The sequence below is a fragment of the Lagopus leucura genome, unplaced genomic scaffold (genome assembly GCF_019238085.1).
Source record: "Lagopus leucura isolate 7727_CA_CO unplaced genomic scaffold, USGS_WTPT01 Super-Scaffold_739, whole genome shotgun sequence".
Classification (NCBI taxonomy): Eukaryota; Metazoa; Chordata; class Aves; order Galliformes; family Phasianidae; genus Lagopus; species Lagopus leucura.
In genome coordinates, this window is record NW_024962255.1 from 11,271,436 (window position 1) to 11,380,205 (window position 108,770).

General features: G+C 44.5%; 3 protein-coding genes across 5 annotated transcripts; 2 read left to right on the forward strand and 1 right to left on the reverse strand.

Annotated features, from left to right (window-relative positions):
* The first annotated feature begins 2,993 nt into the window (after positions 1-2,993).
* Positions 2,994-64,461, forward strand: MCU (mitochondrial calcium uniporter). The gene is made up of 8 exons (XM_042863504.1): positions 2,994-3,017; positions 50,827-50,896; positions 55,513-55,683; positions 56,879-56,983; positions 59,065-59,225; positions 59,679-59,882; positions 61,273-61,389; positions 62,495-64,461. The coding sequence occupies exons 1-8, from the start codon at positions 3,009-3,011 to the stop codon at positions 62,570-62,572; spliced, it is 915 nt and encodes a 304-aa protein (XP_042719438.1). The 5' UTR covers positions 2,994-3,008; the 3' UTR covers positions 62,573-64,461.
* An 83-nt stretch (positions 64,462-64,544) lies between these two features.
* On the forward strand, positions 64,545-94,569 carry OIT3 (oncoprotein induced transcript 3). 2 transcript variants are annotated; one of them, XM_042863503.1, is made up of 10 exons: positions 64,545-64,806; positions 65,326-65,404; positions 74,957-75,331; positions 75,841-75,951; positions 79,411-79,533; positions 82,660-82,782; positions 87,689-87,849; positions 88,368-88,783; positions 92,155-92,254; positions 93,620-94,569. In XM_042863503.1, exons 3-10 carry the CDS (start codon positions 75,088-75,090, stop codon positions 93,797-93,799), a joined length of 1,458 nt encoding a protein of 485 aa, XP_042719437.1. In that variant the 5' UTR covers positions 64,545-64,806; positions 65,326-65,404; positions 74,957-75,087; the 3' UTR covers positions 93,800-94,569. The 2 variants fall into 2 exon arrangements, with proteins under 2 accessions (XP_042719437.1, XP_042719436.1); XM_042863502.1 differs by lacking the exons at positions 64,545-64,806; positions 65,326-65,404 and adding an exon at positions 70,464-71,369.
* Positions 94,570-96,082: 1,513 nt separating this feature from the next.
* PLA2G12B (phospholipase A2 group XIIB) lies at positions 96,083-106,101 on the reverse strand. Of its 2 annotated transcripts, none has more exons than XM_042863378.1 (4): positions 105,765-106,101; positions 101,370-101,446; positions 99,887-100,052; positions 96,083-98,936 (listed from the first exon to the last, which is right to left on the reverse strand). In XM_042863378.1, the coding sequence occupies exons 1-4, from the start codon at positions 106,027-106,029 to the stop codon at positions 98,818-98,820; spliced, it is 627 nt and encodes a 208-aa protein (XP_042719312.1). In that variant the 5' UTR covers positions 106,030-106,101; the 3' UTR covers positions 96,083-98,817. The 2 variants fall into 2 exon arrangements, with proteins under 2 accessions (XP_042719312.1, XP_042719311.1); XM_042863377.1 differs by having other exon boundaries at positions 101,358-101,446.
* Between the last annotated feature and the right edge of the window lie 2,669 nt (positions 106,102-108,770).

Here is a 108,770-nt window from a genome sequence, read left to right on the forward strand (position 1 = left end):
TTAATCTTTCAGTTTTTGTCTTCCAGCATAGAAGTAAAAACCTGAAAGTCTGTAGTAGTAAAGGTTGCCCCAAAGGTGTGAGCTGTTATGTGCTGAAAGTAACTTGAAAAGCTACGCCATGTATTTGGAGGTCCAGAAGATTTTTGACTTGGGGACATCCTGCTGTTTGTTAGCAAGGTTACAGTGTAATGTGGGAGGCTCTAGCCTAGGTCTGTTTGAAAAGTGCCATTACTCTGGTTTTATTTAAGGCTAGCAGTTATTGACAAGTTGCTTCACTGATAGCATAGAATACAATGTGGATTGTTAAGGTGAGTCAGTGAAAGGTATGGAATGGGGTTCTTTGTTCAGTGTCATGCAGTGTTCCAAGACCCATTGAAAACAACAGCCAGATGATTAATACAGGTACTAATTCAACACTCTTATTCATTCACTAGCTGCAGTTTTTAATCCTGTTTCCCTATGAATGTAGCAGTGTGTAGGATTTCCTGGCTGCTAAAAGATGAAGACAGGATGGTGGATGCTTGTGATCTGGGAGCCGGTGAGTGCAGTGGTCAGAGCAGTGCTGGCTAGTGGTCACTGCAGCTTACTGTCATGGCAGAAACCAGCCTGCAGCTGAATGATGGCCTCCATGTAGAAATGACTCGTGTATCTTGAGTGCATGCCTTCCTGTGTGAAGAACCAGCTGGGTATTTTGGTAGGCCCAGTGCAAGCTTTTATTTAAGTTTTTCTCCTTAGTGGTTGTCTTATTTTTGCAGGTATTTAGATGGACTTTGGGGAATTTATAGTATTCTTTCTCTAGGCTGTAATACTGCCTTAGATAGCTGTCAGCATGCAGAAGCTCTTGAGGACTATAGAAACCAACATTTTTTCCAGTGTAAGCAACCAAATGGAGGGGAATTACCAGAGTTCTTGATGAACTCGAAGTGTCTGGGCTGACCAATGTCTCAAGGTGCAGCATGGCACGTCTTGGTAATCACACTGTTGAAATTTCTAATATTTGACCCGATAGATGATTTAAAGCAAATCGACTGTTAGCATTCTTAATGAAAAATAACGGCATGGCAGATGAAACTGGCTTTCCTGGTTTGTGTAACTGCACTTGACTCTTGCTTTCTTTCGTGTGGGTTAGCTTCATGCTATGGGATAAGGCTGTTCTGATAAAATAATGGCATGCTTGTCAATTTGTGTTTTCTCGTTGTTTCCTTCCTTTTCAAATATGCAGTTTACTGAAGGCTGAGCAGGTGGTAATGAGGGAGTTCTTTTGTAGCTGCTTCACTTGTGCTGGAGTCTATAAACAGCAAGAGCGGGAGGGCTGCTGCTAGGGGATGAATTTATGCTCTTGACATCTTGGTATGTATACATGTAACAGCACTGAAGAACCTCTAAGTACTGAAAGTACTGAGATTCAGCATGTCCTGTGTATGTCCTCTAGTATTGCCTTGCAGTAGCCTTTGCTGTTGTGACATCTGTTGCTTTTTGCTAATGGTTAAAGTGACAGCAGGTGAGCTGGTGTTTTGTGAGGAATTGCTGATGGCCTGAAATAGTAAGTTGGGGCTGTATTTGTGTCTCAGTTGTGTATTTTGGATAATGATAGTGTTCTTTCTGTGTTCTGTGCAGCTGAGCACACGTGCAAAATGTTTCCTATGAACCTGCAGCTTTTCTCTCTAACTCAAACTATGGAGATCTTCAACTTGTTCATGTTGAAAATCATTTTACATCCTGTCTATCTCGCCTTTATGGCTTCAGTCTGTTCCTGTTTTAGAGTGCTAGAAATGTTAGTGACTATTTATTTCATGGATGGGTTTCATGCTGTTGACTTGTGTATGGAAGATTTATTTTGTGAACATTATCAAATGCCATAATTAATGACTGATTTAGCTGATATTCTGTAGCAGGCCAAACATCTAAGGCAAATTCTGTTCAGTGAGCTTGTAGCAAATGATTTTTTTGTTGTTGTTGAAAATAAACATACTGCAGGGTATCAGGTCTGTTCTCTACCTTGCTTCTGAGGCAGGTTTTTGTAGTAGATGCAGTTCCTCATTATCATGAGGCTTTATTTTGTTTAACTTCTGCTTTTGTATTTGCAAAGTGCTGCCCTAATGTCTGACCTGTGTTTTGCTGTTAGGACATGCATGATGATTTCCTTCTTAGGCAGACCTCTCAGCACATACAGTAGCACTTGTATTTTAAACGGGTAATGCATGGTGCGTCTTCAAAAGTGTAGTGTGAGCATCTACAGTTTTCCAGTCCCTCGCCAAAATGTTGCAGTGATGGGATGGGGGATGGTGGGAGATGTCTGCTTCTTCATCTGCAATTGTTTTGGCTTAACCCAAATCAAACAGCACCATGCTGAGTTGCATAGACAGTGTGCATTGGGTGTTCTGCTCTCTTCCAGCAATAGCAGTCCTGTCCAAAGCTGAAGTGAAACTCATGACTTTTTTTTTAATTGATAAACGTGGTTCACTTACGGCTTAAGAGGGAAAGTGTTTTAAGAGGAAGCAGATAGGGTGGCTTTGGAATCAGCTCACTGTTTTCTTGAGGATCTCCCAGAGCTTGTTTCCTTCTAGGATAAACTTGTGCAGACCTGCTCTGTGGCTGCACGTGCAAAAGACTGTTTTGATGCTGCTATGAGATATTAATGCTTGCAACCAGCTTGGCATCCATGGTCTGGAAAACAAACTTTAAATACCTCCTGTACTGTTAATTGAGCTAACCTCACTCCATACTTTTATTTCAACACCAAACTCACCATCAGATAAACATATACAGGAAGCTGAGGGTAAACAATCTGTGGGGGGGAGATAATGGTATGCATGTGTTTTTCCAGGCCGTTTCCCCTGGGTGCTTCCCTTTGTGGGCAGAGTGGTAAGTACTGGTGATGTCAATGAAGGCAGGAGATTCCCCTCGGCTGATGTCTCTGGCTTCTGTTGGGCAGCACTAGCAGCCTGTCTGAGCTGCACTGGGGGGTCTCCTGCAGTGTGGAAGAGCACTGGAGGAGCACTTTCTTCATGCCATGGGTAGGAGCTTTGGTAAAATTTTAGTGATACTTGACCACAGTTGGTTTTTCAGTGCTGTTATTCGTTTTTCTCATTTCCTGTATTACAATCTTTGCTAAATTCTACTTGTAGTCTGAGCTTGGTCAGTGCAAAGCTTAGCTTGCCAACTGAAGCATAGGAATTCTGGTGTTGTTCAAACAAGTCTCCTTCACAGATGCAAAGCCAGACAATGTGGGATGTGAAACTGTACGTGAACATGAATTTTGCAGCGTTATTACTTATTTAGGGCTTATCAAAAGTCACAGAATCAGCAGGGGAGTATTGTGGATTGCTCAGATTGCATCAGATTGTGACCAGCTAACCTGATGCTTCAGGATGTGTTACTTGCACGTGTGTTGTCCTTTGTACTGATGAGATCTTTTCTTCAGATCTTTGGTTTGGGGAGTGGTTAGATTTTTTTTCTGTTCTGCTTTCATGGTAGTCTGTGTAAATCAAATGAAGTTACTCAGTATTGATGCTGCTGCCATCAGCTGATGAAAGATTGAGAAAGAAAAATGAGATAACTCCATGCTGTGATGTCTTTCATTTTTTCTGTGTATCAGCTACAGTCTCATTCTCCCTAGCCACAGGAGTTGGATGCAGCAGAGATTTTTGCAGCACCTTGGAAATAGCTTTCCTATTTCAAATACTTGTGTTCTATGGGCTTTCCTTAGATCTTCATGTGGATGAAATGCGAGGTCGCTGTTACCAGCTGGAGAGTGTTTTTCTTCTTTCAAAGTTATGTATTACTGCTGGCATTGCAGGGGTTGTTACTGTGCTGGTGCTGTGGGTAGACTGGATAGAGGGCAAACAGCTGTGCATTGCACTAAAGGGCTGTAGAGGGGACACACCAAGCCATTTTATGCTCTAATAGGAACAGATGGATCCACATTTCTCTTCTGAGTAATGAAGTCATCTAAAAGATTGAAGACAAGTTACACAGACATGGTAATACTTCATAGTACATGAACTGCAGTTACTTACACCCCCTCAGTTTTCTGCTCTGATCCTTGATGGAAATGAACTCCTAACAAATGGTGGCTTTTTGCTATAGAACAGCTGCTATCCAGTTAAATGTTTGGGTTTCTCACAGTATTGCAGCCCGAGCTTCCTGCACCAGCTGTCAATAAGAAGCCTGGCCCACTGGAGAATGCTGCAGGTGCCTTGAAGATCCAGTTGAGTTGAACCTTGTGGATTGAATCTTCTCTCTTCATTGTTAACTGGAGCTGGAACCTTCCCACTCTGCTGTCTCTAAAAGCTCATAGACTGGTGTAGTCTTTAGTTTGGGGAACATGAAGGGGAAATGTTAGTCTTAGATGTATTTTTGAGAGACGCTGTGTCTGCAGGCATTTGTTCCATGGTGGTTTTGTTGGTCTGATTGGCTTGAAGGCTGCCTTTCCTCAGCTCTCCTTCAAACTGAACGGCTAGGAAAGGAACGGATGAGGTGTGTGGATAATCTTTATTCTTAATAGTACCTCCAGGCTGGCATTATAAATCAAGTGGTTTATCCTGGCTCATGTGCACTACTTCGATAAGATTTCACTTTAGTTAAAATCAGATGCTTTGGATGAGTCCTCAGCTATAGCTTCTGGGGTGCTCCTGATTAAATGGGAAATTGTGGAGTGGTCTTCTAATCCAGGGCAAAGACAGAACTGATGCACTGTTGTATTACAGAAGTGATGCACTGACTGTATGAGTAGTTGCTCTAACATATTCCTACCAGCTTGTGTCGAGAGCTTGCCAAGTATGTGTACAGAGATTTTGTTTTCCTCAAAAGGTTCCTTACAGGAGCTCTTGAGTGGATGGCTGGGTCACACTGCCTGTGTGGGAGCTCTGCATGTTTTGAAATGAGGGGAATGCTCTTTTGTTTCCTATTATGAATACTCCTGCATCCCAGTGACTATTGTCCATTGCTCTGCATAGGACATTCTTATTAGTGTCTGTCCACATCTATTCCCCAGCCAGGTTCCTTCTTAGAGGTCTGGGAGGCAGAATAGCCGTGTAATAACCGCAACAAATCTTCACTTTGTTTTCCTCATAAACCTGAAGAGAAATCAGTGCTGTGGCTGTTGCCTAGAGTCTGTTGCTGGAAGCACTGTTTGCCTTAAGGCTGTGTAATGTATGCGTTTGGCTTCTTAGCCAACTCTAGGCACTGGGAATATCAGTCTTGCCCCATCACAGGTGAGAGTTCTGGAGGAAAGGATTAGGTGTGAGGGATTAGGATTTCATGCTGAGTGGCTCTAACAGGAGAAGAGTTCAAGCTGCCTTTCAAATTGCCAAGCAACTGTGTGTGTTTTGCTTTGTGGTAAGTGTTCCTGTTGATGTAGTGCTGTGTTCGCACTGATGTCACTTCATAGAAATGGCACTTTTATCTTGCTCCCATTATAAATACTCAGGAAACGTGTGCTGTAGTCTATATATCTGAAGGTCTGTTTCTTGGCTTGCTTCTGAAAAACAGCTCAGACCCTTCATCTCTGGCGAGTAGCTGCTGCCCTAATCCCTGAGTGCCAAGGAGCAGAGCAGTGCTCTTATGAAAACTGTCTGTCTGAATAAAAGCAAAAACTCTACCAAAGTCCCTGGTATGAAGCTTGGAAGCAAGCTATCCTGGGGATTTCCCAGATCTTTCATTCCTGCCCATTCATTCGGCATGTTCTTAGCAATAGGATAACAGTTACCATTCCCTATGAAGTGCTTTGAATCCATACAAGGTACTTGCTGTCAAAATCAAAGACATCATTAAAGGCCTCCTTCTGAAGGAGAGCTTCTGTAGAAATGTTTTGGAGATTATGCAAGTTACTTGTTCATTTTTGAAACATTGGCATCAGCTGGAGCTACTTGCTCTGTGTTCCTCTTTCCCCTTTGCAGGAAGGCTGTAACTAGCTCTGATTTTTAAAAACAAAACACAAACAACCTCCCCCTCAAGTTACTTATTAGCAACGGCTTGGAAAAACCATTGCATTTCTAAATATACTGGATGGGAAACTTCATTTGAGGAGCCCCCATCTTGAAAAAGATCTATTTTTAGTGTCAGACTTTGCTTGAAATTTGTCCCTGGATAAGCTGTGTTGCCTTGAATAAGAAATGTTACACACAGAGGTATTGTTGGAACAGTTTATATAATTATAGCAGCAACTTTGTGTTCTTTTGACCAGTTATCCATTTTTTCCTTTCACTGGAATTGGCTGTGTCAGCTCTAACAGCTGAGCCAACTGAGCAGTTTGGGTTCTCTTTCTCAAGGAATCTCTTCTGAACTCCTCCCTGTACTTATTCAAACACGTGGAAGTCTTTCCCACTAGAATGCAACAATATTCCTGTAAAAGCAGTTGCGTATCAGTTTGGTTGAGCCTTACGGGTTAAAGACATGGGCGCTGTGTTTCCACTTCTCACTGCTGTTTGAGGAGATAAAGCAAAGTGCAAGATGCCCACAGCTTTTATCTCCTCAGATAAGGACAAACATTCTTCCTTTGTCTGGTAGATGTGTTCTGGGCTGTTGTGCTTAGCGTTAATTCTGGACTAAAGCTCATGTAAGAGAATAACCCCAGGGGTCTCTGAGGTCCCTTCCTACTTGGGCTGCCCTGTAGCTCTTGCCCTGTTTTGTCCTTAGTGGCTTGCCTGCCATGACCATAGCCAGTGCATTGCAAAGTTGTTTGTATGCAAGGGAGTGTCACTTTGGTCGTCGTGGCCCCAAATTGTCCTACAACTCAATTTTTGCTGGCAATTGATAGGATTGGGAAACAAATGGAGTTGAGACAAATAGAAAAATAGATACACCCAACGAAAACAAGCTGTCCAGCTGCTGTTGTAGCTTCTAGGATGTAGCCAGTTGATGCCAAACAATTATATGCTCTCAGCTGGAAAGAGACTGCTTCATTCCCTCTAGCAGGATACAAAATTAATTTCCTGTGATTGTTTGCTCAGCCCTGCTCAAATATCCTGTTTGGGAGTTCTTGATCTGTCAAAAGGGTGAAGTCAAGGCCAGTGATGAGTTTCCCTGCACTGTGCACAATGTGAGTTGAGAATTTTCTATCTCAGTTGCAGTGCAATTCTGGGGCTCACTGGCCCAGCCTTGCCATAAAGGAAATGAGTCGTCTTGTACCCCAAATTACTGCTGTGCATATCCTGTTCCCTGAATTAGACTCCTTTTTGAGGAGTGTGAGAACAGCCTTTTTTCCACTCACGTGACCAATGTGGAACGGCGTCCCACGTGCATCTCTGGAAATGGTGCTGGAGTACGTGTAACAAGGAGCCTTTCCTTCTGGAAGATAACTGGAGGAAGTTATCTACATATATCCATTATTCTCATATCTTCCTGCACTGCCTGACAAGTATTATGTCAAGTTCAAACTTGGAGAAAGAGTTAGCTTTGGCTATAGGATATAAATGTAACTTGTTGCCAACAATATCTTTGCTCCAGTGTGCACTTGACAGCTGTATCTGAAATGGGAATCGCAGCGTTAGTTCATTTAAAGAATGCATTTGTATTCCTGGCAAAGGCAACCATTATTGAAGGGAAGCTTGTGTTGCAGATTACTGATTGCAATGGCCCATCGGTTTTAAATCCATGTAAGCTCTGCCTCCTCTAGTGAAAGGTCTGCACAGCACTGCAGGCTGCAAACCCTCACCTCACCACAACGCAATTAGTCTTAAATCAGGAGTGTGAGGCCATGGTGAAGGTCCCTAGAAATTCCCTGAGTTCAAGAAAACCCCTGCATCCTCGTGTTGTAAATATGAGACGGTTGTGTAAATGGATGAAGCTGCTGAAATAAATAGACTGCAGGAAGAGATCTAGAGAAACGTTGGGCGCTGGTGCTTTGAGCACCTGTAAGCATGCTGCATGGGGTCATTGGGAAGTGAGCTGTGCAGCAGTTTGGCTCTACCAAAGCAGTTTGAAGGCTTATTTGTTGAACAGAAGCCTTTTTTTTCCTCCTGGAAAACCTTGGCCTTTTTCTTTTGGGATTGTATACGTAATTTTCTGTATATTCTTGTTGGCGTTGCTGTGAAAATCTCAATCATGAAACTTGACTCTGTTACCTGGATGAAAACCTTGTGAGATTCAGTTCAGTTCTGCAGCATCCAGCTCCCGCTTGGTATGGCACGGAGTTCTTCGTGTCTTATGGCAACTGGTCATCTAAAAAGCTTGTCTCTAATTAGCTGCTTGGTGAAAAGTAATTTGGAATTAATTTTGAGGGAGGATTAAACTGCATTGTCAGCATGAGCATTTAAGCCTCTGAAATTTCCATTGGTACTAAGCCTCATGTAATTCTTCAGTTAAGATGCTCTACACCAAAACGGCCTTAATTTAGTTTAGCTTTCTAGCTTGTGGCCCCATGTATAAAACCCTTAGTCATTTTATGGCCTGATATCTTAATCTCGCTTGTTTTGGGGTTTAACAGCTGGAGAATACTTTCTGTGGGGTTGTGGAGCTAAATCTTGACTTCCTGCCTTCTTTTTGGAGGTTTTTGCACAGATACTGCATTGTCTACTAGGTGGCTGAGCTCTGAATCAGAAAGACACTGAAATTTAATTTTTCTTTCTGTGGAGAGGCCCTTATCAAGTGTTAGGATTAGCTTGAAATGCTATGCACAGTTTGGGTCATGGTGCAGAATATCTAACAAATGATGGCCGAGCCCTTTGGCTTTTATACCAGTTGCATCTTCCTGTCTTTGAGCTCTTGATCTCTGCATGTTAGAAGAGCACGTGGGGTGCTATTGAGGCCTGTGCTTGAGGAAGTTGAATGCTTATTCTCAGGTGACTTTCAGCACTACCTGTCTCTTCAGTCACTGGAAAAAGTATAATGCCTTCAGCAGAGATTGCTGAAGCTGCTTAGGCTTGTGGCAGAGCAGCCAGCTTGAATCTGTCCCTTTCTAGCTGGGAGAGTTGCTTATGATTGCAGCCATACGGAGCAGCAGAGGCAGCGTGGTGCTGGTGTGGCAATAAACAACTGGCGTGTTGCTGTGATGTAACCCCGCTCTTCTCTCTTCTTGCTTTTCATTTCCCATTTGTTTTGGGTTATTTGTTGACAACTTCTCCTTTCTCTCCCCAAGGAGATTCTTCTGGACTGCTCTTCAAGTCCTTTGGTGTGTTTTGTTCCATATGGATTACTGTAGAAGTTAGAGATGTGTCTGTGCTTAGGTAGGTAGGAGGAGAGGAGTCAAAGTCAGCTACATCTCATAGCAGTGGTTATTTTGGAATTCCTGTAGCACTATTTACATAGGAGTGCTTTGGTAAGTGGAAGCCGTTGATGTTAGTGACTTAATGCAGCAAAAGGTTCAGTCACTGAAAACTGCATACTGAAGATAATGAACTCTCAAGCCTCTTAATCTGCTTACTTCACCACAGCAGCAGAAGCAGAAACTTCTCAGTTGCTTAAATTGTGGTGGGGTGCTCTGATTTTCATAGTAGTCTTTTCTGTAACTGTGCCATGTAGTAACTCATAGCCTTGAAGTCTTGGTCTTTTCAGCCTCAAACACTTGGCGAGGAATGGGCTTGCAGCAGGTGCAGGTATGGGGTGAAGCTGAGGAACTCGCTGGCCGAATGCTGGGATGAGTTGCCATGAGGAACTGTCCTTCCCCAGAGCACTGCATTTCTGGAGAATGGTCACAGAGCTGGGAGGAGGCTGATGTGGTGGACTTGTTCTCTTCTTCCAGTCACTGATGTCTTTGTCCTCAGGGATTTTTTCCACTTGCTTTCCTTGACTTGTGTTCCTATGGCCTCTGCAGCGGACGTGATTTGGCTGATCACAGGGAAATAAGTGTTGTGTCTCCTCCTCCTTTAGATGTTCGCTGCTCCACTGATGGGATGCTGTGTAGCTTTTGTTGGCACTGCGAGCTGGCCTAATATCAATAGAAAAAATGTTAACGTTGCTCTGCTTCTACCCTTTTGAACAGGATGGAAATACCGGTACAGACTGATGACTGCCAGGTCACTTAATAGTCTGTTAAATCAGGTAATAAGCCTTGTGTGTTATAAGTTTGTTTAGGCAAACGGGCTGTCTGTTGGCACACAAGACCAGGAGAAGCTTCTAGTTCCATGCCAGCTTGGGAAATTAAAGACAGGAAGAATTTTCTATAAGGACAGAATAAGATCAGTATTTCCAGTAGAACTCCACAGGAGTGCTCACATAATGGCATCTTAATATCATGTAGCACCTCTCTAATCTGTGAAAAAGGATCATTGAACGTTGCCTGAGGTGAGAGTGGGCAACTTGACCTTGCTCTGGTATCAATATCTCTGACCTTTAGAGGAGGAATGACAAACTGAGTGTTGGAGCTCCCCTGGAATTGCGCGTAGGTTCTCCTCTGGCTGCTTTGTTAGCCTCAGCACAGTGCTCCAAGTCAGAATATTTCTATAAACATGTAGAAAAAGCCAACTACATCTCTTTACTTTCCTGTAACAAACTTGAACTGTTAAAGGCTCGTTAGGGTTGTGTCAGAGGAGTGCCCAGAGCGTGCTCTTGTTGGAAGCACTGCTGCTTGAGCACAGCATCGCAGTGTGGGTACAGGTTTGGTTCATTGCCGCCTGGGCCAGGAGCAGCCAAGCCTACCCCCCTTTCTCTGATACGGGTCTGTGGTCTCTTAAGATTGTTGTGTTGCTGCTTGGCAAGCGCCTTAATCTGGGGATTGTTTCACACCTGTAAGCTTAATCTGTGAATATTAAACCTACTGTGCTAGACTACAAATTCTTACTTGAATGGCAACCGCTGCTTCCATTCTTCTGTTTTCTTGTGTGATTAATTGGCTAGGGAGCAAGAATGTGTTGTTTGGGAAAGCTTTTTCTTGATAAAATATTTTCATCTACCTCTTCTCTATGAAATTGTTATAATCTTTTCCTAAAGATAGCAGCTTTTTCGAGCTGTTTGCTTTTGTTGCTGACTTTGCTCTGCGTGTGATACTACTGGAGTACTATTAGAAAGTACTACTGAAACAGTACTTTGTTATTTAATGCTTTAAAATTATTGGAGTAATGAGTCGGATAGGAATTCCCTTAAAGTGGAGAACACTTGTTTTGTGAAAAGAAGTAAATAACAATATATTCTCTTCTAGAGAGAGAGAGGAATTTTGTGCAACTGATAACACAGCTTTTTCTCAACTGAACTTATATTATCCATATTTACAGTCTTTCTTTGGCAGTTTGGTAATCCGTCAAGATTCTGGAGTCAGTATGGCCTTCTGTGCACAGATAAAAAGGATGGGAAGGGCTTTTTCTGTTTCTTGAGCTCCTAGCCCTGCTGTCTTTTTTGTTCAGATGGTGTAAGAGATGACAGCTGGTTCTTTTGGTTGTAGACTTTGCTTCTGGCTGGCAGAGGGGCACCGCTCTCCTCAGAAGACTTGGCTTCCTGCCGAGGGAAGGGGATGGGAAGCTGTACCAAGGCAGTCCTCTGGGTTATCAGGGGAAAGTCAGGGGTTCTGTGGAGCAGATGCATCAGTTGGTTTCTAGGTGCTTTAAAAATGGCAGTGCAGATGCTTCTAGAATAACAGATCTGTTTCTTTGCCCATGTTTCCCTTGGTGCATATCTAGCAAATGTTTGTTTTGTCATTAAACTGTTCTCTTGATACTGTTGGTTCTGTGAATTCTGTACTTCCTCCTGGCTTTTAAGATTTTCTGCAATAACGCAGTTCTATTCAGAATTATTCTCAGTCAAAATTCACAATTTTGTAAGTCTTGGCTTAAAATAATCTAGCAAAAAAGTCCAGGAGAAAAGAGTTGAGTGTGAGGAATCTCGGTTGTTCAAGGAATGTGACTATAAAAAGATCTGTCTTCTGATGAATAATGCACCATGCTGGCAGCAGTCTCAGAGGCTGATCATAGCTCTGGGTGCAGCTCGGGTGGTGCAAGCCGTGGCAGTGCTGCCTGGGCTGTGCCCTACACCTGCTGCTGCATCAGCAGCCCTGAGCAAAAATGAAGGCATTGTGGCACTGCTGTGCAGTGGCCGATTTTAGTTTGCTTTCTAAAATCAAAGATAGCATGCTGATCCCTGGAAACATGTTCCCAGCTATTGGAGGGTTGAGGGGGGAATCTATCATGAAATGCAGGGAAATACTGTAGGAACAGAAATATTTAGTTTTGGTCAACAGATTATGTGCAGTTGCGCTCCCTGACCACAGAAACAAATGGTGATATTGATTTACAGGGTACCATTGAGGCCTTGATTACAGTGGATAGCTGAAGTAACAAATTGTACCCTGAAAACCTTGAGTTATGATGTAGGTTGCTGGAGAGCAAGTGTTAGTATATTGTGAGTACTATTAAAGGGCTGTTATGACACGTAGCTGTGTAGCAAACAGCCTGTTCTGTATTTGTTAGCTTCCAGGGCTGCACACTCTGAGAAAAATAGGCAGATTGTAGAAATGCCGTCAGTGTATCAGTTTTGTCTCCTGCTTTCAGAATTCGTTGTTAGGAAACTGGTTGTCAAATTGGAGTGAAGAAATTATGAATACATTCCAACTTCAGACGTTGCATCCGAGAGTTCAGATGCAGATTAGCAGCTGTTTGCATTACCCAGCAGTAATCATCAGCCTGCATCTCTGAGGTGTGGCTTTGGTTGCCTTAAGCTGCTGAGCTGTTGTGTGCTGTGTGAGGAGTGCAGCTGAGTCTAACAGTTGGTGCAGTGTGCAGTTGTGACACATCAGCTGTGCAGTAAGTACAGTGAGGCACTGGCACAGGATGCCTGGAGAGGTGGAGAGGTGGAGAGGCTCCATCCCTGCAGACACCCCAGGTCAAGCTGGACAGGGCTCTGAGCTCCTGATGGAGCTGTAGGTGTCCCTGTTCATTGCAGAAGAGTTGGGCCAGATGGGCTTTGATGGTCCTTTCCAACTCCAATGATTCCATGATTCTGGACTATTAAGTTTTTCACTTGAAAATGCAGGTTAGTCAGCTACCGAGAGCATCTGAAAGAGATGTAAAACCACTGAAATCCAAGAGGAATAAGGGACATGTTTTGTTCTGGGTTGTGTGCTATGACTTAGAACAGGTGATGTTATAAAGAAATAGTTTTTAAAGAGTGAGGACTTGAGTTCTACCTTGAGACTGGGAGGAAATAAAACTCAACACTGGCTAAAGTAGCTCAAGTCCTGTAGAAAAAACAAGTATCCCAGTTGTCAACTTAGTGACATCAGATTGCTAACATGTAATGGATGTGCAAAGTCATTTTCTATGTTGCCAGTAACCTGGCAAAAATCTCCCATTCTGTAGTACTCTTATGAAGCTGCTGTGTGCAGAATCATGGGGGGAGTGTTTGGCATGCCATAAGCACTGCTAAGACCACCTTCGTGCATATGTTCTTGGCTGAGGGTGACTTGAGGGCGCCTGGAAAGAGGCTTTTGGTCAGTGAAGTTGCACTGCTGGAAGTGTTCCCAATGTGTTTTGGCTGGTCCTCCTAGGTGGAGGAGTAAGGAAATACTGAGTGCTTAAAATGTAGTTACTACAGGGGAGGATGACAATAAAAAGCAGCGTCTGACTCTTCTGCTCTTGCAGTTGGCTCGTGCTGCCCATCAGTGCCCCAGTGGCAGGAGGCCTTTCTGGCTATTTGATAGAGAGCATCAAGTGCTTGCTGGGGTTTCTACGTGTGCACCTGACGGCATGCAAGGCTAATGCAGCTTTGAACAAAGATGGAGCTATTGATTTTGTATTTGAGAGCTGTTAAATACTCATGCTGACTAATATTTAGCTCATGAAAATATTTTGCAGTAATCTTGCTTCTCTCCCTGAAGCTATGCAGGAGCAAGTATGAAACAGTAGCAGATGTATCTTCATATGTGACGTGCTCTCGGATCCTTCCAAGGCATGCCATTTCCTCTTCCCTGAAAAACATCTTTCACTTTCTTTTCCTACAGCCAAAAAATCTTAATGCTCTGCAGCTTTATTACTGGGTGAAGGTTTTTTCAGCTGCAGGTACATTAAGCTGGGCATAGTAAAAACCAAGATGCAGTCAGTTCTGCTAAGAGTGAGATTGATGTGCCCTTCTTTCTGAAATGTATGCTACCATTTTTTTCTGTAATGACTTTGCACAGTAAGATGTTTTGTAAGTTCTACTTGCATGGCATTAATTGTAAACACAGATAGTAGTGAAAGTGAGGCAAAGTGAAGATTTACTGGGGCTCAGTTCTGTGAAGAAAATTCAGCTGGTGGTTGGCAGAGCAGTTTCTGTGACGTATCTGTAGTAGATGGGGTGCTTGCCTAAGTGACCTGGGCTTGAATCTTCCTTCACTAAGCTGCATAGGCATCTTGCATTATTTATTGAGGAAAGTACGTAATCCAGTCCTGCTTTCTATTTCCATCCTACAGCAACAACAACTTCACAGTGAGAGTAACCTTTCAGAATTCCAAATGCAAAGTGAAATCTTTGTACTGTTTCCAAATGTTTTATTTTAAGTTCTGTTACTTGTAGTCAATTCCTCTAAACCCATGAATTCATCAATCAGATAAGGAAATATGTCTATCTCTTATAATGTGAATTTTCTACTACTTTGGCTGCAGTGAAAATTATTCAAGAGCAACAAAACTCTCCTCCAGCAAAGCCTGGATAAGGGCAGTGCTAATGCTGCTTGTCACCTGATTTGTGCATGTCTTCACTCGTGGGGATAATGAGCAGCTTACCTGGAGTTTTGTCAGGTGTATTTAGAATGGACAAACAGATGCTGTTCACAAAGCTGTACTACAACTGCAGACTCTTTGGGACAGGGCCTTTCATTCTGTGCAGCCCAGAAAGTGATACGTGGTAGATCTGGTAGCTTGTCCCACTTGCTATGGGAGGATACACAAATACTTGCTCCTTTATAAGCTGCTTAGGTCTAAGACTCAGGCTAAGGCTCGTTAACTTCTCTGTGTATTGCCAAATGCTGCTGTTATTTGCTTGGAGTTGTTGTTTTTTGTTTTTGTTTTTTTAAACGAGCAAGAATAAAAGACTTTACCTGGAGAAGTATCTGTGCACAGGAGGAGGTGGCCAGCTGAGATAAATTGCTTTATGAGAATGTTTGCAGAGGGAGAAGGTCATTAGTGAGATATGATCAAGTGTGTTAAAAATCACCACTTTACTGGACAGGCAGCTGCCTAGCATAGAAATTCAGTCTCTATTATCTTCAACCTGATAGGAGTTTGCCCCAGACTGTGGGTAGCTTTTTCATACTAGAGATGGGCTGCAAGTCCTGCGGAGTTCTGGATGAGTCACTGGGACACTGGGATTGCCTGCTGATTGGAAATTTTTTTTAATGGTACTCAGTAGATTTCAGCTTGGCTTCTAACATTCCTAAGAGCCACTGGGGAGCCAGAAGGTGTAATGTGGAGAGAACTTGGATGACTTCCTAAGCCTTAATGAAAAAACCTGCCATTTTGCTGGTCCCGCCTCGTAATGTGAGACCATGAGAGCGATCAGTCTGAGAAAGCAAACTGGGGAAAGTGTTGTTGCTTGTGCAAAGCTAGATGTTGTCCAGAAGCAAACAGAGGTCTGCAATGTGCTTTGCAGTTTGTGGGTGCGTATGTATGACATATAGCACTGCCATGCATGAGAGGATTTGGATCCTCGTATTCCTTCAGTGGTGGAAGGAAGAGCTTCCTTCTTTGCTTACTGGTGTTGCTCTTTGGGTATGTTAGGTAGTGTGAAAGCATGGAAACCTAGGTTTGCAAAAATTTTTAACTGGCTTGTGTCACATGGAGACCGAAGGCACTAAGTAGTGAGTGATTGCAGATGTTAATGATGCAATCAAGCACTCTTCAAATGCATCAGCTCTAAAAAGAAGAGCATCACTGACTTTAAAAAACAAAAATAAAAAATAAAAAAAATCCCAACATCAGTCAATTCCTTCAGCTCTTGAAATGGGAAAGAGTGAGGCTGAATAGGGAACAAATTCTTTGGAGCAGAGCACAACTTCAGTTTTATTTAGTGTTTAGCATAGCAACCCTGGCATCAGATCTTGCTTCCCAGCTGTTTATGGTAACATTGCCCAAATTAATTTCTATTCTTCACTCAGATTTTGAATGTAACTAGTGGAAGTATGGGTAGATTCTTGCTGGCAGGCTCAACTGTGTGAATGGGTATTGCCAAAGAAGCGCAATGCACCAACCCACAAATAGGAATAATGTAAAATTCCTTGGCTCTGGGTCACAGCTGCAGTGTGTCCTTATTTTCACATATTTAGGTAGGCTTTCTGAAGGCATGGTGTTTTCTGGGGTTGAAGTGCCTGCTGGAGTTGAGGCCATCTTAAGCTCTGTGGAGGTCGGTTGGCTCTGAATAGTTTTGTTTTAAGAGCCTCATAAAAAGCAATAGCTTTCTCTTGGTGGGAGGGCAGAGGAGGCTGCCGCAGGGCACTGGGACTCAGCCAGACTGCTGGTGGCTGCAGCGTGGCTCTTATCTGTGGGAACTGTGGGATGAGAAACTTGTAGATGGCATAAGAATGATTTTTACGCTGGCTCGCTTGCATCTGGTCTTTGCGTTAGCACGGGGAATGAAGGCTGCTTTACCAGTTAGCCTGAAAACTAACGCTGCTGTGTAAGCTGGAAAAAATGCCTTAAAATCTGTGTCTTTAAGATGCTTGCTATGCAGGAGCCAACATAATGGGGTCATGTTGTGTTGTGAGGTTGCCCTACATAAATGCAAGAAAAGAGAATCGGAAGTCATCACTTAGGCATCATAAGATGGAGGGAATTGAGGAGAGGTGGCTTTAACGTGAACATACAGTGTTCATCATGCTGCTGAAAGCTGTTCAGACACCCACACCAAGACCATACAGAGTACGTTCTTGCTTCCTGTTCTCCCTGAGTAGCTCAGGAGCTGCTGCTCGTCTCCTCGGTGTGCTTCATGCCCACCCTGAGCTGTGTGGGGCGAGGGGCTCCGGGGGAGCTGGGTGCCTGCTGCTGTGCTGGAGGGAGGAGTGCTGGCACTGCCTGCGTGACGCTGGCACAGCCTGCATGCAGCAGATGCTTGACACGCTTTCCAAGCAGATCTAATGGAAAGTGCTGCCAGTGCATGTGCAAGTCATCCAGAGCACACGAGGTGAACGTGGCGTCCCTTCCTAGAAGGATCATGTGGCAAGGCATGTATGACTGGAGGTGTGCGCAAGGGGAAAGCTGCTGAGTGCTCTCATTTTCCTCCAGGGCTGATTCTTCAAGTTGGGCTGTCCTGAGAAACAACAACTGTGAATTTTCTTCTTTTTTTTTTTTTTTTTTTTTTTTTTAACTCTTGAACATATTATCTCCTGTATGGGAACTGCTGAGTCACGGCCTGAACCTCTGATTGATCACCTGAGGTGAGCCATGAGTCAGCCAGAGGAGCACAGGTGAAGGCAATTCACCTGTGCTGCTGGAAGGAGCCTGGCTCCACCCCTCCTGGACCTATTTAAGAGCTGGCTACCAGAGGGGAAGGATCTCTTCTGGAGATCACCTCTCTTGGTGTTTTCGGGTGAGCTCAGCCGAAGCTATCCCACCTATTCTCTTTTTGTGATCATTGTCTATTTTGCCTAACTCTCTTGATTATATTGTGATTATAACATCTTTATCTATTGATTATACAATTATATTGTGATTATAACATCCTGATATCTATTGATTATACATCTCCTAACTGCATATCTATTAGGCCATCTGAGTGAAAGCCAAATCTTGTTTGAGGAGTGCTGTAGGGTTCTCCAGGTTGAGTTACTTTCTTAATGCATATTCCTAATACTGAACTTAAACATTTGTAGCCCCCTATGGACAAGGTTATAAGGGGATTTGTAAGGCACTCACAGCTTACCATGCCTACGTAAGACAGCTCAGTATAGATGGCATTAATTCATGCGAAATGCATCGGGTTTGATGTACACGTTAGTTGGGAAGTCCAATTGAAAAGCATCCTGCAAAGGACACTGTAATGATGGATGTGAGCACTTTTATTCAATCAACCTTTACAGCAATATTGTCTGTTCATAACATAGCTTATGTCTGGTTAACAAGAAGGTTTAATTGCCTAGAATACTTACCCAACTGGAGATATTTGGACAGATCTCTTTTGTAAATCTCTTTTGTTTCCAAAGAAATCCATGCTTTTGTTCTTCCTTTTTAGCTCTGTCTCGCAATGCTATGTTCTTCTTCACAGAATCCCAGAATGGCCAGGGTTGGAAGGGACCTCAAGGGTCATGAATCTCCAACCCCCTCCCACATGCAGGGCCACCAATCTCCCCATTTAATACCAGACCAGGCTGCCCAGGGCCCCATCCAACCTGGCCTTGAACACCTCCAGGGACGGGGCATCCACAACCTCTCTGGGCAGCCTGTTCCAGCACCTCACCAGTCTTCTGTAAAGAATTTCCCCCTGGCATCCAACCTTAATCTTCCCTCCCTCAATTTATAACCATTTCCCCTTGCCCTGCTGTTATCAATCCTTTCAAAGAGTTGATTCCCCTCCTGTTTATAAGCTCTATTTAGTTATTGAAATGCTGCAATGAGATCACCCCGCAGCCTTCTTTTCTCCAGACTGAACAAGCCCAGCTCCCTCAGCCTATCTTCATAGGGGAGGTGCTCCAGTCCCCCTTTTCCATGGCCGTTTGTTGAAATATTTTCCGATCTTTGATATTCCATTTAGAGGCATAGTAAAAAGAGCCTAGAAATACCATGTGAAGGGAGGAGGGAAAAATGAAAGTAAAAAAGGGAATAAGCTGATGTGTCTTGTGTTGGTGGTTTGTTTTTCTTGTGTGTGTTTTTTTTTTTTTTTTTTTTTTTTTTTTTTTTAAGTGAGCTGCCTACCCAAGAAAATTCCCTGTCAGAGCTGCAGCTGGCTTGGATTGGTGGAAAGAACAGCAACACTCAGGGTGGTAGTTGTTACCTAAGCACTTATGGAATATCTATTGGATTATAATCCTCAGGTACAGCACACAGTTGTCTTGTTCCTATCTACCCTTACTATCTGACCTGTGGCCAATGCCTGCTGTAGGGAGTTTTTTTTAAAGACTGCAGCATTCTCTTTGTGTGTGTGTGTGTGTGTGTGTGTGTGTGTGTGAATGACTTGCGTGGACAGGTGATGGAGCTGTTGCTGTGTGGGGATAACTGCTCTGTTTCCTCTGGGTGCTGTAGCCTTGCCTTGTGTGGCTGCTGGCCTGCCATGGGAGCATCTGTTTGGAAACTGCTTTCCCCAAGAGCAGAAGAGGTGTATAAAAGCTACAGGATGACCAGGTGGGATTTAAATATAATTGCTTCAGTAAATGCAGCCCTAAAAATGTCTCTGCTCAGAGTTGAGCAAATAAATAACTGAATTCCTTGTGCCCTCTTCCTGTGATGGTGTTCATGTGGTATTTCAGATACCTTCTGGAAAAGATAAAGCTGCCTTGAATTAGTGGAATGACTTACAATATTGCTTATGTTTCTGTTCCTCTAATGCCTGGAAACCCAGCAGGCCTTGCTGGAAATGAAGTTGGGGTGGCTCTTACAGCAGTGGTGCTTTCCCTTTTTCCCAGCAGCTAGCAGTGTGTAGCCTGGGGTCTTGAACATCATGGAAACAGCTCAGTGAGCAATGCTGGGACTCTGCTTAGCATCTTTAGCTGTCGAAGGAGCGGCCTATTTGGAGAGGAAAACGTCATGCTTTAAGTGGAGAATGTCTACCCTTCATTTTTATTTGAGAAAAAGAGTAGCTTTAATGGAGGCAGTGCTTCCCTGTGTCTTCTGCCTGACGTGAAGGACCCGAGGTTAGTTAAGCCTCGCAGCAGGGAGTGAGATATATTTAGAGTCTGAAACATAGATGCTATGATGAGATAATGAAACAGTGCAAGGGGCTTCTGGTACAGCAAAGCTAGATAGTTGCATGATGTAAAAGCAGAAGAGATGGGAGCAAAGAGGGGATGTCTTTCTGCCCACTCAGAGTTTGGAGTCAAACAAGAAACATGAACTCAAACCTGTAGGATGTCCAAATATGTTGGCTGTCCTTTTCAGCCCTGTGGTGTGTTTGAAATCCTTCTCCAGTGGCACCATCAGCTCAGTACTGTGCCAATACATGCTCAGGGTAGTACAGGTGTCACTGAGCCCTTGTCTATTTTTCAGGTGTGCTTTTTGTCTTAGGAGAAATAGCAGCTGAAAGCAGTGTCATGTAATGGTCAGTTTCAGAGACAACTAGAGCAAAAGTGCTGTGTGCTGCGAGTGGTGAGCGTGTCTTCCTCTTTCCTGAGATAGGGTGGAAGATGCAGTGTTGTCTTTGCGAAGGAGGCAGTGCTGGGGTGGAAGAGAAATGTTCCGGGTCAGCTCTGTTTGCTTCATTAGCAGCACCTGCTTGGTGCTCCTGGCTGTGTTTGAACCATGGGAAGTGGTGGTGGTTGAAATTCCACACTGGAAGTACTCTAGGTTTCTTAAATGTGTCTTCAAGTCAGTGCTGGAAGAGGCAAGTGATTCTTATATAGCAATTTCTGCTACGCAAATGCTCTTGTAGGAATGAGGAAGAATACATTTTATTAACTTCCTGAAGGACTGTAGCTTCTATTTCCCCATTTTCACATATCTGTAAAGTGAAACGTCTAATTTGAGGCTTGGGAGGCTCAGATGAGTTGAGAAATGAAGAGAAAGGCTGTTTTCATTCACAGGCTGCACGGGGCTGGATATTTTGAGAGCAGTCTCAATAAAACTTCCACACTGCTGGTTGCTATGTGAATGTGAGTTTATTTTGGTATGTGCTTACAAGCCCTGCCACCTCCGTAAGTGAAAAGCACAGCTCACTGATAGCAACATGGGAGTGAAATGGTGAACACAAGGGAGCAGCAGGCTTGTCTGCACCCAGTGTTGGACCATCTCTAATGCTCAGCAGTCACTCATGAGCGTGGAAGGCTGGTGGAAGCAGTGAGTTAATGTATAGTGCTGCTCAGAGATGTTTGCTGCCTGCTGTGCAGCCATAAGGCTAAGATACGTGAGGCTTTCCCTGCGTTTTCATGCTATTAATATCACTCTGGCAGCATAGATGAAGTGTTTTGCTGCGTGTGCTCCCTCAGCTACGCAATGATCTGAAGGCTGCTGCCTTTGGAGAAATCATATGGGAGATAAGGGGAAAAGGAGAGTGTTTGCTTTCCTACTGATTTCTAAAATCATATAGACAGAAATGAGCTAATCATGGAGCATATGCACTCTTGACACTGTGGATGTCCATTTTCCACTTGTTTCTGGAAACAAAACTGACAAAATGGATGTATGCATTCTTGTGAAGAATGGTTGGAAGTATTTTGCTTTTTTATACCCTGCTTCCCGAAGTATTTTTTGCATGTGTAGTATCCTTAACGTGGTTGGCATCCATTTTTCAGTGTCTTGCTTCTGTTTTCCCATGGTTTTCATAAAACAAAGTATATATTAGGATATTGGATTAATACATAAAGCAAAAATAAGCTTGAGCCTAATAAGCTAGCAACAACCAGCAAGTGCATTGTAAAACGTGTGCTTTGCGTGCTTTGTCTGCAGCTTTTCCTTCTGAGATCTGTTCTCTTCATCTCCCAGGCACGAGCATCGTTGTGAAGAGAGGCTGCACAGTATTTGTGCGAGCAATGGGGTCGTAACAGAGTTTCTTTGCATGCATTTTTTCCTTATTTTGCACAGGGGAAATAGGTAATATTTAGCGGTGGTAACTGCTTGGTTTACAGTATCAGTGCTTGTAGTCCCAGAAGTGTGCATTAGTTAAATGAGATGCAGACGTCGGGGTGGGGCAGTGAGTTGGAAGGGTCCTGTGGGTTTATGCAGGTAATGTTTTTGGAGGAGAGTGACTTCATGGACTGTACTTGCTGTGCACGGAATCTGGGTGGGTTTTCATGTTAATCCCTTCTCAATCATTGTCCTAAATGCAGCAGATGATATAACTGGAGGGTTTTTCCTACCTGACAAGGCAGGATTTCTTACCTTAATGTGGTCACCTAGACTCTGTTGGCTCCTGGGTGTGCTGTGGGCACCGAATGCAGATAGCTCACTTCTCCAGCTGTGTTTGCTGAGCTAACATGCAGTCCCAATGGCTGGTGCTACAGTCTCATTTAAGGTCTGACTTCCCCCCTGCCCTTCCTGTAGAGCTCTGCCAGGGCAGGAATATGGATGATGAGTTGTGTTCTCTGCTTCCTGCCCTTGAACGGCTCAAATTCCCCATCCCAGCTGTCCTCATGCACACAGCTCACTGAGATGCAGAGCTGTTGGGCTTCAGTGCCAGCACCCAGGCTGCCTTCTGCAGCCTCAGGGAACGTCTGCAGCAAGCACTGCCGTCCTGCGTCATAAAGTGAGCAGGATCGGGTACTGGGAAATTCCTTTCCACTGAAGAAGTGGAACCACTCTCCTGATACTAATGAATATTAATCGTCTGCTTTAGGAAACTTCCAAAGGTGGGTGTTGTGCAAGGGTGGAAGGTCTTCAATTCTCAGTTTGTTTGCTGAAAAACTGAAGTTATCTTGCAAACACGAGCCCTTATCTAATCGCGTAGTTAGCATCATTGGTTGAAACAGATACCTGTCTCTAATACAGCATAATTAAAAATCATCATAATGAGTGAGCAGCAGGCTGCACAGGAAGCCAGTGATCGATGCAATCCCAAGGACTCACAGTGCTGTGTCCTCCTCAGAGCTGAGCCCTGGCTGGTTCGTGGCTCCTGCAGGCAGGCCTTGGCAGTGGGCTCCAGCACTCAGTTTGGCTGGTGCAGCTGCAGCTGTGTGAGATGAACTGTTTGCTCAGTTCTCCTGTTGGAGGAATGGGCTTCCGGGGGGGTCAGTGTTCAGGTTGCTGGGGATTGCCCTTCGCTTTCTACAGCAGTTTGTTGTTAATTATGCAAAGCTTGTGGTGCGTAAGTTTATTGGTTAGCTGAAATCCCTGAAAAATGGCAGTCTTGGATAAACGCAGAACAACTTGAAGGGTTAATGGTTTTCACCTCGTGTTATGGATACATGCAGAGAGGCAGAAAAAATATGCAAACTGTTGTGTGAGGGTTTCCTGCATTGTTTTAAATGGGTAACTGGGTGCAGTCTCATTGCTGGACTGCTTTTCTAACGCTGTCTCCTCTGTATGCTAATTTTACAGGTTTCTTTTGCTTTTTTGTTATTTCTTTTGCATTTGCACAGGAAGTGTTGTAATTACCTCTGAGGTAAAATCTCCCAATGGAAAACTGATGAGGCAGAAGTGTAAAAATGCATTAATATATTTGCTGGGATTGCATGCTTCAGTGTGCTCAAAGAACAGGAGTAATGGATGACAAAAATACTCGGATCCGTTCTCCTATCTGCTGTGGTTGCATATCCCCTTAAATGCCAGGCAGAGATCAGGCTCTGATCTCAAAGCACCTGGGGGAAGCCCTTACAGCTTGCAGCAGTGTGTTGATGAGGCTGCAGAATTGCCTCCTGTTTCCGATGCTCGAAGTGGAGTTTCCCTGCAGCGGAGGTAATTCCCCAAAGCAGAGGATGCTCGCTTTGCTTAGAAGGGAAGGAAGAGGTGGAGTTGCAGTTGAACTGAATTCCAAAGCCTTTTTTTTTTTTTTTTTTTTTTAATAAGCTGTATTGAAATGTGTTCTGCAAAGGCTTTTTGTTGCCAGGGGAGCTGGGATTCCTCGCAGCTCACCACTCTGCCTCCCCCCATCCCTTCCCTCTTAGCATGCAAGGAACGCTGCATCATCCAGCAAGGGTATCTCCCGTCTCCTGCCTACGCGGCACGTTCAGCACGACAAGCAGCAGTGAGCATGGGCAGCTCCTGAGAAAGCAACCTTGGCGTTCCTGTGGCAAGGTTGTACTGCCTGCAAGTTTTAACTTCGTTCCCCATCTCAGGTTCTCTAGGGTGCCTTTTGTCTCTAAAGCAAGATCCCTTCTAAATAGTAGAAAGAGAGGGGATTGCGGCTGCTTTTTAGAGCACGCTGTGGGGAACACTGCTGTTGGAGTAGCAACATTTGTACTAGAAAGCCTGCTTCTAAGGAGTAGCTTTCCTTTTTTCAAAGAGGAAAGTTGTAGATTATGAGGAAACTAAAACAGTTGGTCTTGGCGCTTGGTTCGAGCAAACGTAGAAACAGTGGGGTGCGAGAGCTCTTGTCCCAGACTGTGGGTTACACTGGGGATTCTGTGGAGCTGGGATCATGAGCACTTGCTTCCCATGAGGTGCGTGTGAAGGGAAAATTCCTTTGTATCCCTTGCACCTCTCAGCCGTCGTTCTGAGATGAGGACCTTGGTGTGTGATCTGGCTGCTTACAGCTGTTATTACGTGTAGAGCTTTCCCAGAAGAGACCTTTTTTCTCATCATCTTGCTTTTCAGAGTGACACTAATGCTTGAATCCGTAGACAATACAGAAGAGAAATTGATGCTGTTAATGAGACTGTTGCCCACCTACGTTTTAACGTTACTGTCTCAACTTGTTTCGTGATTATTGATGTTATGTGGTGGAGACTGGAAATGTTAAGTACTCAGCCTGCATTAGAAAATGCCTCTAGAAACGTGATAAGTGGTGTGCGACTGTTTCAGACTGACCTTTGTGCCTGAACAGGATGTGAAGAGATTGGTTCAGTTTCTGTGTGACTTTTCAGCTGCTGTGAGTACCAGCGCAGGCCTTGGTGACTCTGCCAAGCCCAGTAATATTCAGACTCTGCTCTTGATGGCTTCCATTTAAACCACTAATGCCACTGTAGAGTTGCACTGGCCTTGGGGAAGGCATTGCTGTACAAAACACACAAAAAGAAACAACAACACAAAAAAAAGCACAGTATGTCTAGTCTAGTATAAAGTCAGAATGAGAACAGTAGGAAGTTACCTGCACTGCCTGTCTCTCTGTGGGGAAAACAAACAGGAAAACATTATGAATGCTCAGCTTTAAGGGAGCAAGGGAAACTTTGGGTTGTGCCGTCAGGTGGACGTGTATGGTTGTGCTGGTGTATGTGTGCACGCAGAGACTTGCAAAGTGTACATGTGAGTTGCTGTACTTTTAAAGTATACTCCTTGCAGTGAGATTTGTCAAGTATTTCTACGTGCTATGGCCAGTCTGTGTTGTGAGGTGTGGTAAAATCCCTTAGTAATTCTTGCATCCCTTCCGCATTTGTGTCACAGTCTTCTCTCAAATAAACGACTACGTGCAGGTTGCTCTTGCATTAAGGTGGAACAACCCGCTGAGCTGTGAGATACCAAGCAAAGGCTCTGCAGTGTGCATCATCTCTGCAGCTTTAGGCCATCTCCTGAGGGTCTTCCCAGGGTCCAGAAGTACAAACTGAAAGAACGATGTGGAGCACAGCCACAACTGTTTCTGATGAAGGAGGCAGGCTGAGCGTGGTGAGGTTGCTTGCCTCTCATGTGGAAAAGCTGAGTCTGTTTTGAAGCCTTGTGAAGTTCAGCGGTAAACCAGTGCTGTAGTTCCACACAAGTACACCAAGTGAGGTGGCAGAGCATTGCTTCTCTGTTATTTATTGGCAGAAGTGGGAAGTCTGTCACCAGGTTCTCTGCAGCAAGAAATTTAAGAAAGATCTTGTTTTAAGGGTTTTCATGAGCTTAATTTTCCAAGTAAATGCTTTCAAAACATGTTCTGAAAGCTTATGGTACTTAGAGTTCCTGAGATGGGATCAGAAAGGCAGGGAGGGAGAATGAAATGATTCTTTCTGCTGTGCAGCCTGTAAGATGGCAGCTTTATTTTAAACTTCCATGCATACTGCATATGGAAGGTGTTCTGCTTCAGTCAATGCTGAGTGAACCCAAAGACAGGCCTTACACCCTGGCAGGCATTGCACATGTTGCTGGTAAAACAGTGTAAGAGTTGATGAACTCCTTTGTTTTCAAGTGAATGCTTAGCAAATAACTTTGCTGAGCAGTCTGAACTGGGCAAGAGGCTGGAAGCAAGAGATTTGTGTGCATGGGTGTTTCAGGCAGGAGTTCATCAAACTTTATTAACTTGCTTGGCTTTTACAGTGCTAAAAAGCAGTGGAAGGACCTGAAAGAAGAAATAAGGAATAAAAAATATGCCCTTGTCTTATCCTACAAGCCCCTGGGAGGAGTACTGGAAACATTCTTGTCTTAGTTGAAGCATAGCATGGATGTGAGACCTTAAAATGTCACTGCTCTGGGGCTCTGGCTTCCAAAAGCAGAAGCCCAGACTGGTTAGTTGGGCACCTGTCCTTCCTGCAAGCTCTTTTCCCCCAAGTGGATCTCCCCATGTAAACTGAACTGTGCGAGCAGTTTGTTAGGGGCTGCGTAGGAGCACTGTAGCAGAAGCAGCCTTGCTGTGGTGCAAGGATTGCTGTGCTGCAACTGCCTGGAAATTAGAACCTGGCCAACGTGCAAAGGGATTACTGGTCTGTAAGACAAGAAGGCTGGAGGGGTGTGAAATGTGTGCCGTTGTCCTTGCTCTGTGAAGCAGAGGGCTTCAAGTTTTAATGGCTTTAAAGGCTTCAATGTTTAAGAAGTATTTGCTAGAGGAGAGCGTGTGTTCAGTAAACCTTGCAGCCATCAGTGTGAAATAAAGCTGGGAGTAATAGATCTGGATTGACAACTGGGGCACGAGTAGCCCTCGCACAGACTTGGTTTTATGGATAAATAGTGGTTGTACAAAAAGCTTTGGCTGTGTTCTCACTTGAGACAGACCTCTACCCTGTTTTACAGAGGATGGCGGAATCTGTAATTATTTGAGGTGTGTCCTACTGGGTAATTCTGTCTCCAGCTAACCTGCAAAGTAGAGATGTAGTAGTATTATCTGGCTCCCTATGTGTCACTGTGAGATTCTGGGTATTTCTTGACTGCCTGTCTTTTGGAGTTTGATCATGGGTAGCTTTGTGCACACTTGCAGAGAAAAACAAGTGGGCACAAGTGTAGAGTTATGTCATGTAGCTGCCAGCAGATTCACGAATCTTCCAAGTCATAGAATGACTTGGGTTGAAAGGGACCTCAAGGGTCATCAAGTTCCAACCCCATGCCTTAGGCGGTGTTTCCAACCTCTGGGTCTTAGATCAGTACTAAATCCTACTTCATTTTTTTCCTGGACCAAAAAATGTGTACTTTTTAATAGAGATTGTAAAGCACTCTGTTTGAGGTTGAGATTTGCCTTGAGAGGTGGCTGTGAGGTGGCAAGACTTGCCTCTTGAGTAGGAACACAGCAGCAATTTCAGTTAATGGGATTTTGCTTCCTATGGATGGCATTGTTTGCTTTCCGTGCTGGTTGAACAGCAGGGAAGTGAGCTGGGGGAAAAAGGGAAGAGTTTGTTCATCTTGTGCAACTGCAACCCTGAAGTTGGAGGGGGCAGCTCACGGAGTTGCTTCTTCAGGGCCATTTTGCATAATGCATATCTCATTTCAACCAATGCTGCAGCATTGACAGGCCTGCCTGAGGAGTTCTGGTAGATGCTCCCAGGAAATCTGTGCAGAGCAAGACAAATGAGTTGGGCCGTAGACTTGGGCTTATTACAGGGTGATGTTGGGGTCGATGAGGGAAAAATAGCTTTTCTGCATATATCTGTAGAGATCTGATGTATTGACTGGACTCCAGAAAGAGTTAAAGCCCCCAAATTCATAGTGAAGCTTTTATTGGAATGAATGTTTTTGTAATTCAGTAATACAGTAATCTTTGAGATAGCTGAAATCTGACCTTGTTGCTTGACTGTGTCGTTGTGTGGGCTTGTATGGAAGTAAAACAGGACAATTAATCTGAAGAACCAGTGTTCTCCCTTCATGGAGAACAGAGCCCTTAATGTAATATTGGGGATTTTACTTCTTAGCTTTATTCAATTTTAAGCTACTGAAGTTTCAGCCGCATTTCTGCGAGTTTCATGGAGGGACAAGCAAAGATGCAGACAAAGACCTGCTGACAAGTGATACAGTACTTAATAAGATTAAGCTTTCACTAATACTAGCCTTAATTTCTGTTTAGAAAGAAAATGGCAGGCCCAGATCTCGACAGGGATGAAGAAGTATTTCTCATTTTCCAGCTGTAAATTCCATGGGGAGGAAGATGAGACACTATGTGGCTGGGCAGCAAGCTGTATTGATTCTTAGCAGCTGATAACTCTGCAGGAAGCAATAGCTGAGCTTGGTGCCCATGAGAATGAGAGAGTGCAGTCATGGGCAGGTGGTAAGAAGGCTGCCTCTCAAAGCAGCAGGGAAGCTTGGGATCTGCTGAATTAAGGTAATGTAATGAATTGTGCTCTGGTAGGTGTGGCTGCAGTAGCAGCACTCATGATTGATGTAATTCATTTTGGTGTTAGTACTGACTAGTCCAGTGAAGTTTTGCCGAAGGTAAAAATGCTTTGCAGATGCTTGAGCTGGTGCTGCAAGATTATGCAGTTATCGTTGGAGTACTCCACCCTCTGACCTGCAAGTTTGGGGTGGGGAGCAGAACAAAATACCCACAATTCAGGTGGAGATGGGTAGAGACCTATTCAATGTAGGCTGTCAAGTCCATGGGACTGGATGGGATCCACCTGAGGGAGGTGGTAGAGGTGATTGCCAAGCCACGTTTCACCATTTATCAGTGGTCCCCTCATCCAGAGAGGTCCCAGAGGGTCGGAGGCTTGCCAATGTCATGTTGAAACTGCTGTTGCTGTATTTCTTAATCTAGGGGAGAAAAAACCTGCCTTTCAGAAATCCATTGTTAACCAAAGAGGAAAATGAGGGCAAAGAGGAAAGCATGAGAAGACAATGAGTTACTTGCTGGTCAGCCACCATTTGAGAAATTTGAGGAGAGATGTGGCTTAGAACATGGAAGTTGTGCAGTGATAGCTGTACTTACCCAGGCTCACATGGTGGTGTGCTGCATGGTTTGGCACAAAGTCTTCACTGTTTGCGCTTGGTTTCCTGCTGCTGCACTGGCATAACTGGGGAATTCCTTCACATTCCAAGCAGCACACAGAGACCCTTCTTGTGGGGTAATTGCAAAGGATAGGTTTTAAATCAATTTCTGACTTTGCTTGACTACTGTTTGTGCAGAGAGATAAAAATCACTTCTGCCTTTGGGTGCCTGTACGAAATCATCAATTGAATGGTGTTGGCCTCACGTGAATGGAGTTGTCCTTCAGCCCTGATGGACATACTCAGAGCTGGAGTTTATGGGTTGAGCTGGGCTTGGAGGGCATCCGCAGAATGGAAGTCTGCTGTTGATCTCGCACTACTTGACTGTGTTTCCTTGGGCAAACAATGCTCTTTAAAGAATACAAACATTGCCTACCTGTTGGCAGAGTTGGCTTGATTCAGGAAATAACTGCAAGACAGGGTTTACTGCAGGAGACTCGTGTGCAGTGCTTTGAGTCTTGTGGATAGTCTAAAGCTCTTTGATTTTTTTTTTTATTTTTTTTTTTTTTCCCCTGTTGCATAGCAATTTCCAAGCTGGAAGACACCTGTGATTAAAAATGAAGACATGAATACATCACAGCTCATACTTGAAGGAAGGAATCTTTTCAGATGAGTGCCATGCTGCAGGGTTTATTTGGTCTTTGCTATAAGAGCCACCTGCACTGTTAATGGAGCATTTGGAGCAGTGACACATCTGTGTGGTTATGGGGATCTTTGCCCTTTTGGTGTAAAGACAAGCAGTGGACTGGCTGTGAGCAGCACCCCTGTTCATAAAGTCAGTCTGTATCTATAAGACTGCCCAAAGCTGAAATAAAAATAGGTGAGGTTCAGTTCTTCGAACTGCTTCTGGAGTACTGTGTCCAAGTCTGGAGCCCCCAGTACGAGAAACACAGAGAGCTGTTGAAGAGAGTCCAGAGAAGAGCCACAAAGATGATCGGGGGACTGGAGCCTACAAAGATAGGCTGAGGGAGCTGGGCTTGTTCAGCCTGGAGAAAAGAAGGCTGCAGGGTGATCTCATTGCAGCATTCCAGTACCTAAAGGGAGCCTACAAACAGGAGGGGAATCAACTCTTTGAAAGGGTTGATAATTGCAGGACAAGGGGAAATGGTTTTCAGTTGAGGGAGGGAAGATTAAGGTTGGATGTCAGGGGGAAGCTCTTTACTATGAGAGTGGTGAGGTGCTGGAACAGGCTGCCCAGAGAGGTTGTGGATGCCACGTCCCTGGAGGTGTTCAAGGCCAGGTTGGATGGGGCCCTGGGGAGCTTGGTCTGGTATTAAATGGGGAGATTGGTGGCCCTGCATGTGGCAGGGGGTTTGGAGATTCATGACCCTTGAGGTCCCTTCCAACCCTGGCCATTCTGTGACTCTTAGAATAATTGTTAGACAAGTAATATTTTGAAAAAATGCAAGTCTGGCTTGCTTGCCAGCTTGCATTTTGCAATTCCTTCACTCAGATGTTTGTTTATACCCATTGATCACTGTAACTGTAGCAGTGCTTTTCAAAGGGAATTTTTTACTAGAAATTGAAACCGTTTCAATGGGTTTTTCAGTTCAGTGCCAAGCTGGGAGGAAGGCTGATGATTTGCATGTAGAATCACGGAATCACAAGGTTGGAAATGACCTAAGATCATCTAGTCCAACCGTCCTCTCATCACCACTGCTACAAGCACTAAACCACATCTTGCTGCTCCTCATCCAGGCGCCTCTTGAACACTGCCAGGGATGACTCCAGCCATTCCAGTGCCTGACCACTCTCTGAGAGAAAAAGTTTTTCCTCATGTCCAACCGAAACCTCCTCTGGTACAACTTGCGGCCATTGTCCTGGGTCCTGTTCATTGCCTGGGAGAAGCGGCCAAACCCCTCTTCACCACAGCCTCCCTTCAGGAAGTTGTAGAGTGCGCAGTGAGGTCTCCCCTGAGCCTCCTCTTCTCCAGACTGAACAATCCCAGCTCCCTCAGCTGCTCCTCATAGGATTTGTGCTCCAGACCCCTCACCAGTTTCGTTGCCCTTCTCTGGACACTCTTCAGGGCCTCAATGTCTTTCCTGTAGTGAGGGGCCCAAAACTGCACACAGTACTCGAGGTGCGGCCTCACCAGAGCGGAGTAGGGGGGATGATCACCTAATGCAGGCCAGGATGCCGTTGGCCCTCTTGGCCACTTGGCACACTGCTGGCTCATGTTCAGCCGAGCATCAACCAACACCCCCAGGTCCTTTTCTTCTTCACAATCATCCAGCCACTCATCCCCAAGCCTATAGTGCTGCATGGGGTTGTTGTGGCCAAAGTGCAGAACCCGGCACTTGGCCTTGTTGAACCTCATCCCATTCACCTCAGCCCAGCGATCCAGCCTATCTAAATCCCTCTGAAGGGGCTCCCTACCCTCAGGCAGATCAATACTGCCTCCCAGCTTGGTGTCACCTGCAAGCTTATAGTGGTTATAGTGGTAGGTCAGAGCTGGCAGGGTGAGAAAGCACAGGCATCTTGTGCTCTGGTGCTGTTAGCACAGCAGAAACTCAGAGTGTTTTGGACTCCGGGCGACACAGCTACTGGTGCCATGAGCCAGTGTGACCTGCTGCTCCACTTTGTGTCCTCGCTCATCTCTGTACTGCTGTGTGTGTGCAGCAAAGGCTTTAAGAAATGGGGAAACCTCCCCTCATGTACTGCCTGTCCTTGTCAAAATGAGAATGGTTTGCAGGCATTTGGCAGGAAAGAAATATTGAGCGATGAGTCATGCTCCAGGAAAGGCCTTGCTCCAAATCCTGAGGCAAAAAGGAGGTGTCTGCCTTTGGGCTTCTCCTGCACGCACCTGGTTGTGTGCTGGTGCTGGAGAGATGGCAGCGTCAGATAAAACTGCTGGTTGCTTTACTGCCTTACTGGTAAGAGGAAATTGCAGAAGCAGTGTTACTGGGGTTCCCTGCTCTGTGTTTATTGACAAGTTCCAAGTATGGCTGAAAGCAGAAGGAGAATGTGCTGGGCATGTGCAGTGACATGCAGCTTTCTGTGAGCAAAGCATGAATGGGGTGGTTGCTGCTGAGATTGCAGTTAATATTGATTTATTTATAATAATGTTCTACTTTGTTCTGTAAGTGTAATCATTGGCTGATTTCATGAGTGACTTCAGTTACGAGTCACTGTGTTTGAACTGTGAGATAGAAGGTGTAATGGGTCTGCTGAAATATGTCAGCTGATTAACATTGGGGGGATAGCAAACGGGAAAAAATAACATGGAATGGACCCATAGCTATTAGTATATTCTCTTAAGTCTTGACATGTTAAGGTTTCAAAGGTAGCTGCTTTTTGAATGCAGGCAGGTTGAAAGGATTATATCTCATCTTTAAGATGGTTTTCCAGTCCATAAATGTCAGAACTGCATATATGATGTGAAATGTATGTTCTATCCTGGCATCAGGAAACGCAGGCACTCCACTGGTGGTGCAAACCTTCTGCAAGAGAGCTTTTCTGGCTCTGTAGCTCCATTTTTCTTTCTTATTTGGGGGTGGAAGGGACAGTGTATTGGGGGGGAGGGGGAGGAGGAGTTTTACAGAAAATAGTTTAAACTGTAGAGAAAAAAAAAATGTATGGGACTGTGCTTGTAGAAATTGAGGCACCTAAAAGGCAAATAGCCTTACTTAAGCTCGTTTTTCTTTTTTCATTTCCATGGAGGTTAGATATCAAGCATGTATTCCTTTTGGAAGTCAAAAGTAACTGATGGTTTAAAGAAACCTGGTTAAAACTGGTGTTGGGAAAGCACTTGCCTGCCCCAATCTCCTATTCTGGCTGTTAAAACAAAATTAAAGCCTGGAGACCAGACATCACAGATCATTTAGCCAGTATTTGCCCACTCCATTTAACCTGAACACTGCACTGTCTAGTGGCTCTAGGAAACATAATGTGTACCAAAACAGAATTTCCTCCTAATATTGCCAAGGTAAATCACTTAAGCCGGTTATGATCTGTGTTATTTCCACACAATTTATTTCAGAGAATTTGGCATGTAAAATTCTGGAAAAGCATTTGATTGCCATTTGAACTCTAACAAAGGTATTTCTCAGGGCTTTTGAGGGAACTGAACAGAACTTTTGCGGACATAAGATTTCACCTGGATCACCAAGTGTTTGCTGCCAGGAAAAAGGCCTTCTCGTGCTGCCTGTGCTAAACCTATGGTACTTCCAAGGTTTTAGATATTTGTAATGAAATGCCTACACCGATGGGCATCTCTGTAGTTACTGTCAGCCTTCATGTGAGAGGGGGAGGGAACAGAAGCACATTCACTAAAGCTAATCTTGGCTTCAGCAAAAATGCTTCTAATTACAGCTTCCTAGCCGTATCTTTCCTTTTAAGCTCCAACACTTAATAGCAGCAAGTGTGATCTGGATAATGCTAAGGCTTCAATCTAATTGAACCCAGTTACCTTCACTATAATAAAAAGAAAAAAAGGCTGTCAGGAAAGCTGAGAAGGGAAAGGGAAAAAAGCTTCAATATGGGAGTTGGAAGCAGCAATTGATGCTCATCAGCTGAAGATTAAAAAGAGCAGAGAGGTTAGTAGTTACATTCAGTTTTAACAAAGCAAAAAAATAAATGTTACTGGATTTAATCAAGCTTGGCAAAACCTCCTTACGTAAGCTTCATGGTTGGTTGAGCTGTACTGTAATGCAAGATGGGTCTGGGATGTGACCAAGTAATTCCAAAAGTCTTTCCCTTCAACAAAAACGCAAGTCACTAAGTAGGAGCACTCCTGTTAAATAACCAATTTGTTTTCCTGAAGCAATGCTCATGTGCTGTGACTAGTTTGCCCGCACTCAGTACATTGATATGGATGGTAATCATCGTTCCAAGTGCAGCACTGCATTTACAGTCTCAGAAAATACACCTGTAAAAGCACTGATCACATGCTGTGAGGTAGATCTGAACTGAAAAAGAATTGACTAAGTAAGATATGTCTTATTCTACTTCAATTTGAATAGATCAACAGATTTCAGAGACACAGCTGTTGAATTGTATAAATATATATATATATGTATGTATATGTATGTATGTGAAGTGGTGCTAACTAAAACAAACGAAAAACCAAACTGAGCATACACAGGCCAAAAAATGCCCCTAACGAGCTGCTGGCCAGTGTATTGCTCGGATGCTTATTCCTTCCTCATCTTCTGCATCCTGCCGGACTGCCTTTGGAAGGGTGCCTGCTCTTCTAGAAGTCTCTGCTCCAGATGTTGCTCAGCGTTTGCCTTTTTCTAATGCAAGGGCAGGTTTACTGCCTGCTGCCCTCCCCTCATGTCCTTGGGTGAAATGCCAACTTGCAGATCAATTGCAAATGTTTAACAGAAAAATTGCTCTAAAATATTTTTTTCTGTAATAGGGTTGAACAGCTTCTGCTCTCCAACTTAATCAACTATTTTGTATCCGCTTCAGATATAGAGTGAACTGAATACTTTGTCTTAACTCTTCTGCATTATTCATAGCCTATTGTCTCTGCTCTCACACTGTGAGATAAATGACCTCTGTTTTCAGAAGTTAAATATGATTTATTCTTTCTTCAGCCCATGTAATATTTGAACAAATCCCAATCAGAGCTGGAAGATCATTTCTCTAAGATGTGAATTGTAGGATTGCAGTCATAGAATGCACTGATGCATCAAAATGATAGCATCTATTTGAGGAGAGAACAAACTAAGAAGAGCCTACTTGAGGACTGCAAGTTTTATCTTTCACAAACCAATTGTTTTCACCATTGGCAATGCTAGAAAACCAATTTCTTTTGATCTTATCCCAATGATTCATTTGCTGTTGGGTACTATGAAGCTATATAACACCAGAAACTCTGTACTGTGCTTTCTGGGAGTAGAACTGTTTTCAAGAGTTTGTACCTGCCTAACACAGCAACTGTCTCCTCCAACTCTTTTCCCACAGCCAGACAGACTGTTTTGTAAGGAGTGCTATGTACAGAATTAAAACCCAAACCACCTGGAACAGGATGTGTACCTTGTACTTGTTGTTTACCTGAATTCTTCCTTTTGGGTCTTTTCTATCTGAAATCTTAAGTTTTGAAGAACTTAATGAGTAGTTTTAGGAGTTGTGCAAATAAATGGCTGTAGGTGAAAGCAGTGGCCACTTGTGAAGTGCTATAGCTTATATTTAAGTAGAAAAAAATGTTTTCAATTTGGAGATGATTTTTGAATGGTTTCTTATGCAGGCACTTGCTCCGGGGGGTGATGAGTACACGTAGGTACGTTCAGGGAAATGTTGGGTACTCTGTTTTTTCTGTTTTGGCAAGTCATTAAAAATAATTCTGTGATTAACTGAATTGATGTATGTCAGAATGCTGTGATCTCGGGGATAGATTTGCTTAGAAAGTACTTTTTCAAGGATTATAGTAACTCTAGCTGAACACTGACATATTTCAATTTTTTTGCTGCTTCTGTGCTAGTAATATCTTAATGACATCAGATATTCTCACATATCTTCATGAGAGCCAGTGATAACTTTTTCCTGCTGTCTGTGAGCCAAGAAGCTAATGAAGATTGCACAGTTCAGTAAAATATTTTTCTAGGCTCTGCTGCAGTAAGGGAACAGAAATGCAATTTTCCCCGCACAGTAATGAAGAGCAATGAAATGTGGAATGATAAAAAGCAAGGACACCAGCAGGTGTGCACTGTGAATGCCTGCACCCTGGCCCAAGGCATAGTTTTGGTGATGTGCTGTGCTGATAACAATGCGTTATGCTTGCAGGTGATGGAAGACTCAAAGTGGAAGTATATCTTGCTGGTGGCAAACAGGGCCAGAGCAGCCCCTTGTATCCAAGAAGTGCTAGATGGCTGGTGGCAGCTGATGAAACAGCTGCACATGTCGGGCATGAGGCTGACTAATATGTTACATAGCCCAACCATGCATCACTTGTATTTTAGGTCTGTAGGAGTTGTCCAAAAAAAAAAACCAAAAAACAAAAACCAGGCATGGAAGAACTGCTACCTGGAAAGTATGTGAGCTGCTTGAATAAAATCTTGTCCTATATGTGTGTATGGCATTAGTTACAAGCTACATGTGCCATGCTGAGTCATGTTCTTGAAGGTCAGAAGGAAAAAAATGTATAGATGCACTGCTTCAAAGAGTGTGAGGTGGTCGTTAATTAGCCCTCTGTCTCATCCTTGGAGTTGTTCTTGGTGCATTAATGTTAATAAGTTTATGGGGAGACTCAACTCCCCTGATTTTTGCTTCACATATAATGGAAAAAAAGGTGCTTTCAGACTGTGTGAAATTTCTACCAACTTGTTTAAATGTAAGTGGCATGGATGTAGAATCATTAAGGTTGGAAAAGTCCACTTAGATTCTGTAGTCGATCCTGTAGTCCAACTGTCAGCCATCACCACTGTGTCCACTAAAACATGTCTCTGCTTCAATAGCACTGTCTGTAATAGCTGATGATTTTGCTATTCATCTTCTTGTTGATGGTTGTTAAAGCTGTTATCAGATGATGGCTGTGGAAATGATGGTGGCAGAGGCTTGAGACGCTCCCACTGCTGCAAAATGTTGTAGCTATGCCTGCAGTACAAATTTTAAGTGCTGTCAGCAGCAGATTTAAAATCAGCCAGCTGACTTGGACTGCCTTCTCCCGTTTGGACAGCTTGTTCCACAGCTGTGGGGTAGCTTCTGCAATGGCCCCAGTGCTTGAACCCCGTGCCCTGTGAAGTGCCAGTAATGGCTTAACTGACATTACAGCAAATAGCTGCTGTAACGCTCAGCATGGCTCTGGCAGTCAGTTGTATTTAAGGCCAAGTCAAGAAAGGAGACCTTTAAAAGTCCATCTGGAATCTTACTTGGTTCTCAGTGGTGCCAGGTGAGCTGGCTGCCCATAGCCTGGGGCTGTGGACTCTGCTACTGTGGCAAAATAAATAAATAAATAAATAAAATATAGGGCTTATAGCAAGAGACTTGGGATTCTTCTCTTGCAGCATGGTCAAAGTGTTCTCACGCTATATATATACATACATATATTTCATTATGTGAATGCTTTAGGGATTCTTGTCATGTGCAGGATAGGGGATGTGTTTGCTTAGTCTCCATCAGACCCATCTTGAGCCCAGGTACTTTAGCACATAAGAGAGGTACATGAATTGTGCTTTCTATGAGGAGCAAACGCTGATCTAGCTTATCTCTCCATTGTTATCTCAACCATCACTGTCAGCAAACTCTTTGCTTTTTCTTCTTGTTTTCAAGGACCAAATGAAAAGACACTGATTAGGGATGCTTGTCAGCCGTAACAGGTGTGCCCAGTTCTTTTTGCACCCACTATTAGGGGAAGAACTTTGGTTACACAGTTACATAATCTTTGTGTTGTGTTAGAAAAGGATAGCAATTGTATTTAGTGAGGTCAAGCCAGGTAACTAGATGAAATTTGAAACAGAGCAAAGTAGACATGAATTCTGGGGAAGCTGGGTAGAGCAAGTAGGATCCGATAGAAGGAAGAGGGTCATAACTCCAAAGTTCTTGGCGTTTATCAGGTGCTTTCCAGTCAGGGGTGAGACTGTGAAATGCCAGCTGTCAGGCTGTAAATCCATTGCTATGAAACCTTGACTTGGTAACTGCTTTTCATTCCTGCACTGAGGAAGAGGGACTCCTTCATGGCCTGGGGGCAAGGCAGGGAGATAGCTGCTGATGCAGCTGTGTAGCAAGGCCTTGGCCACTGCACAGCTGAGGCTGCTGCTGAAGGCACAAAAGAATGGTGACATGGAGGTCAAGTAGAGATGGGATGCAGATTTTTGAGGTGGAGTGAATAGGTGTTTTGCACATACCTGCTTATAACTTCTTGTTGCTGGTGGAAGGAATTTGGGCATGATGACTTGTTAAATGATTTCTTGCTATTTAGTTACTACTCTGTTTAACAGTATCCTTAAGATCGTTGAAGGTGGAATGGGAAGAGAAAAATTCCCTTTACAGAACTCAGAACTTGTTAGGCGGTGCCCTAACTTGGTGTTTGCTTGATTTAGCCTTTTTAAGGTGGATGTGAGGCACAGGAGCCTTTTTCAAGTCAAAAGAGATGACTGAATGTGCTGGTGGAGTAAAGCACATAAAGCACAGTTTCTGAGGTGGGGCTGATGTACTTTAATACTGCTTTCTAGGAGGTGTCACAGGCAAGTCCTAAGCTTCAGTGTTGTATGAAGTAAAAAGGAGGAGATCTGTGCACAGCTGAAGAAGAAATACAGTAAGTCTTCTATTGGCTGTTTCAACTGCTATGAACAGTAATGCTGAAATTACCAGCAGAGTGCCCAGCTGTTGTGTTATCATTTGTGGCTCACCTTGGGAGGAGGCTTCCAAGCAGGGTGAGCTAAGGTCACGCTGCTTGACCTGCCTCTGTTATTGACAAGGTGTGGGGCTCCCCATGAAGTGTGTTACCAGCTGTGCTACATGCTGGTGTTATCCAAAGATGGGTGTTGTTTGACTTTGGAATTCCCCCTTCCCCTGCTATTACAGCACACTGCTCTGTCAGATGGTAAAGATGCCACACATCAGCTAATGATTTGTTTAATGGTGCAGTTAAGCACCAGTGAAATCAATTTAGTGACAGAGTTAAAATTATCTCCTAGTTACATGGGGAAATGAAGTCTCATCTCGGTGGGGAGAAGAGGGGAATAGGGTAAGATTGCATTCAAATACAATTCTAGAAAGTGTGTGGGGCACGCAGAGAGGTCTGTCACCCCACTAAGGGGTAAGCCTGACACTTGGGTTAGTTATCTCTAGCTGCATTGACATGAGCATTTAAAGTCTCTAGCTGGGTTGAAAATGGATGGGAGAGCTTACTGCAATTGGTTTCAGGCTATGCAGGCTTTATTTCCATTGTTTAACTTCCTAACTTAGTCTAGACAAGCTCCATGGGTGCTTGTTTTCCTTGCCTGGAAATATGCTCACATCCCATAGCTGTTGAATCTTGTGTGCAGGCTTTCTAACTGAGGGGATGAGCTGCAATTTTGCATCACCTCCCTGCAGATCTCCCAGCACCCCATAGAGTGCAAAGCAGCTTTCTGCAGGGCAGACTGGGCAGCACAGAGCTGGTAAAATGCCTGTCCACGGTGACTCCTGCAGCTGAGACTACCCAGTGGTATGCAGTGAGAGAACTGGCACCGTTCATCTGTGGCAGGGGTGGCTGGAGGAATTCACCACGGAGTGAGGTTTGGTTGGTCCTGCATGCTTATCGCTTTGAGACAGCAGGAATGGAAGTTTAGGTCTTTGCTGTGATTTCTGGGGAGATGTGGAGGGTTATAACATCGCAGGAGCTGCCTGCATCCGGAGAAAATAAATACAGGTGCAGTGCTTTGGTAATAGGAATAATTTATGTTGGATGTTTTCCTTGAGATCTTGCTGTTTTAATGAAAGCAAATACTTATTCTTCCATTATTCCTTCTTCAAGACTTTGTCTGGAAGGCCGAGGATCCCAAAATAAGTTTCAAATTGGGTGGGTTTGAGAATAAGAAATGTGTGGGGAAAAGCTCCCTCTCATCCAAGCCCCCTCAGCCTCAGATATTTTCATGCAGCCTGCCCACAGGTTTTCTCACCTGCCCCCCCACCCCTCCAAAAAAAAAAAAAAGGGTTTGAGTTCAGTGATCTCAAGTAACCTGTGTGCATGTCATTGTGTGAAGGTGTAGGCAAGCCTTGATCGTCCACAGTTACCTTGTCACACTCATTGAGTTGAATGCCTTAAATTTAAGTGCATCTTCTGGTCCATGTTATTATGTCAAACTTGCTTCTGTATTGTTAAATATACTGTATACATCAACAACATACCCACCTACTGTTGAAAATTAAAATGGGTCTCATAAACAGTCCCAAACAAATGCTCTCAGGCTATGTTCTAGGCTATAAAATTGTTCCTGTATCTCCTTATGATTCAAAGGTTGATACATCATGCATTGTAAAGCGTGTGGTGATAGCAGCCTGCTGGTGTAAGCAGAAGCTTGCGGTGGTTTAAACTGGTGATGGTCTCAATCTGAATGGTGTGGCCAACCAGTGCTGTCCTGGCCTTCCCTTAGCAGCTCCAGCTGCAAAATATGACTTAGATGCTGCATGCTAGAACCTGTCAATGCCACAAAAACTGAACTGATAAACTGGAATTGACTCTGTTGCTTTTGTCTTTAGGAATGTTGGAATGAATCTTCATCACTTTCTAATATGGGAAGAAAATGCCTTTGAAGGGAGCGTTGTGGTGGTGAGCTTGTCTCCTACCAATCTGTGTATGCTTCCGCAGGCTATAGTAAAGCTTTTGCAATTGCAACTTGATCTTCATTCTGTCCCACACAGTTTTCCAATTTGATAATCATGTCCTTGAATTACAGGAGTGCAGTGTGGAAGTGACACTTTTGCCCTTTTAAGTTGGGTAACTTCAAAGCACTTCTAAAGCAAGTTGCGCCCACTATGGGAGGAGAGAGCAAGGTAGAAAGGCTTGCTTGCTCTGTGCTCACAATTGGAACAGCACAAGGCTATTCCAAATGTCAGCACAGTAGTCGTGCTCCTATGTAGGCAAACAGTTTCTTCTCTAGTCATCCATGCAGAATGCACTTTGAGTGGATTTGCTGTATTTTAATGTTCTGGAAAATTACCCCATGTGATTGCTACGGTGTTCTGCTGCACCACGTATGCATTGCAGCAAGGCTGCAACCTGTCTGCCTTTTGCTTTGCTGCTCGCTTACCATGGTGCTGCTTTTCAGGCTGTGCCTGGTGAGCACATTTGCTTTCCCATCGTTACTATTGTCCCTCAAAAATTAATGATCTTTGTTAGATAATCTGTACTTGTTCTAAGTGTTACTGCTTCCTGTGTCTAAAATAGTGGTGCCTTACTGACTTTTTTTGTATCTAGAGCTATTATAGCATTACCTAGTTTCATGTGGACAGCCATTTATGCTGCTTACAGCCAGCTATTTTAGTACTTCTCTATTAATGCTTTTTCAATGGCTAATGCATTTGCACTGCTGTGCTGGAAGCTGAGACTTTGTGAGCTATCTGAATCAGAGTGCTATCAAGGGACTTGGGCTTGGCAAACAAACTGCCAGTAAAGTCTGCTTGACTGGGAGTGTCAGGACCTGGTGGTGGCTGCACTCCTAACTAGGAATGCCTTACTGCCTTCTATTTTAAGTAATAAGCTTTGTCTTTGTTTAAAAACAACAACAAAAAAAAGGAAACAGAAAACAAGCAATGTGAAAAGAGGAATCTGCTTTCTGTCTCTCGAGAGTTTCTTGGGACATGCAAGCTTTTAGCTGAGGCAGTTGGAAATGATCATAATTAGCAGTTGTGATGGCCAATTGTGATTTACTTGCAAGTTATTTTGACCCAATTCACCCATCAGCTAAATGAAATGAGCAGGCAGGGATAAAGGAAACTACCTGTAATAGAACCCTAAACCTGAATCATTTTCCCTTTTCTTTCTGGATCTTCTATGTTTGTTATTATCTATTTGGAGGATGGCTGCAAGCTATGTCTTGGAGTGAGAACAGGATTGCAGAACTGTGAATGAGGAGATGTCACAAGAAGGGTGCTGCTTGGAAGGCAAGGCGGTCCTACCGGCTGTGGAAGCTTGTTAGCTCTCTCCATCATCTGCTTGCTTCGTACAAATGAAAGATAATTACAGGAAGATTCATGTGGCAACTCTGGCCTGCTTTCAGATAACAGCATCTTAAAGTGGGAAGCAGCCTTAGACTATGGGGCTCTGGTGCTTTTTTCAGTAGGAAATGACCTAAGCTGGCTGTTCTGTTCTCGTGGATGCCTTGGTCACCTTTTGGTGTGTTAGCTCTGCTGCTGCATGAAGGGCCTTTAACGTGGGTGATGTGACTGAGTAGAAGTGCTGCTTGCCCATCAGAGCTGTGGCTCTCTGCAGTAACTTGCAAGGCTTGTGTGGTTGGAGGGTTTTCAGCTCGTGGCCTGTCACCTCAGCAAGTGGTAAGATCAATTTCAAGCATCCTGTCATAAAGTGTGTGCAGCAGGCCTTTAGCCAATGCATGCAATTTGCAGCCTCCAGCCTCCTAAACTATTCTTGTAGAGGGTAAGAAATTGTGGTTGAAGGAAAGCTAATAATTAGCACTGGGTCAGAGGAAAAGTGCTGCTTCTCAGCTCTACTAGCTTCAGTGCAAAAGCTGTAAAGTTCTTAGGAGTACAGTACAATCTCATTCTGTGCTGACTGGTCAGTCTTGGTACCTGTCCCTCCCTGGCTTTTCCAGGCTTGTTTTTGTTTTTTTGCTCTGTTTCATGTGTGTATTTAATTTTCCTGAGGAGGATGATTCAATTTTCATTAACTAGCTGAACCTGTCAAAGAAAATACAAACTCTAAAGGTGTCGCTGACAGTTTGTGTAATTCAGAGTCAAGTGGTAAATTGCCTCCTTCTAAACCACTGAATACCTATCAAAATATATTAAAGCACTTGAAGCAGTTTGGATAAGCTTTAAGGTGGTGACCTAGCCAAACATTTCCATTGCTTTTTCTTCCACTCCCACTTGTCCCCAAGATAATCTCTTTCCCCAGGGCTGTTAATTCTTCAGTGGTCTCCACTGTTCTAGCTCTTTGTTTCCAAGGCGTCTCAAACTCTTAATATGAATTAAGCCTCAGCATTCATAGTGGGAAGAAGTGTGAACTGCAAATTCTTCATAGCGTGTATGCTGGATACGTGGCTTGCAGGGTGTAGTTTGGCAAGGAGCTGGCTGTTTGGGACTGACTGCTATGAACTGATTTACGTTGTGTGAAGTTTCTTTGTCTTTGAACAAAACTGCAGTGGTTTCTTTTTTAGAGACTTGAACGCTATCAATGTTAGATTCTGAATGTTTAAAAAACAGGCATGCTTGAGCTGAAACAATCGGAGAAAAATCCACTAAAATCTTACTAAGCTCCTTGTAGCCTGAATGACGTGCAATGAGTAGAAACCAGTATTTTTAAACTGAAAGACAAAACCAGGTATTTGGGAGCCCCTTTCATAATGCTCTCCTGTAATCCTGGTTTATCGCGGATGGTTTGACCACTGAAAATCCATGGGAAGAGTTTTTGGTGTACTTTTCTTTGGGATTCTTGTAACTAGTGATTTGACGCAGACATGCAGACTTGATCATTATGTAATCAAGGTGTGTTCATGCGTAGCATGTGTCTATAAACTTCAGCTCATTTCCCCGAGACAGTGGGGGAGGTTCAGGAAGTGCCAGAATTAATTAGCACTGATGAGGACCTGGCTGTTGTTTTTGTACTTGTTTTCCTGAAACTAGTTTAGCTGTTGGGGCCTCCTTTGCTCTTTGAGGCTATTAAGTATAATTATGTTGTTCAGTTTTGTAGTACAGTAATTCCATGCAGGAGATGTTGAAATGAATAGCTTTAAGCTATCTATTTGGGAGATGCTGTTAGAATAATTAATTTCCTCAAAAATCAATTAAATCCTTTTGATCTCCAAGTCTACTCCTTATCTTCCTGGAAATGGCTGATGGTGAAGTGGCTGCTGCAGGCACTGCAGTCCCTCAGGCCCATTCTCTGCCCAGGTCAGGTTTTGGGGGGCAGTGTTGCGGTTATTGGAAGCTCACCTTCTCCAGAGGAGCAGGTCCAAAGCGGCTTTTCCCTGCACTCACTGGTCAGGCTCATTGCTGTTGAGAAAGCTGTAGAAATAGAGCTAATGAGCCTTCTTGAAGCCATACCTAAAATGAGGTTAGATAGGGTTATGTATGGCTGTTCCTTGTGTGGTATGGATGGGGTAAATCCCACCTTTATTTCTCTTCCTCTTGAAGAGGGGATGGCTGAGATGAACTTCTAGAATTCCGAGTGGGAAGCCTCCGGAGCTGAATCTAACGTACTGGTTCATGTCAGATTCAAAATGAGCATGTGCTTTTACTGCCCTTGATTCATACACTGACAACATGCTCCTGCACTTGCTTAATTTGTGCTTAGCTGCCTTTTCTAGGCAGGCACAGTGTCTAGTGGGAAGATGTCAAGCATCCACTCTTCATCAAATGAGAGAATTTTCCAGGGCCTTGTGATGAGATTAGCAAAAGGGCTGATTTTTACTGATGGCACCTGGTAGCACCTGGAAGTGATGTGAATCTGAATGTAGGAAGCAAAGAAGCATTTCAAGCTGGGTGCCCTAAGGTTTGGTATGTTTCACAGAATAAACCTGGCCAATACTAATTGGCATCGGGTATTTGTAACCACTTACTGAAGCCATGGGTTTTGTCTTAGGACCTGCACCTCTGAACGTGAGAATATCTGAAATATATTGCCCAGAAGTGCCAGATAAGTTTTGGCTTCCCCTACCTGAGTGCCTCATGAGGGATCCAGTCCTAAAGCCAACTGGGTGTCTGAGCTCCTCTGGGAGGCAGGAGGTTTGTCTTTCGCACTCGGACTGACCTGATGTCACTTGGGTGCAAAGGAGCTGCCTCATGCTGCCTGAGGCTCTCCTCAGCCACAGCTACTTGAATTTCTCTGCCAGTTTGTTTTGTGAACGGAAGCCATGAAAGGTTAGTGGCGTTCCTTCTTTCCTGCAGGAAAATGAGCAGGGAATGGGTGCTGTGAGACTCCTCCAGCACTGCGATGCAGAGGACTGCTGAGGCCTGCAGAATGCTGTACCTTTGTTTCAGAGTTTGTGCCTTCTCTGAAGGTGTACTGATGCTGGTGCTGGCCTGGAAGTCTGCAGGAGCCTGCTGTTTCTTCTTAAGAGCTGAAGGCAGGGGTCCTGCATCCTTGAGTTGATTTCCCTGGAAAACCAGTGTGAGTTTGCTCCTCCTAAGTGTGTACTGAGACAGAGAGAATTCCCTTGCACTTGTTGGAATTCAACTTCATAACTCAGTTTATTGTTTCACTCCTGATCCTGTAAATGCCAGGATATGCCAGTAGGCGTTTCCTCACCAGGAAGCTCATCCTGGCTTTATGCAGAGTGACAGCAAGGTGGGAGAAGAGGGGAAGGAGCTTATCTGCAAGCTGGCTCATATGCAGGGAATTGTCACATGTGGTTAGGTAAGAACTAGAGACAAAAACAAACAACAGTGAACTGCTGTGCAAAAATCAATCTGATCCCATCTGTCTGCTTATACCGTTCTCAGAAGGCAGTGGCTGAAGAAGGCAGTCATGCAGCAGAAGAAAACCAAAATTAGTGGCATCAAAGCTAAACAAATTGATAAACTGTTTCTTAAACTAACTGTGGAAGTCCCTTTAATTTGAGAAGAGTTAACAGAACAACATTTGAGTAATGAGTTGAGAAAAATTCCACTTTGCCTTGCCTTTGTGTTTGGGTTGCAAAGGTGACAAAGGCTTTAAATATGGAATGGTGTTTTGTTAGCTTTCACTTGCATTTTGAAAGTCCGAAAAACAGAATTAAATTCTCAGGTTTGTTTTGTTCTGGTTTTTTTGTTTTTTTTTTCCCTAGTTACCATGAGTACTGTACTGACAAATAGAGTTCAAACCAGTCTTCTCCAGAAAAAGCAAAAATATTTTAAACGTGAATCTGTGAGCTGGCATCACAAACTGCATGGGAAATATTCCAGCCCCAGTTTCTGACTGCTTGAGGTAGAAATGTCTGTGGGAGGCTGAGAAGGAAGGAGTATGGTGGTCTGGAGTACTGTGGTTATCTGTCTCAGGTCAAGTAGGAATAGCGTAACACTCTGCAAGCTGTTGGCAGTTGCAATAAAATTATCCTGAGGATTTTTGTTGTTTGGGGTATGGGGGAGGAAAGTGGGACATTGAAAGCATCAGGAAAGCACCTGTTCAAAAGCTACAGGGGCTGCTTGACCAAAGTGCTTAACGTGTCCATTAAACTTCACCTTGCCTCACTTCACCTGCTCCTGCCCTCAGAGGCTCTATCAAAGTTACTGCTAGCAGTGATGCTTCCATTACAAAACTCATCATTGCAGCATCTCCACGGCAGCAGTAATGCTGTGAGAGAGGTGCAACAAAGAACAGGGAGGAGCTGCTTCATCCTCTTTAAATCTGCTCCTCTCTCCTACCCCCACCTCTTCCTGTGGGGGTAGGAATACCTGTGCCTTTGGAGGCAGATGGGCAGAAGAAGCAGGATCAGAAGGGAGTATTTATAGCTCACCTCCTGTTTGTGTTCCTCTACTAGCAGATGTGATGTAGCTCTGTCCTAACCCTGGGAGAAAATTCAGACAGGAACGAGCAGAGTGGTTAACCGAGGACCGTTTGCTCATGTGTAGGTCGTACCAAGAGCTTCAAAATGCCAAGATTAACACTTCCCACATCTCACTGGCATTGCCTCCTCTCTGTCCATCTCCTCGGCCCAGTTTAAAAATAAATACAGAAAACAGTGTTGTTGTTCAGGCTGGTTCTCGTTTGCTTGACCTTCATCCACAGAAGCGTTGCCCTGTGGAGGCAGTAGGTGCAAAGTGTTCTTTCTGAGGCAAAATCTGACTTTGAGAGTGGGATATGAGAAAGGACGTGCTTGGTGAAGAGAAAGAAATGATTTTAAACCAGTGGGATTTGGTCAGCTTCCTAGAGATGAGCTGGATGGTGAAAATGGCAGTGAGGACTTTCTTTCCTTGCCACGTTCCAATCTGTGCTCAAATGGTTGGCGTTTTTGCTGCAGGGCATCAAAAATTTGTAGGCTGAGCACTTCTCCTGCAACAGTAACGGCTGTATCAGGGTGGCACAGCATACTTTATGGTTTGCCACGCTCCCAAACAGAAGCACACTGTGTTCCTTAGAGGAAATGTTTCACGTAATATTTCCTGTGTGGACATCCCCGGAGGCTGTAGCAGCAGTAAGTCGAAGGAAGCCTTCCATACAAGGTTACTCTTATTTGTTGAACAAGTGCAATTGTAAAATGCCATTTCTAAATCTGAGAGAAGTCCTGGAAGCAGGCCATAGAGCCCAGATGATGTCTGGGAAGAGTGGAGGTGGAAAAGAAGACGAGAAAAGCACTCTGATGCCAACTGACCCATTTCTATCTTTTCAGAAGGCCCTGAGGAGTCCAGGAGGGTGCTGAGGAGAGAGATGCACAGGAGCAGGGCTGTGCTGGCTGAAGCAGCAGCATGGCATTATGCTGTGGGCCTGGCTGCTTGCTGGCCCTTGGGCAGGGGCTGCTGGAGAGGGGTTGTCTCATCCTGATGGCTTCACTTCTCACATTTTGAGTCTGAGCTACAATTCCAGGGCCAGCGTTGGTATAGAGACTTGAAATGGCCTTGTCTGTACTTAGAGCCTTGCAGTGGTTTGTACTTGAGGACTTCCCTTGCAGAACTTGTTTCAATAGCTGTGGTTCGGCAATGCTGCCCTCAGCCAGTTCTAGAACATCTGGGGAGTTTCTGGAGGGTTCCTGTAGTCCCTCCCCAGGGTGAAGATGAGCCCCTCAGTGAGGATGTTGGTACCCCTGTGGAACTGAGAAAAGGACAAGAATGCTGAGAAAGAGGAATGAGAATAAAAGGGAAGTGCGAGGAGCAGCCCTGTGAGCCCTTTGGCAACCTGTGCCTTAGATTTCTGCTCAGAACATCATTTTCAATCTGTCTACTCTGGCTTGCAAAAACACACTGGTATAAGGAAAGAGCAAACTGGGAGGGCAGGACCCGATGACTTAGAATAGAAGCACCATTTGAGAGATATTGGAATGTCACAGGCTGAATATAGAAGGAAAGGATCAAGAAAGGGAGCCCTTCAGCTCTTCTGGGGTGCTTGGATGGGGCGGATGTGATAGCTCAGGGATGCTTGCAGCAATTTTTGTTGCTGATATGCTGGCGGGGAGGTTTACTGAGCAGTCACAGTTGTTCTTTTTTTTTGGTGCTGTGACAGTGGGGAGAGAGTAATAGCAACTAGGAAGGTGAGCTGCTTCACCAGTGGCTTGAGGTAGCTTCTGCAGAGGAGGCCCCTTGTTAGTGGGTGATGCAGCTGGTGCTTGCAAATGTACCTTGTTAATTTCTCATCGTGTGAATTTGTTACACAGACAAGGCTCTATTTCACAGAAGCTCTGCACATGATGGTTAATGGCACTCCAGGTAATGACTTAGCAGCATGTTTTACTCATATTTTAGATAGATGCACCTTTTAATATTTTGCTTTTGTTTTTTTTTATAACTCTTCTCTGACTGCAGTCACCCTTGGAGGCTTAGTGCTCTGTCCTTTCGTTTGCTAATTGTACAACATGCAGAAGGTGAGCTCTGCCAGATTGCTCCCTCTTTGCCTGCTGGAGCGTACTTGCTGGCCCCTAAAAGGCTGATTTTTCCAGTTTCAGCTTTGTTTAACTTTGTTGCTGGTGTAGATTTGAACTAACTAGTCAGACCTCTAGAGATGCTGGTGTTTTGCTTTCAGATTGTCTGATGTAGGCCCTGATAAGGCAGGAGAGAAAGTGCTATTGTAGACAAAGGGATGTTAGTGGGTTTTTATTTTGGTGGTTATTGTTGTTTTTAACTCTTGCTCTTTTGATCATTCTGGGAGTGAAGCTGCCATGTAACCCTGAGCCTTCTACCAACACTAAGAGAGGAGAGGAAGAATTGAACGGATGCAAGAAGTGAATTCCTGCTCGTGCTGTGTTTGGGCACACAGTGTCATGAAGTTACTTAGAGCTTCTCATTTCAGTATTGCTTTTCAGACCCAGAGTGCCACTTGCTTTGGAAGTCTCAGCTGAAACCTCACTGTGGTTATTCCACACTTTGAAGCAGTGAGCTGTTGATGGTCTGCAGATGGTGAGATCAAGTCAGCCAAGCTTGAAACAAGTTACTCTCCACTACCCTGTGCTTACTTTGATCCAAAACTTCAACCTTCTGTCACAGTGTCTGTTGAATTGCAGACATAGGATAAAAGGTTCTGACATTTTTCTCCAACCCTGTTTGAAAACGGTAGCTGCCCTTCAAGAATAAAAATGATCGCTTATTCCTTAAGCACGCCCAGATCTGGGATGACAGGAGGTGATGTTCAGGTCTCTGCTGAGTTTGTGTTCATTTGTTCCTCTTGCTCTAACCAGTGGAGACTGTTTCCCTAGTTAGGAGACTTCTGAGAGCAGCATCATAAGGCACAATTCAGATCTGCTGCAGTGACAGATAGGAGTAGTTCAACCAGTATCTCCTTGTCTAAAACGTAGTGCTGGTTACTGCTGTGTGGCTGGTGAGAGAAATGGTCCGAGATATTAAGTCCGGGGATGCCTCAGCCCTTCCATTAGTCAGCTGATATGCCCTGCTTTTCAACCCATTTTGCCTTTTTCCGTTCTTGCCTGTATTGTGTGAAGGCAGGCAGACTGGAGCTTATGCCTGTCAAATGCTCATGGCCTTAAGGTAAATTCGTTGCAGATGCAAGCTGGTAATATCTTTCAGATATATAGCTATTTTGTGGTGAGATAAAACTGGATTTGGTGCGTTTGAGGATTTTCTGAGAGCAGCTAGTAAAATGCATGGGCTGCTGTGCAAATGTGGTAGGAAGGCAGGCTCCTAGCGAGCAGTATTTCAGAAATAATGGTTGCTTCTATGCAGAAGGGAGAAGGAAAGCAACGAGAAGCAGCTCTCCACATGATCAGGGGAAATAAATATGAAAATGGGCCTTTGGGAAAGTGTTCACACAGACCATTCCATGTCCCACTTACTGTTTATATCTGGTGTGATTTTTTTTTTTTTTTTTTTTTTTTTTTTTGTAGAAGAAAAACAATTGAATTTAAGGATTCAAATAGGAAAAGGTCTGTTGGTTGTGGGGCTTTTTGTTTAAATTTCCAGATGCTTCCCCTTCTCAGGTACCACTTGATTCTGAGTTCAAGCCCAAAACTGGCTTCACAGTGTAATAGTGATACCAAGTGATGTCAAGTACCTTGACTTGCCTGAAATGCACGCCTGCATGGGTGGATAGTTCGCTTATTCATATTTAAAACATCATTATTTCATATTGGGTAGATTCCTGGTTGCTTTGTAGTTGCATAGGACTGTTTATCAGTTCAGAAGACTTATTTTCAAGTGCCAGAAGGCAAATTTATGTTTTGATTCCCAATGTACAGGTGTTTTACACATGTTACATTTTCCAAACATTTTTCAAAACGGGCAGTTTCCCACTTGTGTGCAGTTGCAGCTGTTTAAAGCTGAGCTCTCCTTTGCTGTTAACTCAATTGTGGGAAGCTGAAAATGCAGTTGCAGCAACAAGCAAAATTGAAAATGACTTTCAATGAAAAGTGATTTTCGTTGTCAGGACTGAATGGAGCATAAATACAGCGCGGAATAGAGCAAGTTTCCAGAGCTGTCAGAGCACTGACCTTCTGGGCACAGGCCCTGACTGTGGGACTGATGTAGCTGTGGGACTATCCTGGATTTGTGGAGCAAGCTTCAGAAGAAAAGATAGCTGAAATGAGCTATTGAAAGTATCTTCAGAAATAATCAACAGCGGGTTTTGTTTGCAGGCTTCCATTAAAAATCTTCTTGAAACAAACCCTATCTGTGGGCTGCATTCATGGAAATGCAGACTTGGCAGCTGAATTTTTGGTGATCATTGACTGTGTACCACTGTGGGCAGATAGAGCTCAGTAGCAGCTCTCATTCTTTTCTATAACGCAGCTCCTGCTTGCCAGAATTTTACTGGGTGGATGTGCTGGTTCATGTGTAACTAATCTAAAATAACATCTTAGCAGACAGATCTTAAATAGGCTTTAAATTGGTCTGATTGCCTGTTTTTATGAACAAATTAGACCCTTACCAAGACTGAAGAATGTAAGAGCTGTTCGTGCACTTTCTTTTTCCATTAGACTTACTCCTTTTATAGCTCAGTATCAGGGTTTTTGTTTCTGCCTCAGACAATTTGTTCTACGCCCAGGTGTGTTTAACTACTTTTATCTTAGTTTGGTTTCCCCCTCTGTAAGGAGGAGGGAAAATATGTAGTTCAGCAGAGAAGACAACCGAGGAGAATGAACCTCTTAATCAAGCACTCCCTAATTCTTCACCACTTTACACTCAGAGCGTTGAGAGTGATGCGCGTAGAGGTGAGCCTGGCCGAGAGGAGAGCCGTGCTGGGAGGCAGATGGCAGAGCTGGGGCCGTTCCCGCAGGTGCTCCGGGCCGCTGGTGGCTAGGAGGAAATGCCCAGCGCAGGCGTTAGGGTGGGGGGGCGGCTGCGGGCTGTGATTCTGTCAGGCAGCGCGACTCAACATTTGTCCTTTTGCTGTGCTTGTGTTTTCTAGGTGCATCAGAGGCTTTCTCCTTGGCAGAGTGTGAGAGTGGTCTATTGCAGTACGGTAGTGCCCTCTGATGGTGAGTGATGCAGAGAAACTCTGGGCTCGCTTTTGGCTGAAGTCATGTTGCTGACCCCCTTTCCGGTTGAGTCTTTGCTGACTAGGAGGTAATCCCATTTTTGAACAGAGAAAGGGAAAGAACAAAGTCAGACAAGAAGAATCAAGGAAACAGTCAACTTCTCTAGTAACTGCCCTTATAGAACTGGGCAGGCTTTACAGTGAAGGATCTTATATTGCATTTAATTGTCCAAAGCTTTCATCAGGCATCTTCCTGATGTGTGGCCTTGAGGTCCTTGTTTCAAGATACTGTGTGCCTTTGTAACTTGTGTCTAATGAAAATGCACTTCATCCCAGGCACTCGAGTGGTTGAAAGCGCTCTGTCTGCTGCGGTGAATTGTGAAGCCACGGCAGTTTTGTTCCTTTATTTAAATTCTGGGACAGCTCTAGCATTAAGCTTTTTCTGATATGGTTGTCATAACATAAAGCAAAGGAATGTACTGCTGAGGTAGGTGGAACTTTTAAAAAAAAACTCAGTATGTGAAATGCAAGGAGGAAACAAACAGCTTTGAGATAACTGCCTGCTTAACATTTGCTTGCTGCGAACAGAGACTGGAGTGCTTATGCTGACAGACACAAGCAGTTAGTGGATCTTCTTACCATTAAGGCTTGTTAATAAAGCCTGAAAGCTAACAAAGTAAAGGGCTCTGCTGCAATTGCTTCCCCTGCTGGGATAGTGACTGTGTGCAAAAACAAAGGGAACAGGACTGCTGTGGAGAACTGATAGTAATTGAACTGGAAGGCTTAAACAGGTGGAAGAGGAGGGGGCAAATACAAGGTTGAGAGAATAATCTGTGTATAGCTACTTGATTGATTTGGTGAATCTCTTGTTATATTATGCTTGAATATTTTCCTTGTTACTTTTTCCAGTAACTCTGTGTTTACCAGCAGCGTGTGCTCAATACAGATTTTTCTTTTCTCCATACCTTTTTTTTTTTTTTCTTATAGCTTTATAAAGTGCTCAAGAGCCCTTTTACTGGAGCACATACACTTCAAAACTGTGGTGCATGGATGGAATTCATACCTCAAAGCAAGCTCATGTTTAATATAGCATGTAAAGCTTTCAAAATTTTCCTTAGTCATTTTTAGCAGTGCTCCTGGCCAGGTTGTAGGTAGTCTGTAAACTTAAGTGCTTGTATACAATTACTTGTACATGCATTTAAATAGTGGCCTGAAACTTGATCGGTAATGATTAGCCCAAGAATTACCTCTAAACTGCAAGTAAGTGAGTGAAGCACTTTGACACCTCACTAATTATAATTCTATAAATATGATGGAAATGTTATATTAAATACATGTTTGTTTAAGAAGTTTTGGCCCCTTCACGGTCGTTTTCCTCTTGCAGACCATTGATAGCACTGTCAGAGCAGAAGGAAGCAAAGCAGACAGCCCTATTGACAGTTAATAACCTTTAATGGAGCTCTGTTATTCCTTGTTAGGTTTGTGTTATTGACAAGTCCTTCAGGTGTTCTATTTACTGTTTGTTGGTTGTTTTTTTTTTAACTTCCTTCTGAGCTCTTTCCTCTTCAGTGTGGTAAAAACTGGACCAGACCTCTTGTGTGGGGGATGATGAGAGGATCAAACTGCAATTGTAGACTTTAGTACCAGTGAATTAAGCTAGATAAAGACTTCTACAAGATTCTTGTAAGGAAAACATAAGACAGCTGTAATTCTGGGCTTGCTGGAAGGAAACAATTAGTGCTACAATGCTTCCCTTAAGCTGTTGAAGCTAAGAGATTTTGTGCATGCTACTGCTGATGGTAACTGTTGATACAGTCTGGCCTATTGCATCTGTCACTGTGGTCTCCATCTCCATCTGGGTTGTGAAGAGTTAAAATGTCACCAGACTGGGGCTGTGTGTGCTTTCTTCACAACTGGCATTCACAGAACTGGGCTGCTGGCTTTCACCAACAGGATGAACAGAAAAGAGTTGGTGTAAATGCTCCTCTATTCTCCAGTAAACTTGCTCACTGCCTGTGTGATCAAGATAGCATTTTAAGTTGTTTCTTGTGTCAAGTGAGTTCTCTGCAGCAGTCATGTAGTTATATAAGCAGTCCATAAGTTAATATTGTATGTGCTGCTCACAGAATCAATGAAGTCAGTGCCTAAGTAGCTGTTATAAGCTTATAAATGTGTTGATCCTACCTTTTGTAGAGAAATCAGAAGGGTAAGTTGATGCTGATTTATTTCTTACCAGCCTCTTTCTCAAATACTTGAGTCAAAGACAGCAAAATCTGATGGCTGGTGTCACAACAGCTGCTGATATGGAGCTTGAAATTCTGTCTAACTGTCCAAATAAACTGGCAGTGCTTTATTTTTTCAGTAAATATCTTCTGAATTTTAAGAATCGAAACAGTGATGCTACTGAAATCCTGTCAGGTGTGTCAGAGTCTTGTGAATAAGTTTTTATCCCTTTCTGAGTTGTCAGACCTCTTGAGATGCTTTAGTCATTTTAGATATCTGTATCTGGTCACTTCTACCTAGTCTTAACGATGGCATGAGGACGTCTGTCAGCACTAGATAGCAATCTCCTGGAAGAGTGGAGAAAGCCTTTGTATGCTTCATCCAAATTTTGAAGGTGTGTGATGGTAAGCTGAAAACCTGGAGTGAGTCCCTCTTATAGTACAATAATGTGATACATTGTGTAGCTTTTTTCAACATCTGAGAGTCTCCTTTTTCAGAAAAAAACAAAACAAAACAAAAAACAACCACATGTTGCCCCCAAGATGTGTCCCAGTATGCAAATAATCCTGTTACAAACGAGTTCATCATCTAATGGCAGGTAACTCTAAGGGGGAGGTATGAAGGCTCTCGTTGCAGAGCTTTCTAAATAGGAGAATGCTGAGAATCGCTTCCTTTGTTGGTTGAATTTACTTCTCTTCCACTTCCTCTGAGTTTTTTTGGCCAACTGGTTTTCGTATTAGTTGCTTGACTAGTAGTCAGCACAGGCATTAGGTGAGTTAAGGTATGCAGGCTACTCTGAAAGTAGCGCCTCGTTATTCTGTGGAAACTGCAACAGATACAAAGAGCACAACAACATTTAGATGCAGCAAATTCTCAGCTACAGAACACTTTTTCAACATAGTCACTGCCATCACCTACACGTTTTCATCAGTGCTGAACAAGAGCTTCCGTGCTGAGCTCATAACCATCTGCGCCAGTGGAAGTGACCCACAGTTGCCTCAGCTGAAACACAGCACCCAGCGCCTCGCTGTGCTCACATCTGCTGTTTGGTCTCCATGAGTGTTCAGCAAACATCAATGAATGTCAGTGGGTACCATTATTTCTGCATGGAAGAATTCAGTTCCACGCCTTGGCTTCACACATCCTTCCATATTAGACTCCATTTGGTCAGACAGCCCCTGTGCTGCCATCTGTTGCACAGCAACAAAATGGAACGGGATACTGGTGGGAAGGTTCAGTCTTTTACTGTCGTATCACCACTGTGTGTCTGATGTCAAGGGCCAACAGAATAAAATGGGAGGCATTAGTTTAGGAGCAGCCCTTATCGGTGGTGTGGTTTGCACTGCTGGCCAAGACTACAACAGGTGGAAACATCAGGTGCAGTGAGTGGTGGTGACTGCATAATCATGGAGGCACAGTTTGCAACAAAAATGACAGTACACTTTTACATAAGAAAAAAACATGCACCAATTTCAAGTGAATCGTTTTTAGGTGTGCTCATTATAACTTAACAGTTGCTACATTTGAGGAGATTTTTGACTGTTCATGACTCAGTAAAGGGCTTAGGGAAGTGAACTTCCAACTTTTCAATGTATGGATATCCTGAAGTGCCTGGAGAGGATTGTCTTTCTGGCAGTAAGATAATAACTAGCTTACAGTTCATACAGATCACCGCAATAAATTATAGGAAGGTGCACTGAAATCCTTGAGAACACTTTTGAAAAAGCTCCTGACAACACTAAGGAAATGGAAAAGATTGTTTTATCTACACTGAAGAAATAACGTCTGTCTTCTGAAGTACAAAGTATATTGATCCCATGAATTTTAAATGAAGTGACCTTGAAACTTAAACTCAGAGTGCTGTTCTTCCAACCTCATACTCCTGACAACTCTCTTAAATATTTGTTGCTCGAAGACAAAGAGCAGGAAACTGGAACTTAACAAGAATAAAAGTAAGCTTTCCTTGATGTTTCCTAATGTATACCACCTGCCTTTGTCTTTCGGGCCATAAATCCCTCCAAATAGTGCATGGATTGGTCTTGCACAGTCTTGAGATACATTGGTTCTCAAAATCTGACCAATACGTGCCATGCTGCTTTTGCTATGAAGGTGATTGTGCTTAGACTAAATAAATACCTTCTCTTACTTTTCCATGAATCTCTGAGAGTGTAACACATGCTGCCAAGTAAAATGGAGTGAAAAACTCTAACATCGCTTGGGTATTTTTTGTTTCTGAAGGACATTGGTAGATAGTGAGCTGAAAATTTACTTTGCTTTCTGCTCAGCTCATAACCGTTTTATCCTTGTCTCCATGGGACAAACTACTATGAGATCTGCTTATTTTTTAGGATAACTTTATTTTCATCTTTTTTTTTTTTTTTTTTTTTTTAATAGAAGTGACGGTGGTTTACCAAAATGGCTTACCTGTGATTTCTGTGAATCTTCCATCTCGGCGCGAACGTTGCCAGTTCACGCTTAAACCTATCTCAGACTCTGTTGGTGTGTTCTTACAACAGCTGCAAGCAGAGGACCGAGGAATTGATCGGGTTGCGATCTACTCAGCAGGTACTCTTGTTTACAAAGTAATTGATTTACTTGTCAGGCATTTTTATCCAGCCTTTCCCTTCTTTAAGTAAAAGCTTGATATCGTGTGGGTTCTCAAATGTTCCCAAGAAAGTGGAAACATCGTTTCTGGAGCAGGAATGTTCCACTAACTGACTCTGGTGTCAGATCTGTCAAGAAAATCTAATTGTAGTGTGAAAGAGGAGCAAAAATGTTTCTTAACGCTTAGCTTCAGCCTTGAAGATTCTTTTGCAGTAAAGACATTGTCTTTGTTGCATCTCTATTTGCAGTTTGAATGACTTTTAAAACACACAGTGAATGTAGTGGTAGCCTGTGCTGCAAATTTACACGACCATACTGGGGCATTTCTGTTTGAGGCAGTTGATAACACAAAGTTTATATGCAGAATGCACGTTGCTATGTAACAAGGAAGTGAAAAAATTATAAGCCTGTGTTCACACTACTTACAGCATGTAAGCAGCTGCTCTATAGGTGATTTTGTCTGAAAGCCTTAATTTTGCCAAGGTCCCGTTTTTATCTCTACTAGGACTGATGTCCATATTTCAGGTGAGTTTCCAAGTGTTTAATCTGAAGGTGCAGGTTGCCTGTATGGAGTTGCTAATCAATTTGTAGGGAACTAGGTGTGAATTGTGGTACAGGGGAATGAATTTCTTATTTATCTATGAATGCTGCTATGTTTCACTTAACGGCTTATTTCAGTGTTTTGCTTAATTACTAGGCATCTGTTAGCCATCAAAGCTCTGGGACATTATTAGGATGTCTTATGGGAGTCTATCTAAGTGGCTGAAAGTCCTGGCCTGAGAGAGGTGTTTATTAAGTTAATGAAGTCAAAACTGCCCAATAGTGGAGGTGGAAATAATCATCCGTAATGTCTGTGGGAAGGAGTGAAGGTCCCTTAAGTGGATTGTATTGCTTAAGTTTGGTAAAACATTCAAGCTGCGGAGATTAAAGAAATTGCCTTTTATGGGAAAATATTACCAATTTAGAAAGCAGCTTCATCATAGCTCATCTTGGGTTTGCCCTGCAAATTCTCTTTGCCTGGCTCCAAAAAGTGTTGTCTGCAGGAAAATATTGAAGTCCAACAGTCAAATATGATGAGATAATGTTACAACAGTCAAATATGAAATAATGTTACAACTTGTTTAGGTCATTGTACTAATGTCTATTTGCCTTACAGATGGCACCCGTGTTGCTTCCTCCACGGGCATAGATTTGCTTCTACTGGATGACTTCAAACTGATCATCAATGACATCACATATCATGTTAGACCACCAAAGAGAGGTAAATCAGCCTGGTTCTTAGATAGTAAAAACAACTTAATGTGCATGTTTGAGAATGTGGAGAATTTTTGAAGGAAACCTTGTAGTTTGTGATCCTACCTATGCAGTCTAATTTAGCTGTATCCGAGTAGTCGTAAGGGAATGATGAAAAGCAAATGTTCATTCCGTTCAAGGCGGTTATTCCCTATAAGATGAATGAAGAAACGAAGGGAAAAGTAATCTAATAGTTTTAACTTACTATGAGATAGTTGAATACAAAATGAGAATTAGCCTAAAACTAATGTTAGCTGACTTAAGAATCATTCTCTTGTTTGACAGTGAAGATTGGTACTTCAAATGTTGGAAATGAAAAATCAATTGTAGTGCGTTATTGTTCACAGTGTAGAAATACTATCAAAAATTTGTAATTTTTTGCTGATGATTCAGGGATCTGTACGCTTAGCATGCAGGAACACCAATTTTGGGAGGGCAGCATTGGATGCGGTGCCAGTTCTTTCCAACATTAGGCTGACCTCTGCTAGAGGTGGTTTTTCTCCAGTCTCCTTAAAACCACTGTAAGAGAACTTTTCATAAAGACTTGGGTATTTAACTCGCTTGTGAAACCACCCAAAGACTGTTGCTCTCTTCTCTCTCACCCCCTGTGCACTGTATCCTGGATGTTGTGTTTTCGCACACTTAAGACGTTATAAGCCAGAGAAGTGGGGTGAGGATTTGAACAAGACATCTTTTCCAACTGTTGTCCCAGGGCAAGCCAATTTGTATGTCCCACACAGCTACTGCTGGAGAGAGCCAAGTCTGTGTCAAGGAGCTGATATCATCTTGGTTAACTCATTTTTATGATATACACACTGTGCTGGCAGGTGAGCTCAGGGATCACCTAGGTTACATGAAATTGCTGCCTCTGATTCATTTGCCTAGGAGATTTCTATAGTTAGCTTGTATTAAAATTTGTGCCTGTAAATAGGCTCTGAGATTAGTTCTGTTCAACTTCGTAGATATTGCTTTTCCATTTTAACACAATCACCCTGTTTATACTGAAATGTAAATGCCAGGACAGAGTACCTTTAAATACTAAGGACCTCTTAATGATGACTTCATAAGCTCACAAAGGTTCTTTTTCTTCACAGATGCTTAGATGGGAATGGGTGGTGTTTGCCTATGCCTACCACTTGCCTTGGCACACACTGCTGAGTCATTTCTTTCTCTGGGTATGCTAGTGTTAAAGCTCAAGCTATTAGGAGTCGAAACTCTTCTGTTTGTTGCTCAGGTATAGCCTGAGTTTACCCTTCCCAGAATGTGCAAGTTTTCTGTTAGTGTTGATAAAATGGTACTTAAGACAACCTAAGGTTCAAGCCAAGGGATGCTACAATTTTTTAGTATTTTGATTTTAATTGACTAATGTTGAGATTTTTTGCTTCAAACTTAGTTTCTCCATATGGAGTATGTAATTCAGTACCACTAGTCACAACTTCTTTGTAAGCTGATTTCTTTTAGGAATCCTTTTTGTATTGAAGTATAGGATTACAGAGTGTTCCAGTTAGCAGCCGTGTTGTTGTCTTAAATGTAGTGAGAGAGGCTTTCATTACCCCTTAGGCAGCTCAAAATAGTGGGTTTGTCCACTGTGTGTTGGGAAACAACTCCAGGCATCATTACTTGAAGTAACTATAAGACTGCGTGTTCTGAGGCTGCTAACCTAAGATCAACAGCTGCCACTGTCAGTGAGTACAATTTGCAGTTTGAATTCTGGCTGTTTCTTGACAGCTGGTGCAGGGGATCGTACCAGTGATTCATTTGCCTTTGAGTCTTGCATACAGGTATGGATCTAAAGCAGCTGTTCATCTCTAGCAAACTACTAGCATACATCTTCTTTGTGTTCTTCTCACACTTCAGGAATATCCAATAATAAAGCCTAATTTACTTTTGAAGATGTCGCTTTGTCTTAGTGTGCTGGAGTTCTTCCAAAAGCTTTTGTATTGAAAAGATTGTTCCAAATGCTTCCTCCGCAGAAGAATAGCAGTTTCTGAAGGGTGAGTAAGGAGTCCTGTGGATAAATGCACACAAAGCAGTCTTTTTCTTTCCTAGAGCTCTTAAGCCATGAGAACGCAACCACGCTGAATGATGTCAAGACATTGGTTCAGCAGTTGTACACTGCCTTGTGCATCGAGGAGCACCAGCTGAACAAAGAGAAGGAGCTCATAGGGAGACTAGAGGAATTGAAGGAGCAACTAGCACCACTAGAAAAAGTGAGAAACTTCTCATGGTGTTTTACTTATCCTCCAAATGCATGCTCAATTTATTTCTATGTTTTCATTAAGCCCTAACATGCTTCAAGTAGTTTTAAAATGACTGAAGGAAAAATTGCCACTTCATATAACAAACCGCATTTGTTTCTGATGTCTGCAGAAATATGGTTTCCTTCCTCTGTAATAAGAAATGAACCTGTTATTGCAGACTGGGACTCTCATTCAACAGAACATTTGTGAACACAGAGGTGGAAGAACCTTTGCAAAGCATCCAAAATATGCTCAGAGTAAAATAAGGGTGATTGCGAGATACTGATAGAAAAGAAGTCTAAAGTTGTCTATGTAACCTAAACTCAGTTATGTCACAATGTAGCATTAAATACAGATGTGTTATTTTTATGTTTTCTCTTAATGATATCAACTCGTTTTTTTTTTTTAATCTGTTTTTGGCAGGTAAGGCTGGAGCTCAGCAGGAAAGCAGAGAAGAGGACAACCTTGGTGTTGTGGGGAGGGCTGGCCTACATGGCCACTCAGTTTGGGATTCTGGCCCGCCTCACCTGGTGGGAATACTCTTGGGACATTATGGAACCAGTCACCTATTTCATCACCTATGGTAGTGCCATGGCAATGTATGCTTATTTCGTAATGACTCGCCAGGTAGGATTCGTAGTGCTGACGTCAATGCTTCAATAGAAGACTGTATTTGAACTCTACTGCCCAGGAAAATAGCAAACTCATGCTTTCTGGAAGTTACTTTGCCTCTTCCTAACCCTATTGGCGCTTATGATGGGGCCTTTTCTGGTGCTGGTCCTCACTCATTTCCTGGTTGTGTTACCATAAGCGTTCATGTGCATCCTCTGACTGCTTCAGCTGTACAGTTCATTCATTGACAGACAGCGGTTTCTGCATGCATGCATACACGCTGACTTGCACCAGGGCCTGTAAGTGTTGTGACTTACCAGCCCAAGATACCGAATGAATTTCAGGGAAGTACACATCTCCAATATGAGTAGTTAACTTTTTCTGAAGAGACAAGAAAGGCTCAAAAATCATTTTAGGCACACCTTTTGTTCACATGTCTCTGGATCTCACCTCCTAACCAAATGAAGCAGCTACATTTGAATGCATGCTTCTTGGTGCAGTTCCAGATTCATTGACTAGCAGGCTCAGTCTCTTCAAAAACTAGGTCTGCTCCAATATTGCAAAACCTTTGCACAAAGCAGATCTATGCTTTTCTGGGTTCCTGTAGTTGTGACAGGCTATCTGTCTATCTATCCACTATCTGTGGAGATTTCTGTTATGTGATTTGTCTCACCATTCTCACTGAAATGAAATAATCCTAGGGAGTAAGGGCTCAGTCTCTGCTGTTGCAAGACCACTAGAATAAATACTGTGTGTATCCAGCACAGTGTCCCAGGGCTCTGCTGTCACTTGAGGGGCTGAACACATTTGCCTTTGTCACAATATTTTTCTTCAGGTACAGTTGTAACTTAACATACTGAGTTCAAATACGGCAGAAAACATTGTCATCTATATCAGCTAGTACTTATTTGCCAGACTTGAAATCTCATTGTTTCAGAAGTCTGAAAACAGCTTTTTTCTACCTGGCAGCCTGATCGTTGCATGCATATCAGATGGAAGCTGTGTGATAAGCCAGTGCAAGGGAAAGTTAATTTCAGCAGGCAGGCTTGTGTTGAGGCTATGTGGGATTTGGTGTTAACAGCTCTGCTGCTTAGGGTTATCTGTGCTCCAAAAAGTTGTGACCTCTTGCAGTAGAGTATCCCTAGAAAAGCTGTGGTATTGGATTCCTGTTCTTGCCTTTTGTCCTTCTGATTCTTTCAGTGATTCTGCTGAAGAGAGGTGGACAAGTGACTGCGTGGGAGCCTAGCTACTAGCTAGGGTCACCTCACCTCACTGGCAGAGAGCTTAGTCAATGCAGTCTGGTTTTATGCCTTTACTTCCAAAACACATCTGTTATGTACTGTACTAATAGTAGCCCATGTTGTGATGTGTTATTCTTACCTTTTTTTTTTTTTTTTTTTTTTAGGAGTATGTTTATCCAGATGCAAGAGACAGACAGTACTTACTATTTTTCCATAAAGGAGCCAAAAAGTCACGATTTGATCTAGAGAAATACAATCAACTCAAGGATGCAATTGCTCAGGTAATAAAGAGTTTTTTTCCATAGATAAGGCAAATTACTGCTTGTGAGTTCATCTGCTATTAATAGATGCACCTCAGACGAGAATGGTTCTTCGGTTTTCAGCTTATTTTCTTGTCACAGCTCCAGTGCAATCACTGAATTAGCTTTGATGTGCCCAGGAATAGAACAGCTAGAAGTGTAAATCAACATGAAACAGTTCCCTGTATCTATCTGTAATGGCCTTTTTAGAGACTGCTAGCAAACTTTGAGTTGCTTCAGGCACTTCATGCCTCAAAGGAGCCTAGTTCCAAGAGTTGCTTTCTTCTCAGTTCCTACATACCAGATGGATTTAGTGAGGGCTGAAAACTTGCATGCATTCAGTTTATTTCTCCCTCACAGCAATTCATTGCACTGAATTGAAGACCTGGAAAATACTGCTCAAGAAAGTTTCATTGCTAGAAGTGGTGGCAAATTTCTTGTAGGGGAAGATACTTGCAGTAAGACTGTTCCCAGTGTGGGATCTGATAAACAGAAGAGTTGAGCAGCAGAGATATTTCTCCTCATTTTTGAGAGACTTTCTATTAATAGAAGGCATGAGCAGGAAAAGCAGAACTACCACTTTCTCTCTCCACTTTCTCATTCTTCTGTATCACTGTTTATTCTCAAGCTCTGGAAATGACAATGTAGGATATATCCAAGGCAAGATGCGTTATCCCTCTTTTTTTGGAGCAGGAGAGCAGAGAGCTCTTTTGTGAAGAGCAGAGAAAGATCAGAACAAGACTGTGTGAAAGACTGAAGGTTTTCTTGTGCTATTCATGACTGACAGTCTTAGCCATTCCCATTAATCTAGCTCTTTTTAAAACAAAAACAAAAGTTCGAGGGGATCAGTTCTTTCCTACTGTATTCCTTCTGAGGTGGTTGCATGTTAGCAAGTTGATAGAAGTGCAATGCAAGGGTCTTGAACTGATAGAAATGGTTTTCCCAGATCTGAGCCTGTGACTTTTTCTTCCCTTCCAGGCAAGAAAAATGAGAAAATACATAAATTATTCCCAATTTAGAAAGGGGCTTTGGGTTGGGGAAAGGTGTATTGGTAGCTTCTTCTTTATAATGTTTATTTTACTTTTAGGCAGAATTGGACCTTAAGAGGCTTCGAGATCCACTGCAGGTTCACCTGCCCATCCAGCAAATTGATGAAAAGGACTGATCAGCAAAGAAGCTCTGAACTCTGGCAAAAAACCTGTTCATAGCTCTTGCCTTTTAAATTAAAGCATTGCAGGTGGAAGCTGGGAGGTGGTGTGTGGGTGGAGGGTTTTTGGTTGGCTTTTTTTTTTTAAACCTTTAATCAAGATAAAGGACTGTAAGGGGAAATCTCTTAAATTTGAAGATGGGGCATTGTGGAATGTTAGTTCTGAAAAGGGCTTGGCAAATAGTCATATTTAAAACCGTGTGAACGGCAATTGTGTACAAATACAGGATTGGGGGGGTTCATGAAAAGAATGTAATGCTGGGGTAGGGATGTCTTCTTCCAGCTCTGCAGAGTCTGCCTCCTGATAAGACACCAGCAGCCTGCTTAGCTTTTTAAAGTTTCCTTTACCTGACTCAGTTCTCTCTTTCTCTCTTAACAAAACATAAAAGGGAAAAAAAAAAAGAACAAAGAATCCACGCCACCTGGAGCTATGGCTGGTGATCAGATCTTGCGCTCCACCGCCATTAACACGCACACTTCTGATCAGACCTGGTCTCTTTTATAAAGTTACTACAAGACTGCTTTCTACTGGAAAACCGTGAGCTTTCCCTCCCCAGCCCTGTCCCATGTGCTCCATTTTCCTCCTTTGCTTATTTGTAGCACAGACTGATTGTGAGCCAAGTGAGAGAAGGAACAAGTTCTCTTTTGGACATTTGATAATTGGTATTTTGGAGTATTCCATAATAACTATATAAACTTGTGTCCCAATGCCCTTGAGTTCCTTCTAGAAATAAATGGCAGCATTGCATGAGAGTTATAATATTCAGTCTCATGGGAGGGAGATTCCCCTCTTATACCAAATCTGATAGCCACCTGGACTACGGAATTATGAAGGCTTAAGGGATTAAGAAACTGTCTCAAAATCATGACTCCTGCTTAGCTGAACAGTTTTGGAATGTGATATAATTAAACTCGATATTTGATTGTATAATGGAATGAAAGGTCTCATGGTCAAAGCATTTTCCTCACCCAAAGGCTTTTTGAAAGCCCGGGGCTCTTACAGTGCATAACCGCTTCAGTTCTCCTGCACTTCCCCTACTTAAGTAGCTTTAAATGACCTTTGCACCCACAGGTCATGATTTCATAGGGTTGGCTAATGACATCTCTTGTTCTTAGCTAAAAGAAATGGAGGAAGGAAAATCAACCCATTGCCCTCTCTTCTAGCCAAGCAGATAGAACTCATCTTTATTCAAAGCTGGTCAGTCTCTTTAGCATCCTACTGATAAATACTGTGGAGACAAGATGAAGGTGGGAGAAGGGCACTAAGCTTTATATGCAGAAAAGTTTGCTGCTTTTTTGAAATTTCACTACTGTTCCTCACTGTGTCATGGAAAGAAGCTTCTGTTTTTGGTTGTTTCCTTTTTTTTTTTTTTTTTTTTTTGAGAACTGTGTTTTAAAAAAAAAGAACAGCAGCAAAAGTCAAACAAATCACGTTAAGCAGATGCCAGGTGCCTTGCAGATGTGGAAATACAGCTGGGATTGCTGCCTATTCTCACTCAATGGCATGTTGGACCGAATGGGTGCATGTTTCTAGTTTTTTTTCTCCCTTCCCCCTTTCCTCTGTCTTTCAGTTTAATTACATTGTGAGATTATTTTTTATCTGTTATATCTTGTTTGTGTGATGAGTTTAAAAGGGGAAAAAAAATGAACACAATCCTGTAGCTGAATCCATGATGTGTGTTTGGGATGAGGGGGAGGGAGCATGGAGAAAAGTCCTTCTTTAAGAAAACACAAAAAACACACACAAAAAAAAAACCTGAAAATGTGTAAAATCCTGTATCATTTATGAAATATGTATAAAAGAGCAATGTACTTCTGGAACAATAAATAACTATTCAATTTTTGAATCGGTGCTCTTGAATAACATCACTTTCCCCAGATATATATTGTATGTTGGCAGCCATCTCCTGAGTTTCCTCCATTTCTTTTTGTTTAGGTGGTTTCTTCCTGACCTTAACATCACTGAGGCCACGTGGTGCAGATAATAACTTTCCTGAAGAAGCTTGGATGGAGGTCTTCTTGCTGCCATATCTAGCTGCATAACACAGGGATCTCAAGACCAATTGAGGTGGTCAGGTAGAAGTAGAGATGTTTGGTCTAACAAAGGTGGCTACCTTTATTTGACCAGCATAGTAGTTCCCTGTGGAGGCTGACAACATCTGGTGACATGTGACAAGTTGCAGAATAAGAATGTATGTAACACCCAGCAACCTAAAACATGCCAAGCATGTTTCTGTAGTGCATTCAAATACTGTTTCAAAGGAAAGTTCAAGTTTTAAGCTCACATTCCTTCCTTACTGAGCCCTTCTGAGTCCTTCAATGGCTGTGATTAATCTGATTAGTCATGATGATATATCTTTAATTCATTAACATTATGTATCAGCAGACTGTGTACTTAATCCTAACTGTATGGGATATTAGGAAGAGATGTTCAGTGTGAGAAGATTTTTATCATGTCTGTAAAACATCATGATTGTCAGCTTTTCCAACAGTGAAGTCTCTTGTCTGTCTTTAAAGTCAGAGATGAGGGACCAGAGGCTGTTAACGGTGGTGAGCTGCTTTTAAACATTGCTGAAATTTACTTAAGCAGTGCTGGCAAACCCTTTTCCTCCAAGCAGCTCAGAACAATTGTGTGAGAATGCATCCATTTTCTCATCAAGAAGAACTGAAGGTTTTGACACTTAACACCAATATCCGTATTTTGAAAGCAGGAAAGCACTAGAAGGCTGTGCTGCCATTGAACAAGACAGACTGGAGAGTTGGACAGAGTGGGGTTCAACAAGACTAAATGTAGGTTCCTGCAGCTGGGGAGGAATAACTGCATGCATCAGTACAGATTAGGGGCTGACCTGCTGGAGAGAAGCTCTGAGAAGAAGAACCTGAGTGTCCTGGTGGACAACAGGTTGGCCCTGAGCCAGCAGTGTGTTTTTGTGGCCAAGAAGGCCAGTGGAATCTAGGGATGCGTTAAGATGAATGTGGCCAGCAAGTTGGGGGAGGTGATCCTCCCCGTCTACTCTGCCCTGGTGAGGCTGCACCTGGAGCACTTTGTCCAGTTCTGGGCTCTGTGTTTCGAAAAAGACAAGGATATTCAAAAGAGAGTCCATCAAGGGGCCACAAACATGATGAGGGGTCTGGAGCATCTCCCATACGAGGAAAGGCTGAGAGACCTGGGACTGTTCAGCCAAAACTGAAAGATGATACTGTCTATGTTTAGAAGTATCTGATGTGCAGGAGACAAATGGATGGGGCCAGGCTTTTCTCAGGGATGTGTGGTGACAGAATAAGGAGCAGTGGGCAAACACTGGAACACCAGAAGTTCCATACAAACATGAAAAAAATTATTTACTGTGAGGTGACAGTACACTGGAACAGGCTGTCTGGATAGGCTGTGGAGCCTCCTTCTCTGAGGATATCCAAGACCTTCCTGAATGCTTTCCTGTGCAGCCTACTTTAGCAGGAGATTGGGCTCAATGATCTCCAGATGACCCTTCTGATTCTTGTAATTTCTGGAGAAGCTGGCAGCCCATGGCTTGGATAGGCACATTCTTTGCTGGGTAAAAAATTGGCTGGATTGGCTCAGAAAGTAGTGGTGAATGGAGTAAACACCAGATGGCAACCAGTCACGAGTGGTCTTCCTCAGGGGTTGGTATTGGGACCTGTCCTGTTTGATATCTTTATTGATGACCTGGATGAGGACATTGAGTGCATCCTCAATAAGTTTGCAGATAACACCAAGTTGGCTGGAAGTGTCAATCTGCCTTGGGGTAGGAAGGCCCTACAGAGGGATCTGGACAGGCTGGATTGCTGGGCTGAGGCCAATGGGATGAGGTTCAGCAAGACCAAGTGCCAGGTCCTGCGCTTTGGCCACAGCAACCTCAGGCAACAGTAGAGGCTTGGGGTGGAGTGACTGGTTTCCTCTGTGTAGAGGAAACAGACCTGGGGTACTGGACAACGCTTAGTTGAATGTGAGCCAGCAGTGCACCCAGGTCAATGCCAATGGCAAGAAGGCCAGTGGCATCCTGACTTGTATCAGAAATGGTGCAGTCAGCAGGAGCAGGAATAGACTGTGCCTCTGTACTCAGCTCTTGTGAGGCTGCTCCTTGAATGCTGTGTTCAGTGTTGGGCCTCTCGCTACAAGAAAGGCATGGAGGCCCTGCAGCACATTCTCAGCCTGGAGAAGAGGAGGTGCAGGGGGGACCTTATTGCCCTCTACAACTCTTAGAAAGGAGGTTGTGCTAAGATGTGGGTCAACCTTTTCCATGTAGCTGGCAATAGTACAAGAGGGAATGGCCTCAACTTGCAGCAGGAGAGAATTCAGGTTGGGTGTTAGGAAATACTACTTCTTTGAGAGCACCGTCAGGTGCTGGCATGGGCTGCCTAGGGAGGTGGAGGTGTCACTATCCCTGAAGGTGTTCAAGAAATGTTTAATGTTGTACAGAGGGACGTGGTTCAGTGGGAAATATTGATGATAGGTGCACTGATGGACTGGATGATCTTGGAGATCCTTCCAACCTTGGTGGTTCTGTGATTGTCTGGTATGTTCCTGTCCCACTGACTCAATTTTAAGCGCAAACAGTGCCAGAATCTTAATGAAACATTGTTTTTTTTAAGACCTCACGAAGTATAAACAGCAGCATCTATTGCAATGTTCTGATGCCTCTTTTTCTACCAGTTTTATTGTCTATTTGCTTTTAATCTCTCCTCTCATTTTCTGTAAAGGACCTTTCAAATAAACAAGTTTAAAATTGTCTGGAGAAATTTGAGATTCCCTTTTGTCATGTCAGCGAGGCTCCAGAGGAGGTGTTCCCAGCCTCTTTCTTCAAGAAACACATTTTCTTTGACCCTGTAATTCTTCTACCTGGCAGGTAGTCATGATGATGATCTCTTTGCAACTTCTTACATTGATGTGGGTTTGTGTGTTGGCTGTTAGATCATTGTACTGCATCAGTGAAGTAAAGGTGGCCAAACTTGCCTCACCTTTCTAAACTGGTGGAGCAGTTCATTTGATCTACTCTGTGGGTTTTGTTTTTTGTTTTTTGTTTTCGTGGAGCAGTAAATGTAAACTGCATTTCTGCGCCATGTTGCATGACTATTTAGTTTTCACATTAGGAGTAATTTTTGTTATATTTGAAGTATTTTTTATCTGTTTCCATATTGCTCTTAAAATTTGCTTTATTTCTGTATTGATATAAAAAGGGTGAGAAATAAAATACTGAAATGGAAACTAAACCTGCAGTGTATCGAAACCTTGGACTATTGGAGAAGCTGGTTTGACACTGTGTCCCTGTGAGGTTGTAAAAGATGGATTCTGCTTCTCTTTCCGCCTTAGTTACGTAATTGGAGGTTTGCTGTCTGTTTGTATGGTAACTGAGAGTCGTGGAAAAAATACTGGGTACTGTAGGACTTTTGGAAAACACTCTTAAACACCAAGTTGGGCATCAGAGGGCTCAGAAAGGGAAGGCAGCTAACTGCTCTCATTCACTGGGAGTTGTGTAAGTACACAACCGATGTGATTATTTTAGTATGGATTTTGTGATCTACATGTATTGAGTTTGCTCATATTTTGCCAAACTTGTGTTCGCTCTCTGATCTCAACAGGCTTTCCCATTGGCACTGTGTCCTAGGACAAACTGTTTACAGAAACAACAGCTATCTCAAAGTCCTTGACATTACTGCAATCCATCTCAGCAGCCTGTCAGGGGTTATTGTGAACATACATCCTCAAATCAATTGCAGACAAGGGTGCTGTCACATGTGTTTGAGCACTTCTTGCTCTTGGTGCAGGAAGTGCTGATTAGCTCTTCCTCCTGGCCCTTCTGGGCAGGCTGCAGAAGCTGCTCATGCCCAGCAGCTCTTCTTGGCACATCACGCTTTCATCAAACGTTGATGGCTGCGAAAAGGCTGGTCTCATCAAACACTGAATTGTCTTGATTCATTAGTCTATTTCATACAGCATGAGACTTTCCAGCACAGATCTTTTTTTGAAGGGTACGAGTTCCTTGCGTAAGGACAGTGAAGCACCGCATCTCTGGGAGGGCTGAGAGATGCTGCCACCTACACCATTGATGGCATTAGGAATAGATGTAGCTAAGCTTAGCAGCAAGATTGGGAACTCCCATCTGTTAGGTACCAAAACAAAATTCCAGCCCTCTGTTTCAGTATTGCCTTCCCTCTTCGTATCTTTTAACCTCCACTGATGACCAGTTTTAAGTAGTAATATTTTGATTCTCATTATTATTGCTGCTTGGGAAGTCAGGATTGCACATCTTTGGTGGGAGGAAATGGAGGTCAGAAAGAACAAATTTGTCAGGTCTGTCTAGAAAGTATAGACCCTAGTGTACTCCACTGGACAATTTTTTATCTCTTGGAGGGCCTATTTGCAGACTTTATTTCTCCCTCTGGAATAATTGCTCCAGCCCCCTGAGGCAGAGGTTTGCAGTGTTCTGCTCCAGTACAGAATAGTTTTATCTGTGGTGGAATCAGGCCTATGCATATCACCTGAAGTGACTTGCAAAGCAAAAAATGCCGATAGTAGTTTTGCTTCAGCTGGTGCCTCTTCCAGAAGACACAGCCTGTCCTTTCTGTGGATCAGAAAGATATTTAGAGGCAGCACGCTGCCTTCTTCAACTTTATACTGATTTCTTGTACTAGGCACTTACAGTAATTCAGGGTAGAATTGTTTCCGCCAGTGCTGGGGCATCCCCTAGCTTTAGTGTGTTATAGATTACTTAAAAGAGACTTTTTATAAGACTGTTGAGGCTCAAAACTGCTATGATGCAATTTATTTCCGTACATTAATTGCTAATAGTCACTTGTGTGTCAAAATACTGCTGTGTCAGTTCTAATATACTTACAAAATAAAAGCAACTGGTAACAAAATGATTCGGAGAGAAGTGCATATACCTCTAACACTAACAGAATATTCAATTCAATCCTGTCAGTTTTATTTACCTAGGAACTTAAGTATGAATCAACCTGTGAGTGAAAATGGCACAATATAATTTCCTGTGCCTCACTGTATTATTTTATGTTCAAATTTAGTTTCTGTTCTGGGAATTCGCATGATCACCTTCTGAGGGTTATCTCCTTTGCTAGCTTTGCATAGTGAATTTTTTTTCTCTTTTCCTGTGTTTGAAAAAACTTTCCTGCTACTGTGAGCTGTCAGCATGATATAACCAGAAATACTTTTTGTGGTGGTGATGGGAGTGACAGCAGTCATCTGTAAAGCAGCTTTTGTCGTTCACTGGAATTGTTCACAACTGAGAAAGACCCCAGCACTGGGGTGGAGCGTATATTGCACTGTGCTGCCAAGGGAAGCACAGAGGGAAACCACTGAGAACTTTCTGTAGTGTACAGTGCGGGTGGCCTATCTCCACGAAGTAGTCAAATACCTTGCTCTTTGTCTTATGTGAATTCAAGATGAAAAGAACAAAGCCATTTTTTCCCTCTGGGGTTAGAAGCAAGCACATCGATCTTGACGTTCTCCCTTTGCTCCATTGCATCAGCCCACTGCAAAGTGTGGGGTATAATAGTGGGAGAACTGCTTGATTGTGCAATTGTTGTAGGCTTAGTTTTATTCCCTGTGGATGGAAAGCTTGCAGATGATTTCCTGAGGGAAACTGTACAATCACTGTAAGCAGGGAGGGACCTGTGTGTGTATAGAGGTGTATGGTAAAGCATATATTCTAATCTGTTCTGTGTAATAGGAGCTCCATCTTAGTGGAATTAGAAAGATCCCTTTGTGTTCCTTCACTCTGTCCTTTGTATCTCATTGACGATCATGGTGCTTGGTCTGCTTTGATAGAAAGAGGTTTTGGTAAGCTGAGGACTAGCGCAGTCATCTCATCCACGGACAGAGCATAAAGTTGTGGCCTGCAACTTAGCTTGAGTGCCTTTCAACTCATAAGGCAGAGGTCCTCAATTGCTCAGTCTTACATTGAGGTTAATTCAATACTGTTGGGTTCCTTGCTTTTATTATTTAGACAGAAAACATAAGATTACTACAGAAAGATGTCTTTGCCTTGCTTGATAATTTTGCTGCAGTGATTGGTTTATGTGATCAGAAGTGGAAAGGATTTTTGCCTAGCGTAAGAACAGCTTACTTCCCTGTGGGACACCATTCCATTAAGATGACTGATGTTCCTATTGTAGCCTGAGTCCCAGAACTTATTTGCAATCTCTACTCAGGATGTTCAGTTCTCCTTTTGATCACTATTTCCTGCAGTTAAAGCTCTCTAGCTGGCATTTTCTGGCTGAGGTGGAGCCATGAAGTTGTATGACTTGGGGAAGGAGCAGAGATAACAACAGTAAGCACCCATCTGTTCTTCTTTTCCATCCCTTTGGGATGTCCGGGTGTCCCCTGGTTAGAATTCTTCTCCAGATAAGATAGTGAAGGTGCCACTGTGGGGCAGTCAGGCAAGAAAACAATAGTGAATTGAGTCCAAAACATGAGATCGATCAGTAAGTTGACAGTAAGGAGCAGAGCCCCTCTTTGAAGGTCAAGGCTGGAGCTGTATCCAACATCCCTTTGGCTTCTTCCTCTGATAAACTTCTAGGACAGCTATCCTAGTCGCTTTTCAGAAGCCTTGGGGTCAGAAGCTCTGCTGAAGGAAGGCAGCACAGAGGCATAGCGTGTGCAAGGTCTATCAAGGCTCTGTTACTTGAGTGTTAACTGTTCCTTGGTTGAGTGGGATGTTCCAGTACTTGTTTTTCTGTCTCTGCTTCGTTGTCCAGCCACAGCCAGTGTCTTCAATGGGTGAGTGAAGAGGCATTGCCTTCAAGCTTATTCCATTCATCATCTTTAAGATCCATGGCAGACATTAGTATTTTCAGGTGAAAGATTGCGAGAAGCAAGAATGATTTCTTTTCTTTGAAGGCAGTGTGAGATTCCAGGAAAGGAGAGATCTTTCTCTCTGGAAAGGCCTTTGCAGAGCATGAAGCCTTCCATACTGAGAGAATCTCCACTGCCAAGCACTGTGAGATTTCCTTCTCCTTTAGAAGGAGAGACTCCACAAGAAACTATGAGCTACTTTTTCACTTGCTTCCTTGACAAGTCTTAATTGAATTTGGAGTTGTAACGCAGTGCTGCTCATTTTGTTGCTTGTTTGTGCTGGAGCAGAGACTTCCAGTTACACAATGTGCATGGGATCAATCTCTGCAGAATGGTAGGCTTATGAATGCTTGCTGGAGCCTGATTTGTCATCAAATATATGTGCTAGCATGTCAGCTCGAGAGCTAATGATATCATCAAGGTTACAAATGAAAAGCTTTACTTGATAGCTGGTGCTTGTCAGGCTGAATTACTTGGTCCATGCAGAAGGCGTTGGGGAGGAAAAAAATTGAGCCAAGAAAAATGAAAAATAGAAGGGACTGGAGACCATTGTATGTCTTGTGCAAAACCCTAGAGTTTCCAGCCTCTGGGGAGAGCAGATTGATTGGTTTGTCCCACATAGTTGTGGAGTTTCTTCTTAAAACCTCAAATTAGTTTTTGGCAAGCTGCAGCACCAAAGAGTGCCTGGTGTCTGCAGGGGAGTTGTCCTGGGGCAGCCTTGGTAGTCCAAGGGTACCTGTGATGGTCTGTGGTGTTCCAAAGAGCAAAGTCTGCTTTTTCTGCGTGTCTGCCTCCCTTTACTCCTGCCTGAACCCCTTAGGTAAATGGAAGATGGGAGGGTGTGCAATTTCATTTCCCTGAAGTGCCTGCCTCCAGCTCCCTCTGAGCTGTTGCATCTTCATCTCAGTAAATTTTGTCTTTAAACTCTCTCCTGTCTGCTTAGGAGAGAGCGTGAGCTCCCTGAGTGACAGTTTGCAGAGTCTATCTACAAAGGATATTTCATAAAGCTAATTATACTGCATGAGAGCTAATGAGCGTGTGTATTTTTGGTGCTGCCCAGCTGGGAAACTGACAGGGCATCCCTTGCTTTGCCTCATTTGACTTTTAACATAAGAAGTTTTTAATCTTAGTGACTCACCCGTAGGCCACACCAAATCATGTTGTGGAAACCAGATATGGGAAGCCCAAAGGAAGCTCTTTTCAGCTGTGTGCAAAGAAAAGACAGAACCTAACTTTCACTGTCCTGAGAAGTCAAACGAGCTCTTGGAGGGTGGGATTGAACAGCACTGTTGCTGTCTGTGTTTAGGGGGAGACAAGGAGAGGCAGAAAAGACAGTGGAGAACTGTGTGGTGAATCCCATCAGAGACTCCCCTTCTCCATGAGAATGCTGAGTGCTGCTTTTGGTAGGAGTGAATCTGCTCCTCTGTGCATCTTGTGAAATACCGCATTATGGATTCCCTGTGTGACAGACCTGTTCTCATGCTGGCTTGCAGCTCTGCAGCACTCTTGTGGCTACAGCAGCTGCTCCTGTTTTCATAATGCATTAGAAGCTAAACAAAACGCGTCTGTGGGTGAGGATGGCGTAACGGTTTTGTTCAAGAGAAATGTTGTATTTATGGGAGGTACGAGATATTTACGGAGGATATGGCTCAATTAGAGTGAAAGCCCATTTTCAGAGGCATGTATAGTTCTCCCTTGAAAGCCAGTGAAGCAAATCAAAATTCTGAAGCAAGGTTTGTCTACATCTAGACCACTTTAATAGAAACAACATAATGTCCCCCCAGATTGCATCCTACTGTTCTTCAAACAAAATGAAAGGGCAGTTTTAGAACTTGAGATGTGGTGTGGAAAGTACAGTGTATCCCAGCCTTGAGAGGCTTTAATCAGAGTGATTGGTTTTATTAGCTTAATTCCAGCAAACAGAAATCAATTCTCCTTACTCAAGACAATATTAGCATTCGTTTAGTTTATTCAGGGATAGCTAGTTAAGGGTAAGTGGTGCTCAGTCAGGGAATGAAACCCCTGGACTTTTACTGAGGAAGCTGCCAAATCGGGGTTAATGAGGAGAATGCTGAAAATGTAATGAATGCTTCAAGTCTATTTTTTTTCTTTCTCCCTGTGTTATTCTTCTGTTGTAATTGTTTGCATAAGGCTCAGAAAGGCCACTAAGAAGGGACGTGCTCCTCGAGCATGACACATACATACTAGAAGGTCTGTGTGTTTAGATTTTGCCCTCGCAGACACTCATTTTGCATCCAAACATCTGAACTCTTCTGGAGCCAGAGAGTGTTAGTTGGCTTACAAGGAACATGATTGAGTAGAGTTGAACATTTTTTGTTCAGACCTTCACGCCTTCTAGATTTTAAGATGAGGAAGAAATATGGGGAAGCTGTGTCAGATGTAGTGAGGCAATGTCATCACACAAAAGCTCAATAGATGCTGTAAATCATAAAGGTGGGCTGCTTTTGACAGGGGGGAAAGTGAGTGTCAGAAGGTGAAGAAGACCAGGGTACATCTAAGTGGATTTTTAAATACAGTGGGCTGCCGTTTCTCAATCTTGCCCCACTGCAGCATTTTACAGAGTGTACGGATTCAAGTTGTATCTCTTTAATCTCAGTTTTGTATAAATGTACAGAGCTATACAAGAGATGATGAAGAACAAAATACCAGGTAAATGGAGCAGGGCCACTTTCTCCTACCTCACTTGTCTCAGTTAGAGACAGTCTGCTGGGCTATAGATCAGCTCCACTGTGATCTGGGAGAGCAGTTGTTGTTATTAGCTGTTTAAAATTGTGCTCTGAAATGAATAGGATCTGTTAAATTATACTTACAGATTACTTGCCTTTATAAAGTTATCTAATAATTGAATATTTTCTTTCTGTGTGTCTTAAAGATAGCGTATCTTGCAGTTTGCTTTTGAACTCATGCTTTGCAGGGTGATTTTGACTTGTGGTTATAACAACTCAACTGTGAGAGCCAATGAGCTATAGGTGGATTTTCAAAGGCTGCTTAACCTGTTAGAATTCTGATCCTCTTCTCCAAGCATGTGGCAGTGCCACTAAGTGCTTTCAGTTAGCACCTGATACATGGGTGGATGTCCTAGGCTTGATCCTGTGCTCTCAGGACACATTTCCTCTGGCAAAATCATTCTCCAGGCCTCAGGTTTGCTTATAAGTATGTGTGTATATATATATTTTTTTTTTCTCTTTTTCTATTTTTTTTTCTGTCATTGCAGCAGCTATAGAACAAGTCACGCTGTTGGATAATGTTGTAGAGCTCTGTTAGATCATTTCTTCAAAGACGTTTAAGTCAAGCTGTCAGAGATTTTCCACGAGGTAGTTAGCTGGTATTGCTCTCTCGCCCTAGGGATCTCTATCTAAATGATTCGGTTAAGTCAGGAATAGAAAAATAAATTATCCTTTGTGATTATATGCATCCTTTGTAATTATAAGTCAACAACTCAATTTGATATCTACTAGATGTTCTCTCTTGTGTCTTGCTGCTTGCCCCAGCCCTGGACCCCTGCTCTGCCTACATCAGCCTGAACGAGCCCTGGAGGAACACCGATCATCAGATAAATGGCTCCCACGGCCAGCCCACGTGCGATAACCAGATCGATGGGGAGTGGTACCGCTTCACCGGCATGGCTGGCGATGCTATGCCTACCTTCTGCATCCCCGAGAACCACTGTGGGACGCATGCTCCCATCTGGCTGAACGGCAGCCACCCCCGAGAGTCGGATGGCGTCGTCTCACGCCAGGCGTGTGCCAGCTTCAGTGGGAACTGCTGCCTTTGGAATACCACGATTGACGTCAAGGCGTGCCCAGGCGGGTACTACGTCTATCACTTAACAAAGCCCAGTGTCTGCTTCCACGCGTACTGTGGGCGTAAGTACCTGCGGCAGTAGCTTTGCTGAAATCTGTTTGTCCTTGTGATGCAGGAGCATTGTGAACATTCTTATTCCTCAACAGGTCTGACTGCTTTCTTGCTTTGTCGCCCAGAAACCTGTCAGGTGATGCAACGCCTGTCTACGTGACACTGGTCAGACTGAATTCACATGTAGCTGAATTCTAGACTTTGTTCAGCTAACAGAAATCTTCCGTAGCTGACCTGGCCACCGTGATTTAATGATCACTGTGGGCCTTGTGGCTTGTCTTGGCATGCTGCTACATTTGCATCTTCATCTTATAGCTATTAAAGTAGATCTAGAAATAATATGATAATAATATAGGAATTAAGCCAGATTCTGATCAGCTTTCACCAGTTCAACTTTCTTGTTGTGGGACAGGTCTGTAACTGATGGACTGGCTGCAAGTTGCAAAGCTGACTGTAGAAATACAGTGTTTTCAGTGTGTGCTCAGTGGTTTGTGTTGAAGACACTTCTGTTGTGCCCTAGATTTTTATGACATCTGTGATGTGGTGGATTGCCAGGGCTCCTGTCTGGACACCAATGACTGCACATGTTCCCCGGGGACAACACTTGGACCTGATGGACAGACGTGTCTTGGTAAGCACAAAAACAAGTGCCATCAGTTACTGATGTTTTCTTTCCCTTTTGTTTTTCATTGCTCACCCTTTAGCCTATTGTCTTGAAAAGCAGTATAAAAAGAATAAGTACGCTGAGATTAATTTTTTCCATGCTGCCTAGAACAGGTGTTTGATCTTGTAAATGGTTCCTGATCTCTCCCTAAGGGGTGATATGCAACATCTCACAACTGAGTACCTTCCTGTCCCTAGAGCTATCCCGGGTGGAGAGGCTAGATTTGCTTTCTCTGTGGTCCAGCAGTAGGTTGCCTATGCTGAGGGCAGCCAGAAGCACAGTCTCTTTGCATCACCCTGGTACATCGGTATTCAGGGAGGACTCTCCACTCTCTCATTAGACATTTCCTCTCAGCTGCTTTGGCTAATGCCTCTTTCCTCCAAGAAAAGACTCCTGGCTCGCCAGAGGCTACGCATTACTCTTTACCATACTACTTAGCCCCTTTGTGTGGCATTGTCCAGGGCCTGGGGTTGGAGAGAAGTGAAAAAATTGTAGGTTGCAGTACAGCCTCAGGGATTTCAGCTGCATGACACAGTGGTATTCAGTGACTGGTGTTTGGTGGTTGCTCTGGCAGAGACCAGCGTGTCTAGGAGGGATGGAGATGGAATGCTGTTAGTGAGAGCAGAGTGGGAAGGTGACCTTCAAGAATTTGAGGGGATCCCCATCATGTCCCCTCAGGATATGGACAGTTTATCCATGGTTATCCATGTGATGCTGGGTGGACTTAGGAAGATAGACTGTGGGGCGATGTAAGGGGCCAGAAAGAAGTGGCTATTGAGCACCTACAGATCCACACTGATGGAGAGGAAGAGATGATGTTAGCTAACATTCGGGGGAAGTAGGATCTCATCTTTGAGACCTGGTTTGTTGGAGAAGTTGAGAGCAGATTTGGTCCAGTATGCTGCATGGCAGATGAGATTTTCCCATAAGGACTCTAGCTGACCAAGTAGGTGTGGATGGGTTTTCTTCACACTCTGTGGGCATGTCTGTAAGCATCAGAGTAGGGGCTATGGTTGTTACAATCTGTGGAAAGAGCAGCCTTCCCCTGCTGCAGATGTATACTTTCTCACACTTTCAATAGGATGGTTTTGCTAAAGCTGCTCCACCACTCCGGCTGAGTGACTGACTTAGCTCTCACAGCTCATTAAAAGCATCTATCAACTGCTTCTTGAAAAGACTTCCAGAGACAAGTGCCTTTGACTTGCACCAGCATTCAGTAAATGTGTGGCAGGCTCTCATGAAAGGAATTCCTGTGGCAGAAAGACACACAGGAGTCCTGAGTCCGGAGCCTGTGTGCATATGCTGGAGATGCCTTCATCCCTCTGCAGCCAGGTAAGGCAGGATTTCTGCTTTACTGCTTCTCCTCATGATAAACAGATGGCATTGTCTCCTCTGTAGTAATCATGCTGGTTTACCTGCCTGCAGCTCTAGTCATATGGCACGGTCTTCCTTCTAATGGCTTTCTGTTGTGCTAGCTGTACAATCACATCTGCTTTGAACACAATCCTGCTGGCCTTCCAAAGAAACAAGAAAAACTATATTAGCCTTTCCTACGTGAAGAATATTCCTCCTTTCCTAGCTCACTGGCAGCTGAAGATGCTACAGCAATGCAAAGCAGCTCACATCTGTTAATCTCCTTTACTGTGCTGACTTCTCTTCAGTCCATTATATGCTTTGAATCCCAGAGTAGAACTGCTGAGCCCAATTTATATTTCCTTTTGAAAACTTACTTAGATGTTAAAGGTACCTCTTAGATTTTGTCATGGATCTTCCAGCTCCGTGTGTTGCCTTTGACCTCTTGAATACATGGATTCATCCACAGCTAAAATTAGTTCAGTGCTTTCCCAGCACTGCTGGATGTTGCTGATGTGGAACAGCAGAGACAGATGTGCTGTGTGTTGCAGGGTTTGAAGGACCAGCAAGGTGTACTGCTGGGTACAGCCCTTGATTAAGCCAAGCTCTAGGACCTTCTAGCAGTATCTCTGTGCCTTTGCCAGTAGCCCTTTCCCTCTTCATTCTCTGTTTTTAAGCAGCTTTAGTTCTATTTTTAAAAGGGAAAGTGTGGAGCCTGTTTTTCCTGGACATGCTTCCTCCATCCCAAGGCTGGGGACCAGCCATTCCTTTGGCTAAATATGTTATATATATATATATATATATATAGGCTAAATATATAATAATAAATACCTTATTTGTGCCACTTGTGGAAGGAGACAACACCACTAGCTGCAAGCTGCAGATGCTGTCTATGCGTGGGGCCAATTTTATCCAAGAAATCTCATCTCTGACCTGTTTCTTAATTTGAGATTTTTCTTTTTTCTCTTTTTTGGGCTTCTTACAGCTTACAGTAAATGGTATCTTCTGAGCAGTTTGGGTGAATCCCCCTGTGAACCTTGGTTGATAACTTCAACATTCTGGCCTGCCTAAGGGAAATCATCAGTTTTGTGGCTCAACAATAGTAGTGGTTGCACCTTCCTCTCTCTTGTTTGATTCACTTTTTGCGTACAGAGATTAAATAAAGCTAAAGAATGATGATCTTGGAGAACAAAGTACCTTTTGAAGAACAGATGGGTATAGACAAACTTTAACCTTTAAAAGAGAAAATGAGAAGTTTTCACAGCTTTACCAAAATATTCAAAAGCATCTTATGTGCTTTTTCTATCAATAAATACCCCCAGCATCCCAAGCTGCTCTATCCAGCCAGCTCAGAAATGTTTCCTGGGGAAATTCCATGGAGTTCATTGTATGTTTTGCTTTGATTTCAGCTTCATTTATATGTTTACAGCTTTTCTTTATTCTTACGTCTTCATTTTGAAAGGTTGAATTGTTCAAAATTGCTGTAGGATAATGAACCACGTGTAGCAGTAGCAGGTGTGATACAAAAATAGATTGGGTTTATTTTTTATGGGTTCTTGTATTCAGTAGTTTTATCAGGCAGCTCATACTCACCCTATTTCAATGTCTTTGTGAATGGGGTGGGAAATGGTTTGGGATGAAAATGTGGAACCAATTTGGAAATTTCCCACTGGGACTGTGTCTGTCTTTACTCTGCAATGGCTGCTGTGAGCATTCAGTCTTTCCTCACAAGTCTGCTCTGTTCTTGCGTTAGACTTAGCGTGATAGAACAGTAGAAAGATGGTGCTTTTCACGAGTTTAACACTGCTGCAGGGGATTTTTACAGTCTTGTTAGTGAGTTTTATTTCCGAAGATGTGCCCTCAGTTTTGTGAGCCACTGGAGTATGTCATTTACTTGAGCCACTTCACAGCAGACAGTAGCCTGTAATATTCAGCAGAATTGCCCTGATGCATACCACGAGCCCAGGAAAACCAGTCTGCAGACCAGTCAGCATTCCCCCATGGCAGCAGCCCCTTTTTGCCCTTTTTGTGTTTACCGGGGGCAGACACATTATGACACTTTGTTCTTTGCAGATGAAAATGAATGTGAGCAGGACAATGGAGGCTGCAGTGAATTTTGTGTTAACCTGAAGAACTCCTTCCGCTGTGAGTGTGGGATTGGGCGCACGCTGGGAAGCGATGGGAAAACCTGTGAAGGTGAGGTTTTGGGTATCACAGTCTGCTGGGAAAAGTACAGATCATTAAATCATTCCCTTCCCCTTGCAGTACTAGTTCTGTCTTTGCTCCTTGAAGCTGGGATGGAACATTGCTCCTATCACTTCTGTGCTTGCCAATGGTGCTCTTACTGAAACAGCCTTCTAATCAAGCTGAGATGTGCCTCCCGGCTGTTCTCCCTGCCTTGTTCGTTTCTGTTAGGATTTGCTTGTATTTATCTCTGTGGGAGGAAAGGCAGCAGAGGATCTGGGAGGTTGGTTGTCCAAAGAGAGCCAGTTATTGCTGAAGATACTGGGATTTGGCTTGGCAGATTTGTATGATAAGGGTGCAGGGACAGATGTAGCATTACTCTTTTTTTGTCAGCTGGCACTAGGCATAGAGTAATGTCATGACATTAGAATGGAATGTGATGATTTAATAGCCTCCCAGAGCAGAAATGAAGGAGAGAGGGATCCAGTCTGTGAGCCAAAACTGGAGTTAAGATGAGTGCTACTTTTGGACTGCTTGTTTTCATGTAAGCAGTTAGTTGTAGGCTCTGCCACGAACAATGGCTGCTGCTACCTCCCAGAGATGGCACCGCAAGGTAGAAATCCTTGAAGAGTTTAGACTGGTGCCTTGGCAGGGACTTAAAAACTACAGTATTGTTTTGGGCTGTTGTTATTAGCAGTGTACAAAAATCTTTGGGCAGAAATATGAAAAGCCAGCAAAAACTGACTGCTGCCTGATGTTTTCTATGGTCTGTGAAAAGCATAGTGGTTCCTCACAGACAAAGCTGCTGTCTTGCATGTTCACATATTGTGGGACTTCAGACAAGACTAATAGCTAACAAAGTGCCTTGCTTTCAAGCCACCTATTCGCCAGAACTGAACACATCTGCAGCCTTTGTGCAGCCTTATTTGAGCAGCAGTGTAGCAGGCATCCGTAGTGCAGAGATGGAGAGAGGATGCCATTGTATTTTTGGGCTGAACACCACCCACCTTCATGGTGCACTGACAGATAGCTCCAAGCTGCAGCTTTTGTCCCTTTTTCTCCCATTTGATAGCAAAAAACCTTTCATTTCACTTTTGTGAAAAATCTCCTCTCCAAGCTCTGTTAATAAAACATCAGTCATCCAGATGACACTTCCCTGAGGAGAGCTGCTGTACAGAGTGCTCCTGCGCTCTTGTTCATTTGTGTGGAGCCAGAAGTGATCGGTGGGCTTGGTCCCTTCCACATCCAGCACTGAGCTGTTGGAGAGTCACATAAAATGGCTGTGCAACATGACAGTTTTTATTCTCACTCTCTGCACACTTCTGACAGGACTGAAAGACTCTGCTTGGAGACTCGTTTGTTTTTTAGCTGTTTCCGACGTTGGTTTTTAGCGCCCTTGATATATCATTTAATTTCTCCTTCTGTAAGAAGAACGGTGCTTTTCATGAGTTTAACACTGCTGCAGGGGATTTTTACAATCTTGTTAGTGAGTTTTATTTCCAAAGATGTGCCCTCAGTTTTGTGAGCCATTGGAGTATGTCATTTACTTGAGCCACTTCACAGCCGTTGCTGAAAAGAATGAATGTAAGAGATTTAGCTTCAGTACATGAACCGACGAGACAGGGTAGGGTTAAGAGTATTTCAGTATTTCCTTCATAATGCTTTACCTGCTGTTTTGACATATCTTGATTCTTACAGTGTTATTGCCATTGCTGAACACGCTGCCTCACTGTGCTCACATCCACTGTTTGGTCTCTGTAAACGTTCAGAGAACATTGATGAGTGTCAATGGATGTGATTTATTCCACATGAAGGAATTGAATGACATTTCTTTGTGGCATGTGCACTTCTATGTTGGACTCCATTTGGTCAGACTGCCCCTCTGCTGCCATCTGTTGTGCAGCAGCAGCATACAACAATACTGGCAGGAAAGCTCAGCTTCAACTGATATACCACCAACATCTGCCTCTGATGCTCTGGGCCAACATAACAAAACAGGAGGCACTACTTTCGGAGCAGCCCTCGTATTTTGTCTTTGTGGTTTGTGTGTATTATATTTATTCCTGTTTGACTGAGAACATCTAAATATGTTCATCCCAAAGGGTTGCAATAACAAGCAAGAAGTGAAGGTTACTCAAAACAACTGCCTCCCACTCCACTGTTTTCTTTCTTATTTTCTTTATAATATAAAACCAACAACAGCTGTAAATGTTCTTACCTTCTATAGATTTTCACATATTCAGAGTATTATTTGGATGAATTTTCTAGGCTCTTTTCTGCAGTTGTAGTGGCTGGGAATATGTTTTGCATGAAAATTCAGATTCTCAAAGAATTGCCTCCGCTGAACAGCAACAGTGTAAGAAAAGACATGAAAAATCCCTCAATTAGCTGTGCTGCAGACTTTAGGCAGGGAGAATTTAGGAGCAGAATCAATCTTACACCATTAACTTGGTCATTCTGTTCCTGTAATAATGCACCTCAGGGCAACAAGCCAAGCCTTTAACTTGCACTGAACGAGCGTAATTTCTGGTAACTCTTATAAGTAGAGTTTCCTCCTCAGTTTGCAAAGGGAATGCAGGAGTATGTGGTATGTTTACATACATCACAGCTAGGAAAACCTCAGGCAAAAGAGTGTGTCTTGTCTTTGCTGTGCCCTGCTAGAGATGGGAACTGGCTGCCCGGGAGTCTATCCTCCCTGAGACACCTGAGTGCTTTAACCCTGATGTGACTGAAGAATGAATATGGTTCTGTGTGGCAGAAGTTTGGGGAAAGTTTTCCCTTGTCTTTTTGAAGTAAGAAACAACGTAAAAATTTAGATTAAAGAGAATGTCTCAGAAGCCAGAAAGGGCAAAGCTGAAGAATGCCTACTCAGCCACGTTGTGTATGACAGTTACAGCACACAATTTAATTTGGTAAGCTTTTTTCACAGAATTTCTTGTTAACTTCATGATGAAATAGCAAATGCAGGAAATTGGACAACTAAAAACAAGTTTCCATTACATTTTCTTGATAGCAAGCTCACTGTGCTGCTGCCTTCAAGCTTGGCGCTGGCCATGCTATTTGTTAGTCAGCCAGGAGTATATGCTGAGGCCTGACAGCTCCCTGAGGATCAATGTGCTGATTTCCACTTCTGTGCAGAAATCGAAGGCTGTCACAATAACAATGGAGGCTGCAGCCATACCTGTATTGAAGTGGAAGACACATACCAGTGTGAATGCCCAAGGGGACTTGTTCTGTCAGAAGACAACCACACCTGCCAAGGTAGGTTAACAGATGGGAGACCCAGCAAAGAATCTCCCTTGACAGCCTGTATTCCTTGCAGATGAAATGTGTGTTCGAAGGAACTTCTCTGCGTTTGTTGTTGTGTGTTCTTCGTATCTCCTCTCCAGTTTGGTTAATGGGGCTTTGTCATGAATGACTCATCATCCAAAACTGAGAGGCTGGGGACATTGCTCTTTTTACCAAGTGGGAGAAGAGAGACTCAGCTGGGTGCTTCTTTCATCACCAGCGGGTTTAGCATGATTAACTCATGAATAACTTATGATTAAGATTGCTTAACATCTCCCATTATATTTCTCTGCTTGAGCTGTGCGTGTTTTTGTCAGATTTATGCTGTTAGAACTAATATTTTCCGTGCCTTAAACTGGGTTTTTTAAATTTCAGCTGAAGTGGTTCAGATACTTCCAAGGATGAGGTTAGACAGCCGTTTTTTGCTCAATTTAAATTTCTCTGAAGCATCCTTGTAGGAGGATGCTTTTGCTAGGTTGTTCTATGGAAAACTATCCAAAATAATATCTGAAAATCGACCATTGCTTCTGACCTTACATGTGAAGTCCAATCCCTTCCTGTACGCAAGGAGTCCTTCTTGCCAACCTCACTCACACCTGTGGCATGTGTCTGGAATAAACTGGCTCCCTTTTCTGAGTTGCTAAGTGAGATTCCCTTCAAATACACCCAAGCTCCCAGGAGTCAGTCTAGTCTAGCTGTGAATGCAGGGAGCAGAGCATTAAGGAAGGAAGATCCTGAGGACATTAAGAGTTAGCTGAGGGTCTGCTCATGACTTCTTACAATCCAGAACTTGCATCCAGGATTCTTCTGAGACTTAGAATCCTACAGCTAGCTGACCCCCGGAGTGCTGAAGGAACGAGCAGCCTGGATGTCTTAAAGAGATCTACTGTGATCCTCTGCTGAAAGGACATGCAGATTAAAACTGCATCTTGAGGACAACCGTGTGGGTATGTGAAAGGCAGACAGATAATACTCTGGTGGGCATCATCAAGCTTGCCAGACCACTTTTCAGACCTGGTAGGCTCAGCATAAACTGGAGAAAGTGACTGCTGCTCTGGTGGAGGCAGACCAAGCTGATAGCTCTCTGCTTGTGCTCTACCTTGGTGGGCTCACAAGGAACCTGTGCAGTTGCCTTCAGATATTTCCATGGGAATTTGCTAGTGAGCTTGAGCCATAGTCAGGGCAGGATATACAATGAAGAAAACAGAGCCTGTCATGGTCTGATTCCCTTAGACTTTAGGTAATGCCAAAGAGGATGCACTCAGGGCTGAGACTGTGATAAGGTAGAGGTTTGTGGCCCTGCCTGTGGCAAGGGGGTTGGAGATTCATGATCCTGAAGGTCCCTTCCAACCCAGGCCATACTGTGATTCTGGAGAGGAGCAAGTCCTGCTGTTGAGGCAGGTTGGCTGCCCTTCTGGGGTGCTACCTCCTAACCTCATTCTGTCAGGAGTGACACAGAGTCAGCGACGGTTCCTTCATCTCTTTCTGTCCTCCCATTTAAGTACCCAAGTGCTTGGAAGTGCTCGTGCAGCAGAAAAGAGATACCAAGAGCCTCTGAGAAAGTGCTGCACCTGCAGAGATCCTGTGAACACTACTCTGCAGGCAAAGCTAAGGCTCATGGCCGCCTGCAGCAGGGCTGAGTTGCCCTCTGTTGTCTGGATGTCCTCTGTTTTGGCATGTTGTAATCTGAGCTTCCTTTTCATACATCAATCTTCTGCACTCCTGTTTACAGGGTGAGCACTGCCCATTTGGGATTCAGTACCGCTTACTGCTCTACCAGATCCCGGTGGGGAGGAGGTGATAGGGATTTCCAAGAGCTTGATTATTCATATTGATTGAAGGTGTGATTGATGGATAAAAGCCAGAAAGAGCAATGTTCTTCAATCTTGGCTTCCTGAGGCAACCCCAGCAGGATTAGAAGGCCATGCATTTTCCAGCCAGCGTTTCTTCTTCTTTGGCAGCTGCTAATGAGAGCAGCAGCACGGCCAGGTGCCAAGCTGAGGCTTGCAATAAGGCAACTCATAAAGTGAGATTGCTCCTTCTTTTGCATTTCATGAGTGTACGCCTCTATCCAACGGCCTGCAATTTTGAGGAGATATGACAGAATATATCTGGAACTGAACCACACAATTTTCTATGGCATCTGACCAAGCTTACGGTTATACAATTAGCAGAGCAGGGCAGGCACAATTGACTGAAGCTATTATATCTGCACCTTATCAACCCTCCCCTGTGCTGATTATACATTCAAAACAAATATTAATCTTCTTCCACAGATGTAACAGCCTGGGCTGATATTTCCCCACAGGGATACCAGCCAGCCATACCACTTGAAATTTAGGGGACCACTTTTGTACCCCACCTCTCTTTGAAATGTGATTGTGAAATGCTTTTCTCCACTCTCCCACATCCGAGCCTTGTGTACACTCCAGAGGGGATGATACAGCTTATTTCTGCTTGTAGTAGTGGCTCAGGGCTCCCCAGAACTGGAAAGCCTGCACTCAAAGAAAATGCCTGCTCCAAGCAGTTGTACTTTGAAAGGCTGAGGAAGGAGCCACAAGGAACAAGGTGCCAGCTGCTGGAAGCAGTATAAACCACAAATCTTGCCACAGAAGCTTTCTACAGTGGTCAAGGTAATATGCAGATATTGACACAAAGGAGACTTTAAAGTACATAACGAGGAGGCCTTGCCAACACTCAGATGTTCATCAGTGTGGGAACTGAAATGTTAGACAGGCAAAGTCTGAGTGAGGCCTTGGGGAGCCTTCCAGGCTGGGATGAGTCCAGGGCAGCAATGCACCTAACAGCAAAGCAGGGGAGTGCAACTCTCTGAATGCATGAAAATTTCTGTGAATAAAGGTGGATTCCTTGGTCCACAGGATAGCCCATTTCTGCTGGGCATCTCAGGCCTGGCAGCTGGGAGCTCATCACTTGCAATGGAATAACGTGTTTGCAGGTAGTCACTGGTACATTGCCAGCTCCTTTTCAGCTCCTCCTGCACTGCTGTTGCTGGCATTGTCTGTTCTGGGGAAATCAGGCCTACTCCTCGCTAAATCATGCTGGTGCAATGCAACCTGCTTGCAACACAGCCACTAAACAGGTAGAAGCAAAGCTTAGTTCTTGACTGTGATTAGTCTGAGTGCAGATTTCTAATGTGATTTGAATTGCATTACCAGTTATTCTGAGGAGGTTCCCAGTGTGTTTTGCTAAGCAGAGAGTGAGCTTGAATTAGAAGTACGTTTGCCCACAGATGTAGTCATATGTGCTTTCATTCATTTCCATGCACCAGTGGTAGAGTGCACATAAATGTCTCCTGCAGTACGAGAGCAGAGGTTGAATGGCACAGCTGACTTACTTTTCTCTCTTTTAGTGCCACTCAAGGACATTCAGAAGGAGAGACAGCAGGAGATTTAGCCCTGAACTTTGGAGAATTGCACCAGGGGTGCAAACCCTCTTGCCCAGAAGTACACCTTTATAAAGGCACTGTTTCTGCTCATTGAGTCCCTAGAACAGTGAAGCTCTGAATCCGCATTAATCCTTTCAGTTCTCCAAAGGATATTCTTGCCTTCTGCATTATAGCGTTCTCAAAGTCCCTTGTCTCCTTGTGAGCTTTGCATTTGACTTGCTCAGTTATTCCCACTTGCCTTCTGTTGTCAGTGGAAGAAAAGTTAAGGTAATTCTTAGTACTTTAGTTTTCCATTCTAACCCTGCAGTGTCATTAGGAACGCATATTGCTTTGGGCACACTGCATTCATTTTAGCATATCACCTTGAAAATGATGAGGTTTATTTAAAAAAAAAAACAACTGCCTGCAGGTGCACAGTAGCTGTTACAAATATACATTAGCAGGGACATGAGAATTTTTTAACTGGAGGTACAAGGCAGGTTTTAGCAGCTTTCCTTTTATCCAAAGTCCATGGATACTAATTCTCATAAACGTGATCAGAATAGGGAAGGCAGATCACGTGAACGCCAAGGATTCCAAATATAATTAATTTTAGGGAAAGTCTTAGGGAGCCAGCATATTTGCAAAAAGGTTTTTCATGTGATTTTAAAACATTCTAGATGATAATTCTGGGGGGATTCATTTTTCTGGCAGAGAAGGGACTAGAATATAAGCAGTAGTATGCTTGTCCTATATGTAATTGAATAGATATGTATATGCTCTAGGGATATTTGTAGCAATTACTTCTTTAATGGAAATTATTCCCTCTTTCAATTTTTCACTTTGTCCAGTCTCTACGCTTCTTCCCACTTCTTGTGTAATAGAATTAATTGAAAAAAAAAGCCATTCACTTGAAGTTGTTTATGAAAATTAAATGTAGGTTGGAATGAAGTAGAGTTCTCTAATTGCATTTGTCAGAGCTGGGTATGTTTCTCATAAACATATTGATTATTATGGCATTTTGAGATGCTTTTATTGGCATCTCTGTAGAATCATGCTGCCTTGTTTTGGCATTCTCTATTTGATGCAAAACCTGACACAGAGTCTTAAAAAATGTCTTTGCCTGCAGCACTGTGAATTTGCTAGCTGTATCTGGGAAGGGCTATTCCCAGAACATAGCAGTGCTAAGGATCATCAATCAGCACTGTGCTGACCCAAGTGCAGCTGGAAATACAGCATAGCTATGTTTCTGCTGCAGCTCTAGCTATTGCTGTTGTCATCTTCTGTGGCATCATTGCGTTAGAAGAACTTGGGGCAGTGGTAGTTCAGTACTGCACATATGGCAGTTTGAGATGGAAGGATTACTACAGTAAGATGATAATCACAAATGCAACACATTTTCCCCCATTTTTTGTCCCTCAGTAACGATTGGTAGAGTCCTTACCCAACTCTGCTAGATTTGTACCCCAGACTTCTGGTAATTTTTTCTTCTAGTTCCAGTGCTCTGCAAGTCCAGCTCTATTGAGGTGAGCATCCCAAAGGATCTGGTTGGAGGCTTGGACCTTTCTCTCATCAACACTTCCTGCAAAGGAGTATCCAACGGCACTCATGTCAACATCCATTTCTCCTTGAAATCCTGTGGCACTGTTGTAGATGTATGTATACCCATTGCTGTCCTGCCCTTTAGGATCACTCAGATTTGAGGAGTTCGTTGGTAGACTGTTTGGGAAATAAAGTTGATTTAGCTTACTGGGGCCACTTCTGGTCTTCTGGTCCACTGGCCTCAGGGTAGATGTGGGGTGGCATCCCAAAGCTGCTGGTGAGAGCTTGTTCCATCTCCTCTCCTGTGGTGTGCATCTGTCAGCATATGTACAAGCTCACCCAGCACTTCACAGAGGTGGCTTCACCGTCATCCTGGCATGGAAAGGCCAGTAGTGCCATTCTTCAGCCTCCTGTGGGGGCACCCTCTGGTCCTAGATTGTATTCTGAGGGTTGCACTGGCAACTGTTCAGGAAGATGAACAGGTTGCAGAGGATACGTTCACACGCTGAAATTTCAGTGGCTGGGTTATGCCTAAGTTTCCTGCACAAGGCAAATTTAACTGCTGATCTGAACTCAGAGAAGCCCTTCTCGGGTATCTGCCCTTTCCTTTAAACCCTTTTCTTTCCTGTAGGTCATAAATGACAAAATCGTTGCCACCAATCTGGTGACTGGCTTGCCAAAGCAGACTCCAGGGAGCAACGGGGACATCATTGTCCGCACCAGCAAGCTGCTGATCCCAGTGACCTGTGAGTTCCCACGCCGGTACACAATCTCTGAAGGTTACGTGCCCAATCTCAAGAACTCACCCTTGGAAATAATGAGTCGTAACAGAGGCATCTTCCCCTTCACCCTTGAGATCTTCAAAGATAAAGACTTTGATGAACCCTACAGGGGTGCTCCTCCCACCCTCAAGCTTCGGGACTCTCTGTACTTTGGGATTGAGCCCTTGGTGCATGTCAATGGACTGGAGACACTCGTTGAGAGCTGCTTTGCCACTCCCACCTCCAAAATCGATGAGATCCTGAAGTACTACCTGATTCAAGATGGGTGAGTTCTCTGTTCCCTTGCTTGTTGTCTGTTAGATGGGAAGTGGCAGTGGGACTGAGTCGCATCACCTGTGTGACACAGGAAATGCTGGCACTTTCAGCGGTGTTATTTACCTTGTTATTTGCAGTCACCAGCAGCCAGGCTGTCCAGCTGATACCATCCGTATTATCACAGCAATTGGATGATAGTAAAATAGGTTTCCTCAAGCCTTTACTGGGCATCTTTTTTTTTGTAATTAGCTTGTGGATAATTGAGTTGGCTCCTATAAATGAGATTCTTGCTGACAGTCCTCTCTCTGCCAGCCTGCAAAGCACCTGCCCATTTGGCAGAACCCCTTTGGCAGTGTGTCATTGCCATGCAGCTGCTTCAGCACTGGAGAAGGCTCTTAATTATTTTCCCATACTGGCCTTCCTATAGCATGTGCCAGAAGACTCCCTGGCTCATTCTGGCTGGAGCTCCACAAGCTCCCTTTCCTTTGCTCTTTCTCTAATACCTATCAATCACTGCAGTGGATATAGGGTCCCTCTGGCTGTAATTTTCTAGTGTTTGGGGATACTGATCATTCCAGGATGTGCTAGTAAAAAAACCTCAGTGTGAGTCTCTGGAATCACTGGTCTCTTTGGGATGGCTTGTAAGTCAGAAACTGGGATCTACTATGACTTCTAAGTGACCCCTGTTCAGATGCTAACGTGACAGTGCCATGGTGCTGCCCAGGGAATGTCTGCATCCAGCATCTGGCAACATAACCAGACAACATGGGAGAGGTCACAGCTGGGAGCAAGTCTGCCCTACTCCAGGTAGGAAAGTGCAGCCACATACAGACTCAAGTGTCATAGCCCATCACTTAAAGGATTGGGCTTATGTAAGTCCTGTCTGCCAAACTATTTAATGAGGACAACAATTATTTCCTTGGCTGCCAGGCTGAATTGTCCACTGTCACAGCTGATGACAAGTCCTGTACAATTGCCTTGTATAAAAAGGGTCCTGCAGAGTACGGTGCACAAAGGTTGTTTCCATTTCTCTTTCACAAAGATTTCAGCATCTCCTCTCTCTCTCTAGCCCAAGCTGCAGTCCTTCAGCTCGTGGCATTTATGAGCTGATTTGTAATGGGAGGATTGATTTATCATCTTCCTGACTGTCCCTGTGGACCCTAATAGGCTCAAGGCTCCAAACAGTCCTTCATTTCCCACCATGACTGTAGATGATGAGCATTTAAAATAGTGGCCAAAGCCTGATCTGAATAGAGAAGGGAGAAAATGTGATCTCTTGAGTTTATTACAGCACTGGCCTGGGGATTTACCCAGCAAGAAGCCGGGATGTTTCTGGTAAGGCCTTTGCCTGCTGCTGGGGAAGGCGCACCAGCAGCCCCTTTGGTACTGTTATCCTGCAGAGGGCATTAAAACTTCACCAAAGGGAAAATGGGCTGGAGCAGGCTAACTGGAGCTTGTCCAGCCTGCTCAGCTCTTGGACTGTCACTACAGGCATCAGTGCCCCCAGCCAGCTCCCCACACCGGGCTATATTTAAGTGGTACCACTCGCTTAGACCAAAGGCTAATGATGTACTCTTAAGCTACTGAAGCTCTGTATCTCTCACTGTGCTCACAGCAATTAAAAAGTAAAATCAGCTGAATACACTGCTGATTTGTCTGTGTTCCAAACAGTTCTGCAATAACCTTGTTTCTTTCCATCAACCCAGCGCCAGAAGCCCAAGGCAATAAAGATGAAATTTTTAAATTGGTTTGATTGTGTAGGATCAGATCTGCAGGAGTTAACTGCAGCTGAGACTTCCAGAGGGAAATGCTGTTTATATGTGAGAGGATATGCCTTAAACTGAGAAATGGGAAAACTCCCTCTCCTGCTTTCTTCCCTGCTATTTCCCCCCATCTCCAGCTGGCAGGAGATGGGACCCCTCAGCCTCTGTCCCTACATTGCTGTGATCATGCTGGAAATCAAGATTTTCCCAGATCCGTCCTCACGGGCTCTGTAATATACTGTACTGCTGCTAGCCCAGAGCAGCTCTCCTGCTTCTGCTCTTGCTTTTTCCTTTTCTCAAAACCAAAACAATTAAAAGGCATTGACCGGTTGTGTGGTTGATAAACACCACAGTTCTCTGGGGCATCCAGAACCAGGTCATGGCACTGAGGGCAGTCCCGTGTCATCTGGTGTGCTCACAGGCTGCAATTGATCTGAGCATTACATGGTTGAGATAGTTCTGCTGCACTGCTTGTCCCATTGTGCCTGGAGCTGCCCTATGTTTGTAGGCTGAGGAGGTTATTGTGGTCCCAAGCACTCCTCCCTGCAACTCATCCCACTAAAAGGATCAGAGTGCAGTTCCCGTGGCAGCCACAGAAGCTCTCCTAACAAAAGCACATTATGCATAGAAGAAGGTTGTTTTTTCTCCTTAGCCTGACCAGGCTCACCCATTTTTCCTTCCAAACTTTTGTTCCTCTGCCCCTTCTTGCCTCCTAAGGCAAGAAGCAAGATCTGAGGCTTTCCTCCAAGGCTAGGACATGGTATGGCCCCATACACAATGCCAAGTGACTTGACCGTGTGACTTGGGAGCTTTCTGAACTTTTCTGTGGTGCTGCAGTGCTTTTGTGGCAACCTGTTGTAAGACAGACCTAAAGATGCAGTAAGGTCTCTGTGCATCTATCTCTGGTTCCTCTTGTTCCTCCATTTCCCTCCTCCCTTCACCAAACTGTTTGGTTTCTTGCAACCAGAGTGGAGAACCTACAGAGAAACTGGGATTTAGGAGTTAGTTTGAGATAGTCTTCAACAGTCGCCACAATTTATGTGCTCATAAACAAAGGACATGCTTCAGAGTTGACTTTGTCATTCTTCACAGTTGAGTGCCCTTAGCAATGCTGCTTTTACAAGCAGCTTATCCTATGCAACGTAGTACCATCTGACCTTTGGCCTCAAGGTGGAAGAACCTGTGTCACTTTCCTGGATGTACTCTGCTAATTTATTTTCTCCCCGTGGATGACTTGAAGTTTGCCTCCCAGGCAAGCTGTCTTGTAGACAGGGACATCTCTTTAGAAATTCAGAATGTTGCACTGGAAGATGAAATGAGGACAAGCTTGACTGCAGCTCTCTGGCATTCCCTCTGCTGAAGGGGCTGGACCACATCCTACCAGCTCTCTGCTGCTGAGCTGTTTTGTCTGCAGATGCTATTATCATCACTGTTGTTTTTTCCCGCCATTCCTGAATTTTCTCCTGTGGCCAAAAAGGAAATAACAGAAATGGCCGCTTAGCTTGAGAGGGCCAAGCCCTCCTTTACTTTCTTTGGTTAAATAGACTGGGATTGTTTTTTTTCTTCCTTTTTCCATTTCTGGAAAAGCCATTAAAGCCTATCCCTCTGTTTTCCTCAGCTGCGTTTCTGATGATTCAGTGAAACAGTACACGTCAAAAGATCATCTTGCCAAGCATTTCCAGGTTCCTGTGTTCAAGTTTGTGGGCAAAGACAACAAGGTAAGTAAGCTTAAAACCCACCTTTCTGACACTGCATCATCCCTGATCTGACTGACTAGTCTCAGCACAGTATCGGCTCTGTTAGAACGCCAGGAGGAGGAATGGCAGGCCCAAGGCAGGTTCCACTGTGCCTGTTCTAGCTGCTGCTTCTTTTAGGAGCCTGAAATCAGTTCTTTAAAAGAGAGTAACAAAAACAAGTAAAATTAAACTAAATATAAAGGACATTTATGGAGTGTCGGTGGTATAGCTGGCTAAAATAGTGTTTTTCCAGTGCAGTCTTTGGGGTCCCTTCATATGCTGGAAGAGAAAGTCACCAAGCAGAAATCTGGGAGGTTAGCCACCTTGCACAGTATCCTGTCTTTAAAACAAAATGATTTATAGTTTTCAATCTCATCAACTTTTTCTAACATGTTTGAACAGATGCCCTTCAGTTTTCTAGATAGGAGGTTTCCAGATACCATTGACCAGGCTGCCCAGGCTGGTGGCAGTTTGGAGCAGAAGCTCTCTAGTAGCAGGACAGCTGAAAGGATAATGCCATCTTCCTAATGCAAATAGCTTTCCTTTTCTTTGCCAGAAGAAACCAGATTATTCAATCACTGTTATGCTCAGCCAATGCTGCTTGCTCCTAAAAGCATGAGGTTGCTTCTCCAGCCCCTGCGGAATCCCAGTATGGTTACAAAGAATGAGATCTTCCAAAATTCACAGATTTTGCTCAGCCATCTGTTTGACACTGCTGCCTCCATGTGCATCCTCCTGTGCAATGGATTTTGCTTTAAACCTCACCATTGATTAAACATTCACAATTGTTTGCTTCCCTAATCACAGCTTGCAGGGATCTTACAGCCCCTGTCATTTGGAGGGTAAGGAGCAACAATCCTGTCACTGTCTGCCTTACTTGTACAGAAAAAAGGGCAGCTGTCTCCCTGCTCTTTGTGCTCTCCTTCTTCCCTCAGCGACCAGCCCGAGCCCATCAGCAACTTGCATTCCCCTTGTCTCTCAGGCACCCACCTTTATGTTTTCCCAGTGCTTGTCAAATTCTCTTGCATGTTTCTATCAGTCCATCTTCTTGTGAAGCCTCGTGTGTTCTTGGCCTGCTTCCTACCACACAGCTGCTACTAAATCATGTAAGCTCTTCCAAGCTTATGCCTGGCATTTTCATCCCTTCATTTCACACCTTCCTATTCCCCGGCTTGCCCTTGGCTGAGAGGAGGCACCGTGCTCTGAGGAGACCTCAGCCCTCTCCTAGGCACAGGGGAAACTGGTGGCACATCCAGCTCGCTGTGGATGGCCATGGTGGCCAAGGATCTTGTTGCTGTGAGACAGAAATGGCTGCATGGTGTAACTTTCATGCTGCTGTCTCCCCAGGAAGTGTTCTTGCACTGCCGCATCCTTGTGTGCGGGGCACTGGATGAAAGCTCCCGCTGCGCCCAGGGCTGCCGGCGGAGGGTGCGCAGGTCGGCTGGGACGGAGGAGCAGGACGAGTCCGGGAACTTGGCAAACCACCTCCTGACAGGTGGCCCCATCAGAATTGACTTCGACGACTGACACCCAACCCCTGGAACAGCATCTCTGCCTGAGACCACTCTTAGCGGTGTTTTCCTTCTTGGTTGTTTGAGAAATGAGAGGTGTTTGACAAAGCCCTACTTGAACCTCAGGACTTGTTCCCTAGCTGTGTGATGGTTGGTTGCGAAGCAGCCTTGGCACTTGAGGCAGCCATCTGAGTACAAGCCAGATGGCAGAGCAGTTTGGTTTTAGCTCCATTCTGTTGGTTGAAAGAATCCTGCTGCTTTGCAGTCTTGACCCGTTACCCAAATTTGTCTGTCCCTACAGCCACCCACAGGTTCCACAGGACTGTTCATCTTGGGCTCAACGTACTATTCAAGCCCTTCTTTCATCAGATTATAAAAACAGTATTGTAGCTGAACGCGTTTGCTGTGCGGTTCTGCGAATGATGCTGAAGCTTTTGGATGTGCTGTGATTTTGGATGACCTTTAATAAAAATGTATAAAAATATATATCCCATAATGTGCAAGTTCCTTGGCGCTACTGAAGAGTTGTCAATTCAGGCAGCTGAAACTAGGTCTATCACAGGCACATTTGTAGGTTATTTTAAAGTAGTCATAGGTATTTAATAACGTTTTTTAATTGTCTTTTGATAATTGCATGCAGTTTGTGTCTCTTGTATTTAGCGTATCATTGTTCTTTCTTTCTCTTTTCTGTTTTCTCTCCATCCCTTCCAACAGTGTGGTGCCTATTGTAAGTGCTGTAGCACTTCTGTTTGAAGAAAAAGATCATTAAAAATCTAAACACGCCCACCCCAAGTGTTCTGCTACCAAATCTGTGTTTGAAGGTTGTGATGACGCATTACTCTGCACAGGAGGGACTGTGCCTCTGCCAAAGGGATTTGAGCAATGCATATTTACAAATGATTACTGCAAATACTTAATGTGGATGGTTGCTGGGGACAGGAGGCATTGCGGCCTTGTTTGTGGTCTCCTCGTGGGTAAGAAGTGGCTGGAGATGCAATTACTGGTGATGGTGGTGACATGATGCTAGTCAGAAATCCCTCTGAGCCACCAAACTCCTTCCAAAGAGAACAAAAAGGGTGATAGCTCGGGGCCCTCTGAGTATCACTTAGGAGCAGGACTGCTGTGTGGTGAAGGATTACAAGCGCAGATGGAAGGAGGTGAGCAGTGAAGAATGAAGAAAGAGGCAGGGCTGGGGGCTGAAGAAGCAGCTGTCCCCACTGGTGGCTATGGCACAGCAATGTGCTCACATGGTTCTCTGCTAGAGGGCTCACCATGTGCAGCCCCATTGTGTGTGGGTTGAGAGGTATGCTGCAGGTCCCCCTTAGTCTGCATTACTGATTTTCTGCTTCAGTTGGAAGCAGCAAATTGCTGCCAAGGCCAAGATTTGTTGCTGCTCTGAAATGGAGGGTGAGACTTTGTGAAGAGACCATTTAGAAGGGAGTCACAAATCACCCCAGCAATATTCCATTCCTCAGATTTATTTGTTCTGGTGACTGACATTTCAGTGATGAATGGGTGTTTGATGGACTGAGAGTTTTGTGATTTTTCTAAATGGCTTCATGGCTGCATTTCTGCTTTGGGGATATATGTGTGTGTGCATCCGTGCTAGACAGAACAAATGAAAATTTTCCTGGGAAACTAAGTGGAAGTGGAAGGACATTTTTCATGTTATCTAACCATATGTAATGAAAAAGAAATGAAAAAGCCCCCTTCTTGCATCACTATGCTCTCCTGGTTCTGCTGATTCACTTCTGCATTACCACCACAGTGGCAATTTCCTGCTGTCACTTCTTCACTCAGGCAGCCTCTGTTGCATGTTCTTATTTTGATAAAACAAGAGCTGGGAAATGAAATTAATTAGCTGGTGCATTCTGGAGAAGCAATGGGTGTTTTTGTTAATGTGAGATGGATGTGGGGAGTGGTGGGAAGGGGAGATTAGTTTCTCTGCTTGCTTTAGTTATGGTTCACATTATTTGGTTCTTCCTGACAAATTAATACAAAGCAGCCTTTCTGCTCCACAGCTTTTTGTTAAATCATTTGGAGGAGCCATAAGGAGGAAAAACTGCTCTGCATGGCCATGTGAATGGCACAGTGTCTGGTTTGTCCTGCAAGCAGGGTAGTGGTTCTGCTATCTGCCACTGCCCTGAGCCATCTCTACTCCAACAGAGAGGGAATGGCTTCTAGGCAGAGAACTAAACCATTTCTCAAAGTCTTCTCTCTCCCTGGTTTACCTTCTGCTTCCATCTGTCTTCTTTGTCAGCTTTACATCTTGGTCGTGAAATCAAAGGCCAGACTTGCATAAGAGCCAAGGGATTTGTTCTTCTATTTAATTTAATCACCCACACCACGGAGCAGAAACAACCACACTGCAAAAGCAGGCACTGAGTGTGTGGAAGGCACCACACTGGTGCTCCTGAGGGCCCCTGGGCACTGCTGAGTGTGGTTCCAAGTCCAAGCAGTGTCAGTGCTGCCTGCCACATGGAGCTGGCGTTCTGGCTGATGTCGCTGCATTCTCATATGAAATGAGAGTCAGAATGGTAGATGTTCAGGAGGAGCCATCTCCAGTCCATGTTTGTGTCCATTGTGGAGATGCAGAGATTGCTGTTTGAGGCACTGCTGCTGGAAGAGAGCACGCTGACCAGCCAGCTCAAACATCAGTAGGAGCTGAAGTCATCCTGCCAAAGCGCGAAGCCAACAGGAAGCCTCCAGGTAAGCACACTATCTTTGTCCTGTTCAGAGCAGAAACAAAGATGACCCAAGCTTTGGGAACCGAGCTGCGGAGTCCCATGTTCCAATGGCTGCACACTGCTGAGGAGCAGGAGCGGCATGGAGGGGAAGCCATTATTTGTTCAGCTGCAGACATTTTACTATACTTCATGCACCATTTCTATCCCTGAGTCACTGCCACCACTTGAAGTTTTGAGTTTTCCTGTTGAGCTGCTCGTGGCTTTTTTTCATATTCCCACAGCTTACTTTTGTAGTGAAAAATGTGCTTCTTCAATAGCTGCCCCACCAGCAGCAGTCTGAGTTGTTTTGTTATGAATGGTAGTTTGAAAGCACGGAAGAATTATTTATGTTAGCGGTGTCTCCGAAGTGTCAGTCTGTGGACAGAGATTTTGTTCAGAACCCTTGGAATCCTCCAGTGTATGTCATTGTCTGTTATCAGTTGCTTGCCCTGGCTTTAATCTGTTATCGGGTTACTGAGTTTGACAAGACATATTATTTAAATTGTGTCATAAGAGTGTGCTAACATTTAGAACTGGCAACAGGCATGATTTCACCAATGAAATGCAACATTTGGGAAGTGTTCGGAATGAGAAAGGTTTCCTTCCCATTCCTAGCCAAAAGAACGTGTTTCTTAGATGGCATATGAGCGTGTCCAGCCTCGCGCTCTGATAGACATATGCTGCAGTGAAACTTGGCAGTGCAGTATTCACTCTCCACTGGCATTAGCACAGCCAGGAAAGGATGTCATTGCAATTGACATTGCAACTATGAATGAAGGTCCTCCTCTATGGAAGACATCTCAGTGCACCTTATACTATCACTTCCAATTCCCTGTTTTTGTACCTTGGACGACTCTTGTTGTTGCAGGCTATTTGGGACCAGATGATTCTCATTGCTGTTCACTATAAAGCAAAGATGACTAGCAAGAATAGGAATACAGGGCTTAAATAATTTATAGCTCCACACACCCATTTAAACACAAACTAGAAGAAAGGTAATGAAAACGGACTTTCTATTCTTGTTATATTACCTTCTGTAGCCTTAACTTTCCTGTGACAGCTGGAAGAACATAGCCATAAATATGTTTGCAGGAAACTGAAGAATTTTCATGTCGTGGCATGCACACCCAATAGCAACTTCCTTTCAGCAAGAAAAACAGTTGAAAAATGTCTGCAAATGTTATATGTTGATGAAATTCTGCATACCATCTTAAATTCTCATTTTAAACATAATAAAAGCTCCCAATAGCAGATGGAAGTATTAACCATGTTTTAAAGAATGCCTTCTGAGATGACTGATTGCTCTCAGCTGGCAGCGTCTCTGCACCCACCAAGATAGCAAGTAAGCCCTGCCATCTAACAGATAAGCCTCCGGGGTTTGGAAAATCTCATCCAAGGCAACTGTGAGCCTTGTGTGTCCTTTGTGTGAAAGATGGAGATGGGTACTCAGCCATTTAGTGTTAACAGGGATCCAGAAAGAAAAGCTTGCTAGAAGATACAGGAAGAAAATAATTAAACAGATACAGTCTGGGAGTCACTGAAAAAAAAAATGCAGCTTCCTCTCCTGAGAATGTGTGAGAGTGCTGTAGGTGTGTAAGAGTAGCTGTGGATTAGTGCTCTGCACATCTGAGATGGGCTTTGGTCCTCTTCTGCCCAGGTATGAAACACACCAGTATCACAAACACGCCGAGTCCTTCTCATGTTGCCAAACCCCTGGGTGTTTTACATTGTTTCATCAAGTATTAAATAAGCAGAGTAGTCAGAGTGTGTAATGATAGAATAGAAAATGTGAGGGGTGCATGTGAGCATCACACTGAGAGCAAATCACTCCTCTCCTTCAGTCTCCAGAGATGGAAAAACGTAAATAGTGTGGCCACAGGCTGAGATTGTCAGAGGCTGCAGAGGCCTAATGCTTCACACTGCAAATGAGAAAGTTAAGGGGCAGGGGATACTAGCAGAGTGGCAAACAAACAAGTAAAGCCCCTTGTTTATAACCAGCACTGCGTCCTGCTTGCCTTTCCAGATCAGTCTGCAGAGAAAATTGGCATCAGATCATTCTGATAGAGCTGGAAAGGGATAGGGCAGTGTAACTGCAGCTGCGGAGGACAGCAGGCATCTCTGCCCTACTTGCACAGGCTGCCTCTCCTTTTGCTGCCTTCTGCTCCAAAGCTGCAGCCAATGCGTGTTGCTTGGCCAAGGTCCCTGTGTCCCATGCTTGGCCAGAGGGCTGCTGGAAGTCACTGAGAAGCGCCGTGTGTGAGAGGGAGCGTTGGCAGCAGCTCGTGAAGGCCAGGGGTTCTGCTCTGCTTCATAGCTCGTCTCGCTCTTCCTCGCTGCAAATGCAGGCGCTCCGCTGGCTGTTCATGAAGGGCCGGCAGCCCAGGGTCCAGACAGCATTGAACACGGTGTCTGCGACGGACTCACAGGCTGCGGGGAAGGAAGAGATCAGGCAGTCAGGAGTGGGCTCTGTAGGGCATTGGCAGGCTGAGCCCTGCGCTGAGTCCTGTGGTATTGCAGTTGGGAACATGGACTGTTTCTCTCTGGGTATTGTATTTGTACAAATCCAGAAGTTACCTTCAGCAAAAAAGTGGGGACTCTTCTCCTCCTGATGTGGCACCAACTTCCCTCCCTGCTAGCCACGTCTCTCAGGCTTTTCTGCTTGATGGATCACTTGCAGCACTGCAACTAGTGCTGTGTACCCAGCAGATTTCCCACTAGACACTGGCAGCACTGTTTCTCCCAGCTGCCTCTCCTTACAACTGTTTATAGCCACTATGAACTAATCTTTGCAGGTGTTTGGAAGGTGCAGTGCCAGCATGCTGTGACTGCAACAGTGTGCCTGACTGCTAGCCCCTTTCTTTCCTCTAAAACAGCCCTTGTCAGATCAGCAGGTTAATATAAGATCTTTTAAGGTTGTGGCTCAGTGGTGCTATCTGTAGTGCCATTGTCATCTCTTATCTGTGAACCAGAGCCCAGTCCCTGGTTCTCCAACTCATTGGCCCTTGGCCATGTACAGGTTTGAGCATGTGGCTCGCAGGCTCTGGAAGACTTTTTGATCTTCCATGAAGGTGTCTGAACTCTCAGGGAGGGCATCCAAGGATTAAAAAATTGCTTCTAGGGGTTTTGGTTTCCTTTTTCTCCTTTCCACGCATCTTTCCTAGCATGTCCCCATGTTAAATAACTTCAGATGTCCATCCCTGGGGCAGGAGCGTGTATTCTCCCTCAGCACTGACCCATCTTTAACACTACTGGGCAGACACCCTGCTCCCTTCTGCAGGTTTCTGCTTCGTTTGGCAAAGAGGTGTCTCCCTGTGCACACCCTCCCTTCCCTGCCACCACTTGTTCCCTACTTGGGGGATGTGAGCTGGGGAGCCTACCTTCCACCTTGGAGACAAAGCCAAGGCTGCGCTTGAGATCAGAGCAGATGGAATGGAGGCACCAGCGGAACTTGGCATCGCAGCGGTATTTGTTGGCTCCACAGGTGTCATAACAAATGTCCAGCTGGTTGCAGCACTTGGTCATGGCAGGGATACCCAAATCTAGCTGGGAAATGAAAGAAAAGGAGCATCTCTTGGCTGCTTCCTGGCCTCGAAATCGCACAGCCACAAGTGGCTGAGAATTTACAGTGCCCGACTGGCTCAGTGCCCCCAAACCAGAGGTATGGCAGAGCCTCCATTTCTCTTTCTTTGTTTTTGCACAGCCTGCTTCTTGGCCTAGTAAATCATCTAAAAGGGTTATCAATGCCTTGCTTCTTACAGATGTGTTTATGGGACCAAGGACAAACACAGCTTGCTTGGAGGGAACCTGCAGCTTAGCTAATAACTGTGGGTGGGTGGGGCAAGTCTGTCTCCTAGAGGAATGGGACTCATTAGCTAGTTAGAAATTCTTCCTCTTTTCAGCCTTCCTCATGCAGTATTTATTTAGGAGATGTGTTTTTTCTTCATTGCATTCAGTGCTCATGATTGCCTGCATAAGGAGGTGGCACCGCAGAAACGCCCACAAGGTTTGCAATGAAACGTGGTTTAAGGAACTAATCTAACATGAAAAATGGGCTTTAAAGGGAGGGTTTTTTGGAGCAGGAATCTGTCTAATTGCTTCTTCATAGGCAGCAGTAATGCACTGGCTGAATAGTAATTCCTGCTCTAAGAGCCTCCTGGGAGAGCTCTTCCTGGTGATTCCAATATTATTTCATTAATTGCCTTTAAAGTGGTGAAAAGGTACAGTATTAATGCCTACAGTTTTATTTCAGTGCTCAAGAGAGGCAAAAAGCATGGGAGGGACAAAGGGCCAGGCGAGGATAATACATTCAGGCATTGCTGCTTGTGCGTTATGTTAATGCTCAATTAGCGTAGGCCCTGAGCTGCCCAGTGTTGGGTGTTTTCTGTCCTAAAGGCAGAGAACTGATGATATCATTTTTTTTTTCCCCCACACTGATGCTCTGCTTAGCCAGCCCTTTTCTTCTTGTAGCGCTAATCTGCTCAGGAATCTTTCAGTACCTACAAAGCAACAGGTCAGGCCTTCATAAGCGTAACTCCTGCCTACATGATTCCTGCTTGTCTTCCATTAGCAGCTGAGGTTTAATGCTTTCCTGACTGACAATAAATGGGGCCATGCTTAGGCTGACTCCTCCTCGCCTGCTGTCAGCAGCCAGCCGTGTCTCCTGGCAGTCCTGGCAGACAGCTCATCCCCAGCACAACCCACTGGTACTCCCTTCTCCAGAGCTGGGAGGAGAAGCATCGCACTGGCAGCACGCAGCACAGCTAAGCATAGTCCCTCACCCACAACATTAGCAGCTTAGAGATGGTTAGCTGTGAGTAGAGAATTTCATTAGTTAGGAACAGTACATACACTTTGGGGTACCTTGAGCCCCAGAAAATAGGAGCTGCAGCCATTTGGTTCTTGGGGCTTGTAGTGAGGTCGTGGCATCGGAGCCTTCCCTGAGGAAGAAAGGAAAAACATGAAGAACACTGATCTTCCCAAGGGCTGTACCAAAGAGCTCTGGGACTCTCCCCAGCTCTTAGCCATGGGTGAGTCCCTCTTCACGGCTGCAGCTGGGGCTATCCAGCTGCATTCTTAATTCCTCCAGAAATCTCCTCTCCATCCCCAGTGTGCTCAGGGTGAGGGAGATACGGATCAATGCAGAGCCATTCCTGGCTGATCTTGGGCCCTGTGTTTGGTGATGTGCTGTTCTTTTAAGCTCTGTTTCTTCTTGTCAGCACTGATAACCATTTCAGATACTTTTCCCTTTTTTTCTTCCAGGGTACCTGAATTACCTGCCATCAATACAGCTGTAAGTCTGTTGTGTTTTTGGAAAGGCCTCACAGCAGAATCCCTTAGAAGGTCATATGTGGGAACACTCCCAGCACCTTCTAAATTAAAAACTGCCTGAGTGGTTTTGTTTAAACAACAGGCTTGCAACAAATAGCAAACCAAAACACTGTCTGGCTGTGGGATGTCAATAGGCAGCTTTCTCCAGCCCTACACAAATGCAGTAGGCTTCAGGGATTTAACTGTCTGCAGGCTGAGATAAAGCTCTCCTGCTGACTTTCTCAGCAGGCAGTGGCATTTGTGTGGGGAGGTATTTCTCAGTGCTATTGTCTCCCCTTTTTGTCCCCTTCAAATAGGCCAGATCTGGTTCCTGCTCCAAATAGTTTTCTAGTGCAGAAAGCATTGTTGTTTTGAGCAGGTAGAACTGAATTAAGAGTAGTGAAAGAACACCAATCAGTTGGTCACAGCACATTGCCATTACAAGATTGCCTTTGCACCAATACATAATTTAAGTCCATTGAGATATGCTGGCATTTTGATGGTTATGCTATAGAGAGAAGGGATTGTGTCTATAGATCGGCTGAATCTTATAACCCAAAACTCACAGGCAATACAGTGAGAGGAGGACTGCTCCCTGGATGCATTTCACAGCGCAAGTACAGTTTTGGAAGGGACCAAGAGCTGGGACTCAGAGTTCAACCCAAGCTGAGGAAGGAAGCAGAGGCAAGTTCACAGTTCAAGGTGGATTTTGCAGGATGAGAACAAATTTTAATGACTTGCTTGTAATATTGGCAGTAAGTTACGATCTTGCAGCACGTTGTCAGTTATGGGGTAAGAAGGGAGAGCAGGAGTGGGGCTATTTTTGGATATGGAAGTAACTGTTTCCAGAGAAAATCTTCAATAAGCTTAAGCTACAGCTATTGTGATGTCTTACACAGGTGGCTGAAGTGAAAAAATATCTGGTGAGTACTGCGGAACCAACAAAAGTGCTCAAGATGAGCCCATGTAAGAAAGCCACCTCCTCCTCTCTGACAAATTGAGCTTAATCATTTGTCAAGTGCACCTTTCTGAACTCCTTCTCAGCTAGATAAAGTCCAAGACACCACGCTTAACCTCTCTCCCACAGCTTGTTTTGTAGCTCAGGAAAACAAAAACAAAAGCAAGGCACCATTTACAAGTAATCCTCATTCTACACATAGCAACTCTGTGATTGATATCGCTTACTGCTTGCCTCTCCTATGGGCACGTCTGTGATGGGGAGGGGATGAGGTAAGTCCTGCCAGCTGGGTTTCATCACTTGCTACACAGCCCTGCTGAGAAAGCTTCTTCTGTAGAGTAATATTTCAGGGCACAGTCTCATTGGCATCATAGAGAACTGAGGTCGAGCTGCTAATGGGAAGTGAGTTTCCCTGATGCATTTTAATATCTCCAGGCTGCCGTAGCTGTACCAAGGGACTGCAGAACAGCCAGCTGGCTAGAGGAGATCTCTGGCCCATGCAGGAGGTCTCAGGCACTGCAGTGCTGGTACAGTGGGTCAGGGGAAGGCAATACATTTCTGGGTGAATAGATGGTCCTGGGGTCCCACACTGTGACCCTCCAAGTCCTGCCTGCCTAGACAGCTGGGAGAAGTTATTCAGGGATTTACTCCCTGTTCAGGACACTGTTCCCCCCAAGATGCTTACAGAGGTTTCATAGTAAGGGGGAGATATTTTCCAGCAAATACTTGTATAAACAAAATTTCCTGATTTAAGGGAGTAATCTGTCATGTTGTCTGTTTTCTCACCTCACCAGGTGCTGATAAATCCAATCTAGCAGCCAGAACAGCCAGTTCTTTGTGCTCAGCTGAAGATGGATGTGTCAATTACAGGTGAGTCCTGACCTTTATCGTGGCAAAATAAGCAATTATCAGTATCCCTTGTCTGAAATGAAAGAGTGGAATGCACCAATTTTATTCCTTGGCTGGAGAGAGAGCACTCAGGCCCTGATTCAGCAGCAAGGCAATACAGATGGCTGGCATTCATTCTTCAGGGCACAGGCATTTAGTCTCACTGGTTTGGGATCCTCCCTGCATCCCCTCCAACTACATGAGCAAGAGTCCAGCACAGGCAAGTAGTTCTGGGGGGGCCAGAAGGACCTGTGGAAGTATGTGAGCAGTGTTTGAGAATTGCTGCTTCTGCCAGTGCTTAATACTTGTTCAGGAAAGGACAAAAAACAGTGCTAAAGAAGTACTTGTTGTTTTCCTTTCAAGGTAAAGCATTTCTCTGATATGAAGCAGGATGTTCCAGAGGAATGGGCAGGCCTTTGCACAGGAGCGGGGCAGTGGAGCCAGGACAGGGGAAAGCCATGGCCTGAGAGCAATGACTTCTCTGGAACAATGGTGAGTCATGAGCCTCCCTGAATCAAGCTTCATCACCCATCTTCCCTTCCGTGGCCTCAGCACACTATAGCATCTGTATTTCTCACAATGTCTTCCCCACTGTGGGCTCAGGAGATGTTTCCATCGGGCTGAGGAACATTGCAGGTAGGCCCACACAGCCCAGGGAGACACAGTGTGCAGCCCACTTCCTAGAAGAAGTGGGATGTGTGTGGACAGAAACTGAGCTGGGAGGATCTCTCCAAAGCATAGAGTCCATGTCTGTAAACTGGAATGCTCAAGGCAAGAAGGGATGAAAACACCTCAGTGCTCACAGGCATCTTGCTCAGGCAGTCACCAGGGATGTGGGATGAAACTGGGAGGAAAGTACCTGGTGGGCATTGCTGGACGGGCAGGTGACAGAGGGCTGGGCTCTCTCCCAGGACAGATATGGGAAGCTGGCAGCAGGATGCAGTTCCTGCTGTTCCCAAACAGCAGGTTGGATGTTAAGAAAAACTTATCCCATAGAGTGGAAGTGCATTGAAACAGGGTGCTGAGGGGGCTGGTGGGGTCACCATCCCTGGAGGTGTTCCAGAGCCACAGAAATGAGGCACTGAGGAACGTGGGCAGGTGGGGGTGTGCTGAGTGAGTTGAGAGGGCTCTTCCGACCTGAATGATTCTATGAAGCTGGTTGGTATCCCGCTGATGGCTACTGCTGCCTGGGCCCATCCAGTGCTCTGTGTCCACACCAGGGGTGTGCCACAGCCCCGTTGCTCTGTCACCTGCGCGCTTCCAGGCTGCCTTTGCCTGTTGTCCCTGATCTGCCGCCTTCTTTGACTGCCCCCACTACAAATCAAACTCTTCCTTTTTAGTAAATCTCTCAAAGTCCAAGGCGAGCAGCACTGCCTCATTCCGCCTTGAGTACTAAAGTTCCTCCATGGTGACATGGGTTCCGTTTACTTTCCTGTTATCTCCCCTCCTCCAACCCTTGCTATTAGCCAACCTGCAGCTGCTGAATAACCCACTCCGAAGGTTGCTGAGATTACGGCTACCATTGGCTCCACCAACCCCTTCTCCTCAGGGCTGCTCTTCCTCCCTAGCAGGCCTGGTAGCTGGCAGCCAGGCTGCTTGCATACTCTTCTTACATCCTCTCCTCTTGTTCTGTTGTCCCTGGCACTGAGCAGGCTGCTTTCGTTAAGAGGGATGAGGAGGTGAGGGTTCCCTGCGCTGGAACCAGCAGCACAGCCATGACTCATGCAGTGACCCATCTGTGCTGACCAGGGCAGGGGTTTGGTTATGGGTGCAAGACGCTGTGGTCTCAGGGAAGGAGAGCTGTGGGTGTCAGGGAACGCAGGAGCAGGGAGAGAAGGGCTGTGCGGGGACATGGGGTAGCAGCGTGTCTCTGAGGGCTCCATCAGCATCAGATTAGGAAAGTAGTAGAACGTATCTGTCACTGGCATAGAGCAATGTGTGCAATGTGTAGACAGGCCGACTTTGCTGATGGCCTTGCTGCCCACCCCTGCGGCTCCTGTGCAGAACAGACAGACAGTGCCTATTGCAGCAATTGAAGCTGTCCCCAGCCCTAGACACAGTGCTCTGCCCTGTGTCCCCAGTGTGGGACACCCCTCACTTACCGTATCGACACCTGTATTGGCAAATGCCATTTTTCCCCCCGAGCAGTTCCAAGAAGGAGTCAAAGTAGCTGTTAACCGTCTCGAAGCTGTCCCGGATGGCCCCGATGCCCCACTCCGGAAAGTAGGACTCTGTGTAGGACGTTTGGGCGGTGTTCTCCTGCGTGGTTTCCTCGGTGCTGTGCCCCAGGCACAGGGTCAGGCACAGAACCGCTGCCTCCAGGAGCAGCCGCATCCTGCAGCCCGGACGCAGGCCCCGCGCCCTCATGCACGCCGATGTGTGGGCAGGGAGCAGTGGGAGCGAGCTGTGTGCGTGGGAGGAGGTGAGCACCCTGCTGCCCCGAACTTTAAACGCTGCTGAGGGACCGGGATGAGGTCACAGCAATCAGAGTGCAAAGTGCAACACGGGGTTTGGACTCATAGAGGAATACCAGGTTTGCATTTGCACAATCCCACTGGAACCGGCCCAGTTATCAGAGCACCAGGGGATTGGCTGCTGTGACAGGGTCCCCCAAAAGGCCCTTCCTAGAGGCAGAGCAGGGGCTGCTTGCTCACCAGGAAGCCCTTCGTTGCCCACCATGCCCTGCTGCTGCCTGCAGGGGGGGGGGAGTGTCTGCCTCCAGCCTTCCCTGCACTGCAATAGCAGCGCTGCTCCCATGAAGCACTGCTGATCCTAATGCTGGGGCATGTGGGCACATGTGGCCATGGGGGAGTTTGAAGTTACTCATTAAAAGAAAACAACCAAACAAACCAACAGCAATAGACAGCGCAAACCACTGATAAAGGGAAGAGCTCCGCTTGGGAAGCTCTGGATATGTCCTGCTCAGACACAGCCACTCTGCAGACTGCCCTGCAGTGCAGGCACCAGCAGCTGCTCCATTGGCCACTTCTTTTCTGGCACTGCACTGCCAGAGGCTCTCTGGACTGGAGGGGAGCCAGGCTGTTGGCTTTTCAGATGTATAGCAAACGTAAATGCAAATCCTGACACGTTTTTCAGGAGGCTCAGCCCCATGTCATGTTTACTGCCCAAGAGCCAGAGCCCTCCAGCACCCTGCTCAGGCCTTTACCTGCCCTGTGCTCCAGCTATGGGATAAGGAGGGACCACCTCCATGTCTGGGCTGCCAGTACAGGTCAGTGGAGGGAAGAGTAGGCAGCTGTTCTGTCCCTTGCTGAGCAGTGCAGAACTGGATCCAGCTGCTGCCTTCTGGGGCCTGTTCCCAGGCACTTGGGCAGGCAGTGCAGGAGACCCAGACCTGTTCTGCTGCTCAGGCCGTGCTGGGGATGTGGTGGTTGTGCAGCAAATGGGCAGCTTTTCTTGCTGGGATTTGTTGTCAGGCAGCCCCAGTGAAGCCATCCAGGTGGCTGTGCCTGGTGCACAGCTTTGTCACCTCATAGTCCCTGAGGTGATCCATGAGCCACCCAGTGCAGGCAAGCAAGGGAAGAACGCTGGCAGGGCGGCAAGAGATGCACAATGCAGTGCCTAGTGCGTGAGCTGTGTGCACTGTGCTGTGCAGGACGTGCAGGCTGGAGGCTCTGGGCAGCAAGCGTGAAGCCAGCGCCACTTGCAAAATCAATCAGGATTTTTTAGGAAAGTTGGACAGGGCTGGGGAGCAGCTGGCAGTGTGCAGGGCCAGGGAAAGAAGCTTCCCTGCTGGTTTGTCGCTTGCACCGAAGCAAAGGCCTGTGAATGAAAAAGCAGCCCTGAGCTGCTGCCCCAAAACGTGGCGGCTGCTCTGCCCTGCAGGGGGTGAGCCACCTTCCCCCCCTCCTCCAAATGAGGCTGCAGATGCCTCCTGCCTCTGCCAGCTTCTCTCTCCACATGACGGAGGTATGGGCGGTGGTGAATTCCGACAGCTGGGTTCTGAACCTCTTCCTGACCCAGGGCTGAGCAGCTCTGAACGCTGTGCATTCATTTCTGACACTGTAATGCTCAAATATAGAGCAGCCCGGGGCGGGGATGAGTCACTGCTCCTAATGGCACAGTCAGTGCTGGCGGTGCTGCAGCTTGGTGGTGGGGAGCACTGAGTGGGCAAGGGCCCGTTGGTGGACTTGGCCAGGGCCTTCCCTTAGTACTCTGCTGGGGTTGTGATGAAGCACGGGGGGACTGCACCCTTTGGGGGTGAGGTGCTGGGGTTGAAGCACAGGTTGAGGCAGGGGAGCTGGCAGCCCAAGGTTAAAGTTCGTGCCTAATGATGGCTGGGTCAAAGCCTGACTTGGGAGCCAGATGAGTCATTGGTTATCCATGCAGCTGTGTGATGAAACACCTGTGTTCCTCGAGGGGTAGCCCTGAGTCCCAGCCCACAGGATGGGTGGTAGGCTCTGCCCCTGTCCCAGCACCTCTGCTGGGTGGGTGGTGTCACCCCACCACGGCCATGCTATCAGCATGAGCAGGGATAGGGCAACGCCTCAGTCCTTGGGCTGCATAGAGAAGCGAGGGCAGATCCCGAGTTGCAGCCAAGGGTTCTGACAGCAGCACAAGGCTCTGCTCCACAGACAGCAGTAGGGCTTGTCACCAGCCCTTGCTACATTTTAGTTGTTTACTCATTGATTTTCCCCAGCTTCCTGATGACTGCAAATTAAGTACAAGCTCCGCTGTTTTTAGAGAAGCACGAGGACAGCTGAGGTGTATGAACTGCGGGAAAAGTCCAGCTACGGAAGCGATCAGCCCGGGCATCCTACGTGTCGGCGCTGTCTCCTGGATTGCTGGCGGTAGGTGTACAGTTGGACTAGATGATCTTAGAGGTCTTTTCCAACCTTAATGATTCTATGACAGTCTGATGTGTCCTCCCTTCCCCAGAACTGTTCAGAACTGGGTGTCTGACTTCCCATCAGGAAATGCAAGTATTTACCCTCCCTGACAAAAGGCTCCTCTAGCAGCTGACCCTTTGTTGGTCTGCTTTTGAGTACCAAGCCAGGAGTGCAATTACTTTAACAGCTGCTGTTACATCCCACAGCAGCTACTGAAAAAAGAGACCAAGGGCTGAGCCACGCTCCTCCCTCAGAGCTCTT

What these genes read in the sequence shown, in the direction of transcription:
- OIT3 (XM_042863502.1), top strand. Translation starts at nt 71,306, where the DNA reads ATGTTCCAGTACTTGTTTTTCTGTCTCTGCTTCGTTGTCCAGCCACAG. An exon ending in TGATGGACAGACGTGTCTTG is followed by an intron (nt 75,952 to 79,410) that starts GTAAGCACAAAA and finishes TGTTCTTTGCAG; the next exon opens with ATGAAAATGAATGTGAGCAG. An exon ending in AGACAACCACACCTGCCAAG is followed by an intron (nt 82,783 to 87,688) that starts GTAGGTTAACAG and finishes TTTTTCTTCTAG; the next exon opens with TTCCAGTGCTCTGCAAGTCC.
- MCU (XM_042863504.1), top strand. An exon ending in TGTTAGACCACCAAAGAGAG is followed by an intron (nt 56,984 to 59,064) that starts GTAAATCAGCCT and finishes TTTCTTTCCTAG; the next exon opens with AGCTCTTAAGCCATGAGAAC. An exon ending in ATTTCGTAATGACTCGCCAG is followed by an intron (nt 59,883 to 61,272) that starts GTAGGATTCGTA and finishes TTTTTTTTTTAG; the next exon opens with GAGTATGTTTATCCAGATGC.
- PLA2G12B (XM_042863377.1), bottom strand. Translation starts at nt 106,029, where the DNA reads ATGAGGGCGCGGGGCCTGCGTCCGGGCTGCAGGATGCGGCTGCTCCTG. An exon ending in GGCTCAAGGTACCCCAAAGT is followed by an intron (nt 100,053 to 101,357) that starts GTATGTACTGTT and finishes TTCATTTCCCAG; the next exon opens with CTAGATTTGGGTATCCCTGC. An exon ending in CTTTGTCTCCAAGGTGGAAG is followed by an intron (nt 98,937 to 99,886) that starts GTAGGCTCCCCA and finishes CCTTCCCCGCAG; the next exon opens with CCTGTGAGTCCGTCGCAGAC.